The sequence below is a fragment of the Medicago truncatula genome, chromosome 7 (assembly GCF_003473485.1).
Source record: "Medicago truncatula cultivar Jemalong A17 chromosome 7, MtrunA17r5.0-ANR, whole genome shotgun sequence".
NCBI lineage: Eukaryota > Viridiplantae > Streptophyta > Magnoliopsida > Fabales > Fabaceae > Medicago > Medicago truncatula.
Window position 1 is genome coordinate 51,237,850 of NC_053048.1, and position 141,484 is coordinate 51,379,333.

A 141,484-nucleotide genomic window follows, 5' to 3' on the forward strand; every position below is an offset into this window, starting at 1 on the left:
ATCATATCATATGGGATATACTATAATTGACTCCGGGAGCTCTCGATCAAAACCGCGTGATCAATATGATTCAACAAGAGTCGACGCACAAGAACCCTTTAAAAAGTGGTCTCGAGCTAAATCCTATCGTATATTTTACTGTGGACCACATTGATAGATGATCTACCGTAGACTAATAAAAAATCGTCAACATCTTTAACAATGGTTGATGTCGACTCTCAAAATTAGAAGTTCATGATCCTCCTTGTTGCAACATATGAAACATAAGCTGAGATTGATATCAATTTAACTAAAACCAAAGGAAACATACATGTATGCACTCTAAACTCAACCATCATATTGTTTTCTCTTGTTTTTTTTGTCAAATTGCCGTTGATTAGATCTTTATCTTGAAGACAAAGAGGAGCATAAATTTTTGCATATATATGGCATGATTCCCCGTAAAACCACAAATCAAAGTGGTCATTTGTTCTATAATATAATAGTGTAGAAGATTTGGGCACTTGCCATCAAGTCTCTTCTTTTGGAGGTACTATTATTATTATTATTTTACAATTTTAATAATCACTGAATATTCTCTTTGGAGTCACGTGATTGAATCACGTGTCTTTGGTGATTTAAATGTCATAAGCATAATCGTGATTGCTTTTGTGGGATATGTATGTTAAAGGGGATGTGGCATCCAACACCAAGAGAGTGCTTTGATGATTTCGACCACTTTTCTTCTTCAACTTTTTTCTTATTAGTTTATTTATTAAGAATCGTGCTCTCCACTCTTCACATTTTGCTCGCGCTCTGCAGCCGTTTTAAATTTACCCTTGCGCACCTTAAGTAACGTTGTGCACCTTAAGTAACGCTGCGCAACTTAACTCACACAACGCATATTAAGTGACGCAGTGTTACTGTTTTCGTATAAAACTCATCAATCCAAACTCCAAGCACCATTTTCTTTCCCTCCACCTTCAAAAACCCAAAAAGTGCGATTTTTTGGGTCAAAATCCTCATCCCAAATCATTGCAAATCGTCAGGAAGCAAGTTTCTACGCTCATCAAGCATCAAATATCAGGTATTGTATCATCAAAACTTATCTCATTTTGCTGGTTTTTGTGCTTGGTTCGTCTGGTTTTCGTAGGCAATAGGGCTAGGTGCGCAAGTAGTAAAGGATGCGTAACTTAAGTCACGCAAGTGTTAAAGTGTTGCGTGACTTAAGTCACACCACTGTGCTTTATTGATTTTTGAATTTTTTGCGCCACTTTTGTTCTTGGTTAGCTTGTTCCACAAGTAATTTATTTATTCTTCCTTTGTAAAAAATTTTATTCAATAGATATATAGTGAGATGATCGACAATGTCGCGGATGATGACGTTGAACCAAAACTGGCCAACAATGAAGCTTCTGGCGATGTCAAACCAACCGTTAATTTAAAACCGTTTAAAGTCCAAATTCCAATTCAAGCTCGAATTGGTAAAATTGAAGAACCTAAACGGGTATCTATCGGTGTTGTTTGTGAAGCTCGCGACACCGCCTCATTTTTTACAACAAATGCAAGATGGAGAGAGCGAGAAGAGTTACTTACTTGGGTTCTTCGACAAGGGGTAAAGGCCGAATTTGGTGTTTGTATTGATAAATCCGTTTTAAAAAGGTCGTACTTGACGATGCAATGTGAAAGGAGTGGGATATACAAGCCACCTAAGACAAGGAAGAAACCGAAACTTGAAGACATCGGCTTGCAATGCTTGAAAGGTTTCTTTGATAAAGATACAAATGATTGGTGGCTTGCAATGCTTTGTGGAATGCACAACCATGACTTGGAAGAAAAGTTACAAGGACACCTTATTGCGGTTAGATTGAGTGCGGAGGAGAAGAAAAAAGTTATCGGCATGACAAAGAGCTTGACGGTGCCTCAGAATATTCTCACCAATTTGAAGGAAAATAACAACGAAAGCGTGACAACTATCAAGCAAGTGTACAATGTGCGAACAAGATGGCACAAGGGGGAAAGAGGTGACATGACGGAGTTGCAATTCTTGATTTCGAAGTTGGTGGAGCATAAATACGTCTATTACACCAGATGCAATAGTGAGGAAACCACTCTTGAAGACATCTTTTTTGCTCATCCGGAGTCAATTAAATTGCTCAACACTTTTCCAACCGTTTTGGTCATGGACTCTACATACATAACCAACAACCATCGAATGCCGTTGTTTGAGATAGTTGATTGCACCTCTACAAAAATGACGTATTCCGTTGGTTTTGCCTTTCTTCACTTTGAACTAGAGGATAACTTTGCTTGGGCACTTACGATGTTGAAAGGTCTCTTGTCCTCAAAAGACAACATGGCTAAGGTGATTGTCACGGATAGGGATGGTGCTTTGATGAATGCCGTTCTTCCCTGAAACATACACCATGCTTTGTTCTTTTCATATTGGGAAGAATGTAAGGGCTAAGTGCATCACGGATTGTAGAGTTCACCCAAAGCCTCCTAAGGGTGCAAAAGTTGACAAGAAAGAATTGAAGAAGAACAAGGTGAATAATAGAGAAGTTCTTGAGAAACTCGTGATCGCTTGGAGATAGTTGGTCGAATCTCCTACAGAGGAATCATATGCAAGTAATTTATTGAAATTCAAAGAGGTATGCATGCCATTTCCGGAATTCATAAAATATGTTGAAACCACGGTTTTGAACCTTAAGAAAAAAATTGTGAGGGCATGGACGAATAAAGTCTTGCATCTAGGGTGTAGAACCACCAACATTGTTGAATCGGCTCATGGAGTATTGAAAAGATATTTGAGGAGTAGCGTGGGTGATTTGGCATCATGTTGGGATGAAATTCACAAGATGTTGGTTGTGCAATTTGGTGAGATACAATGAAGTTTTGGGAGGAACAAAACGGTCCTTGAACACAAATACAAAAAAATCAAGATGATGAGAGAGTTGGAGGGTTATGTATCTAGACGTGCATTGAAATTTATCTATGATGAATTGAAATGCTCCAAGAGATTCGGCTTTGGTGAGGAAGATTGTGGTTGTGTGCAAAAGACATCTTACGGGTTACCTTGTGCGTGTATTATTGCCATGAAGAGCAAGCAAAAATTGCCTCTTGTCTTTGATGATATATACCCTCATTAGAAAAGGTTGTGTGTACAAGGAGAAAAGATTAATGATGATTTTTCCGTGATGGAGGAGTGGAATGGCATTCAAGAACTTCTCAAGAAAAGCCCTTACGATATGAAACTCCACATCAAAGAGATGATGCGTCCGTCAAATAGCATTTTCGGAAACCACAATCTTGTCTCCGCCTTTGAAAAAGGCGGTCCCCAAGGGAGCACCTAAAAGGAAGAGGACTACACTCAAAGTGTCATCATCGGGTCGAATCCCCTCTAGGTGGGAGACTATTGACTCTCAAAATCCGGATAGTCAACCTTCACAACCCAAGAGGTCACTTCCAAGGAGGAAAGATGCCCGCCTTGGCACTTACTCCCGCTCACAAGCTTCATTGTCTACTTCCAAACCGTTGAGGAATATCCCATACATTTCACGAATTCCAAAAGTCATGAGACCTTTTGTTGAAGATATTGTCAATGTTAAATGGGATGATCATTGTGGATTCTGGGTGATAGCTAGATACTTGGGGAAGGATGAGGAAAATCATGTTTTGATTCGTTATGCACTTATTAATGAATTGAAAAATCACAAGAGTGACTACATGCTGATATATGACACGGAGCAGCGTTATAACAAAATCCTGAATGGTTTATACCCTCCAAAATGTACCGTTGGTGTTGCGCCGGTAGATAAGTGGATGACCACTCCGGATATTGGTCACATTATTGCTTCTTGCTACAAAAGAGCCGTTGTTCTATTGACTTTGCCCGAAATGGGTGGTGCATGCGAGACATATTTCCCAATCCGAAGTGCTCCTCCACTTAATCCACATTCCAACATCATGTGTCTTTGCTTAACTCCCGGCCACTATCTTCATGTTATTTTGAAGGAAGGTTGTCTGTTACCACCGAGTTGTAAGGAGTGGATGAACAACAAGATTGGTGTGGCGGAGAATTGACATTTTGCATTTTTGGATAGACAAAACGCTTACAATGAACTCATGTCCAAGGAGCTGATGCCGCCAAAGAAACCAACAAATGAGCACAATCCAATTGTTTGTGATGATACTCCCCCTCCGCAAAAAAAGGAACAAAATCTTGAATGGACGGAAGACATGGAAGAAGACGACAATTTAGGAATTTCATTAGACCTCTTAGATAGGTTATTATAGGTTAGGACACTTATAGGTCGGTCGGTGTTCGTCCTATTTTTTGGTGGTATTACACCCCGACGTATTTTTTGGTGGCCGGTTATGTAATTTGGATATTTGTGGCCAATATGTAACTAATATTATATATATTAAATGAAATGAATTATTTTTTTGGTGGCGGTTATGTGACACCAATTATTGCTCGCATTACTTACTTTGTCACTAATTATTCAACTATTTATTTTATCTCATTTATCTCATATTTGTTCTCATACTTTCATTATATTTTTGTGAAGTGAAACATATATGAAGATGCACAAGATCCGGTTAAACTTCATGTCCGTTATGTAGATGTGAAAAAGAGGGCTTGGTTCACTATAAACCCCACCGACAAGTTGGACGAGTTGAAGGCAAAACTTGACGACTTCTTTATCCATATTGGTTCAAATCACAGAACATATTATGTAGTAGTACAAGTTCCAGGCGTGGACTTGGGGGAGGATAAGGAAGAGGACCGTTGGAAGACCGTGTATTTTCCACAACTAGTCAAAGATGATAGTGACGTTGATTACATGTTTCGCGTGATGGTTGAAAATAACCTTTTACATCTTTATGTCCGATCCGTTGAAGTGTAATATTTATTAACGTTGTGTAATGTTTTCCGAATTTGTGTCCGTATTGTTGAATTTTAATGAATTTGTGTTGATGTAATTTAACGTTTAATTTGGGTAATTTTGACCGTTTATGTGAGATTATGTGATTTTAGAAATTTATGTACAAATTTCTGTAATTTGGATCGTTTACGTGTCATTAAGTGTGTTTAAGTGATTACGGGTCATTACCGGCGAATTTGTGTAATTTGGACCGTTTGGATCGTTATGTGTGATTATGTGATTGTGAAAAAAACGATGTTTTTGTGTAATTTTGATTGATTGTGTCGTATTATCCAATAATCTTGTTAAACTGGCGTAAGTCGGTTCAATTACGACCATCTTAAGGTTACAGGTCTTTGATGACACATATTGCATTCAATGCATATCAGTACAACATTTATTGTTGTACTGATATATCATTAAAGCGTGAGTTAACACGCGCAAGTGTTAACACTATGCGTGAGTTAACTCACGCAGTGTTCTACACTTGCGCAACTTAATTGACGCAGCCTCACGCAGTGTTTTACACTGCCGCATCTTAACTTGCGCAGCGTTAGTTAACTAACACATAGTTTTTCACTTGCGTTGGTTAACTAGAGCAAGGGTAAATTTGAAACGGCTACAGGGCACGAACAAAATGTGCTGGGTGGAGAGCAGAATTCATTTATTAATAGTACTAGTACTATACATGTACATGGGTTCCTCACATCCTTTAAAAGCATTGGCAAAACCAACAAACACACCCCACTTACACTTAGACAAGCTTTCTTCGTCCCTTATTTTCCACTCCACTAAGCTAGCTACTTACCAACCAAACTTCATTTCAAATGGCTGCAGCCAAACCAGCTGCTGATCAACAAGTTCCTCCCGGATTAGAAACACTCAAGTATCAGGTAATCATAATTAAACACACTTTAATTCCTGAACCTGTGCATTTATATTATATATTCTTGGCTCAACTTGGTAGTAACTAATTATATATATTCTGCAGACATGGGTTTTAAAAGTCTTGATCCACTGCGATGGCTGCACAAAAAGAGTCAAGAAAATTCTTCAGGGAATTGAAGGTATAATAGTATCTATACCATGGTTCTGAATTGCGACCACAGTTAAGTTGCAAACTTGATATTATGACTAAATGCAGGAAAATACAACTGAGGTGGCTGTAATTGCGAAGATCTCTAAAGCCTTTATATTGCAGCCACAATTGCGGTTGTAGGCCGCAATTTAGAACTATGATATATACTATACATTATATATTTTTCCGAGTGCATGATGGTTTTTATTGTATCAGATATATATATATATATATATATACTCAAGTGTTAGTCTTTTAATAGCTTATTAAACATTGGTCAAACAGAAGTGTCTTGAAGGGTCTTGGAATGACATGATCAATTGACCCTGAATTTAGTTGCATGAATTTAAGACATCATATCGTAGAATGACATTTTACTATGATTATCAATATATCATCCACTTCGAACTTTATTATGGATGTGCTTTAGTGATATTCTTTATACAATTTTCTTAACATAAATAGAAGCAACTAATTAATTATATAAATAATTAGAGATTAATTTAGATGCATTGTCACTCTTGTGGTATATTTGATTAAAGTCTAACGATCCAATGGTTATGATTGTCATGAATATATAGGAGTTTACAGAACGGAAATCGATTCTCGGCAGCACAAGGTTACGGTTACTGGCAACGTTGACGCTGAGACTCTCATCAAGAAGCTTTCAAGATCTGGGAAATCAGTAGAACTTTGGCCAGAAAAGCCTCCTGAGAAGAAAGATAAAAAATCTTCAAAATCAAAGGGTGAAACTGAAAATATTATTAATAAGGAGATCAAGGAAGATCAGAAGAATAGTACTGAACATATTGGTGAAAGTAGTCATGAAGGTTGCATAGATGATGCAGGTGATGATGGTGAAGAAGATTCAGATCACAAAGAAGGTAATAATGGTGATAAAAATAATAACAAAAGTGAGGGTGGTGCTAAAAAGAAGAAGAAAAAGAAAAAGAAGAACAAAAGTGGTTCTGCTTCATTAACTCCAAATAATGGAGGAGGAAAAGAAATAATTAGTACAGAAACAATTGATTCACCACAAGTACTTGAAAAAGTGAATGCCATTCCTAAGGAAATTATTATGCCTCCAGTACTTCCTCAGCAGCATGCTTATAACCCATATCCACCACATATGTACTATCCACACCCTCCTCCAGCAGTAGCACCACCCTATGGGTTAAGCTATAACACATCATATCCTGTTTCTAGCACTTCTTCTTATTATGTTGGTGCCCCTGTCATGCCCATGCATGCTAATTACTCTAGACTCCCTCCACCTCCTCCACCCTCTCATCCAATCAACAACTATGGTCATCATAATGATCATGAAGAATATGAAGGTGGATATTGCTCCATTATGTGACAAAGTGGAGGATGATATTGTGTATTGTTAGTGTTGTTGCTTGATAATTAGTGCTAAGAGTGAGGGAAAGCGGGGGTTTAAATTTTGTATTATGTGCTGCAAAAATAGAAATTAGTTATCTAGCCGATGGAAAAACGATTTGGATCTTTCGCAATGTACTTAGTATAGTTATTGCATAGTCGTTCAAAATTTGAATCTTTTGAATTCTGATCCGACTTTGCAATAGCTACATTAGAAGTTGCGGAAGATCTAGATTAAAAAAATGTGGGGACAAGGACAAGAATGTAAAAGAAAAAAAAATATATGGTGTAGTTTGCTTGCTGGTATGGTGGGTCTTCAATGCTTTGTCTATGTTTAGCCTTTTTTCCTTCTTCTTTGTATTAACCTGTTAAAAAGTATAGTTTTTTGGGTTTGCTAAAAAAGGCCAATAGGATTGTAATGCTCTGCAATTTGTGCACAGGAAATCTTACTTTCCCTCTCTATCTTATGTGTAAAGTTAATTTTCATGTACAAAGTTTTCTTTTCTTTTTCTTAATCTTTTTTTACATGCCCATGCTTTTTCTAATTCACATGCATGCAAGTGTGCTATAGCCGGCCAACTAGTCTTAGCTGCTAAGTAGTTACTAAAGAGAGTGAATAACAAAAGCAAAAGAAAAAAATGGATATACTTCAATTCTTATTTGTATTTCTCTTTTCTGCTTTATTTGGCCAAAACACATGTTTTGACGTTTCATTTGTCAAATTCTTACTTTGATTGGAGATATATGTCACAAGACTAAAAATATGCATATGTTGTTGTAAACAGAAAGGGGAGTCTAAAGTAAACATAGTAAATGTTTATGTCCCTGCAAATTAGAAGTTTTTATTATTATATCACAGTAAGGTAGCATATACATACTACCCTGCATATTACAACATTATGTCCCTCCATGAAACAAAGTGGAAATTTTCTAGATTATATAAACAATCACAAGACTTTAAATATAAACAAAAAAAAAAGTATATATTTCATTTTGAGTGAATGATCATTTTGATACTCGAAATTGTAAGAGTAGAGTAATTTTGTCTCTCAAGTTTAGAAAATAGTCAATTAATCTCTTAAACTATATAAGAATTGAACTGTGCTGTGAGAGTGGATGTTGAAATTATATTTGTGTTTAGTCACCTCATCATTTGAACCAATGCAAGTCCATTTAACATATACATACTATGTCATACTCATGATCTCATATCATATAGAGCATGTGTTAGTGGGATTGTGTACTATCTGAATCAGACTGTCACTGTTTGCCCATTTGCAATTGCAGCCTCATATCTCCTTCAAACTTTACTTCAAATTCTATAAAGCCACATGAAATAATCATTGCCATAAGACTAATTATTAGGTCAAAGAAAGACTGATTAATTAATATAGTAGCACTTAGCAAATGTACAAGGTTCACTTTGTTGTTGTTATTTTTTTTGTCAAGCACTTTGTTGTGTTGTTTTCATTAAACAAGTTAGCATTTCCCTATTATTATTAGTTTCGAGGGATCTTTCATTAAACAAATAATTACAGAAAAGCATCAAATCCAAAAGCTATCGTCCGGACTTTTGGTGCAGAGATGGAGCGGCATAATTTTTCGGGTCCCTTTTGCCTGTGTATGATTTATCTGGAATCTAGAAAATTTGCACTTGAGTTAATCATGGAGGATCACCTTTGTAGTTAAAATGTAAAATTATGCAAAATTGTACTAAGTTAACCCCTTTTATTTAATTTTGATTCGGTATAACATAGAGACTGGTTTGTCTTAGTATTAAAATATCATAAACCAGTTATTTTAATTTAAGAGTTGTAGTGTATATTTTAATTTAAGAGTTTAATCATGTGTATTTAAGTTCTGTTAGAGTTCTTAATTTAATTATAATTGTAGACAAGATGAGTTGAAGTTGATGTTCATCCGATGGTTACCGGAGTAGCAACAAAAGATGGAGTGAAGAACAATAGTGAGAGAAGGTGAATGAGTTAAATATAAAAGGCTTAATTGATCTGCCGATCCCTTAGATTATTTCTTTTATTCAATTTAGTTCCATAAGTTTTAACTTTCTCAATCACGTCCTTTAACTTATTTCTTTTATTCAATTTGGTCCAATTTTAATAATTTCAATCCCCTACGAAAAGAGACCGTTGGATTACAGAGGTCTATCAGATTTTACAGTGTATCATCAACACCTAAAGCAAGAAACTTTCATCATTTTCATCATAAATATCCAGAAATTCATCCTTCATCAATCTTCATCAATAAAAATCTACATTCATCCAATTTCAATAAAAAAACATGTAACCTCACCATTCTTAGTACTGCACCATAAAACCCCCAAAAACAACAAACAAAAGGGATCTGAGTTTGAAGAAAACGCATGGGTTTGAAGAAAAGTTTTCACTGAAATCTCAAACTACTTGAATTCTATTATTAATAATAAAAGCTAGATTTGAATTTGTTCATCTGGAAACAACGTAAGAACACGATGCAACAGGAAATAATTTTCCTCACAACAATTAAAACAACAATTAATTCATGAAAAAACTAAATTGTTTAATGAAAAAGCTAGAATTGGTTAATTGAATTACAGTAACCAAAAAAATTGAAATGGCTAAGTTGGAAAAGGTTTTAATTGTCCCAATTAAACTCACAACAATCACTCCAAGATTGAATTAAATTTCCAACAACAAAAACACATCATGAACAGAAGTTAAAAACGCAGCAGAAAGAGGAACACAACATGAACAGGAAGAGGAACAGAAGTTAAAAACGCAACAAAAACACAGCATGAACAGAAGCTAAAAACTCCAAGATCTGAGAGTTCTGTTGAGGTGGTGGTGGTGAATGATCTGACGTGGTGTTGGTGGTTTTTGATTCGGCACCGGTGTTGAAAAAGAATCTCAGATTGCTGAAAAAGTTAGTGAGGCTGTGAAGAAGATTGTTGAAGAGAGTGAGAAAATGAAGGTGATTGAAACAGAGATGTGATGTTGTTAGTGTTGTTGTTGTGATTTATAAGGGGAAATTGAAGGTGATTGATTTTATTTTTTTTCTTTAGAAAATAGTTTTTTGAGAGAGAAAAAAAAAACTGGATTTGAAAAATGATTATTATTAAAAATGATATGGAGATGAAGATGATTATTAAATTATGGGTTTTTTTTATGATGAAGATGATTGAGTTTTTGTATGAAGATTGATAAAAATGATATGGAGAAAATGAAGCATAAAAATTTGTGTGATGATTTATTTTTGAAAGAATTTTTTTTGGGTTTTTATTTTATTTTATGAAGATTGACGAAGGTTGAATGAAGATGAAGATGAGGGAAGAAGAAGAGGAAGAAAGTAAATAAATCAGGTGTTGGTGATACACTATAAAATCTGGTAGACCTTACTTATCCAACGATCTTCTTTTCGTGGGGACCATATTGATTAAAAGTAAGTGAGTTGAGGGACAAGTTTGCAAAAGTTAAGATTTATGGGACCAAATTGAATAAAAGAAATAAGTTAAGGGACCGACAGATCAATTAAGCCAATATAAAATTACATCTTTTCATAACTGAAATGTTTTGGACTTAACTGACAATATAGTCCCTTCAATCTCAAATACTATATGCTTAGAAAAATCACATAAAGTTATATATTTGATTAAAAATTTGAACTAAATACATTAATTTGTTTAATTTTTATATTGAAGATCATAATAACATTTTTTTTTTAAGGAAAGATCATAATAACATTTGAAGAGTTTGTAATAACTTTAATTATTCTAGAAGAGTATCTGTTTCTAACTTGCAGTTCGCTGATGACACATTGTTATTAGCTAAGAAGAGTTGGGCCAATGTTCGATCCATGAGGACGGTTTTAATTATTTTCGAACAAGTATCGGGATTGAAAGTCCACTTCCACAAAAGTATGCTAACAGAAGTAAATGTTCCAAACTCGTGGCTAACAGAGGCTGCCATGGTAATGAATTGTCGAGTGGGCACGCTGCCTTTTGTTTATTTGGGGACTGCCTGTTGGTGGGGATGCTTGTAGATTAGAGTTTTGGAAATCCGCTTGATTCTCCTGAAATCTGTCATGTCGTATCTTCCGGTTTACTTTCTTTCCTTCTTCAAGGCATCCACATGTATAATTTTTTCTATTGAATCTATTTTTAAAAAAAAAATATTGGGGCCGGGGGGTTGTGAGGAATCTAGGAAAATTTCATGGGTAGATTGGAATTCAATTTGTCTTCCAAAGGAGGAAGGAGGCTTGGGGGTGCGAAGGTTATGTAAATTTAATGTTTCATTATGGTATCGAGTCTTAAAGGCTAGGTACAGGGAGGAGGGATGGAGGTTGAAGGAGAGTGGTAGGGAGAGCTCTTCGTGGTGGCGGATGATGTGTGGCATTCGTAATGGTGTCGGTTTCAGAGTTGGGAGTTGGTTTGAAGATAATGTCTGAAGGGTAGTAGGTGGAGGAGGAGAGACTTATTTTTTGACTGACAACTGGGTGGGTGGAGTTCCCCTACGGTTCGCTTCCCACACCTTTTTGAGCTGACTGAAAACAAGTGGGCGACGGTGGAGGACATGGAGAGGCGCGGGTGGGAGGAGGTAGGTGATGCGTGTGGCTGGCGTAGGTGCCTGCATGCTTGGGAGGAGGAGAGTGTCACAGAATGTTCTATACTACTGCATGATGTTGTTTTGCAGGCTCATGTTCATGACAGGTGGAGGTGGCTTATTGATCCCGCTCATGGCTATTCAGTCAAGGGAACCTATCAATATCTCACGACATCGGACAACCTTCCTGAAAGGGGATTGGTGGAAGATGTGTGGCATAAACAAGCTCCACTGAAGGTGTCGCTGTTTGCTTGGAGACTTTTTTGAAATAGATTACCTACGAAAGATAACTTGTAACGTCGACAAGTATTGCATTCGGACAACGTAGCTTGTGTGGCAGGGTGCAACTCACTTGAGAATGCCGAACACCTTCTTTTTGGCTGTGAGTTCTTTGGCCGGGTGTGGACACAGATGTTACTTTGGCTTGGTTTATATTACGTCGCTACGGAGGGATGTAGAGACCATTATCTCCAGTTTGGACATATGGCAGGTTTACCGCATTTTTCACATTCTTTTTTACAATTAATTTGGCTGGCTTGTGTGTGGACAATTTGGAAGGAGAGGAACAACCACATTTTTAATCAGAAGGCTACTTCAGTAAACGTTATATCTGACAGAGTGAAATTACTTTCTTTCTAGTGGCTTAAAGTTAGGTTGCATATGTTTGCTTTCAGTTACCATGACTGGTGGCAATACCCTATGTCTGTGTTTAAGACATCGGTCAACTGACATTTGTATTTGTTTGAAGTGATTATCTTTTGCACACCTTATGTGAGACGAATCACTTCTGGTTATTAATCCCATTTTGGCTTGTTCAAAAAAAAAACTTTAATTATTCTAGAGACTAATTTAACCGCATACGACACGTTCATTCAATGATCAAAATAAGAGTTTACTCTTTAAAATACTCTTTTTTATAACACGTTTTTCATGTTGAAAATTTACATTTTTTTTAAGGAATGTTGAAAATCTACATATAATAATAACGTATGGTTCAAATTTAATTCACCAAAATCAGAAATACTACATATTTTTGTGCACCACGCAACACAAACATATTATCCACACTTGTTTGTTTCTATTTATTTATTTTAAAAAAAAAAACAATGGGAGTGTAATTAAGATTTAGTTGATAATTTTTGTTCAAAACAATCTATTGCTTAGATATCTTATATATCATTCGACCACTGTTATAAGTAAAATTTTATTTTTTAAATTCATTCAATAAATAAATAATGTAGGTAGTATATATAATAGACAACATATATCATTTATTGATTTTTTTTAAAAAAAATATAATTTATTGAATGAAATAAATTTTAATTTATAACAATAACTAAAATGTAATATATACAAAAATCACACATGCAGCACCACATAAAATGTAAATTGACCTATGAAATTTTCATACCTAGAATAAATTCATTTTTTTTTTAGGGATAAATTCATTTTTCTATTATACATAAAATGTCAAAATTACTTTTTTTGTGAGAGTTAAAATTAGGTGGCTGTGAAGATAAAAATGGGTCTTATTATTAACATGATATACAGTTAGTGAAGTTACATTGTAAGAGTAGACCGCAACCTTCTCCGATCAAATGGCCACCGTAATCGACGGCAAAGCCGTGGCACAAACAATCCGATCTGAAATCACCGACGAGGTCCGTCTCCTCTCTGAGAAATACGGCAAGGTAAGTAACCCAATCATTCCTTCAGCTTCTCTCGCGATATATTCCCCTCCGAATTTCTCGTGAGATTCTCATCATCATCTTCATTTTCAGGTTCCAGGACTTGCAGTGGTGATAGTAGGGAACAGACAAGATTCAGAAAGCTATGTGAGAACAAAGAGAAAAGCTTGCGCTGATTTGGGAATAAAAAACTTCGACATTGACCTTCCTGAACAAATTTCCGAAGCTGAAGTTATCAAGCATGTTCATCAATTGAACGCTGACCCCAATGTACACGGTGAGTCATTAGATACATTTATTATTATTTACATTTTATTTTTTATTTAAAGGCTTGGATTGTTTTGTTGTTATATTTATGCAGGTATATTGGTTCAACTTCCATTGCCTAAGCATATAAATGAAGAGAAAGTTTTGACTGAAATCAGCCTCGAGAAGGATGTAGATGGTTTTCATCCTTTGAACATCGGCAAGCTTGCCATGAAAGGCAGAGACCCTCTCTTTGTTCCCTGCACTCCCAAAGTAAATGCTCTTCATTCTCAAATCTTTTGGATTCAACTAAATTCCATCAATAGGAAATTAATAGTTGATAGCAGATAAGTTAGCTGATTTAATTTGTAGTGTTTGGTAAAGTTAACCGTTGAAGTAGCTTATAAATATGTAAAATTAGCGGTTGAAGTAGTTTATAAATATGAAATGACATAAAAAATGGTATATTTAATTAATATTTATGTTTTCCAATTAAGATTACATGGGTAAAATTCAGATAAAAGAGGATAAGTTATAAGCTTTAATTTATATGTTACTTGAATTAACTTATCAAAAAACACTATAAGCTCATTAAAATAAGCTATAAGCTCTTGAGAAAGTGACAATTACCAAACATGTTCAATCTCCATTCAACAGATGAGATTGTAAAACATAAGCTATAAGCTCGAAAAAAATGCCTTACGAGAAAGATGATTTTACAGTTTTTTACTAGCTAAATTAGAACGGGATATGACAGCAACAAATCTATTGAAATATATTGTCATTCATTTAGGCAAACTAACCTGTCATTAATGCACAGTTTTCATTGAGGCGTTGACAATTTTTATTTGTCTAAAGCGTTTATTTTTCAATTCTGAGATAGCTTCAGCTGTGACATTGCTGTTCGATGTAGTGTTTTTATCCTACTCATGCGAAGAGTCATTTATATTAAAAATATTTGCAAATAAACGAGTAGAAAAAATTTTGCTTGGCAGAAAGCTGTAGTAAGATACAACTATCTGTGATCCCCCTAAAACTTGTGGGAAGGTTGTTACAATATATGAATTTCTCTAGTTTTGATTTAAACAGCCCATGCCGATAAAAAAACGTACAATTACAATTAGCTTTTGAACTACTTTCTTGAAATTGTGTATATAATTTACATATGCTACTTGTATTCAGGCATGTCTTGAACTATTGTCACGAAGTGGTGTAAGTATAAAGGGGAAAAGGGCAGTTGTGGTTGGTAGAAGCAACATAGTCGGGTTACCAGTTTCATTACTGCTTTTGAAAGCAGATGCTACAGTTACCATTGCTCATTCACACACAAGTCAACCAGAAGATATCATACGTGAAGCAGATATTGTTATTGCAGCAGCAGGACAGGCAAAGATGGTAACTAGCAGAACATATTTAACTTTATCTGCATATCTATTCCAAGTCTATGTTTTATTTTTTAAAAAACTTGGTGTATGTGCAGTTTTTGTCAATTTTCAAATTTGGATGGTTCTTCCTTTGTCTAAAATGTCACGCATAGATAAAGTTTTTAAATGGTAGCGGTACTGTTTAATATTATATTTTCATTGGAATTTAAGTGTTTGTGGTCAGTTCCACATCAATTATAATGAGCTAAATGAACTATACATAAGAGAGGTGACTCATATACTCATGTTTTAAAGTTGAGTGGAGATATACAGTGTCCAGCACTCTTGGCAATCTTGATTTTTAATCCGTTGTTGCTCCCAGTGATATTCCTATAAACAACATTGGTATATGCAATACTTGTCTGCACACACCAAAACACAATTTTAGAAAATTTTGTTGATCAGTGCCTCATACTACAGAAAATATAGCCTACTGTTATTAATCTTCTCAATGCATGGTAATATATTTACTTTTTCTTAGATCAAGGGAAGTTGGATAAAACCTGGAGCTGCAGTAATAGATGTTGGCACAAATTCTGTTGATGACCCAACTAGGAAGGCAGGTTATAGACTTGTTGGAGATGTAGATTTTGAGGAAGCATCTAAAGTTGCTGGTTGGATTACTCCTGTTCCTGGAGGTGTAGGTCCAATGACAGTCACAATGTTGCTGAAGAATACTTTGGAGAGTGCTAAGCGCAGCATTGAGCAGAATTGATATTCCTCTAATTTTAAATAAAAGGGAATTTACTCTTCTTTTGAGAATCAGTAATGTCCTCAGTTCAGTTTCTGCTAAGATAGATGAACGTATTCTATAAAATTGTAAGGGTCGGTGTTAAAACTAGTTAAGTTGTTTTGGTCCAACGGAATTATAATTCCTCTTGTTCAATATCTTTTGTTTCCTTCCCTGTTCTTGATCTTTTCCCCCTCTTGTTCTCTGTATTTTATTGGAATATTGCTTTTGGTACATCAAAAATCTTAAGTCAGCATATTTTATTAGTACCTGAATGAATGTTAATGTTGATCCTATATATAACCTATTTCTTCTTCCCCTCCGTAATGCCTGCAAACTCTGTTATAAAAATAATGGGATTTTGACCCAAAAAAAAAGTGGGCTAGCATTCTTCTATGCATCCAATTAAATCACGTCATTTTTTTTTTTTTTTTTTTAAGTTTTACACTATACAAATTAAATCCATTGATAATATGCTTGACAAAATCACATAACCATATTTAAATAAAGTAACAAATCTCAAACCATAATTTGTTGTTTGGATAAACAGCGTTATACATTGAGAGATATTTTGGTCATTTAACCATTTGGTCTAAAGTTTGATCTTCGATCAACGCGTGCGAGAATAATATTTGTTGGGAGAAGTAAACTCTTTAAATAAATCTCAGTTATTTTGAAGGATTGAACTTTGCAGTTGCTCGCGGATGATATCTTGATTTTAAAGTTAAATAAAATAACCTCAAATAAGTTAATCCAAAAAATAAAATTGGTTTTGGTGTGCATAATTGCAAACTTCAAACAGTGGAGACACTAAGAGCATTTGAAATCGAGACCCTCACATTTGAGGTCTTAAACGGCTCTCACATAGACACATCACTTTTTTATTATTTTTTAATAATAGTACTTAATAAGTACTGAACCACCCCAGTAGAGATCTTTTTATCAAAAAGTTTAAATGGATCCCACCAATAACTATTTATTAATGAAAAACAATAAAAACAACTCAAATAATGATTATTTTATTGAAAAATGATGTGCGATCCACTTAAGATTGGGGGCCTTAGGTGAGTCTTAAGAGACCCTCAATATTTTTTCAAATTGGAGGAACCTATTAGATACCGAATTTTAAATGGTAAAGACACTCCAACATGCTCTAAGAGTGGTTAAGATCGGGTAGAGGTAGCTCTATACCTTAAAATCCTGACCGCGCATTTGCACAGTTGGAATATGGCAACAACCGAATGGTTAAGATTATGACATGTTTGGATAATAGGAAGAACAATAAGAACATTAACAAAACAAAGATATGAAACATGGTGGCAATGGCCATGGTTGCAGCGCAACAATTCCTATGCTTCTCAAAATCAAATTGTAGAATCACAACAACAAGACCATGCATTCCTCTTCATCATTTCAGCTCAACACTTCTACGCTCACGCAATAACAAGATTCAGTTTCCACTCATTTCATACTCTTCTTCTTCATCACAGACACCAGAAACTGAAACTGAAACTGCTGAATCTTGTGTCAATTTGGGTCTTGAGCTATTTTCCAAAGGAAAGGTATAGTTTATTATCTTCAAAATTTTATCTTTTAGTATTCAAATTATGATGTTTAAGTGGGTCCTTCAAAGTTGTGTTTTTTATTATGGATTCTTCAGGTTAAAGATGCTTTGGCCCAGTTTGAAACAGCACTTTCTTTGAATCCTAATCCTGTTGAGGCCCAAGCTGCATTCTATAACAAAGCTTGCTGTCATGCATACAGGTATGAATTATAATATAATGCTATCTTTTTTGCAATGAATTAATGTGGATTCCATAGTTTTAGATGGTTAATTAGTAATTCCACTGGTTTTATAAATTTATTGAAACTGCTCTCAGACTAGTCTGCATTTTATGACCTTTGAGTTTGTAATTATTGTTTTCAAAATGTTTCCATAAGTTTATGAAAACATTTTGACTTTATTTTATCTTTTGTTATAAACGCTTATAACAAATCTTATGTTATAACACTAAAATAAAGTTGAAGTGTTTCCATAAGTTTTCCACTATAGCATATGAAAACATTTTGACTTTGTTTTATCTTTTCTTAAATAAATAAACTATACATAAGAACTTACATCTTATGTTATAAGCGCTTAACTAAGTTGTTATCCAAACAAGACATTAGTCAATGAACTTTGCTTTTATGTGGTAGTTCTTTTAGTTCATTCAGATTCAACAAACTGCTAGAGTCATGTGACTTACATACTGTGAGATGGTAAGGCAAGTAAGCACCTCTAATCTGGATGTTTTTTGTTTGTTGTGTTTATGAAGAGGAGAAGGAAAGAAAGCTGCCAATTGTCTCCGCACTGCTTTGAGGGAATACAATCTAAAATTTGGTACAATTCTCAATGATCCAGACTTGGCCTCCTTCAGAGCTTTGCCTGAATTCAAAGAACTGCAAGAAGAGGTGCTATAATTAGTTCTCAAAGATTTTATAATGCTAAGTTGTCCTATCTTTATGTGTTTTATCTTAGTTGTCAAGAACTACATTGATTCTTTATGCTTTTCTGCCACGTTACCAGGCGAGGCTGGGTGGGGAAGATGTTGGCTCCAGTTTTCGAAGAGATCTGAAACTTATCAGTGAAGTTCAAGCACCATTTCGTGGGATTAGAAGATTCTTTTACGTAGCATTTACAGCAGCTGCAGGAATATCGTTATTTTTTAATGTACCGAGGATATTGCGTGCAATTCAAGGGGGTGACGGTGCTCCAGATGTCTTGGAAACTGCTGGCAATGCTGCCGTTAACATTGGAGGTGAAAAACAATTCAGGTTCAGTTTATATATTTGTTGCATTTAGCGTTTTACTTTTTGTTTGTGTGTGTGTGTGTCTGTGATTTTCCTTTTAAGCATTGGAATCAGCAATGTGCAGGTATTGTTGTTTTTGTGGCATTATTCCTTTGGGACAATAAAAAAGAGGAGGAGCAGATTGCGCAAATATCCCGAAATGAGACGCTATCAAGATTGCCTTTGCGCCTGTCAACCAATCGCGTAGTTGAACTCGTGCAGCTAAGGGACACAGTTAGGCCGGTCAGTATCTATGTTATTTTTTCTTCTGTTTTCTCTTTACCTTCTGATCTTTATTTTTTCATTGTGAATGTTCTGTGTTTAACCGAGGTTTCGGTTTTAGGTTATAATAGCTGGGAAAAAAGAAACAGTGACTTTAGCTTTGCGCAAGGCAGAGAGATTTCGCACTGATCTCCTTAGACGTGGTGTTTTGTTAGTTCCGGTCATCTGGGGAGAAGGTAGAGAAACCAAAATTGAAAAGAAAGGTTTTGGCCTTCAACCAAAGGCTGCTGAGGCTCTTCCATCTATCGGGGTGAGACTTGATATAACAACGAAACCTTCTCTTCTAAGCAAATTTTTTTGTTTCTTTCATGAGATGCAAAGTAACCATAAAATTTTGTTAGGAAGATTTTGAGAAGCGAACACAGTCCGTAACTGCACAATCAAAATTGAAAGCTGAAGTTAGGTTCAAGGCTGAGGCTGTCTCGCCAGCAGAATGGGAATGGTACTTAGTTTCAAATTCTTGCCTATACAATTGAATCGCCTAATCTTTAATCTATTTATTATTGAGATTAATTAAAGGATATGTACTGTGAGTGTAAAATTATTTTACACCAACAACTAATCACAACTCGCCAAGACAACAAACAATTACACAACTACTTATATTTAAAAACTTTAAAGATGATGCGACAAATTGAAGAGTTGTGATTAGATGCCAGTGTAAAATAACTTTCCATCGAGAGTGCACATCTCTTAATCTTGTTATCATTTAAATGAGGAGAAAATTGGCATCAACGTAATGAAAGTGTGGATTGATGTCAACTAAGAGTTGGTAATAGCTGCATGATAATGCGTGTTAATTTAACTAGGTGGATAAGAGATCAACAGAAGTCTGAAGGAGTTCCAGTTGGTGAAGACGTGTACATAATACTGCGCCTAGATGGGCGAGTTCGAAGATCAGGGAGAGTAAGTGCAATTTCAGAGCAGACTTATTTTGCTTTTATTCCCCTTCATGTAGAATTGTCATTTATTAGCTTGCTAAATGTCAACAAAAACTATGAGCATCATTACACAAGGATAAGACTTGATTAACAGAATTGAATTTTAAGAATTATTAAAATCAACTCTCATGATTTGGGTTGCCTTTCTTGCTGTGATGATCACGCAGAAACTGCTGCACTTCAAATTAATTTTACTTCTGTTAGGAACCCAATAATTGGATTCCAAAGAAATAACAATTTTACAAAGAAATAAGAAATAACAAGAGAGCTAGCTCTCCTACACTGGTTTTAAAAGCAATTACAACTAAGATATATGCCAAAGATGCTTTCCTAAGGGAAGAAGGTTATATTTATAGAGCTTCTGTTACAAAGAGATAGGGATGAAGGGTAAGAATCCATAGTAACTAACCTATAACAGAAAATAAAACAGAAAACAGAACCCAAATAGAAATCTAACTAACAACCTTAAACCTAGCTAACTAACTTGCTAACTAAACAGATAACTCACTAATTACTCTAACAACTGATAACTACTTTAACTGCTCTAATTTCCCTTTATTCTATAATCCTATCAACTTCTAGGCCCTGTTTGGATAATTAGCTTAATTAAGTGCTCCGCTTATCATATAAGTGTGTATGTATAAGTTATTTCTATAACAACAGATAAAATAAAGTTAACTATTTTTGTATAACCTATAAGTTGTTTTCATAAGCTATCTTGAATAGCTTATAGAAATAAGCTGAAAATGATTTATGACGATATGAATAGGACATAAGCTGTTTACATACGCTATCGCAAACAATCTTAAAAAGGTTTATGTCACTGGATAAGCTTAATTAAATAAACTAATTCAAACAGTCCTTTGTTTGCAACCGGAATATTTCTCATACTCTGCCACTTTCAGTAATCTGCATATACTAATAGATGGGAATGCATTTGCAGGGTATACCTGACTGGGACCAAATCGCAAAGGAGCTTCCACCAATGGAAGCAATTTTAAGCAAGCTGGAAAGATGACAAGTAGTATTATGTTGCCTTCTATTCTTCTAGAATTTGGAGAATTTTATTTTATTATTTCACACAACAATATTTATCTGTGCCAATAAACTAAACATTGTACATTCACGTCTCCGCTATCACAACTATAGACAATTGCAAAGTAAATGTTACAATTAATAAGTTTTAATGGAAGAAATATTACTTTAAGTCGGATTTCTACTGTCATAGCTTAAACTAGTAATATGCAGGTAATCAAAATTGCCCCAATGCGTATAGAGTATAGGTTTGTACTTTGTAGACATTAGGTGTCAAATTTTGTATAACAATGCTTCGAATAATTGTGTAGAATGCGATTTTGTATAACAATATCATCAATAACAATTCATATAAAGTTTATATATACACATTTGCGTTTTAGAACCAATACATAAAAGAAGAATAATGCTAGCAACACAGAACTTGTCCTTTTCTTTTTTCATATTTGCACTACTTTCGGATGAGGTAAGTGTAGGGTACCTTGCTTTTACCAAAATCTCTGTCCCTTACCGACATTAATAAGGAAGAACCTTCACTCTGGGTCCGTGTCATCATCATTATCACAATCCCTTGAATTACTCAAATGTTTTAAAAAAAGTGATTAAACCTTAAATATTCAAGCCATAACATAACAGTGACGTTTGATCTGTGTTGTTGTGCTAATTTTCCCTCTGAAGAAACTTGACTTAGATAAGCACAAGATATTCCTTCCAGAAGCTGGTTCTCATTTCTCAATGTCAATTGGCCAACGGGATTTTGGGGATAAAAAACACTCATAGTGGGGCAGCATGAGTTCAAAGTTTCAAACCCAACATCAAGATTTTAAGGGCTCAGACACAACACTGTTGAACTAGACATCTGCGTAATTCATACATTTTATGCCCGTACTGAACTTTCAACATTCAGTTAATGCTTTGAATCCGAACCTAGTATCATCCATGCTCCTTTCATTCTCAACGTCATTTTCTTGGTAGGTTTTGAACTCTCTAATTTTACTTTTACCTTTCTTCTCAGCAATCAGAGCACATTTGAACTTGAAAATAACTAGAAGGGTAAAATAAACTCTTTCACCTAATAACACGATATGGTGAAATTTTACACCTCTTTTTAGGCCATTATTCTGGTACACCAAAAAATCCTACATTATTTGAAAGTTCAGACTAAAGTAGTTAATAAACAACACTCATACTTGTTAAAAAGACACTCATACTTTACATAACTACAACAAAAACTAGTAGTTTTTTTTTTTTTTTTTATAAAGGCAAATTAGTGAGAGTTTACACAAAGTCCAAACTGAACAATACTTCAAAAATAGTGGCGTGGGTATGAGGTCCGAACATTGATGTCCTTGATAAAATCAAATATAAGTCGTGGCCGAGGGCTTACAGACATTTTAGCGACTTAGCAATCTTGAGCGAGACCTTTACAAGTCTATCTCATCACAATATTGTACATCTCTATTTTTTGACATTTTTTTCCTCTGCATTCGTGTATTTTAGCACACGAGACGAGATCTTTACAAGAATAAAAAAAACTAGTGACAAGTTTGGTAAGGCTGTCCCATGTTAGAAAACTAAAATACTTGATAAACAAGTTATTTACCCACTCCCACTCTCCAAGTAAGCTTCTTCTATAAATTGGTGAAAAATAGAATGTATAAAGACTTGAAAGCAGAGAGAAGAATAAGAGGAACTTCACCATTCACTACCACCTCTTAAAACAATGTCAAACGTTTCTTTTCTTCTACTACCTTTGTACTTGTTCATGGTTTCCACGTCCATCTTTCCCGCCACAAGCAGTGCAACAGGCGAGCACCATCTAAGGTGGGTGGCCCCGATGACAACACCAACTTGCCAAGGCTCTATAGAAGAGTGCATAGAAGAAGGTGAGTTTGGAATGAATTCAGAGTCTCACCGGCGTATCCTAGCAACCACACACTATATAAGCTACAGAGCCCTGCAGAGGAACACTGTGCCATGCTCACATAAGGGTGCATCCTATTACAATTGTCAGACAGGTGCAGAAGCTAATCCTTACTCCCGTGGCTGTGCCACCATCACCCGTTGCCGTAACTCTTAGAAGATGTTCAACTTTTCTTCTACCATATATTCCTCTAGTTATGATGATGAATGAGGTTATGTGTGTTTTACTTTTGTTGGTGTTTCCTTTCCGTCTTTGATTTTCGTAAGTGTATGTAAATTAAACTTGAAACTGATAATATTGACATATTGTTGATGTAGTAAATGATTGTCTTCTTTCATTTGCTTGTTCGTCCTTATAAATATTAGTATCCATTGGAAAGACGAAAAAATATTAGTGCCATTGGAAAGACAAAAAGAGTGATAGAAATTCCTCTACATCATTACACTAAGACAATGACTTGATCGATATTGATTCAATTAAACCAAAGAGAACAAACTTAAGTTAAACCTTGATACACTAATATTTATTTTTCACGCTTTGTTGAACTGGCATAGATGAGATCGCCATCTTGTGAGGACAAATAATACTTTGAACTTCTACATAGGAGCAATATCAGTTGTTAAAGCTTCAAACATTAGTTCAACTTGGATTATGAAACACTTTTCTTCGATTGATTTCATGATGTTTATATAACAAGATGTTCCCAGATCTTGTTATAATTTTTTTTGTTAAAGTATGGAGTATTCATTACTGTTAGATGACAACTAATCTCCATCGGCGGACTTATTAGGCATATAGAATAGATTTCCTCATCCAACTAAATTTTCTCATTTTGCAATGTACATTGAATAGTAGGGATGTTGTACATTTCTCAATTTAAATACAGATTTTTTTTATTATAGTTCTAAATATATCTAAGTATGTCTTCATTACGCTCAAAACGATAACAATGGAACTCTACATCTTTACTTAAAGGAGAGAAATCCTACTCCCTATATTGGATCCTGCTCCATGAGATTGCAGTCCCCATTGGGATGTGGGTCAATCTTCTCGGAACCTTATTAACAGCTAAAAAAGTAATGGAAATGTTTAGGATGCAACCAGCTAAGTGAACAAGTGAGGCTATTTACTCGTGCCAGCATGTGGCTAGATGTGAAATTGAAAGCCTCAAAAAACAAATCATTATTTTTTTTACAGGAACTATATTCGAGTAACAGAGATTCATAATATTTAAAATACAGTTCACATAACAGGGGCCTTGGATCTAGGGACACGAATTGCCCTGTTTGTGCAATCTAAAAACGAATTAATAAACAACCAGAGCATGCAAATAAAACAGGCAGAAGGAGAACAAAGTAATCAATATAATAGAAGTTTTCCTCCACCAATAGTAACAAGTCTAGATCATCTCGAATTGGAAAAAGGAAAAATTAATCAGCAGTACTGTAATTTTTTTAACAGAGACAAACTTTAGCTACAAAAGAGAGTGCACTCATATGTTCCATGACAAATATCTAAGTTCCGAATCACCTCTATACTCATAAGATACAGGGACAAAATCCTGATGTTATCTTATGCGGAACCTTCTTTCTTCAACTCTTCTTCCTTTGGCTTAACAGGGGCCACAGGTGATGGAGAGCTCTCCACTCCTATCTCTGCTCTTAGATCATTGATGCTTTGCTCCAACTCATTTATACGGCTTCCCATTTCGTCAAGTGCAATGGAGTCAAGGAGAACATTAACTCAACAATATGAATAATAACAGGAAACTCGGCAATATCCATGTAATATGAATAATTTACATGACGCAACATATACAAACCGATATCCATGTAATAGAATTGGTATCACTACTCATCCTGGTTTTAGCCAATATACAGATACACCATATACACAGATCACATTAAGTTGTAGGTTATAAATCATGCACATCTGTAAGGTGAATGCACTGAATTTATACAGATTTTTGTTGAGAAGCAGCTGTGCACAATAGTAATTTACCATTGGTGCTGTTGTGTAAATATGTAATTGTGTTGTAGGTTTGAGTTCTGATACCAACTTTAACTTTTCAAGACAGACAACTCAACCATTTAAACACCCATATAACCAAACTTACACAACCAATTCACCAAAGATATTCCTTGAAAAATATATATATTTAAGAGCACAGGCTAACAAGATAAAGAAACTTAACTCTCTTGTGATTGTGCCTATTTGAATGATTACGATATATTATTTTTATTCTAAAAAAATGATATTTACGGGGGAAAAAGCAAGATCTCTATCGTGAACAACCATTTTCTGAAATCAGTTTCTTTGACAAATTTCTATCAAACAAACTTTATCATATCAACAACTTGAAGAATGTCTGAAAAAGGATATTCTTTGAAATGATGGAGTCAGACATTGTCTGGAACCTAGTTTGCTGGAAACAAAATTATTGTTAGTAACAGTTAATTACTCCACTATATTTTGATTATCCAGAAAATCTCTAATAAAACCACGAAAACTTCAAAATGGAAACTGACAAGTTCGAAATTTTGAGCATGGTAAAGATTTAGTAGTTAATAAACAATGAACTTAAAATAAGCAATGCAGCTCCATGAACCTAGAGTATAGAACTCACCATCTGCTGAAGAAGATTTTGCACCTGAAAAGAGAGAATGAGGGCAAAGGTCAAAAGTAATTGACATACAAAAGAAACAATTTAATCATCTAACTAAAACTCATCCCTCAATAGAGTAAACAACAATTAGCATACTCCCACTCCAACCATTGACCTTTGAGCTAATCAGTACGCAATGGCTCGACAAACACAAGCTAGAGCCAAAATCAGTGTTGTCAAATGCGGATTGCAAAAAAAAAAAAAAATAGCACTTTGTTTGAATTCGGCTATGCTACAGTGCTACAGCTACTATTTAACAACACTTTGTACACAATGGCGTATCACGGAACAATAGTGATTAGTCCAGAAGCCGCTACACTACAGCTCCACTATAGCCACTATTAGAACAAAAAACATTACTCTTGAAAGTGTTTAAAAACTTACAAAAACAGTCATATCAGCAGTGCTTTGCTTTGGGTCTTCTGAGTCATGTGCATCCTATCATCAAAAGAGAAAAAAGGAACCATATGATGAATAAAAACATAACAAATGGTATATAACGATGCAACATTTAATATTTTGATTATCCAGAAAATCTCTAATAAAACCATGAAAACTTCAAAATGGAAACTAAAAAGTTCGAAATTTTGAGCATGGTAAAGATTTACGAGGCTTAACGAGCACATTTTCAGATTTTGGAAACCCTAATTGGTTGAATATTGAAATTGGGAATTCCCATGAGAGAACGCAAGCAACGCAACGATGAATATATTATAATTATTTAATGAAAAGAAAAAGAAAGAAAATCATGAGAGAGGGAAGCTTACCATGATTTGAATTTTGAACAACGTTTCTGAAATGGAATGGAAGTGCTTCAACTTTCAAAAGCTGAATCAACTTTGTGAGCGACCAATAAAGGACTCTCTGGCTTAGTTCCACCAAGTTGAAGGAAAATCCAAAAGGACCATTTTGTCTTGTACAAATTTACCGCTCCCTTAAAAAAATTGAAATTTCAGCAAATAACAAATCATTCCAAAATCCTTTAAATTTAAGTTTTGGGTTATTTATAAAAAATTATAGAATGAAGAGAGAATGGGAGACATCAAGTGTCAACACTATTGAGTTCATTAAAAATACTTATGTGTGTAAGTTATTATTAGTCTTTAAATTTATATGAATGAAGAAAAAATGGATGAAATCAATGACTTTAATGTGAGTAGTAAAGAGAGAGGGTTTCTTTCCAAAAAAAAAAAGTAAAGAGAGAATCTCATACTTAAAATTGGAATCTACAATTAGGTTCGGAGTAAATTAATTGTTCGGTTGATGAGCTAAATAACATTGGAGAGTTAAGAAGGAGGTCCTAGGTTCAATATTTGAAAACTAACATTTCCCTCTGCTATTAGACCCCTCTAGATGAAATTTAGAGTCATAAAAGATAAATTTAACCTGTTCTAATTTGCCCCCACAACTTCATCCTTTGAAGTCCTTTTAAAGTAGCGAGTTGAAAAAGTATTGAGGTAGTCATTCTAATGTGATTCCTCCTTATAACGTATATTTGAATTGAGGGTGATTTTGACAAAACTAAACTTTAAAACTTCAATAAAATCACCTACTTTGATGAAACTTTTTTTGTTTGGTAAAAAAATAAAAAAATACTTTGGTGAAACTCAAGAGCAATTTAGGTACGGAAAAAGGTATGCTAGTTACTTGTTAACAATATCTACAACGTCATGCTAGTTACTTGTTAACAATATCTACAACGTCAACGTGTCTTTATTATTTACTCAACCACGCTGCATTGGAAAGAACATTTTTCACACTTTTAACTTTTAAGGGGTTAATTCCATAAGTTCCAATATATTGTTACTATATTTGATTCCTTAACTAATGTCTGAAAGTTAACATTTTCCTTTCTTTTATTCATATTAGCCTATATACATTTTATATAACAATAATGAAGATTTAATTCCAATAGTATATCTCGAGTGTTTTGATATACCAAAGAAAGAAAAATCAAGTTTATGCAAGAATATCAATCCTACTCGACAAGTTGAAACAATCAACTACTCGACAATAACTCATTTATGCTATCAAACACAAACACCTATAATTCCTTTTAATATACATTCAGCCTGAAAACATAACTGAGTATAAAGTTTTCGAATAAATAAATGAAAGTGAAAATAAAACAAAAACTTGTCAAAATGTGGCACCCGTAATCTAAACTGATTGGTGCTCCTAAATTCTGTATTCTCTTTTACAACACAGTTGGGCAAATAGCAATTCATAGACTATCTCTCAGATAGACCACAAACAAACATTTACATCAAAGGGGGGAGGAGTGATAAGGGAAAATCACTTGCCATCCAATTCCTCCACAAAATAGAGGAAGTGGAACCATTGAACTTCTATTTGTCTTTCTGGGACGATGTTTCTTTTTCTGGATAAGGATACTCAGGAGGAGCAGACCACAAACCCCAGAGAATAATTAAGTGAAGGCAGAAAAGTAAAGCTGATGAAATGTTGTTTGAAGGATAGATATTCCAGCACAGCTCCACTCCCACAAACAAAATCAATCTACTTGATCGTATAGAGAAAATAATCATTTTATGAATTCAATAGAACATAAAATTATAAAAAAAAGAAAGAAAAAAAGTCAAACAAAAGCAAGGATGTAAGTTAACTTACCGGATCAATCTTGGGTAGCGTGTTCTCCACAACAAGTATGGTAAGGTATAGAAGTACCTGTACCGTAAGCCAAATTACAAGATTAGCCCCTTGCATTTGTTAAAATACAAGACCACAAATGTGAGACAGCAGTGTTATTATGTGCATAATACCAAAAATAGTTCAAGAAAGCTCGGCATAAATATGGTAAAATTTATGGGAAAATATGATATAAGAGAATTAGTATTGGCCACCAACAGAAAAGTTGGTTAACTCATGATACATCTTCAAGAAGGACAGCACAAATGGAAATACCAGTATCAATGGAACTCTGAAAAAGGATGAAAGGATGGCTATAAACTTACACCAAAAGACCATTTTTATTCACAGAAGTTGAATAAATATATAAATAGCTAAAAGTATACACAATCATCGAGAGATGAAAATAACAGGAAAAATTAATTGTTACGTGAACCTTTTTTCCTTCATTATTTTGATAAGTACAATTAAACCAAACAACATTTGCATCTAAAGCAAGTAATAGTATCGTTAACAAAACAAAGGTCATTTCCAGCACACTTACCATGAATAGAACTGATAATGCAACGACCGAGCACATACGATGCCAATGAAGTTTCCAACAAACATAGTAGTCACAATATCTGAGAGAGAGCCATTATTAGGTATCACCAATCACGAAAAATGGAAGTGACCTTATCCTTTTAAATTCAACACTAGACTAATTACATACGTTCTTTAGTGAGGATCTTGATGGATGATGAACTGCTCTTGCCATGCTTCTTAAATGAGGAGGAGAACAAAAGTGCAAACCTCATTCTCATAAAGACATATCTTGAATGCAGAAACTTGAGAAGACCTCCTTCATGTCTGTAAGCAACTAAATAAGTAAACATATATAATCCATCTGCATCAATATTTCAAACGGATACATCTCGGCATCCCATTTACTTTTTTTGTTTTTGATAGACGGCATCCCATATATTCTAATTACAATAGGAGTTTTCGATGGCATGGTGAATTAAACATAAGCAGTACAAGAACAATAAAAACATTTGCCACCAAGTGGAGTAAACTCAACTATATGGAACAAATAAGGTGATTATGTTCTATCAAAAAACACGTCTTTGTAGTAAAAGCCTTAATTCCTTTTTAATGGTTTCAGTTAGAATTTCTTTTTAGTCTTCTTCTACAGCTCTACCTCTAAATATTGCGTCACTATTCATCCCCTCAATTCTTCTCACCACGGGTTTTATCAGTCTTCTATTTCCACATGACCAAACCATCTTAGACACTATTCTACCATCATTTCCTCGAACGTGATACTCCTACTTTTTTAATATATTCATCCCTTGTGTTATCTAATGTTGTACTTCACTAAGCCATCACAAGATTTCCATGTCCAGAACATTTAGTTTATAATCTTATTGCACAACATACAACACCATGCAGCATTGCTTGCTCAATGTTAGGTTCACATTATTTATTGCAGAAAAAAAATATAAAGAATTTATCAAATGTTTAACTTGACAAGAATAATCGAGATTTTTTTTAACTATAATGCACATAACCCACTCTTACTATAGGTCAATGGAAGAAAACCTCCGTATGGTTCAAAACTCAGTAACTCAACTCGCTAAATAAATTCATAGTAGTACAGAGCAGAAGGGTTAATGTAACCCCTTGTGCATGAGGAGAAACCCAAGTAGGGAATCAACATGCATGATTTGGTAAGTTCAAGAAATCAAATTGTGGCTTCTTAAACCACAAAGTTTTTTCCCATTGACTGTTAGTTGATGGGGTTCCTTGTACTTTAACCAAAAAATTTAGAACCCATTTCTGAATAGAAAATAATAAATATAACGTTTATACCTACTTGCACCATCTATAATGTGCAAATGCAGCAAGTGCTATGAGGTGAGCAGCCAACAAAAAGATTGCAAATCCTTTGGATACAAATACTGGTTCAGGGATGAATTTGAAGTTAACAGACCTGATAACATACAATGGGAATAATATCAGAAAACCCAAGTAGACGATATAAAATAAAGGTAAATTACACTTTACACCCACCCACCCCACCATCAGCCCCAAAAATAACTTAAAGGACAGTCACAAACACAAAATACCCCCTTGATGTTTGGACTTAAGTGAAACGAGTATAGGTATTAAGTGCAATACATATGCATTCACTACAAAATTACACAAACCCTTTCAAATCCCAGCATTGACCCCTCTAGTGAAATTTTCACCTCCCACGATTGATTTAGAGAGAGAGAGAGAGAGAGAGAGAGAGAGAGAGAGAGAGAGAGAGAGAGATAGGGAGAGGAATTGGTCTGATGGTTCTTTTCAAAAAATAGAGATAGCCTTATACATTTACATGTGACAGAAATACCACCTTGAATCATCCTTACCAGTAAGAGGCCAATTAAATCCACTGATCCTCTTTTTAGTACTCGGGTTAATGATCTCTCAGCCCGGGTTTTCACAAAGGAGTAGCATATGCTGCTTTGGCCGATACGAGAATAACAAGATGAGTGTGGGAAGGATTCGGTTAGACCTGTCATTAAGGAATATTGCAGGAGAAGGGGCTGAGAAGACCAAGCTCTCAAAAACTTGGAGGAACCCAAGTCTAAGTCTTATTTTAATTGTTATCTTTCTGTATCTGTTGTAATATGTGTATACGGGACATTCTAGTTGTGACTAATTCCCCAGAATTGTTATTAATGAAGTCTTGTATTGTTCAATCACATTCTGTTTGGTAACAGTTCTATCAGATTCCATCCATCTAAATGGAGAAACAAATGCATTCACTTAGATTGAAACATTAGGTGAGAATTAATAAAAGGTTTCAATCTTTGTATTTTTATTTCATAAACCCCTGAACAAATAAAGAAAAATTATATACAAATGAAGACATGGGATGGGAGAATAGAAGCATCGTCATATGAAGAGATCAGAAACATAGATATACACTGATTTGACATTATGAAAAACAGAGAAAAAATCAGCTGCTTTTCTGAATCTAATACATGAAGTTTAGACTGTAGAGTCCAAATATATTTTAGACACTTGCCAACAGCCTTAAGCTAAAAATTACAGATCATATCTCCGTTTAACCACCGTATAAGGAATCAAATATTTAGCAGCTTTTTAGCCTATGTATTGCATCTGGACGAAACTCTCTAATTATGTTTCTTAGATCCAGAAGATTGCTAATGATCCTTGCATAAAATAAACTTTATATACCCTCATTTGAGTTATTTGCCTTGTTTAATCAACATTACTGGACCACAGAAAAACATCTTTCAAATTGAATTTTATGACTTTATAAAAAAAAATATGAATTTAGATTAGAGGAAGAATGCCGTCATGCAACGCCAAGGAGAACCACCAACCTTAGCAAGGATTTAGATTTTAGCATTTGACTAAATTTGTCTGTAGAGTACATTCTTATCAAGCATATATCACAATACAAACTTAAAAAAACTAAGTACCAGAAATGGATGAAGACTCTGCCAAGATTGAAGGCTCCTGATATGTATGCAAGTGGATGTGAAACCAGGAAAGGAAGCCCCAATAATATCTGCAGCAGTCATCCATCAGGATAGGAGTTAACAAATATCACCAAAATTAGACACATCTCACCCTTTAGAACCGATCAATCATGAAGCTCAAGAAGAGAAACTCACCTGAAAATACAGAAAACAATATTTGAGAAAAAAAATACACCAGCCATCAGGAAGCTAAAGATTTGTTCACTGTGTAAAGCAATTTGTTTTGTATGAGGAAATTAAAATACCAAAAGCATTTAAGAATACAGAAAGAAAGTCTAATGGCACAAAAAAGATTTGCAGTTATAGCATCCCAAGTATATCAAGTAAACAGAATGTTAAAGAACCTGAACCAGTGCTGCACCAGCTAATGCCAATAACACACCACCAATATCCATAGCCTGCATGTGTGAAAAGAAGAGGAAGCCACATGAGCACCGTTCTGGTTGCCAATGGATAGTAATATTAACAAATGCTGCATACTCAACAGTGATTATAGTATGTACCTTTAGCATGAGAAGCAGTAAAGGTGGAGCATAAAGAAGCACGTTCATCTTTACCGAAACAGCCGCACTAACAAAATAATTATACGTTAGTCATGTAAACATTTTAGCCTTATGGAAAGATAAGATAGGAAGATAGACTTTACCTGAACACAATCAAACCCAGATTCCACCTTCGGTGCATGAAAAAGAGCAATGTAGCGTGAAGAAGTGTCATGGCCACACAGTCATTAAAGAGACGAAGAACAAAGATAGAATGCACTCGTTTTGACAGTGAAAGCAAGCAAAGAGCCCACCACGGAAGCTGTAAGAAATTTCAAAAACAACAAAATTAACACCAAGAATAACAAAGTACTGAACAAAAAACAATTTGAAGCACAAAAACCAATGTGAAACCAAAGTAAAAATTGAAATTCAGAAGTAAAAAAATCACAGATCACAAGAAAAAAAAAATCAAAATTAGAAGCATAAACTATATAATTGAATCAAAATACAAACAAACCATGCAAAGAATGAGTTGTAAGAGAGGGCGGAGAGGCTTGTTTGGGTTTGGTTTAGGTCTTCACAGCAGTATCTGTATATATAGAAAAGTTTGAAGGGGGAAGAGAATTGACTCAACGGTGGCTAGATTTGTTTGGGTTCGATCCAGCCTGCAATTGTCCTCACCTCAAAATCAGAAGAGAGAGCTTTGTATCCTCATCATCAACGCCTTTTCTTCCCCAAAAATTGAAACAAAAATAATAAAAAAAGTTGAAAAATAAAAATAAAAGAGAAATCACTCAGTTCAGCGGGGTTATCGACACGCAAAGCAATCACTCAAGAGAGAAAGCACTGCACTGCGGTCTGTTGAGCTTGAATTTTATGGAGTCATCATCGTGATCTCATATTATTTATAACAAAAAACAAAATTCAGAAGTCGAAAAATCACAGATCACAAAAGAAAAAAAATATTCAAAATCAGATGCATAAACTATATAATTGAATCACAACACAAAAAACATGTATTGAATAAAATGAGTTCCATGAATCATCGCCGCGTGTCAGCAAAGACTAAGGCCGAATTTGGATTAACTTTGAATACACCTTTCCATTTAGTCCTTAAAACTGTTTCTTCTAAGTGGTCTTGAACTATAATTATCTCTAAATTATTTTCGATTGATCAAGATAGTACCTTGATTCATTAACTTGATTCTAATTGGTCTTTTTCAAAATAGAAGAAAAAGTAAAAAAAATTCAAATACGAAGTTGATATTATGTTTACATAGTTCATGGAACAAATTAAAGATTCCTTCGTGCTTACCACATCAGTCTTGACATGGATGAGGAGAACAATTGCAAGATTAATGATATACAAAAATCCAAACAAAATCTGCAATGAAAAAACAAAAAGTTGTTAAGAAACCATGAATGATTGCATGCATTGAACAAATAAATTACAAACATTAAAATCCTACAAAATAGAATGATAAAAAAGAAATAATGAAAATGACCTGAGCAGGGTAAACATGTCCACCAGTAAGATAAAGAAATGCAGAGTAAATATAGAGAAAACCAGCAGGGTAAACAAGAGGACCAGTATCACCCTTTAGATTATTGTAATCTCTTTCCCCTCCTAGAAACCCTTTAACCTGTGACATGTAAGCATCCCAATCTATTTTTGTATCTGAAATTATCAAGAAATTGAAGTTATTAGCATATGCATTGATTCGGTTGATTGAATATGAAACAGTGAAACTTACAAGGGACAAATGCGATTATGAGGAAGACGAAGATTGCATCGGCAATTAGAAGAGCAATTGCTATGGGTATTTTCGGGTTTTCCGTGAATGTGTTGTTTCGTTTTGATCTCGGTGGTGGTGCTGATTGTGTAACGGATTCGACCGCCATTGTTTCAATGTTTTTCAATCTTCTGCCTCCGATTTCCATTCTTTATAGCCACAGCAACAAAGCAACCAGAAAGTGAATGAAGAAGTAAACTAGGAAATCATCTGACTCTTTTATTTTTGACTAAAATGCATTTTCCGCCTCCTATGTTTGGCTTGCAATTTTTGCCCCTATTAAAAAAAATCACTTTCCAGCCCCCTAACTTACCCCCTTTTGCAATTCATATGCTCCCTCTAATTTTGACCCGGTCAAAGGCTATCATTGAATTAAATTTAAATGGAAAAAAATGATAGAAATAATTAATAACTTTAGGATTAAATTAGTGGTAAAGATTTTAAGACTCAGTTAAGGTGTTATTTTGTTCCTTCATTCTAATAAACCTTATTTCTTCTTCTCTTCATCCCCACAAAACAATTTCGATAAAATAAAATGAAATGATATTTTGACAATCAATTTTAAATAACTTTTAGGGACAACCTTTTTTCTTCCTTTTTATTGGACAGTAATAATAGAGAGAGAGAGAGAAAAAAAAGTATAATGAGTGTATGAGAGAGTTGTCACAAAAGTTGTCTAGGGGTGTATTGAATTAGGATTTTAAAAGACTGTGTGAGATTGTATTGATTCTCTGAGATTTTAAAAGACTTTATACACTCAATATTTTAAAGGATTTATCACACTGACTTTTAAGAATTTCAAAGGATTTTATGTGATTTTAAAATTTCAAAGGATTCAATGAATTTTAGGGGAAAAAGAACAAATTTACAAACGTGAATGATAAAAATAATGAACAAATAAATTCTAGCGTTTGAATAAAGAAAAATAAAACCAATAAAAAATTCTTTTACTATTGATTTTCAAATTTTAAGAATGTTATGGATTTTATAAGATTTTAAGGGACTAAAAAACACTCTAACATATTATTCTCAATACACATTTTTTATTTGTTAAAAATGTTATTCCCACAAAATTCAATTGTACATATTTAAAATTATGTCAGCACTTACAAATCTTTCAAAAAAAAATATTGTGCCAGCCATTACAAATCGGTCAAGTTTACCGAGTGTTAACTCAGTCAAACTCGTTAAACCTTCCGATTTTACCAGAAATCGAGTTTACCTCAGAGTTAACACGATTTTTGTATCTAAAAACGTAAACTCGATAATCTCGGAGAGTTAACACTCGATTTGCGGGACATTGATTACGACATACTCTCTATCATAATATTTTCAATACAATTTTTTATTTTTATGAGATAGAGAGAGGGAGAGGGGGATGAGAGATGAGAGAGAGAGAGAGAGAGAGAGAGAGAGAGAGAGAGACGAAGAGAGAAATGAGAGAATGGGGAGGGGAGGGAGGGAGGGGAAGGGAGAGAAGGAAAAGAAAGAGATAATAACTTTTAAAAGAAAAACAATCTCAAAAAATCTCATATTTTGATGAAAAACTTTTTCTTGTTAAAATTACACTGCAAAATCCAACAAAATTCATCCAAATCCAATTTATTAAACAATCATTCGAAATTTGAATGATTTTGAATACCACGATACTTTTTTTAAGTGATGAAAAGTCTTGATTGAATACCTTAAGATTTTTTTAAAATGACAAAAAGTCTTGATTAAATACTACAAGACTTTTTTAAGGTTGCAAAAAGTCTTGATTGAATACCACAGAACTTTTTCATAATTAAAAACTTTTTTAAAATCTCATCGAATCCTAATCCAATAAATCTCCGTGGTGGTTGAAATATCATTTCTAAAAAAAAAAAAAATCCATGAAAACTTGAAACAGAATAACAATTTAGACCAGACACCATCTTGGGCGAGGCTATCAGATGCACAATACCGAACCACAGCAAAATTATCATGATCTAGGCAATGAATACTACTATCCATTTTCATCCAATATTCTCTAATCAGATTCAATGCCTCTATTCAAGATCTGAGCATTACTTTTTTGAGAGAAACGTTAACAATAATTAAGAGTAGAATGGTGAAGGAAAAAATGGATGTTTACATGGCTGGAAACACTCATCAAATTTATTGTTGACTGTTGTTATGTTACTTTATATTGATGAAGAATTTATGTTATATGAATAAAAAATGGGTTTAGCTTCTTATTAATTATGTCATGTGTTCTTCTCTGCTATGAATTCAATTTCTTGTTGGGGGTCTGCTAATCTGCTATGAATTTATGTTCTGGGTTCTTTTTTTTGCAATGGGATGAATAGAAAATTAATTGAAATTGGGTTTAGCTTGTTATATGAATCGAAAATTGAAAATTTAAACCAGTGTTGCAGGTTTGTTGAGTAATTAAAACCATGTTTTTGGCGGTGGTTGTTTCCTTGTGTTTTGGTGTTCTTCTCCATTGAACTTTCTGGTGTTCTTGTCGAACAACATCCTTGTCGAACAACCATGTTTCTGGTGTTTTTGCAGCGGTCTTATGAAAAAAAGAATGAAGGAGGATGAAAAATGAAGGAGGGTGTGAGAGAGTTGCTGGTGTTGTTCTTGAGAACGAAAAAGAAAATGAATGGAGGAGGGAAAATTAGCTGAGAGAGGGAGCATGTGAATACTTTTAATCTTGACTACTAATTTTTTATTCATAAGACTATTAATTATTTCTTATTTTTTTTATTTTAAATTACAAGCGGTCTTTGACTGAGTTTAAATTAGAGGGGGTCTATGAATTATAAAAGGGGGTGAAGTTAGGGGGCTGAAAAATGATTTTTTTAATATGAGACTAAAATTGCTACGGAACCAAACATAGAGGATTAAAAGTACATTTTAGCCTTTATTTTTAAGCAAAGTCAAATATGACTTTAGTTTTCGTTTTTTGCTATTTTGGCCCTTATTTGCTGCTAATTCTGAAAAACAACGTTTTGAAATTTTCCTCTCATCTAAACTTTCATCCCTTAATTTTTTTTTAAATAATTTAACGAAAAAATCTAACCTATAATATGCAAATGAGACATTCTTCCATAATCACAAATATAATAAATAGTGTTTAATTACACACATAAAAATGCATTTTCTCAAAATAATAAAACATTATATTATCAATTTCATTTTTGTTATAAAAAAAAGAGAAACCATTGATATATCATATATAAGTCCAAATACTATTTATTTATTTCTGCTTGTGTCTATATTAAAATTTCTCTGTGCAAATGGGGAACCATTTTAATATAATAAAAAACGAATGAATAGTTTTCTTGTTGAAAAAAATGCTTAAACATAAAATTTTAATATTTTTTATTAGAGAGTAAATTATTAAAGTAACATGGCAAAATAAATATCGTCGCAATACCAAAGATGTTTAATCATTTTCCTTAAACTCTAAAAATTAATTAATGAGGAAACAATTTGATTTTGCTCCGTTTCTTTGAGCAAGGAGTCACAACCGAATTTGAGCTCAACGGGTGTTATTGTTGATGGACGGTGTAATAATAAAAGAAGAGTGTAAAAGATTAGCCACGTGCAGCAAGTATCAGGTTCCACAACATGATCGTCAACATCATCAAACAGAGAAACAAACTTAATCCCTATCTTTACGCGGTCTCTCTGTCACTACTCACTACCATTTACACACGCGTAATGCTTCTCTCTCAAACCCTCTCCACTTCCTCCATGTGTCCCTCACTTTTTCCTCATACTCACTATTTTTACGCTCTCTCCTTTAAAACCAAAACACACCACCTTCACTTCCTCTCCAACACTCCCATCTTCATCATCACATTCTCTCTCAATCAATCTCTTCTCTAATGTCTTCTTCTACCACCGCAGACCTCAAACAAAGAAACATCACACCCGACCAAACCACCACCACAACAAACGACAGAAATGGTACAATTAGTCACAAAAGAGATAAAAAAATGAAGATGGCCAAAGGTGGTCTTAGATCACTCATAATAGCTGTTTCATTTCCTCTATCAATAACCCTTTTATCCATTTACATATCCTCTTCTTTCACCTTCTCAAACCACAACAAAGAAGTAATAACCGGTTCTAAAAAGCCTTTTTGGTTTCCACCATCATGGGCCTTACACCTTCTTTTACCTTCTTCAAGCTTCTTGATGGGACTTTCAGCTTGGATGGTGTGGGCTGCTGGTGGCTTTCATAGAGATCTAACTGCTCTTTTGCTTTACTTGCTTCAGATTCTATACACTGTCTTGTGGAACCCTCTTGTTTTTAGATTTGGGGCAACGAGTTTTGGGTTGTTGGTTTGTTTTGGAAATTTTGTGACTTTGTTTGGGTGTATGCGTTTGTTTAAGAAAGTTAATCCTGTTGCTGCTAATTTGATAAAGCCTTGTTTGGCTTTGATTGCTTTTCTTTTCATTGTAAATCTTAAGCTCATTTTTATCTGAAAATACATGTTGTAGGCTTGTCTGTAGCTAGTATACGAATCTTGTAATGGGAGGTAACATAAACAGTCAGTTTCATGTGTTGTGTTGTGTTGGATACACCAGGTGTAAATAATATGTAGATTCCCACTATTTTGTGTTGTTTTTTCTTTCTTTCTTGGCTTAGATATTTCATACAACGTCCAAATATGATTAGTGAGTGATTTAGTGTATGGCTTAAAATTGAATAATGTAAAAATATTGCATTTTTATGCTTTTATCACTTCCTTTGAGACTGAGATTTGAACGACGCGTTTGTTTTTAATGTAATGTAACTCTGTAGCTCAAGTGACAGTTTCTGTAAAAATGAAAGGAGAGGGAGAGGGAGAAATGGGTTGGTAGAAATGGAATGTAATGTAATGTTTTTATACAGTTTCTATAAAAATTAACTATGTAGCTCAAGCTTTTAGTTTTGACAAAATGAGAAATGGGCTAGTAGAAATGGAATCAGGGACTAGTTCAAAGAAAATAGATTTGAAGCATTATATCTTGGACTACCTCAATCTAAAGCCTAAACTTGATTTCTTTATTCACAAGGCAAAACAGTAATAAGCAGCAACTCAAAGTTCAACTATGTATGCATAAACAGTTAACCGCTTGATTAGGTCATGATTACTAACTAATAGAGGAAAGGCTGAGTATCTCAATATGTTAAAATATGAGAAATAATATTTATCTTTTTACTTTCTTTGTAGATTATGGTAATGAGTGTCTAAATAACACAACTTTTAAAAATATGTATAGTGCAAGGGAACCGCCCAAATATCATTTCTCCAAATAGAAAGATTATGTTGAAAAATGATGAAAATGATGAATTTAATTTTTTAAAAGCCAAAATGTTATTGAATTTAATGCAAACATACTAATTTTGGTTTCCTTAACAGGTATCATTAGGACAGATTTATATATCTTAGAGACATTCATATTTAGAGTAAATTGTCTTTAATAAAAGGACACATGTAGGTTCATCCAAAAAAAAAAATTAAAGTCTAGTTTAACTGCAGGAAAAAAGATTTGAGATTGAAGAGAATTCCACAACATATAAAGGCAGATCAATGTTTGACTCATTTTCTATACCATCAAAATATCCACCAGTAAGCAGATGGAAATGTACAAAAAGTTATATATCTTCAATACCAACAAAAAGTCCCCACCAGTAAGCAGATGAGAATGTACAAAAGGTATATGACTTGAAGCTATTCATCATTCAAAGAATTGCCATGAATTCCTCTACATATCTCTAACTACGAAAAAGCTCATATCCATGTCAATGCTCACATAGTTTTGCTATATTTTGATGTATACTAAGACCAGAATTACTATCTGTGTCATCAATTATCATCTTTAGCCTCTGTAAGTGAAATGGTAATCGGCTGCCATCTCGAATGACAAGGTATAATCCATTTCTTGATTGTGATTATAATCTCCAAAATCTTAAGTACATCACCCAACACAAGCTCTCCAAGACACAATCTCTTTAGAATTAATAAAGTTTCATATCTAATAAAAACATATAATAAAAGACAAAAGGTGATCACATCAGTAACTTAACAAGTAATAAAGCTCCAAGGAACTAAGAAAAACAATATGGTTTTACCTGTTACAGGACGCCAAAATCGCCGATCTTCCTGAAGATGAAGCAAGGAATTGCTCTATCCTAACCCAGATTGCGTCTGGGAAATGACTTGGCAAACCACGTAAGGGGGGGTTCACACACTTCCATAGATTCTCAAACGTAATGTGCCAAAGACTCATTTAACCACCTTCTGTTGCTCAATTGCACAATGTAAACCCTTCCTAATATCAACTGTCTCATATTTGGGATCACCATAACGAATGCAATCAATTATATTTCCTTCGATAGGAAAAACCATTTCATTCATCAGTGTATTCAAAGTGACTAGAATAATATCCACAAGTCCTTGCAAATTCTCATAAGTTGATATTGTTTTCAAAGTCTCTAACTGCTTTGTTCTTCCATTTGCCTTTAGCCTTCCACATTTGCCTTTGTCACCACCTTTATTCTTTGCTAGCTGCGCTTGCAAGGCTTGATCACTAGATTTTTCTAGATTTCTTTCATTCATTCACTGTTCGTATGCCGCCAATGAACCTTGAAGTTCTTCAACTTTCATTTCATCAAGGTTCTTGGATTCTTCAATTATCACAACAATGTAGCCAGATTTCAGGGTTAAGGTAAAGCTTTTTTATCGAGTCGAGCCGAGCTGAACCAAGTTCGACTCATCCCTATCTGTGGAATTTGCACTCAAGTCCACATACCCGTTCTGCACCACCTCACACACATCTTCAAATCCAAAGATCACTTTCATGCACCATTTGTCCCAATTCATTCCATCAAGAATGGGTAGGTTTCCTAGAAAATCTCCATTCAAACCTGTCATTGTGTTGCAAACACTAAACTCTCACTGAGTCACAAAAGGATTGAACCTAGCTCACTGATACCATTTCTGTTGGAGAATGAAGAAATAGAAATGGAGAAACTCACATAGCACACACTGTAAAACTGAGAGAATTGGATGTGAAAAGAAAGGAATTTTATTCACACTTTTTAATTGCACTCAATTGAGTATTCACACTCTTTATTTGTAGAGTAGCCAAAGAGTTACTAACTAACAAACTGACTTTGTAACTAACTAACAAGATCAATTCTGGATTACAATATTTCCCTACTTCATGTATGGTCTCTGTGATTCCGTATTCTTCTGAGCTACGCGTACTGCTAAAATGTAGTATATATTGACTTCATAAACAAATGACACCATTTTTTTTTCTTCAGAATTACTCGTTATAATTATTATGAAGTGTTAAAATTAGATCGTTAGCACTACAGAGCAGCTGATAAAGCAGAGTACATACCAATCAAGATCAACCTGACAGAAAACAGGAAAAATGCAGACAAAATTGTTTTTTTTTTTCTGCATCTCTATCTAGTGTTATATTCCAATCACATCTGCCCCTGAAAACGTGTAGTCCAGTGACAATCTCAATATTTCTGTTGTCCTTACACTGCGGCTCAGGTGTGAGGAAAGTTCACAACTGATAAACTTATCAACTAAAAAACTTATATTATTAATCAATTGATTGAACAGAAGGTCACAAAGGATTACGAATGAAGGAGGATTATTTATAGGATACATCATGGCTCCCAATATCCCTTAACAAACTTAAACTATAGCAGAAATAAATCTAACTGAACTAACTAATGAATGATTTTGAATATGAATATTTCTCATAATATTGAAAGGAATGAAAGCCAACTATTTATATACATGAGATCTGATCTAAATAGGAATGCAATCCTATCATAACTCCTAATGATACTAACAGATCATACTATATTAAATATAATAAATATCAATATATCAACACTCCCCCTCAAGGTGGAGCATAGATATCATATGCATCCATCTTGTCACATATGTAAGTTATCTGAGGACTTCGTAGAGATTTAGTAAAGATATCTGCAAGTTGATCCTTAGAATTGACAAATGAGGTTTTGATGACTCCAAAGAGAATCTTTTCCCTAATGAAATGACAGTCGACTTCTATATGCTCTGTTCTCTCGTGAAAAACCGGATTGGAGGAGAGGTGTAAAGCTGATTGATTATCACATACGAGTTCCATCTGACTAACCTTACAAAAACTTAATTTTTGTGGTAAATGTTTTAACCACACAAGCTCACTTGTAGCATGAGCCATTGCTCAATACTCAGCTTCTGTATTTGATCGAGCAACGACTGTTTGCTTTTTGCTCTTCCATGAAATGAGATTTTCACCCACAAAAATACAATAACCAGAAGTAGATCGTCTATCACTTGCATCTCCTACCCAATTGGCATCTGAATACCCAACGATATTAGTGTGGCCTCTATCAGTGAAAACAAGTCCTTTTCCATGTGCTCTTTTGATGTACTTAAGAATTCGAACAATTGCATTTCAATGACTGTCACACGGAGAGTTAAGGAACTGACTTACTACGCTAACTAGAAAAGATGTGTCAGGTCTTGTTAGGGTAAGATAATTCAATTTTCCCACTAGTCTCTGGTATCTTCCTGGATCGGAATAAGGTTCCCCCTGGTCAGGAAGGAGCTTTACATTAGGATCCATAAGAGTGTCGGCTGGTTTGCAATCTATAAGACATGTCTCCTCTAAAATATCAAGGGCATATTTTCTTTGAGAGATAACAATGTCTGACTTTGACTGCCACCTCAATCCCAAGAAAGTAACGTAGAGGACCTAAGTCCTTAGTCTGAAAGTTTTGAAATAGGTGTTGTTTTAAGGCTTTGATACCTTCATAATCATCACTTGTAATCACAATATCATCAACATAAACTACAAGATAGACATATTGATTTGATGATGAACATTTAAGAAAGACAGAATGATCTTATTCGCAACGGGTCATCCCAAACTGCAGCAAAACTTTGCTAAATCGACCAAACCAAGCCCGAGGTGATTGTTTCAGGCCATATAAGGACTTATGCAATTTACATACTAGACTAAGCCCCCCTAGCAACCCAGGAGGTTGCTCCATATAAATCTCTTCTTCCAAGTCACCATGCAAGAAAGCATTTTTTATATCCAGCTGAAATAAAGGCCAACGTTTCATGGCAGCCATAGTTATAAAGAGGCAAACAGATGTCATCTTCGCAACCGGTGAGAAGGTATCGTTGTGATCTTGACCATATACCTGAGTATAGCCTTTAGCCACTAACCGAGCCTTTAATCGATCAACTTGTCCGCCAGGTCCACTTTGACATTAAACACCCACTTGCAATCAACAACAGATTTTCCAAGAGAAGGTGGAACAAGCTCCCAAGTATGGTTGGATTCTAAACCTACCATTTCATCAATCATGGCTTGTTTCCATCCTTGGTGAGATAATGCTTCATGAACTGTCTTAGGAATTGAGACAGATGACAGAGCAGAAACAAAAGCAAAGTAGGAAGGAGACAGTCGATGGTAACTCAAAAAGTTGTAAACGGGATGAGGATTAGTAGTTGACCTTTTACCTTTATGAAGAGCAAAAGGTAAGTCATTAGAAGGCTCAGGTGGGACCACAATAGGAGAGGAGATTGGAACAGTAGCCGAATCCCTAGAATCAGTAGCAATAGTCTTTGTAGCTAAATCACTAGAATCAATAGGAGATGTTTCTAGAGCTTCAACATGTCGACGCTCAAAAATATTACCGTAACGGTAACGGCGGAACTCATGGTTACCTTGTAACTGTGGAGAACTTTGAGTAGAGACAGGTGGCTCAAATATTGGGTTAAATAGAGAAATAGGCATCACCTGAGAATCGGTAACATCTGTTGTAAAACTAGATGTAGTGGGTGAAGCAAAGAATGGTGTATTCTCGAAGAAAGTAACATCTGCTGAAATGTAAAAGCGACGTGTAGATGGAGAATAACACCGATACCTCTTTTGGGTTCTAGAATAGCCCAAAAACATACATTTGACAACTCGTGCAGACAATTTATCGCGACCAGGAGTGAGATCATGAACAAAACATGTAGAGCCGAACACACGAAGTGGAACTCTGTACAAAGGGTCTTTAGGAAATAAGAGTGAGTGTGGAATCTCATTATCCAATACTGAGGATGGCATACGGTTTATCAAATAACAAGCAGTGAGAATAGCATCACCCCAAAATTTAAAAGGTGCATGAGCATTGATCAATAAGGTTCGAGCAGTATCAACTAAATGACGATGTTTTCTTTCAACGACGCCATTTTGTTGTGGTGTGTGGGGACAACTGGATTGATGTATGATACCAAGAGAAGCCATGAAACTTGAAAGAGTTGAATGGTGCTGTAAAATATTCTTTTGCATTGTCACTCCGCAAAATTCGAATTCCTTTTCCAAATTGGTTCTTATCTCTAAACAAAATGTCTGAAAGGCACCAAATAATTGTGAACGGTCCTTCAGTAAAGTGATCCAAATGCATCTAGAAAAATCATCAATGAAAGTGACATAATATCTATATCCCAAAGTAGACAACACCCGACTAGGACCCCACACATTAGAATGAACAATATCAAAGGGAGACTTGGATCTTTTGTTGGGACTGCTTGGGGAAGATGCTCTAACATGTTTCCCAAGTTGACATGACTCACAATCCAATGACTTCAAGTGTGAAAGTTAAGGAACCAACACCTTTAACTTATCTAAACTTGGATGACCCAAACGACGATGAATCATGTCTGGAGATGCATAAACACCACAAATAGTGGATGATTGACTATGAAGGTAACATAGACCCTGTGATACAGATCATGTTCCAATTGTCTTTCATGTATTACAATCTTGTATACATAAAGACTTGGAAGAAAATGTTATGGAACAATTGAGAGAGTCATTAAGCTTACTGATTGATATCGAATTAAAAGGACAACCAGGTACAAATAACACAATTCAATAATAGAGATGGCAGAGGTGAGGCCTGACCAATACCAGTAACTTGTGCCTTAGAACCATTAGCAAGGGTAATACTGTGAGGTATATTTGGAGGTGACAAGTTAGAGATAAGAGAGGGATTACCAACTACATGATCGGAAGCACCGGAATCTAAAATCCATGATCTGACGCAGTGAGAAAGACAAGTTGTAGAATTACCAAAAAGAGTCAAAGTGGTCGGAGATAAAATCGGTTGGACAACCATCATACCACTAAACCAACAACCTTTGAATGACGTCCAAAGACAAATATGTAGCAACCAAGATGAAACACGACAAAAGTGGCAGATTAAAGTGAGCAGAGAATGACCCACGAAGCCTGAAACCATGGTTTCGTTGGGGTATAGAAAGAGCGTAGATCGTAGGATCGTAACAAGGATCGTAAGATCCCACCTAATAGACAAAATTATAAAAGAAACTAAGAAAAATAGCCTTTCATAAAAAAAAAACACTTTCATTAACCATAATTGTCGTTGAATGAATAATTGAAACAGTTACAATTTCAGAGAAAAACTTTCATTAACCATTATTGTTATTGAATGATAATTGAAGCAGTTACAATTTCAGAGAAAAAGAGGAGAAAAATTCCCAATTTCCAAACATAATGATTCAATTAAACGCCAATAACTCCCAAAAAAACGAAATTAATGGTATAATCAGACCTTTTCAAGTGAAAACGGGTCGAATCCATGCTGGTTGGTACCGGGTCAACCCTAGTCGGGTCGGGCATCAACCTCTAACCCGGGTTAAAAACCATCGCAGAAAACGCAGAAGAGCGCCGATTCTGCGATTAACCGCTTTTCCTTGGCGCGCCGTCCGCTCCTCCGTCGTTTCCGATCTTCTACCTGCTCCAGATCGGTGATTGCCATCGGAATCGCAAGATCGTACGATCTTGGGTGTTAGATCGCGATTTTAACAACCTTGCCTGAAACACCGAGAAAAAACTGACGAAAAACCAATCAACTTCAAAGAAATCTCCAAACGACCTCTAAAAAGTGGGACCCAAGTGTTGTTGACGGTCCCAAACAACACAGAACAACAAGGTGAGTCAAATGATGACAGTGGCGATTGAAAGCCGCGGGAAGGCGGCGCGTCGATTGACGTTTGATGGCGGAAAGCAGATCGGTGCCGTCTGATTCTAATTCCAGAGCGCGTGTCTATGTCGGTGGCTCCGACAGCTGTCAGCGGTGGTTGTGCGCTCACAGCTGACTTGAGACCAAACAAACTAAAAAAAAACTATGGTTAGCCTTGTCGGCAGAACCCAAAGAAAAACCTTGCTCTAGATACCATTTTGAATATGAATATTTCTCATAATATTGAAAGGAATGAAAACCAACTATTTATATACATGAGATCTGATCTAAATAGGAATGCAATCCTATCATAACTCCTAATGATACTAACAGATCATACTATATTAAATATAATAAATATCAATATCTCAACAAATTGTAAGGAGAAAATGTTATCAACAAACACAAAATGAGGCCAAGATAGTCCAAAACTATTTTAACTTCATAACTGCAATCTGAAACCAATAGAACAGCTACAAACTTACTACAGATGAACCATAGACAACCATATATTTTATATGCAAATCTACTGTGAAACTTCTCTGTTACTTCATAAAAATTTGTGTTAAAATACAATTCTACAAGCTTTAAAACTGAGAGAGGTTACATAGAATATCAAACCAAAAAAAAAATACATAACCTACTTTTCTGTTTCTCACACTGTACTTTCTATAACAAAAAAAAAAGAAGATGATAAGGAGACAAAATTTCTATTTCTACAACTAAATATGCAACACAATCCAATCAATCAAACACGTCTCAGCTAGAAGATGATACCTCAACAGCTTTAAAAGTCGGATGGAGCAAGCCAAGTTCATCTTTAACTTCAAGAGGATTACTAGTCTCATTCCTTATTCTCCTAACTCTCCTACTAACCAATGACTTGTGAGTGAATCCATAAATCTGCAATATCTGATTATCACCAAAATTGAAAGCTCTATCCATCTGCTTCAAGCATCTCTCCACAGGATAATCACCGAACTTCCCACAAGGCTTACACCCCACAAAATGAGTCACCAATGGCCACCTATGATCACCAAAACCAGGATGATAATTCTCAATCATCTCCTCATATCTATCAACCAAAATCCCCCAATAACCATGCAAGTAATAACCATTCTCAAGATAAACCTTATCACCCCACTTTTCCTTCTCCTTAGCCAACAAATAAACCATAGCAGATTGATCATCCGCTTCAAAAACTGGCCTACCTTTGAGTTCGCGCGTAAGTATTTTCCCCGCTTCATCCCTAACTTTCCCCTTCGGTCCCATTGGTGCCCAAGCATCAAGAATATCCAATGACCACTGACAGTTCCTCAACAAAAAACTCCCAGTATTCAACCCAATCCAATTCTTTTCATCATACACCATCTCGTTCCAACCATGCATCACCAAATTTGAGTCTTTATACCTCTCCCACGGCACTTCAAAAGCCATATCCGTAAACATAGCATCACTATCCATCCACCACAAAAACTCCACTTCTGGGTGTGCCAAAAGAAGCTTCCTAATCAATGGCAACTTCGCCCAAAAACCAGCCATTTCAGCATCAAAAAGAGCCATATTGTAAAACACTTCAATTCCATGTAATCGACAATAATCAATCTTGTTCTTAATAGACTTCAACAAGTAATGATCACCCACTGGATTCTCACATGGTTTTGGTGATGACCCAGTTACCAAAAGCACACGAGGTTTCCCTGGTCGAATGAAATTCGAAAAATTAGGGTTTTCACGAATCCATTTTGACCTTTGCTCATCCCAATTCGAAATTTTTGGTCCTAAACTATACGGCTCATTGGAGCTACGTTTCTCAAATTCATCGCCTTGTTCTTCTTCTTCTTCTTCATCGACCAAGATTGTGTTGATGTCAAAATCATTGTAATTCGTTGTTGAAGTTGTAGAACTGTCCGAACGAGAAGAAGATGAAGTTGTTGAATGAATCTCGCCAAGAATGCGGTGAGGTTCAGATAGCTTGCGAGAGGAGAAGCGGTTGCGAATGTCGACGAAATCTTGCTCCGGCGTGCCGAATTTCCCGGCGCCGATGGTACCACGTAGGACAACAATGGTTAGGAAGAGACAGAGGATTGTAACCTTACAATGGTTAAGAAATCTCTGGAATTTTCTCGCCCTTTGAGCTCCCAAATACTTTTCTAACATTTTTTGTTGTCACCAACCAATCTAGTTTTTTTTTTGGTTGGTCAAAGGGGAATGAATAAATGAATGAATGAAAATGAAAAAGGCAGAACAGAAGCAGAAACAGAAAAGTGATTTTGTTATTGTCGGTGAATGAAGAAGCGCGTTTAAAATGTTGCGTTGATGAAGAAAAGATAACAAAAGCAGACAAGGGTGGGTTGGCGAACAGCATATTCTGTTCGTATAACAGAAATAAAACACTCTGGATTTGGAGACTCTTGTTGTAACAACAAAAACCCGATACTTCAAGATGGATGACGTACGGTATCCCGTGCATATCCTGCACTATATCTGTCTGATACTTTTCGATACGTATCAGTAGAGTATCTGAAGATTAAATTTTAATTTTTAAAAAAATAATTAACCGATACTTCCCGATACGTATCAAGAAAGTATCTGATAATTATTCTACATCGATATCTGCCTCGATATTTCACAATAAATGTTAACTAAAATAACTTAACTCACCCATGTATTTTTTTTTTTGATATGGTGCTTCTTTTTTTTATCGATATAGTATAACACTAACAATGTTCCTTTTGGATATAGTATAACATTAATGGTGCTCTTTTTGGGATATATTGTTTATGTAATTGACTAATCATCACTCTCTTAATCATCAATATTATTTATATTTATGTTGATGTGCTACGAGCCTATGACTGATTTCTTTTGTTTGTTAATATATTTGCATATTAAAAAAATGGTTATAATTATATTATATATTTAATTATATAATTTTTTTATTAACGTATCTCGGCCGTATCGTATCTTGATTTTTAAAAAATTTCCGTATCGGTGCAGTATCGTATCTCGTATCCGAACTTCAGAGGTTTTCCTACATGTTTCAAATTCCAATCTTTATTATCAAAAAAACAAGAAATATCAAAAAAAAAAATGTAACCATTAATTATTGTAATTTTTGAATATTTTATAAATATATCCTTATACTAGAAAATTGTGAAAAAAAAAAATTTAGTTTAATTTAATTTAGTCTTTAAACCTATTTAGTTTAATTTAAAATGACTCTTGTGAACATGTTGCATGAGGTAAAATTCTTCAAAGTCTATTTTTTTATCTATTAAAAATAACCAAATTGTAAGTTTACTATACACCCAGTTCGATTCATTCGTTTAATTTACTCTTTACGTTTGAAAATAAGTGGAACTTTAACAAATAAAAAAAGTTGTTCTAGAATAAATGTCATTTTACCTTTTCAATTCAATATTAATTAATTTTTTAATATTATTTTTATATTATTGTCGTGTGCACAATTTTCAAATCATTAGTATTACTCTAAGCATGTTTTTCTTTTTTGGTTACATAAGCATGTTTTTCTAACTTATGCAACTTCATACGTGTTAAAATGTGATAAATGCATCACTTTTTTCAATGTAAATTTTCCTATTAATTATAATTTTATGAATTTCTTCTTTATTCAATCGAATAACTATAATCTTGTAAAAAAAAATCATATAAATTATATTTTATTTATTGATTTGCTAGATTGGTTAAAGACTTATCTTCTAGAGTTTGATTTACTGCTAGAAAAATAAATATTAAATCCAAAATTTTGAGCTCAAGAGGGTCGGGTATTTGAAAGGAGATCCTTTGTGTGCGGTATATGGTTAATTTGGTAGAATTGAGTCTTCAAGGGCTGGGAGGGTCTCTGCCTGGTAGAGGGTGTCTCCGTTCTTAGTACATGTTTGAGTGTTGTGGCAATAAAGATTGGTGTTCAAGGGTGTGGCTAGGACTGCGAGAGACGACACTCGACTTACTTTTGAGAGGACGTATGGGTTGGTGAGACCCCTTTTAGAGAGAGGTTCCTGGGCTTTTTCAGGTTTCAACCCAAAATTCCTCTTATGCAGGGTCTTTAGGTTTGTGGGTGGATGACAGATTGGTGTGAGATACGAGGTGGAAGGAACATGTTTGGTTGGGAGCAAGAGCCACTAGTTTAATTGCTGGGCGTGTTAGAGGAGTGTCATTTCTCAGCTGGATCAGACTACTAGGCTTGGCATTTTGGTAAGCAAGGGATCTTATATGTTTCTTCCACGTATGGGTACCAGACGGAGACCATCATAAGTGTGGGTGGCAGAGTGTTCGCTCTTGTCTATACCTTGATGCATTGATGGACCTGAATAATACGCCCATACTTGATTGATATAGACACCTAATGCAAGTGCCATACCAACCCATGCCCAATTTTTTTTTTTTTTTTTTTTTTATCAATTCACACTATATTTTTACTCATATATTGATATAGACACCTTTTTTATTTTTATTTTTTATGTTTATATATGTGTATATATTTTTACTCATCTATTAATACAAAGACCTTTTTTTTTTTTTTTTTTGTAATTTATACAAAGACCTATTTTTTTTTTAATTTATACATGTGTCTATATTAACTCGAGACCTATTTTTTGGTAATGTATTCATATATCTATATTTTAACTTATATATTAATACAAGGACCAATTATTTTTTTAATCCATACACATGTTTATTTTTTGAAAGTATCTATACACATATTTATATTTTCACTTATATTTAATGCGGAAATAATTTTTTGTATAATTTGTACATTTGCCTATATTGTTATTCATATATCAATACAAAGATATATTTTTATTTTATTTATACGCAATTGCAACTTGCTTTAAAAGAAGAAAGCAATGCGCTCACCTGTTCGTATGCAAGGTTATTCTGTTAGATTATATTTGATTCATCTTTTATAACGTATCTAGAAAGAGATATTCTTAAAACAACGAATAATTTTAATTCATTTTCAACAAATAAAAAATAAATAATTTTTTCTTTATAATTTTGGTTGTTACAACTATTTTTAATAAATTTAGTATTATTTAATTTTTAGTGTGGAATAGTTGGGGTCCTCCGAAGATTAAAGTCTTCTCTTGACGGCTTCTTCTCCGTAGAATATCTCTACAACTCTACGAGAGTTAACCTTTTTTATTTTATAAGAAAACTAAATTTTATTTGAAAGATAGATGCAGCGTTGGACAAGAGTGGACTAGCCAGCCAGTTCATACATCGTGTTTCCGTGGGGATAGAGTTGTAATTTAGCTAGCACCTACGACTAATATTAGACCTAGGCAGCTTAACATAACGGTGCTAAACTTCAAACTTTATCATTGACCAAACAACAAATTTACAATTAGTAGCGGGTAGCGTGTTCATTCATTCAACTTTATGATGACGATGACGTGAATATTATAATGTTAAAAAATAAGAGTAGAAATAAATAAATAACGCAAAAAAGGTTGTAGTGAGGTTTTGGAGAAGAGAAGAGAAACATCAATCGTTAGGATAGGATGGAGTTGATGTGTCATTGTTCAACTTTTCTTCTTCCACCGGAAACTTCTTCTTCTTCTTCTTCCTCCGTTTCTCTAACATACGCTCTTGTTATTCTCAATCAAAATCTTCCCAAATTCGCTCCTTTGCTTTGGGACCACGGTATTTCTTTCTGCACCCCCATCCTTTCAATTCTTACCCTCTTTTTATTTTTTATTTATATATATATATATATATATATAAAACAATTCATGGTTGTTTATTGCAGCTCATACACGAGTTTGCGCTGATGGTGGTGCCAACCGTGTGTATGATGAAATGCCTCTTTTCTTCCCTCACCAAAATCCTTCTCATGTTCGTACCAGGTACAACTTTTTTTCTTCCCAATTGTGCACTGTTTTCCACTAGTTTAGTTCTTGGCTTTATGTTTCCAACTCTGTGTTTCACCTTTTTGGGGCTCTGCCATTCACTGGTTGGTCCTATACACAGAATGATAATCATCTTTTTCAGTACACTAATGATTTCTGGAGTTTTGATTTTATTTTTTTTAAATAAATTAATAATACTAATTAGGTATAACTATAAAGTTGCAAAATGCATCACGTCTATGATTAGTGATTACTCTATTCAATTAGTTTCTTGAAGGTCCCAAAGTTGCCATTTTTTACAAAAACTTCTACATTACTTATTATTTGTGGGGACACGGGTTTTAAATTATTAGTAGCTGTAGTTGTATCTGTGTTAATTGTTTTATTTAGGGGTAATAAAATTAGAAAAAGAACCATTGGATCTAACGCAAGTGGTTGATGCACGTACTAGTGTCCTCTACCTTTTTTTAGAAGAGAAAGGTAGAGTTGACTTTAGACTAAATTTGAGTAAAATAGGAGAAATGGTGATGTTTAAAATGGAGGGAAAAAGATGTTAGAGAAAGTAAATCAAGAGAGAGATAGAGAGAATTGTAGAGAAAGGTTGACAAATGAAAGTTAGATGATCCAAATCCGTGGGGGCACACACAAGATCTAAATACTTCTGATGCATTGCCATTACTTAATTAGTGATTGACCTCAAGTAAGCGGAGTTGGTTTTTCATTGTAGCGGGACATTCATTTTTTCACGCAAGATTGAGCTACCTCCAACAACTCTAGGAATCAAACTTAAGTAATTTTTCTGGAGGAGAGTCATATTACCAAATATAAACTCTCCCAACACTATTCTGGTCTTAAGGCTTGTATATTTATGCTAATGATGGCCAACTATTAAAGATATGTAACGATTTTATATTACCTTATTTATGTTTTCAGTTCACATACGTGCATAGGAGTGAACTTATGGGTTTTTCATGTATTTTAATTTTACTTATGTAATTGCAGTTACTACTTCATTTTTTGCTATATATGGAAAATAGTATGTTGTACATCTGTTGTCAATGCGGCGCGGCCAACTCAATTGGCGCGGTGCGGGAGCGGGGCGCGTAGCAGGCGCTATTTCGGTGGTGCGGACACTAATAAATTTAATCCTAGATACCATACTATTCAAAAAGAAATACTAAAATACCTTAAACATTGCTTAAAATTTCGTCAACAATATCTTTCAATGTGTTGGTTTAACTTTTTTCACAACACATTCTTTATACATTATTGCTTTTGGGATTGATGTTATTGGCATAAGCTCTCCAGATGAACTTTATTCCCACCTAATGTCTATTTTGTACATGTTTGAATTCACTTTTGAGAGGACCAAAAGTGATTTCGAAAACTTCAAATTGATTTTGGTATGTTAAGGGTCCTAATTAGAATTGACTTTGCATCTACATTCGATTCTAACTTAAAGTTCGGAATTATAGCTTTTACGCTTAAATTAATCGTTCAACTCACACTCAATGAACATATCCCCAAACATAAATCATTTTATCTTAAACTCACTTTTAACCAAAATCAATTATGCAAAATCAATTTTGGCCACCTTAGAACCAAATGCACGTGAAGTTTATTTGTTGGAGGATTATAAATTATAATGGACTCACTAAAAGCTCTGTAAAAGTGGTTTGTTTTTCTGTGTTACTGGCAGCACTTGTTTTAGTTTTGTTGGTGACCTAGAGCTTGGTTTGCCATTATGAGTCTACGGTTAGTCGATTACAGGTATCCTAATATCTAACTGTTGAGTTTTCTGTCAGGTACAAGCCTGATGCAATCAAAGGTGACATGGATTCAATCAGGACAGAAGTACTTGATTTCTATGCAAACCTGGTATCCCTCCCTATCTATATCTCTATGTTTTTTGTTTGTCTGTCAATGTCATGTAATGGAGACAACGATTTAAGAACTCAACTTTCTGGATCACACCAAACTGCTGTTATTGGTTCCTATGTTACTGCTACTTTGTATTTAGTCTTCATTCCATGAATCATGTTGAGGGTCTTATGGTCTTTGGCTTCCTGCAGGGGACGAAGATAATTGACGAGTCTCAAGATCAGGACACCACAGATTTACACAAATGTGTTGCATACATTCGTGACCTTATACCAAATACTGATAAATCAGAGGTAAGTTAAATATCTGGTGATACTTTATTATTGTCTTTTGCAAGGAGGAGACGGGGGAGTGAACCGTTGTCAATTTCAACTTCAGGCTTAGATAGTTTTTGGATAAATGAAATTAATTGAATCCTATGTAGTATGAGCCCTCATCCATGCTTGATAGTAAAGAATTATTTGTGTATATCTAAAAACTATCTAAGCCTATCACAGCACATAAATGAGTCCTTAGATCTTATCCCTGCTTGAATCTTGTATATTTAGTTGTACCTTTTGGAATTAATCTCAGCTTGACATATCTCTCAAAATGATGGCAGCTATGCATTCTTGCCGTTGGAGCACTTGGTGGGAGATTTGATCACGAGATTGGAAATATTAATGTGCTATGTCGATTCTCCAACACGCGCATTATCCTTCTATCTGATGATTGCCTCATTCAACTTCTTCCGAAGAATTACTCGCATAAGATCTTCATTCAATCTTCTGTCGAGGGTCCACATTGTGGACTCGTTCCTATTGGGATGCCATCCGGAAGTTCTACAACCACAGGACTCCAGTGGGACCTCAGTAAGGATTGCATATTTTGCTAAATAATAATGCTATGTGATTATTTTATTTTCTTAAACTGTAAATTTATAACTGTTGAAAATGTGCTTCCAGATGCATTATTTTTATTCTTGCATGACTGTTGTTAATTAGAGTTATAGGATGGAATACTTTTCCTTGTGTTCCTTATGAGTAACTAAATAAACTAATTATCAGTCTAGTAGAATATCAACACATGACGGATTGACGGTATATGCATGATGTTTTGATCAATCATCATCTTCAATTTCTTTTTTCAATCATTCCGTTGTGATCTTGTTTGTTATGTGTATATGCATGATGTTTTGATTAATCATTATCTTCAATTTCCTTTTTCAATCATTCCATTGTGATCTTGTTTGTTAGTGGAGTCTGATGATTAACATTTTATTTTGACAACAATTTCAGAGGACACAGAGATGAGATTTGGCGGTTTAGTAAGCACATCAAATATTGTAAAAGGAGATATAGTAACAGTACAGTCTGATTCAGATCTTCTTTGGACAATTTCTATCAAGAAGCTCTAGGTTTTACATGTTGCATACTGCACCTGGCTTTCCATATCTTCCATGTCCATTAATTAGATGGGTCTTATTCCATTTAAAGGCCAGACTTTCTTCTGACCTTTTTTTTCGTTAGATCTGCTGACATTTGTTTACGCTTCTTTTACTTTTCATTTACTGTACAAATTATGGGAGGGTGAAAGGGAGTTATTCATTGATTTGGGAAGTTATATTCCCAATAACCAATAATAATGAAAGTTCAGGATACAAAGAAGTTACTTATATTCCTTGACTCAGATGTATGTTTTTGTTTTCCATTAATGTAATAAGCCGAATAACATGTTTGGTACCGCATCTAGGTTTAATTGGTGTGGGATGCACAAGCAAGCACACACTAAGTTGACAGAAAAAAGTTAACAACAAAAGAGGCAACTGCTTCTCCTTCTCGGACATCAATCCAAGAGGGGCACTGAGATATTATGCAGGCACAGTTTGTGTGATCATGAATGCAAATGTCACATGAAGGTTCATTTATTATTATTATTTTTTATCAAAGGGAATAACATACAAAACAAACAAATAATAAGCAGAAAGACACCACATAAGACAATGCAAATGCTGAGTTCGAGACACCACATAAGACAAGGTAATTAACAATGCAAATGCTGAGTTCGAGACTGTTTCATGCTTGGCAAACCAATTCACACACCACATAAGGAAAACCATGATTCTAAGCAATTTTTGTTCGCTGCTTTCTCGTATGTGAACTCCGCCTTATTGCTGAGTCTTTTCTGGTTACGAAGGATCTTTAAAAGTTACTTTTGTAGAGTCTTAACAATAAGAAGGAAACTCCTAAGAAATAAAGAAAAAAAAGAGATCTTCGTGGGTGAGCTTAGCATTAAGGTTAGTGATGACATACTTGCTTGAGTAACCAAGTGTTTACACTGATTTTTGGTAAACAATTGTTGGTTTCAATGATGTTTACTTGCAAGACCAACCAGTAAATCTTAGGAGCATATTGTGCTTTTGTTGTTTGAAAATAGGAGTAATACTTGTTCGTAAAGTATTTTCGATAAGATAAAGACAAGAACAAAATGTAAAGAATCGAATCCAATCCGAGTTGAATCCAATCGAAATTCTGTAAATAATAACAGTAGAAGGAAGTACTTTGAAAAGACTTAGTAAACCAAGACTTGAATTACAAAAGTGTTTAAAAGATTGTATTGAATTTGTAAAGACTTAATGAAAGTTGGTACACATATTCATACTTTGCAACTTGTGACTCGTTTGTCGCTTCCATATGGACAGTATTGAGTGTAAGTTTTTAGTATGACTGAATTGTGACCCATTTTTTCTAAGAAAAACTACTATTTATACAGATAGTCCTATAACTACCTAATCACATCCTTTCGATTCAAAAATCGAAACTTAGCCGTTCGAAAACTAGCCGTTTGCTAACCGCTTGGTCTTATCCACAAGACTTGAAGGCGCGTCTACAGCTTCTTTCATCCGTCGAACTAAAACAGCTTCTTCGATTCCCGCTGAGGTACATATGTATTTGCCGATGGATTTCTTCACAAAGCTACGCCCCAATTTTGGGTCAAACCCTTGACTGCATTAAATGATCATATTTTCACAAATATTGACTAACACCAAGAAGCCATTAAGCCTGAACTATTTGAATAAATCTCCAAAATCAAGATGGTGCTGGAATAATGAACCACCGTCAGTGTTAAGCTTGACTGAGTTGTCCTCTGTGGGATGCCATTTTACAAAAATCTGCTATTGCTGATTGAAATTAGTAGGAGAGCGTTGTACATCATAAATAAGAGGACGGGTGCATGAATTTGATTGAGAATATACCATTTTCCCATCTAATCTAACAATAATAGAAGTTGAACACATTATTATCCCAACATTTATCTAAAGAAAAGTATCAAAAGGTGATGTTAGAATCCTAACAAAAGAATTGGAAAATCGGTAGAATGAAAAGAAAGAACGCATTGATGAAAAGACTTCTTAAAAGAAAAAAAGAAAAAAAACACATTGATGAAAAGAATACGTTCATTTTATGATTCTAACCAACTATTCCCTATTTCCAATCACAAAAAATTCCTCATCTATCCAATACACTCATCTCTATATTAGGCGAAAAATCCTTACTGTTTAATCATTCCAAAATCCAATACACACATCTCTATATTAAACGAGAATCTTTGTTGTTGAATCATTCTAAAAGTGTGTTTGGATGAGAGAAGATAATATGATTTTCTATCGATTGGACCGAGTCGGATTTTAAAACACAAATTCAACTCCTAATTTTATAAAAGATAATGCTTTAAATAACAAATTTTGGTTCTCAACACTCACAAACAATACAAACAAAATGTATAAAACATGCAACCACATACAAACAATACTTACCATGTTTTCCGAAAAAAGACACTGCTTAATTGTTTGAAACTTTATTTATGAAACTTAAGATGATATCAGTCGCTATAAATAGCATTGCTGATTTATAATATATTTTAAATTTAATCCACTAATCTATTCGTTATAACAATAAGTAATCCACTATGTATATGTTTACAATAGCTAATTTTCTGTTATTCGCAGCCATTTCCAGTTGTATAGTCATATAGTTTTATTCATATTCAAGAATATGAATTTGAATTAAATCTCAAAACTAAACTGACTACTATCTTCTAATATCAATGGTAGCGCAATGTTAGACTTCAATGCAGGTACTTCAAAAACGTGTGTGTAGACACATTCACACTCAATCATTCTCTAAGGCTTTATTTGCGAGTTGGGTTTTGAAGGGAAAGGGAGGGGAAGGAAAGGCTTATGGAGTGGTAAACCCTTGTTTGCGAGTTTTAAAAAAACAAAGGAAAGGTTTTGGGGGATTTTGAAGGGCTTCATTTGTCCAATTTTAAAGTTCCCCCAAATTGGGGGGTTTTGGGGGTTAAACATATAAATTGACAATTTTGCCCTCATAATAATTCAAAATTCTAATTTTAGACATTACTGAATTATTACAATCTTTTTCAAAAACAACTTATTCAAAACAACTTATTTATACAAAACAGCTTATTACGACCTCATTTTCAAAAACCGCTTATTCAAAACAACTTATTTATACAAAACAACTTATTATGACCTCTTTTTCGAAAACAAGTTATTTATCCAAAATTGCTTATTACGACCTCATTTTCAAAAACCGCTTATTCAAAACAACTTATTTATACAAAACAGCTTATTACGACCTCTTTTTTAAAACAACTTATTCAAAACAGCTTATTTATGCAAAACAGCTTATTACGACCTCTTTTCAAAAAACAACTTATTCAAAACAGTTTATTGATGTAAAACACCTTATTACAACCTCTTCTCAAAAACCAACTTATTCAAAACAGCTTATTTATGCAAAACAACTTATTACGACCTCTTTTCAGAAAACAACTTATTCAAAACAACTTATGAAGGTGTGAAAAACACAAGAAGGGGGGGTTGAATTGTGTTTTCTTTTTCTCTAAAAAAAAATTACTTCTTCTGATAAAACTTCAGAAGCAGTTTGTGAGTGCTTCTGATGAAATGATCAGAATCAGATTGCAGCGGAAAAGAACAGAGCAGAGAAAAGAAAGACAAAGACACAAGCAGTTATCCTGGTTCCTTCCACAAATCAGAAGTAGTCCAGTCCCCCTTGCACTTCCAAGGAGATTTCACTATAATCACAAAGATTACAAATGCTCAATACTCTCTAAGTATGAGACTTCTCAAAAATGCTCAAGCACACACGCAAGAGTCTTCCAATGCTCAAGCACTAAGCAAGAGTCTTCTAATGCTCAAGCACGCAGGCAAGAGGCTTCTAATCAAACAAAAATACAATGAATTAAGTTTGACTTGAACACTTGATATACAATCAGTGGTGTTCACAATACAATACAATTAAGACTCTAGACTTTTGAATTTCTAAGATGTATCAAATCAGTGCAGAAATTCAGTGTGCTTTGTAGAATCAAATTGACAGAGTTTTGGCGCTTTTTAACTTGTGTATGTCTCTCTCTTCAATCTTCAATTCTTCACTCCTTTATATAGAGGCGTGAAAGAGACGTTGAGATAATTAGCACGTCTAAAGAGTCGTTTGAAATCCTTTGATCATTCACCAGTAATCCTTTGCCTGATTTGGGTGTAGTCCTTTGAAGAATTAGCTTCAAATTCATTCCCACTTTGAAGGCACAAATTCTGCAGACATAGCTGTTGTCTTGTCTTGTAGCGTGGACAAAACAGAGTAGTGGAGGTAGTGGTTGTACACTTGTACTTTGTCAACTCTGTTAACGAAGGACAAATGCTCAGCGCTGTCCAAATGACCGTTGATACCTTCCTTTCAATTCTTCGTTCTTCTTAGATGAGATTGAAATGAGAAACAGCTACTTTGGATCTTTAGTTTGAATATATGGATTAAATGTAGCTTCTGGTGATGACTTCGCTTCTGATGAAAACCTTGCTTCTGATTACCTTCTGCTTCTGATGACGTCATCACTTCAGATGCACTTCAGCTTCAGAAGCACTTTAGCTTCAGACGCAGTTTTCTTCAGATGCTTAAAATTTCTTTTTCTTTCCATTGTTCTTCCAAGACCTATTGAAATAACTTGAGTAGCCTTTGGTCCTGTACACTTGAACAATTATTAGCAATAACCAATTGGCAATTTTTAATACCTTGTTATCATCAAAACTTATTAAGGTTCATTGTGAAACACATTTTGTTCCAACAACTTATTTATGCAAAACAACTTATTACGATCTCTTTTCAGATAAGTACCTACACATAAGCCGTTTTCTTCCCAAATAAGCTGTTTTGAATAAGTACCTACACATAACGGTCGATGTCTGTATTTTGTGTAGTTTTTTTTTTTCTTCTTCTTCTACCAATTTAACCATTCATTTGAAATACTATTTGCAAATTTATAGTCTTTTTTTATCGAATCAAATAATTTAATTTACTTTTATATTTGATCTTAGTATAGTTAATCCTAAACCAAATCTAATCTAATTCTTAACTCATTATTTTTAGTCAAAAATCCTTAAAATCTCCTAATAAATTCAATATAAACTAATTTTAATTCAAATTTGTTAAAAATAAAAATTTAAAAGCATACAATTTTGTCATAAAGTTTAAATAGCAACATGCTAGCCACAGCTCTTTTTTTTTTTTTTTCCTTTTTATTTATAAAAAACTAGTTGATCGCAACTCACAATTTATGTCAATATAAAGAAAGAGGACATATAAAAATATGATATGATAAAAATTGTTCAAATTACGATTAAAACTGAGTTTCCTTATTTAAAAAAAAAAATAGTTCTATTTAAAACGTGTCTTCATCGACATAAATAAATAAATGCATAATAAAGTATTATTTTACAATTGTTATCCATAAATAAATATAAATATAAATGATATAATTTTTTTTGTGTCAAAAAACAAAAATAATTAGGTTTCTCTATAAAATACAAGGGAATAAAGAAGAATGAAGAAATCGTTCAAATCAATCAGAAAGTGAGGGTTCTCTTTCCCTCCTCCACCTTCTCTCACACTCTGCTCTTTTGAATCGCACGCACAGGCACAGCTTCATCGACGCCACTTCAAGCTCGTCAACATGGTAAGTACTTTACCTTTAAAACGCTAACAACGCATACTAGATCTTCCTATTCTCTATTCCTTTTTCTCCTAAACCTACCCGCATTCAAATTCTCTCGGATCAGAAAATTCTCTTTAACAAAATTGAAGCACTAGGGTTTATGCTATAGTCACCGTTAATTATTTTTATGTTTGCAATCATGTTAATTTTCTTTTTACCTTTTCTTTTTTGCAGCTTCCTCTTTCTCTTCTTAAGACCGCACAAGGCCACCCTATGGTAAGTAACAAAAACCTTTTCTTTATTTTACCTTGTGATTATTTTATTTTATTTTATTTATAATAACAACTTTTGATTTTTCATTGTTGTTAAATAATTTTTTTTGAACTTGTTGTAACAGTTGGTGGAGCTGAAAAATGGAGAGACATATAATGGCCATTTGGTTAATTGTGATACATGGATGAACATTCATCTCCGAGAAGTTATTTGTACCTCTAAAGTAATGTTCTTTTTAAGTCTTCTTGTTTGTTGTCTTTTTAATTTGTTATTGTTGAAAGGTTGGTTTATGGATTTTGATTGAAGTTGGTAATGTAGGATGGAGATAGATTTTGGCGGATGCCTGAATGCTACATACGGGGAAATACGATCAAGTACCTTCGAGTTCCTGATGAGGTATGTAATGGTGGTGATTAGTTATTTGTAATGAGATTAAGGTTCATGTGCTATCAGCGTAGATAAGCTTTACACTGACATCTAATGAGGATTTAACAGTTTGCCACTTCATTAGTTTTAAGATTCGGTTGTAACTTGTAAGAGTAGATTAATATATCGGAATAGTGGATTCTTATTGGATGCATGTGTAAAGTTAGTTTACAATGACAGTACACTCCCTTTAATGTTATTTAAGAAAACCATTAGCGAATAGGTTGCTAAGAAGGTGAACCTTACCTTGTGGTCTATTGGTCTGTCTTGGTTTAGTTGGGAAAAACCTTGTGCTCAAGGGTTTAAGCCTTAAGGCTGTGCTCATACTTTTGTCTCGAGCTTCTGTATTGGGCTACCCTTTTAGTGAATCAGGTAATTTGTTAAGTGATGTCTGACTTATACATGGTTTTGTCAACTAATTTTGCTTCATTGCTTTTGATTTAGGTTATTGATAAAGTTCAGGAAGAAAAGAGCCGTACAGGTATGAAGTGTTAATTTTGATATCTAGTTTATTCTGAGAGTTCAAGTATGTCATATGTGTGTGTGTGTGATAAATCCTAAATTGACTAGGAATGGGCAAGCTGAGTAGGATATAAAGTGGAAGGACTTGTGAATCTGATGCCTTGAGATTTTGGATTGAAATATGGTGTCAAATCAACCAAAACTACATCTCTGTAGTGTTTTGGATGCCTAATAACAAACCCAACAAACTTCCCCTGCTGGGTCTAGCACTTGGTGTTTATCTTGATGTATATGTAAATTGTTCGTTTATAACTTATAAGGGGGAAAGGAATATTGGTGTGCACGTTATAATAAAGATGCATATATAATTTTCTTCTGATTGATTCTGACTTATGGCACATTTTTTTTTTTTTATAAAGATGCAAACTTCCCCTGTTGGATCCACACAATTTGAAATGCCATTTATGCAGCCTTCCAGTTATATAAAAAATAAAGTTATCTAATCAATGTCACCCTTTTCAGATCGCAAGCCACCTGGTGTGGGACGTGGTAGGGGTAGAGGTAGGGAGGATGCTGCTGGTGCTGGTGGACGCCAAACAAAAGGCACTGGGCGTGGTTTTGATGATGGTGGTGCTAGAGGAGCCGGAGGCCGAGGCAGGGCTAGCCAAGGTGGAAAGCCTGGAGGAAGCAGAGGTAAATCATAAATGCACTCATCATATGTTTTACAACCTCTATGCGTGTTTTCTTCAATCTTAAATTATGTTTTTGTTATTATGATACAAAAGACTAAATATTAACCACAACTTGATAAACTAGATTTATAATTCTAATCAAATAAAGAAGCAAATTACAGAGTATATAAAAAAAATACAGAAGCTAATTGTAAGTAAGAAATAATTTAAGATACTTTGAGAATTCAGATATTATAAGATATTTATCATATACTCTAATACCTTAAATTCACTATGTCAGAGGTCAAAGAGTTTCCTCGAATTATCTTTTATTTTCATCTAGACCAGATTTTCTCTTGATAAACTAGCAAGTTATTCCGCTGAAAAGGTCATTATTGTTGAAAGAACGCCTTAACAATTCTGTAATTTGATGGCTCTGATGTTAAATTTTTTTGTTCGAAAAATGCATAAAAGTTATACAGGTATTTTAATTTTTAAAATGATAGCATGGAGTTAAAGAATGTATAGTAATCAAATACCTTTTCTTCTTTTTGTAGGTGCTGGGCGAGGTAGAGGTTGATCTATGCAAATGATATGAAGTGTGAACTACTTCCAATGGGACTTTGCTCTACTTTTAGAGGCATTTGTGCTTGTCTTTATGCGTACCTGCAGCAGACTTCACTGCCCGTGTTTCATATGTTTCCTTGGATTTTAGCTTTGAAGCATTTTTCTTGTATTTATCTATGGTCTCAAAAATGTTGGTGCTATTATATATTATTTGAGGAAGGATTCTGTCTAATACCTTCCAATGGTAAACAGTTTTTTTTTCTTTATTTCCCCGCAGTAAGAAGAGCACCCAACGTTGGTATATTTGGGATGCTCCTTTAACAATTGTAGATGAAACGTTTGGGGGGTTTTAACTTGAAGTCATGTTCTAGTAATTTAGACGTTTGCTAGAAATTATCTGTTTTTTTCCTCATGAGGTTGAATGTTGATTTAAAACGTTTGGAGCAATCACGAATTTGAAATTTAGCTGTGTATGAAATTTAAATATCTTATGTGCAATGTTTAGAATTTTATAACAATTCCAATTTTTATATTACAAACTATTAAAAAATTTATCTTAGAAGGTATCCAACTATGGAGATTATTTATCTCCTTTATAAGACTTTCTTGTTGAGTTTATTAGAAAATAAGATAACATGACTTTCAAGCTTTAACAAATTTCCCCTACCTAATCTTGTTTCTAGAAATCATTTTCTTTGCACTACCAAAAAAAAGAAATCATTTTCTTTTCTTTTAGGGTCATAAATGGAGAGGATCTCAACTCTTTTTCTAGGTATTGTGCATAAATTAACTCTTTTGGGAAGAATGATTTTGTGAGAGTCGCTTGACTTACTTCGATTAGTTGCCTTTTATGGCCTTCAAGCTATTTTTATATTTTTTTCTTTTTCTCAGCTCAAGATGAATTCTTTTCTTTTCTATGCTCGATTGCTCTATTATTCTCTAAAAGACACCCATAGTTGGTCAGTTTCATACAAAGAATCGAGGACCAAAAAATATTTTCACTTTATGGCACAAATGGGGCAACTAGTTATTCATCAAAACATGCTTCATAAATAGAAATTAGTTTCAAAAAGGTTACAAGTCTAAGTTCGAACAATAGTCATTGAGTTATGGTGACCAAATATGGACCCACTCTTTATAACCGAATAAACAATTTGTTTTTTGATACAATTAAATAGACGAATAAAATTACTTAACTAAATACGATAAAATATGGACAATTCTACTATTAACAATATAAGTTAAATTTTTATTTGATTATTGTGTATTCTAAAAAAATTATAACCAAATACGATAAAATAAACATAAAGTTAAGCAACAACAAAGCGGAAAGACAAACACATAATGTCGCCTTGACGCTAGTGATACATAATGAATCAAATGATCTATATTTCTTATTTAAAATATAAAAGGGGCTTGTGCAAAACGCCCCATTACAAATATTACACGCAATAAACATAAAAGTAAAATTTTTAACCCAAAATCCATCACATCCTAACCCAAGTTTAATAAAAAACTAAATAAATAAACCAAAAAAAAATAATCAAACTGTTTAGTTAAGCAGCATAGGACTACTAGTATTAGTACGGGTGATGGCGATTTTTCTTGCAAGTTCTTTCCGGTTTCATAACCAATGAACTTGAAATCCAAGATTGGTTTTTTTGAGGGGAATCATCATCAGACAGCCAACAACATAGCCTACCATCTTCCCCACCTGTCCATCCAAAAATGCCTGAACTATGAACTCTGGACATAGGTAGAACACTTCTAACAACATCTGTATGGCCACCTTCGAGAATTGCTTCTGCACCTCCAATTGTTGTCGTTTCACTGTAATTTACAGGAAAGAAACCCAAAGTACCCGCATTTGTGCCACCGATCAACCATAGTTTTTCAGCTTCTCTTGAGTAGTGGCAATCAACGAAGTAGTCAACCTGCAATATAAAGTAAAGATCAGTTTGTTGGCTAAGGCTTGTAGTGACAAAATATTTGCCCAATAGAGCAGTATACAAGCTTTTGCTCCACAAGGTAATTGCAATCAGATAAGGAAGATCGTCTACCCAGCTTGTTCAACCAATGCCATGTATTTATGACTGAATTAGTAGCCAAATTGATCCTCAAAATTGCAAGTATCGATCAAAATAGTCTCCGAATTTAGCAAATTAACAAATACATCACTTAAATTGTAACATCAGTTAAAATAGTCCATCTGTTAACACTGATGTTGGAACCTATGATGTGGCACATTAAATGAACATGTAACCCCGTACGTGGATCTTACATCAATGCCATATCACCAGGAACTAAATTGTATAAAATTTAATTGAAGTCTTCGGATCTCAAGAGTAGCAGCTCTAAAATGGGCATGAAATGCAAAATTTAACATGTCACATAAGTTTCTGATGATGTGAGTATGTGACATTGAAGTGAGATCCAAGTGGAAGACCACGTGTTCAGTTAATGTGTCAAGACATAGCCTCTAACAATAGAAGTCAACGGAGTGACTATTTTCGGTGCTGCGTTATTATCTCAGGATGTATTTGCCAATTCATAAAATTCAGAGCATATTCACTCATTTATGACCACATTATGAATTTAAAGAGAATACGTAGTTTATAAATACAAGCTGTAGCCTCTCCTGGAATTTTCGACAAAGCTTGGTTGTCAATCCAACTCCACGCACTTCAATATGAAGTAGTATATGTAATTTAGCATGGCTGAAAAGCACACAAAGCAAAGGCTCTCCTGGAAGGAAAGCTCCAAAAGGATCAGGTTTAAAGAGAGCTAAAATTCTTACAGCCCCCCTCCATTCTTTCTTTCTTTCTTTCTTTCTTCTGTTCTGTCTCATGACAAGCAAATGATATATCATCTGCATAAGATGCCTACGCATCACATCACATTTTTATTTTTGAGGCAAAAACTTTAATTTTCGAAGAAAGCATTGGCGCGACAAGTAGAAGCCATGATTTCAAGTTGTGGAATTAGCCTAAGTAAGGCCGATTACAATAAAACTACAATGAATCGGCTCCTTCTTTGAACTCTGTAGTGGAGGTTGGCCTTTTATAGAAACTATATTTTTCATGTACGAAGTATAACACCTTTCAGGTTCAAACAAATAAGCATATTCCATCAAATAGGAAGGAAAGAACTCACATGATCCAAATTCCAACTTTCAGAAGCTAAAGTACGCGTGTCTGAGAAGTTTACTTCATTTCTTCCTTCTTTCCAGTCCCAAATGCTACACAAAAGAATATAAGAATCAGCCATAGCAAAAAGAGAGGAAGACTAAATCTGCACATGCAAATCCATATAACCCACATTAAGAGCATAAGAGTGTCTTGTATACATCAATTTACCATTCATTAGCTATGATGCACTGACAACAGGACACAACACTGACACATGCACGTTGACACCGGTAAAAACTTGAAAAAATGAATTAATTAAATGCAATCACATGTGTCAGTGTCGTGTCAGTGACCGGCACTGACATGTGTCGAACACCGGACACGCCTTCCATCAGAAGTGCCGGTGCTACATAGTTCATTAGCAACTATGAATTGATGACATTGAATTCAGTACAAAGCACAACACAATAACATGCGTCATTGCAAACGAGTAAACTATCTAACCGTTGAGGAAATAAAAACCAGTAATGGAGATAAATTGTACCCGAGAGTTTCAATATGAGTTAAACACCAAAGCTTCTGATAACTCTCTCCAAAAAAACCCACCTTTGCAATTGATGTTCCCACATTAATCACCTACATTTTGCAAGCAAAAAATTTGCTAATTTAGTATGAGCAACTTTCTTCAGTTCAAATATGCAAAGGACTTGAGAAACCTGTTTTTTTTTTTCAAATGTGAAACTTGAGCTCTGCATATGCAAGCATCAATAGTGTAAATAGGGTTATTAATTTGCATGTTGTGGAAGCAAACTATACAATCCTATTCTATTGATTACTTATCTGAGTTAAATATATTTGGCCATTTAAAAAGGTTGTAAATTGCAAGAATTGTCAACTGACTGAAATTTAATTTGAGTCTCAGACATACCGACTCTAGATGATCATCGTCGTTAATATCTCCAGTGGTATCAAATATGCAGACCAATCCATCAACTGAAGCAGAAATGAGCTTGCCTCGTTCTTCAGGGATAAAATGAACCTAGAATCACACATTTTCAACAAATCAGACATCAATTCACACATACATTCAACATATGATATATATGCTCCAGCTTGAGGGGGAGTTTTTTTATTTATTAGCTTGATATAGTTTCCTTACTTTCTATTTTTCATTTTTTGAGGGATTCTCTCTTGTATATAAATTTGCACAATCTCATTGTGAAATATAAGTTGATGACTCCATATCATTCAAATGAAGCCAAGCAAGGTAATAAAATACATGTGACAAATTCAGGATTTGTCAAGGCCAAAGTTGATCACTCCATATCATTCTACTCGTACAAGGCCAAAGTCAAAAAGCAAATTCTAATAATTGAATTACTCCTTACTTTTTTTGAACAAGCCAATTGAATCACTCCTTACTAATCCTGCATAAATAAGCAGTTTGCGTGGAATTGATCAAGTAATGCCTAAAGCCATGTTGAGCTATGAAAATGGCTACAGACAGAACCGGAAAAAGCCAATCATTCGAAGTCTCCAACTAACAATATCGGACACAGAATACGAGGAATCAAATATTTGGTTTTATAAATCTACAAGGAATAAGGTATATCCTCCATTATTTTCTGCAATAAGATTTCCACTATTGTTAGGAACCCAAGAATTGAATTCCAAAGAAATAACAATTTTATCAAGACATATTTTCCCCTTCACAATAGAGAATACTCTGTTCAAAATTACAAGATTCAAAGAATACTCATTTGTATTGTCCTACTTATCACATATTCCTCTAACAACGTATAACTACTTAAACTACTCTAGTATCCTTTTATTCTATAGTCCTAACAACTGTTTCTTCTTACAGAAATATCCCGAGCCCATTTGTTGGCAGTGTTAACTATCCTACAGTTTTTAAAACATATTATATTAAATCCTGCATTCTTACGTCAGTTTTTTAGGAGGGCATCACCAAGCCAAACATCCTTTCACCAAAGGGTTACAACTCCATCAGATCAAGTTTTAGATTAAGATGTAATTGAAAAACTTCAAACAGAACAAACCTGAGTGACATCATCCACATGAGAATCTTCTAGGCATGCAATTTGCTTGTTATTTCTCCAATCCCACAAGAGTACCTGGGATAATTACACGACACAGTATAAATTCCATACCAGTCTAAATCAATTCACACAGTATCTATCTATCTATCTATCTATCTATCACCAAGGTCCTCCAATAGAAAAGCAAACCTGTGAATCACAACCCGCAGCAACTAAATTTCCACTAGGTCCTCCAATAGAGAAGCTGAAGATTTCTTGAGACGGACCAGCATTGATAATAGAAACCTGCAGTTTTGACATTCAATTTAACACTCAAGCAGCAAAGAGATCATGGGCCTATTTGCATTGACTTATTTGAGCTTATCTAGTGGCATAGACACTGGTGAGACTATTCAAGAGAGTTTATGAAAAAATATTTGATTCAGCTTATTTCCATAAGCTCTTGAGGTCTGAGGATAGCTTGTGAAAAGGGCTTGTATGAAACAATTTAGCTTTATTTTGTCATTTATTATAGAAATAAACACTTATATGATTAGTGGTTGTGCTATACACGCTTAATTAAGTTGTTTATCTATAAGGCACCAATAATTATGGAGAGAAAAACCAAATAATAACATTAGTAACAACAAAAAATCAACCTGCTGAAATGTTCTAGTGTCCCAAGTCCTGATAGTACCATCTGAAGAACAAGAGCTTAGAATATTGGGATTAGAATGACCCGAAAACAAAATCTGATTGATAGTTGCAGTGTGACCCTTGCACTCTCCATAATATTGACCCATCACTGGTGAATACAATTTCACTGCGTTCGTTGAAAGTGAAACCGCCATTGAACTCCAATCATCCCTTCCATTCACAAAAAAAAAAAAAAAAAATCCCAAATATTATAAAAACTCCCAAATTAAGGGCACAAATAAAAAAGTGAACTTTTTCAATTTTTGATCAAGTTTGAGTATAATTAAAAAGCTTAAGAAGAAAGTGAAAAGGACGTACTTTGGGATGATTTGGAAAACATAATCGTCACCGAAATTAGTTTGGATAGAGTTTTTAAGACCGAAGCGTTTAACGTTGTTGGGTATGGGAAAAGGTCGTTGTTCCTCGACATCCATGGCCGTTGTTTGTGACTGTTTCTATGAAGGTGCAATTGCGGAGGAAGAAAAGGGTTTTAGGGCTCTGATCAGCTAACTAAGACGAGGTCCAGTTAAGCAAAGCTCAATAACCTCACTTTTTTTCTTCTTCATTATTCCATTATATTATCCTTTCTTATTAAATTAAATTATATATTAATGTTGTTATATTATTATTATAAGTTGCAGAGTTTTGGAATTGGACAACGATAATTTATGATGGTGATAAAAATGTTATTTTAAAAGAAATCAAGTGATCATGTGCCAATTTTGACTGGTGTTAGTCACACTTCAAAAAAACAAGTTACACCTAAATTTATTTAAAATTTTACAATAATATCAAAATTGTCATCTTCATGTAAATTTTTAAAAACCCATCTTTTATGATCATTATGAACTCTTACCCCCTTTCATCTACAAATCACCATAGATGTGCAACCAATATCTGAATCAACATCTTTGTTATTGTTCTGTACTATATTCATAAAGGTTTGTGAATTTCATGAATTTCATTTTCGATGAGTTTCTATTTGTTTATTGTTTGTTTTGGTATGAGATATGCCTGTCAATTTGATTTTAAGTGAGAGGTTAGTGTAAATTAAGTTTACGTGTATGTATATAAAAGGGGTTAGTGTAGTTTACGTATGTAGGTTAATGTAAATTAAAGTTTACGTATGTTGAATTTAGGTTATTGTAAATTCAGTTTACTTACATTCAATCTAGGTTAATGTAAATTAAGTTTACTTATGTTCAATTTAGGTTAATGTAAATTTAGTTTACGTATGTATATAAGAGGTTAGTGTAAATTAAGTTTACTTATGTTCAATCTAGGTTAATGTAAATTCAGTTTACTTATGTTCAATTTAGATTAATGTAAATTAAGTTTACTTACGTTCAATCTAGGTTAATGTAAATTCAGTTTACTTACGTTCAATCTAGGTTAATGTAAATTAAGTTTGTAAATTCAGTTTACCTACGTTCAATCTAGGTTAATGTAAACTAAGTTTACTTATGTTCAATTTAGATTAATGTAAATTAAGTTTACTTATGTTCAATTTACGTTAATGTAAATTTAGTTGATTTGAAATTTTTATTTTAGTTAAAAGGTATATTAGTTATTCTGGAGTGTAACTTTTTTTTTTTTTTGGTGTGACTAACACCAGTCTTTATATTTGTGAGACTTTTTTTTTATATATGTTTAGAGATGACAACTTTAGTGCATATTTCTTGTCCAAGCTAGGATCCTATTCTAAGCTATTTTCTATGAATGATAATAAAAGGGCTGGTATGTGTATATATATGATTTGCTAACTTAAACCAACAAAAAATATAAAGTTCCAAGTTAAAAAAATGCACCTTTTCATCGGATAAAAATAACCTTTATTATTTAAAACTAATAATTTAAGGGTCACATTAGTAATTTTCATTAAAACTTATTTCTTAACTTGTTAGACCCACTTTTATTTTATAACCAATTGCAAGTATTTTGACTACCGAGATTTAAATATTGTGGAAATTCTGTCACAATATTTAGGAAAATCTCAAATTTGATGTGCGAAATAAGATCAAGTGAATATTATACCAAGGTTCTTTTCCATCGAGAACCCTGGTTAGAAACAACAAATCACCGCCATTCATGCATTAAATAAATCTCAATTATACAATATCCTACTGTTAAGTCAACACATCAAAGAGGACACAAACGTCTCCCACTTAAAACTACCACTGAATGGCACAACGGAGGAAAAATTCACTCAACAGTCTTTCTAAGCATCTTCAAATCTTGCACTGCAAGGTTATTATGTGCTTGGAGTAGCTTCTACTTTACTCTCTGTAGTTGCCTCAGCAGCATCTTGCTCTCCAGGCTTTGACACTTCTTGATCTATAATTGGCAAACACAGAAGAGTCATATGTCCAATAGCCATGTCAAGCAACTAAGAAAAAGGAAATTAAAGGGGCTGAAAATTGCAAAGAATTGATGCTATAAACTACATGACTTCAAAATAAATCCTCTTTTCTTTAACTCCCTTACTCAAGGAGAATGCCCTCAGATTGAAATTAATAATCTCATAATATTGCGTATAAAATATGAATTTAATCTCTAGTCTTTAGAAATATATAAATGTATATATATTAAGTTTTTTATATTTGTGAAGAAGCTCAAGAAAGTATCCATGATGAATACAAGCTGTAGAGCTACTTATTTCCACTTCCGCAACTCAAGAGCTAACCCTTAACCCTCATGTTAACAACCAACGTAACTTTAAGAACATTTAATATATCCTAAAGCTACATTGTCATAAGTTGCATATTTCTTTAAACAGTAAGCTGCCTGTTTCTACATACAAGCATATTATATTAACATAACAAACCACAAAAAATCTAAGTATCATGCATACTATATAGTAACCAAGTATCATGTGCATGGAACAGAGAGAGAGATCAACAAAAATGAAAATGTGCATGCATACCTTCATCGTCACTCTCGTCAAACAAACCATCAGCGCACCCTCCTCTTTTCGGTTTCATTCCATTCTTTCTCTAATTGCCACCCGGACTTGTAATCAGTTCGGTCGTGCAAAAACTTGCATGAATCGCCGTAGCCACAATATCCGGTCTCCTTGAAGTCTTTGCATAGGTCGGGTTGATAATCGATTCTTGATGAAACTCTAATATGAGTTGAAGGTCGGAGAGGACCGTGTGTCGACCCACCAGTTCCCTCGAGACTCGTTTCAGTCTCCAAAGTTGCTGTTGCTTTGCTATCATGTTGAACTTGAATCTCTTTTGAAGATTCAAAATGAAAGCTAAGTTTCTTGGATGCTTCATTAGGTTTAGCGGTGGAAAAGAATAACCCATTGTATTTGTAGCACCTATGGCCCAATTGAAGCCCAGTTTTTCATTTAATAATAGTAAAATGTGCTTTTTGAGTCAAAAAAATAAAATAGAAATAAACCCAAAATCCAGCCAAGATTATTTTGTAAAAAAAATAACAAACCCAAAATTAAAATAGGTTAAATTACACTAGAGATCCTTTAAGTTTGTGGTTTGTAACAAATTAGTTAAGTTATTTTGGTCACACATAAGTTCTTTAAGTAGTCTGTAACAGATTGGTTCTTTAAGTTATTTTGGTCACAAATAAATACTTTAAGTTTGTAAACATTTTCTATTTAGTCCTTTCTTTAACCAAACAGTGATGTGGTAAAATGACTATATCGAAAATGTTTACAAACTTAAAGTACTTATTTGTGACCAAAATAACTTAAAGGATCAATCTGTTACAAACCTCAAACGTAAAAGACTTATGTGTGACCAAAATAATTTAAAGGACTAATATGTTACAAACCTCAAATTTAAAGGACACGTGGTGTAATTTAACCATTAAAATTAAAGTTTCTGCCCAAAGTTGGGACTTTCTCAGACAAAGCATACAATTCCCCAATCAAAAAAATAATCTAATTCAACATCACAAAAGCACTTATTTGAAACTTGAATCATAACCTAATTTGGAGGAAAAAAATCCTGAAAATACATCATTAAGGAGAGAGAGTAATACATAATTAAAGATATTAATAAAAAAAAGTAACATTAACTATTCATAGATATTAATTTTATCTTCTTCAAAATAAAATTATTCAGTGATAATATAATTGATTTTAGGATAATATTTTCTTCAAAACAACTTATAATTTAGGTCAGAGGGAGTAATAATTTTTTAATTAAAAACTAACAAATTCACAACACCATAAAAGCGCTTATTTGAAATCGCGATTTTGAAAGATATGGGTTAAGTCCGCAATTATCATGAAAATGACAGTATCCTTACACACTAATAAGTCTCTTAGCCGGAGGCTATTTAAATTTTTGCTAGAGTTAATTGCAACGGGGGGACTATCTGTGAACGTTTTTATTTTGCTGCACCAAGTTGCGTAACATTTTGTCAATTATTCCAAACTTGTAGGACTAAAATGAATTTTTTTCGTTGAGAAATTGTTGGGTTAACAAGGAAAGAATTTGATGACTATTGAAAAGTTTGCAACTATTGTTGAAAGTGTTGGTGGAAGAAAGTGCGAGCTTTCTATATACTGCGTGCGACTCAAATTTATTTTTTAGCAAACACTTCAGCACTTCAACGTTCAAAGACTTTCCACAGGCGCATAGATCTCTCCGATTATTTGATTTGATAAGACAATTAATGAATTAGGAAAAGAGAATTTTATGATAGCCAACACAATATAACATTACATACTACCATCAAGTTGATAGCAAAATATAATTTACTCCCACTTAGGTAAGCTCTAGAAGATAAAAAAACTGAAGATCTAATGTAAAGAAACTTCCCTAATATTGCACGTAAATCAAGTTGTATAATGCAGAACTTCTGAAAATTCCGTTCAAAGCGTTGAGTTTAGTGTACTCTACACTTGTCTCATTTCTAAGATCCTTTAATGATTCAAGTATTTTGACTACGGTGATTAAATCTTGTGGAAAATCTGTCACAATATTTAGGAAAATCTCAAATTTGATGTGCGAAATAAGATCAAGTGAATATTATACCAACGTTCTTTTCCATCGAGACAGCGCTGGCTAGAAACAAATCACCGCCATTCATGCATTAAATAAATCTCAATTATACAATATCCTACTGTTAAGTCAACACATCAAAGAGGACACAAACGTCTCCCACTTAAACTACCACTGAATGGCACAAAGGAGGAAAAATTTCACTCAACAGTCTTTATAAGCATCTTCAAATCTTGCACTGCAAGGTTATTATGTGCTTGGAGTAGCTTCTACACTCTCTGTAGCTGCCTCACCAGCGCTCTTGCCTGCAGCATCTTGCTCTCCAGGCTTTGACACTTCTTGATCTATAATTGGCAAACACAGATTAGTGCAAAAAATTACAATGGCCCAGAAATTTAGCAAGTATTTTGATGATGTTTTACAACTGCAACATTTGTTAACATGTCTTTATATTGCTTGCATTCATTATGAACATCTAGTTCAAAAAAGGGATTGTAAGCACACAGAAAAGTCATATGCCCAATCATGTCAAGCAACTAAGAAAAAGGAAATTAAAGGGGGCGAAAATTGCAAAGAATTGATGATATACTACACGACTTCAAAATAAATCCTCTTTTCTTTAACTCACTTACCGAAGTAGAATGCCCTCAAATTGAAATTAATAATCTCATAATATTACATGTAAAATATGAATTTAATCTCTAATCTTTAGAAATATATAAATGTATAAATTAATAATCTCATAATATTACATGTAAAATATGAATTTAATCTCTAATCTTTAGAAATATATAAATGTATATATATATATTAGGTTTTTTATATTTGTGAAGAAGCTCAAGAAAGTACACATGATGATACAAGCTGTAGAGCTACTTATTTCCACTTCCGCAACTCAAGAGCTAACATCCTTAACCCTCATGTTAACAACCAACTTTAAGAACATTTAATATATCCTAAAGCTACATTGTCATAAGTTCATATTTCTTTAAACAGTAAGCTGCCTGCTTCTACATACAAGCATATTATATTAACATAACAAACCACAAAAAATCAAAGTATCATGCATACTATATAGTAACCAAGTATCATGTGAATGGAACAGAGAGAGAGAGATCAACAAAAATGAAAATGTGAATGCATACCTTCATCGTCACTCTCGTCAATATCATCCATTGCATCACCACCCATCCCAGCAAATTTCTGCAGTACACACAAGTAAATAATTAAGTAATTACAACATATATAACAATAACAGAACAGCAAATCAACTGAAAACATCACATACAGAGAAGTCCATTCCTCCCAGTCCTTCCATTCCTCCCATGCCTCCCAGTCCTTCCATTCCTCCCATGCCTCCCATTCCTCCCATGCCCCCCATCATTCCTCCCAAGCCGCCCATGCCTCCCATTCCTCCCATGGGATCACCGCCACCCATCCCGCCGAATTTCTGCAGCAGTACACAGTAATTACAATGTAAAACATCAATAGAAGGAACATAAAATCAAATTAAGATATCACAAGTAAAATTCCATCTGTCCAATGGATCATGGCACATCCCACCAATTTAAGAGGTTAAAATAGAAATATTTTAGTGAGAATGGTGAAAAGTGATGAATTTAAGTTTTTAAAAGTTAAAATATCGTTGAATCCAATGTAAACCTGCTACTTTTGGTTTCCTTAACAAGTGCCTTAAGGGCACTTGTGGCACATGTTAGCATAATCCTAAAAATTAATATCAACAAAATGATACAACCGGGAAAGAAAAAAAAGAAAAAAACATATTGCATACCGAGAAATCCATTCCTCCCAAGTCTACATCACCACCACCACCTGACCAACAAAAACCGAGATAATTCGATCAGATTTCAAATAAAACTATATTGTTGTCCTATACATTAAAAAAACTCAAAGGACACATAATACATACCTTCTTCAACCTCATCTTCATCAACCCATTTATCCCAATCTATTTTCACATAATGAGGAGCCTTGCCTTCTCCACGCAACAACCTCTTCCACCATCCACTCTCAGCCTTCTGCACTACACAGAATATGTTTCGCACTCCTACACTGATTTTGCTCTCCTGCAATCAAAGAGTCATGAAGGAAACACATTAAAGACCATATATTTGCAAGCAAAGCATAACCTTGTCATAACAATTCTAAAAATGCTTGAGACCAAGTCATTATTCAACTCAATAACAATATAGTTTTAACCTCACCTCTACATTAACCTTGTCAAAGAGCTCAAGTTTCAGCTCATACTGATTGTCTCCAGCACCAGCACTACCAGAAAAGGTAAAATCACCTTCTGGAGTAAGATCAACTTTTGAATTTTTGGAATCAGCCAACTGCACTGTGATGTAGACCTTGTCTTCTCTCTGTGCCCACTTAACCTCAGGATGGCGACTGCATCATACAGTACAACGATAAACCAATAAGCATATAAATCAAAACCAACACATCCATTTTAAAACAGCTACAATAACAAAACTACATCTAATTGGAGATGAACAAACCAAATAATCATATACAAAAAAGCACAATTAAACCCTAAAAAACAAATTACAGATCAAAGTTGATAATTGCCATCACAATCTACATCAATTACTATAGAGGCATGATTTAATTATCAATTTCAAGATGCCACTAACATTTACTTTCAACGTTTTGTCTTAATTTAGTAAAAAAGTCTTTTTTATCAGGGAAAAAAAAAATTAAATTCAAAGGGTAAGTAACAAATCGGTAAAGATACCAAATCAATTGAAAAGATAAGGAAAAAAATAAACTTGAATCGATGAAAACAGAAAACGCGATTACAAGCTTATGTGATAAAATCAGAAGAGCATAATAAGATTAGAAAAAGAAAGAATGAGCTAAGAGATTTACAGATGCAGAGATTGGAGATAGTACCTCATGTTGTTGGATTGAATCGAAGATGAGAAAAAGAGGTAGGTACCGTAAAACCCTAATTCCTTCTTTGGTTAGTGACAGAAAAAACCCCAAAAGTGATACTTATTCAGCTGTTGCGTATTTATATGCCACGTTGATTGGATGACACTTCAAGTAGAGAGAGATCTAGTACTCTCCTGCAAGAATAGAATATGCTCAATTCATCACGGACTGGACTTTATGGCCCGACTATTACTTTGAGGGTTGTTGATATTTGCACCTGTGTTTTTTTTAATGTACCCCTTTATGTTTTATCACATGGAAGACACATGTGATGCCATCTTCCCTCTTTATTAGAGATGTCCATTTTCATCCGAAAGTAGGGACCATGAATGACTACCCCCATTCAAGGCCTATTGGTTTGCGGGGAATGCTTCCTCGTAGAAACGAGGGATGAAGAAGTCTCTTTAGGGATAATTTGATTGATGACAAGTACGAGGATAGTAACCCGTTACGTTATGTGGGATTTTGTCCACGATTCGTTTACTAAAATGCTCTTTTTTGTGTGTATATAGATGTTTTATAGATTTTGTTTGTGTTGTCTTTTCATGAGACTCAAAACAATGTCTGAACACTACCTATTTGATTGAAACTTATAAAAATTTTGGTATTTCATTAGGTTGATCGAATCCTTGCAAGGATTGTGAGAACATGGGAAGAACTCCCTGCAATAAAAAATGAATATGGCTGCAGTTTGGGTAACGGGGCTCGAGCGAGTTTGAGTACTCACCTCATCGCCCAACCCAATTTGACATTAGTACTCTCCGCAAGCACTCTTGAATAAATGCTTCCTCGACTAACCAATATATGGTGCGTGTCTGCGGTATCTTCACTGAACCAATTGCAAAGTCTCCAATCCTTCACCATATCTAGAGTCTATTTGACAAGACACATATTTGAACTTATAGTTTATGTTTTATAAACTCACATATAGCATCTTTTAATTTGATCGAATGTTTTAATATATTTAACTTTTAAAATCATTTTGGATACGATTTGTATGAAAAACCATCATCAATGATCAAACCTCAAATGCTTTAACAAAAAAGCAAGACTTAAAATATATTGGTGAAAGAAAATTGCAAGTGTTACCTTATTTAATTATTATTTTAAATCGAGAAGAAACTATATCGTTCAAAAGATAATTAAGGTACTAAGATCACATAAAATAACCTACTAGTAAATTAGACTACCTTTCCTTATAAAAAATATATAAAAAAAAAGAAAAAAAAAAAAAAAGAAGGTATATTAGACTACCTAAAGTGTAGAAAACTACCTCTTTGTGATGTGTAAAGTCAGCGCTACAATCTAACCAATCTGTCACTTCTCGAGACTGCAGTTTGGTCTAACCATAATCGAGTTTCTATTAGACTTGCATTGTTCAACAGAAGGGCTGAGTTGCAGTCCTCAGTGTTGTTTTTGTGATCAACATAATGAAACTATTGATCATTTTATTCATGGACTGTGACTCCATGTCCTATGAGCTGTAGCAAGAGTGCACTATAAGCTGTTGCTAATTTTAACAGTCACAAACACAGCCTTTACCTATGCTAGTTTCAAACATAAGATGTCGCCTTATGTCTTATCGGATCCTACAAACTGAATATCGATGCAGCTGGTGCAAGATGCATAAGGGATGTTGTGGTCACTTCAGGTTTTACGGCGCTGTTGAAAGGACTGGAGTTTGCACAAGATATGCTGTTCTTAATTAAACTTGGTGGCAGAATAGGTTATAGATAACAAATCTTGTTTATCACATTCCAACCATATAGATATTTTACAAGCAGTTGCGCTACCGCTACGATTAATTATTATAACATACAAAATGACAATCAAACAAATGTGTATGAAAGCTCATGATCTACTAAAGAAACTAATAAAGCTGGTGATCTTCTTAGACGCCCATGAAAGCTCTACACTGTGAATCCCAGTGTTCCTTTATTTGCTTAATCCTCTCTACCCTCTCTGATTGAAGTCTTTGTTCCCAGTATTCCTGACAGCTGTAAAAGTATCAAAATTACTAAAGTCAGACAAAGCATATAGCAGAAACTAACTGATAAAAAAGTGGATTTATATCCCCTATAGCCGCTGCACGATGTGGCAGCTGTGATGTCCATTAGATCTAGAGAGAAAATTTGAATAAATTGAATCATACATACCTTCGGCCTAATAGAATATTTAGTTCTTCCAAATGCACAGCACCTTCATAAACCGCACGCTGCCATCGACAAAATACAACTTTATTATAAGTTTCAAATTATTTTTAGTTACATAAAGAATCAATCAACCGTGGTTGTTTGTCAAGGACTTAGGGATGGCAATGGGTACCCAATGGATAGGGTACTATAGTACCCATCCCCATAAGCTCATTTGTAAAAAATGTCCGTACCCGAGCCCGTACCCTCGTGGGCAACAACTTTAGTGCCCTTCCCCATATCTTATGGGCACTTAAGTGCCCATACCTGCACCCGTTACCCGCACTTTCTCTATGAAAAGACAATAAAAAACATCACAATTGAAATAAAACTATGATCCAAAATTATTTAAATCAACTAATAAAATAGTACGAATCGTAGTATTTAGCCAAATAAAAAAACATCCAAAATATCCTTCAAAAATTAAAATAAAAACATTCAAATAATCGTAGTATTTAGGTTTAAACTTAAATAGCTCAAATTTTAGGTTAAGGTTTAGACTTAAATAGCTAAATAAATTAAATAATTGTACACCAAAAATAAATAAAGTATTTATTATATTATATAAATATGTACATGCGGGTTGCGGGGTTGAGTAGTATAGTACCCTTACCCGTGTCCATACCCATTAAAATTTGCGGGTAATTACCCTACCCATGCCCATACCCATGAAAGTGGGGTTTTACCCTACCCATTGTGGGTATTTTTTGCAGGTGCCCATCGGGTCTGGGTCCAATTGCCATCCCTAGTCAAGGTGCCTCAAATGAGTGAACAAAATCTTCCTTACAAACTACTATGTATAAGGGAAGCTGTAGAATGACAGAGGGAATGCAAAGACTCGAGAGTCACGCATTCTATAAGATTTAAATATTAAACTAAAGTCTAAAACTTAATACAGGCCTTAACATTTGAACTGTAGAGAATTTCACATAAATCACGCTCTTCAAATTAAACCGAAAACGAAGCCTAGAATAGAGTTCGGATCTAATGAGAGCACAATCTCCAATGTACAAATTAAGCATAGCCCTGAGGTTATTGATTATCCTTTTTGTTGGGTCTGAATCTAATTACTATACAAACACCCTTTCGGTTAAAGTGAAAATCTCCCTTTATTTGACATTTCTTGCTTGTTAGTAATCAAGTTCTATTAGAGTTTACAATATAATGTCATATCTGGTAGCTTAATTACCTCTCTGCATAGAGGACATTTTTCTTTAGGATTGGCTGCCTTAAGTCCATCGACAATAGATACTGATGCAGCCGAGCAAGCACAAATGTAACAGAATATATGGCCGCAAGTCAGAGAAACTGGATCAAACACAGTGTCCTGTCATTGAAGAGCCAGATGAATAATGTCAACATAAACATCATAATGTAATTAATGGTTCTGAAAAATGAAACCATTTATATATGTGAGATAAGAATGAAAAATAAAATTTAAGAATTAATATTATATGTGCCTAATCTTTAAATTGACTCGATCTTCTTGCAAGTTGCATCCAAGTCAAATGACAAATTAGAATGCGCATAATGCATATAAAGAGTAATGCATACACAATTAACTTACCAAGCATATAGAACAAGTCAAGTCAATGTCAATTTTGATAGAATCAAAGAGATCACAAGTAAGTGATGGTTTTCCATCCTTAAATGTGAGAGAACATTCATCAAACAAAGCAGTTTCCTTCCTTGAATTGACCTTGGTTTCTCTTAAATTGATGTGGAATGCCATAAGTTCACAGAGCCACGGACTTTGAAGAATTTCCTTGTGCATACTCTGAACTTGTGACTTAAACAATTGCCCTTGCTTGGAATAATGAACCTGCAATGACATTAAAAATAAGAGCACGTAAATCATCTAAACTTAAAACTAGCGCACCAAATTATTCTAACATTTATTTATTTATCATACCTTATCATACTTCTTTAGTATTTTTCGGATTGCGGTGGCATTTATGAGTGCATAAGTAACGAGATCTTCACCTTCTTGAATAAGAGCAGTATGGTTTTTATGATATTTACCTTTGAACCATAAAATGTACTTTCTGAAACCAGAAGCAAGATGTAGCTCAAGCAATTTCTGTGCACGCTGATTAAAGCAGCCTACTATCTCAGACATTTCACTGAGAAGTGAAGGGAAAAAGGTCCCATCACACACTGAATAAATATTACACCAAGTTAACTCAAACACTGAATAAATATTTGAAAGTGCATCAAATATTAAAGGTCTCAGTTAGTTCCCATATTTTCTGTTTTCATTTTAAATTAAACTCTAAACATAAGAAAATACAGATCCAATATTTTTTTCGTTGTTTTCTTTTACAATTTTTGAAAACAGATCTATCATATTCAAAAAATAAAGTCATAGATTCTAGAAACTTCAACCGATCATGCATGCAATAGAAGCAAACTCATAAAATACCCTCTTTGTAATAATTAATGATTCAACTCAGCAAGGAAGAAAAAATAAAAATTTAGAAAAAGAAAAGAGAAAAAAAGAAGATTTAGATGACCTGAGCAATGATCAGGGCAGGGTTGTGATTGAGAAGAATCTCTACGACACTTCTTCAAGATTTTTTTGAGCTTCTTGAATCCAACCTCAGGAAGTTTCTTCTGCTCCTGGCCTTGCATGTATTCCTGGTATTTTTTGCAGAACTTCATGTTTTATTATAAGTAACATTAATCTACTAAGATCCTATGGTTTTGTCATAAGAAACTAAAGGGATGTGGACAAGAATAATGTGATTGATTCGGTTTGTGTTGTTGTGTTGTGTCTATATAGTGAATTGAATTGCTTTGCTTCCCAAGTTCCTAGTGTTGCATACATTTTGACACCTTCCCATTTTTCTCGAGTGAAAAATAGTCAAAACATTTTTTGGTGTTTTTTTATGAATATATTTTTTTTTTAATGGAATCACCGGCCAGAAAAACAAAAGGAATAAAAGTAAAGTGAAAAGTTAAAGGTTGTAGGCTTACCATTTACAAAATAAAAGTTTTAACAAATATTAAATTTTTTACTCAAAAAAATAAAATAAATTAAATTTGGTATGATGTGATTGTAATATATCTACTTCTAAATTCTAATTAACCCACTTTCATTGATCTCATGATGTCGATTTGTGATCTTATAGTGTGTTGTTCTCAAAGATTCAATTTTTTCATATCAACTTTAATAGATTAATTTAACTTTTGAAAAAAAATTACATTTTTATATATGATAAAAATGATTAGTAAAACACCCCAACTTTATTAAAGATTTACCATAAAATTTACTTAAAGCAGACTATCACTTTCCGAATTTCAAACGAAAGTTCAAGTCACAACTGATAGGAAGAGAAGATATTTGTCCTGATCGTAATCTGTTAACTTAAATTTATTAATTGAGATTGATAAGTGATAGTGCTCATTTTTCCTATTAAAAAAAAAAGAGTAATCATATTTGAACATCCATTTGGTGACAACTTTTTATCTCATACTCACATTATTTTTACTTTATCCTCTATTGTTTCTCTATTGTTTTGATTTTCGTACAAATACTTATTTTTTCTCTGTAAATTATAGTTGTCATATAAGTTGTCAATCAAATTGATTCTTGAAATAAGACTCCTCTAAAAAAAGAGTGATAGTGCTCATCTTTATATTGTTCGGTGAATTGCTGACTTTATACGAGGCTTGTTTATCTTGTCAGTATTGCAGAATGCGTGTAACATAAACCAAAAAAACATTTGAAAATGTACCAAGATCATTTGGATGAACTTTTAAGATTCTCCTTAAAAAATGCTAAAATTTTATATTCTCCATTCAATGTATTTAGACATATTTGTCAAACAAAAAATGTATTTAGACATTTGTTCAATGTTTCTAGGGATACGCTGTAACAACAGCTCGATTTTCGCTAGATTTAATTTCAATTGTTTTAATGTGTGTTTATTTATGCTCGTACATGATTAATTGTCTATGTGTGTATTTTGATGGGTTTTCGTGTTAGAAAAGTATTTTTGTCATTCTGTGAGTAAGGGTAATTTAGTATTTTTCATGGTGAGAGTTATTTTTAGTAATTCTAGTGAGAACCATTATTTTACTAAGTTACTAGTGTGGTAATTAATTTCGAACCGGTAATTATTCGATAACTTTTAACCGTGAGTGGATAGAAACTTTGGGAGTTAGTTTATAAGAGTTTTGAGCCCATTAGACTTTAAGGGTTAACCCAATAGTGTGGACACTATTTAAGCCTTAGTCTTTAAGAGAATTAGGGTTCACATTCATTTCACAAAATTTTGAGAAGATGTAGAGAGAGAAAAAGCAAGAGGAAGAAAAGAGGGTTGTAGAGAAAAACTTGAAGAACCAAGATGAGCTAGAGATTTTAGGAGCTTACTTGAAGCTTTTGCTAGGATTATTGCTTATTGAAGTAAAGGGGTTAGATTTCAATCATAATCATTTAGTTGTAATCTTTTCCCTAATTCTATGCATAAGTGCTTATTTGAGATAAGTGATTATTGTGAACTTAATTGTTGAAATTCGTACTCTAGTTGTAGTGATATGTTTCGGTATGTGAAATTGATGATAATTGAATTGTTGATGTAGAAATTGCATGTTCAAATGATATATAAATGGGTACTTTGTGAACTTTGTTCAAATTGGCGATATATGTTGTTGTTGATGAAATTGTAGAATTATGACTAGAATGGTGTTGTGATATGATAGTAATGATGAATTATGCTATGGGTGTTAGAGATTACATGAGTTTATTCATGTTTGGTGTGTTGTTGAGTTTTGGTGAAAATGGTGAATTAAGTTGAATTGTGGTGTCGATGATTTTTAATGAATGAAACAAGTTGATTATGATGAGTTATGATATAATGATTTTCTGTTTTTGGTTGTTGCTTGGTAATGAGAAATCGTTTTGGATAAAATTGGGATTTTGAGTAAAAGTTATTTTAAGTGTTTTTGGGAAATAAGTGATTCTGGGATAAGCTGTTTTGGAGATTTGAAAACCGGTTAAGTTTTTACGTACGAAATGGTAAAACCGGGAAAAAAAATCAAGACTGCACAGAGCTATAACGCAGGTCACTGGCTACTGTCTGCCCACGCCTGGGCGCAGCTTGCCAGCACCTGGGTGTAGGAAGACAGACCCTCATGGGTGACTGCCTTGTTGTGCCTTCGTTTGCGTGCTGTCAGGACTTCAGTTTTTGTGTTTTTTTACACATTTCTATTTTGAATTGGTTTTTGGTGTAAACATGAAAGTTTTAGATAATTTTGTTCCAATGGATTTGGTTTGACTTGAAAATGTTTTGTGGATTTTGATTTATGATGAAAACACTTCAAGTGGGTCTTGAAGAAATTTTAAGGAAATTTAGCATAACTATTTCCAAGTCAACTTAAACCTTAGGCTTTGTTCCCAAACTTCAAATTTGAGTATTAAGAGTCCTATTAGGATGTTTAAATGTAATTAACCTATGTCTTGTTGAATCTATTTGGTTTTGTTTTGAAAATGAATTGGTTTTGCATTATGGAATAAATAATACGAACTTGTTGTAGTTTTATGATTTTGATGATTTTGTCGTGGTCGGCCGGTGAAACGCATATGTATATTCAACTACACTCATATGTGATATAAGTGTATATATAGTCAAGGCCCTAGAGTTTATTTACTTGGTTTTGGTTAATTTGTCTCAATTATTTTAAAGTTGTAATATGAGAGACGAACTTTGTCGAAAATAATCTAAAGACCAAATACTTGGAAAATCTTTTGTGGATAGTTTGATATGATTATATGAAGATATGTGAATGATTACTATGTGTTGAATGTGATGTTTATTATAAGGTGTTGTATTTTCTCCTTTACTTGAAATTGTGAGAAATAATATGATGTTGTTGAATTATATGATGAAGTCGATGTTGGTGAATACATATATGTTGATTAATTGTTATATTATTGGTGGATACATATATGTTGATTGATTGTGATATTGTTGGTCAATACATATATGTTGATTGATTGTGATATTATTGATGAATACATATATGTTGTTTGTGAATGAATATATGTTAGTGAACGCATATATGATATTGGTGTGGTGAATTGTTTGTGTGAACATATGCGTTGTTGCTGAGACATAAGTTTGTGCATACATGACTGATGGTGACGAATTTTATATCCAATGTGGTGAATTGTTTGTGTGAACATATGCATTGTTGTTGAGACATATGTTTATGCATACATGACTGATGGTGATGAATTTTATATCCAATATAGTGAATGGTTTGTGTGAACATATGCATTGTTGTCGAGTCATATGTTCATGCATTCATGACTGATGGTGACAGATTTTATATCCAATTGAGGTGATTATGATGTTCAGTTGACATCATGGGATGACGACCTAGACGTTGGTGAATGGTACCACATGCATGTAGAAGAGTCTAGAATATTGCATGCATTTGAGTAATTGATGAGTCGTTTCATAATTGAATATGTGACTTGATGAATTTGTGCATTGGTGGAATTCGGTGAATGTTGTGATTTATGTGGATTTGGTGTATATGTACATTTGTGGATTTTGTTGACGGTTGTGAATAATTGAATTATGTTCTAATTGCATGTCTTACTTGCTTATGCTTATACACTTGGTGAATCTATTTGATGATAATTATTTTGGTAATAGTGATGAGGTGAGAATTGTATATGTGTATATATATGATGTGGTGTTTTCTTTGATAATGATGATTAATTGCTTGTAACTTTGAAATGATGAATCGTATTTGTTGAGTTAAGTATGCTAAATGAAGAATAAGGTGAGTAATCCTTTCTTGATTGTTGTTGATGAATGATGAGCTTATGTCGATGACTTGATTAATGATTGAATATGTTGCTATGCTATGTTAGTAATTTGATAGCTTGAAATGTATGTGATGGGGGATAATAATCATGTTTATAATTTTTCCTCGTAAAAAGAATTTAACGGTGGTGGGTTGAGAGTCCAAAACAACTTTATATATATATATATTTGAAATAAAAACAACAACTTTACATATACAACCAACTAATACATTATGAATTGCTACGTAAATTAAAAAAAAAAAAATTGATGTGGTGATTTCAAATGTTTTAAGGCAAAATTACACAATTAGTCCCTTAACTTAATTTTAGGTAACACTTTCGTCCTTTATTTTTTTTTTTTTTTTGTAACGATTTAGTCCTTTATATTATAAAATGACACTATTTTATCATTTTTTATGAGATTTTTTCAATGAAATTTGATTTTCTAGGCTAGTATGATGAAGATTTACGTTTGTCTATGAGTTTGATGAATTTTTTTTTGGAATTTTTGATTATTTTTTTCATAAAAAGGATAACTATGTTGTTATTTTATAACATATAAAGGACTAAATTGTTACAAAAAAAAGATAAAGAACGAAAATGTTACCTAAAATTAAGTTAAGGGATTAATTGTGTAATTTTGCCATGTTTTAATTGGAGTGTGTGCAAATTTGTTTTGAACCGTCAACCCACCACCTTTAAACTCCTAAAAAAATAGTGATTTTATTTTAATCTTCCTCCTAAGCAATTTTTGCGTTGACATAAAGATTTAGACATTTTATCTAGTCACATAAACAAAAAAAAATAAACATGATATAATCATTTAAAAATTAATTATTTTTTATATGTGTGAGCAAATGAAGTATCCAAATCCTTGTGTCCATCCAATAATTATTTTTCTCTCTGTTATGAAATAAAGCAAAAGGGCAGGACAATAGAGATAAAAAATATGAGAGTATATTGTATTTCCATGTGTTATTTTTACAATACAGTGTGAGTCATATTTATAGGACATAAATAGATCCACCGACTAATCAGAGTCATAAAAACAAGGAAGGTTAAAAGAATGGAAATCCACTAACAACTACTATCTCTCTCCCGAGTTATAAGTCATTTACAAAAAAAATAAAAATTCGCTATACAATATCTATGCAACATTAGCCTATATTTTTCCATCATACTATTTACTATTTTTTACTTCATCTTCTTTAAATTCTCTTAAGATTTATTTGTTCCATGCCATTATTGAACAATAATTTTGTAAAATCACTTATAATTTATCTTTTCATACAAAATTAATTTTGATGAAAAATTTATTATATTTTTTAATCCATGTGAAATGTTCAAAATGACATATAATTTAAGATGGAGAGACTAATTTTTGCTATTAAAAAAAAAGTTAGCCCTTTTCTTAAAGAAAATTTAGCTATGTAAAGATAAAGGATAAGTGATACAAATAAATAAGATAAAAGATCCATAGTGTAATTTTGCCTTTGATTTATTTGTAAAATGTAGCTTAGTGGGTGCTATTTGGAGAGAAGTTTTTAGGTGGTTTGGGGTGATATTACCTCTTTGTTTTGTTAGAGTTTTTGTTTGGATCTTCAAATAAAAAGTTGACGAAAGGTTCTTTTAATATGGCATTCGGTTCTTTAAGTGGTTTAAAAAGCTAGAAATGACCTCATCTTCCGCGCTAAGAAGTATTTGCTCAAAGAGATTATTTATGATGTGAAGCACCTCTTATGGGTTGGTTTACGGGGAGGAAGTAAAGTACTTCTTTGTGTTTTTTTGAGTGGTTCTCGAACCCATTTCTTTATTTTAGTAGATAGAGCGAGACTTTTTGGTTTGAGTAATGATATTCATACAATTTTTTGAGATAATTTTTGGGACAATCTTGTTGTTTTCTGTTGTACAAATATTATTTCTCTTATGATTTTGTTGGCTGGTTAAAAAAAAAAAAAATTTTGATACTATCTTCTTACCAGACCACTAGACTAGATTTTATCTTCTGATGGATTTTGTTTACAAAATAATGATAAAGTAGCGGTATAAGCATTACAAGGAAAATATTTGGGTGACCGGTGACTTTTGTAACCTTGTATTTTAGATTAAAGAAAATGATAGATAAATAATTAAAATAAATTATTTTAATAAAAAAAGAATTATTAATTAAGATAAAGATAGAGACAAAATAACTAAAATTATCAAATACTACAAAGTCACACAAATGTAACCCGAATCTGTAAAAAGTGCTATAGACGGCAAATAAATAAATGAATACAGCGAGTGTCACTCTGAAAGGTTTCTACTTTCTATCCTTAGGTGCACTTTTTGGTGGGACAGTGACGTTGAAGTGCTCCACGACGCTTTCCTCCCCGTTTATATATTTTTTTTTATTTTGGTTACCAACTTTAGCATTGATCATATTGTCATTGACATTTGCTGTTCTCATCTCCAGTGATGTTTATCCAAATTTTACAGTTGTATGTTATGTTCACATATAAAGCAAACATGTTACGAACTTGGAAATTGGAATTCATTTGTTATATTAGAAAAAGTTTAAAAGCACTCATGGCCCTCTTAAATTATTTAGAGAGAATCAAATCTAAAATCTTGAGGAGGAGTATACTCTCAGGTTCCAAACCAATATCACTAAGCCAATTCAAATAGGTTCATCTAATTTCACACTTTATCCTTGTTAATTTATCAAATTAAGTATCACTAATTTTTGCTAATAACTAATTTTACACTTTAATTTAATATTGTTTATTGTCGCTCATCTCTGAATTAGTCCATGAAATGTGTTAAATCAATTTTAAAAGTTTAACCTTATAATTTTAAGTGACGTATCACTAATTTTTGCTAATAACTAAGACTTGTTCTTTGTCTTAATCTTTTGCCAAGTGAGGTTGCTCAAATATCACAAAACCTCAATTACAAACCATTGCGTAATTGTATATTTGGCATGTCGAGTGTCGACATTCAAATTCATTTTTGCTCACCCATGTCGACACCGCACATAGAAAAATCTTGCCGATGTTGAGGTATGGGGGATGTACCATACTTAATTTAAATATATATATTATGGTTTTTGTTTATTCAGAATTAAGCAAAAGAAATCACTGTCTTAACAAATATATATAATATTTAGGGACAGTACATGGTAGGATCACTACCAATTACCAATTCATTTCAAAAAGGCAGCGAATAAAGTTTTAAGTGCAATTTTCCCACCTTCACACTACTAATAGGAAGGAAATTAACGAGGTAAATAGCGTCCAACTTAAAAGAATATATACGACCAGTTCGATAAAAAATAAAAATATAATTATACATGACCAATAAAATAGTTGATTTGCTGGCCTGTCATGATTTTTTAATGGAAGAACTTACTGGTGCTAGATGAACAAAAAATTAAGATTGTCGTATTGGATGAGCACTGATGCCTAATAGATAAATGCCATATATAGTGTACAAAATAAATAAATATTGCGCACGAAAGAGAGTTGACATTGTAAAAATAATAATAACGAGGAAATGAAAATATGAAGGTGTCCATGTCATTTGAGTTGAATCTAAGTACAACCCTACAAAATTTATTTGCAGGCTTTATTTCACCACTCAAATGTGAACCAATTTCAATACACCCTCTTAGGACCATGATTGTTGGGACAATTTGAGGTTTCATGAAATAGTGAAAATAAAACTTATAGAGAAAGAAAGAAAAGAGAGATATGGAATAAAGCTTTGCAAACTTGTTTTGAATTGAAGGGAATGAATATACTACAATTGTGTTGATTATTGTGCTTATATACAAAGACAAATCAATCAACGAACTAGCTAAAAATCTTAACGAACTTCTAACTGCCTTGACAGACAAGCAACTGACTTGTCTCAAACAATCAAACTAAAAACTATGGGAATTAAACACTCACTCCTCATAATTCATGTTTGCTAGTTTTCTCATTCCATAAGCTCTTCAACTCTTCAAACCTTGCTTTCTTCAAAGGTATCGTGAGAATATCTACAAGTTCTAGCCGATTTTTATTTCTATCCTATCCTTATTTACTTGTTCTCTAAGAAAATGACATCTTCTCTCGATATGTTTGCTCCTACCAAGACTCATAGGATGATTGGCTGGATTATATTGCTTATTTGTTATCAACGAACAACTTCATCTTATATCCACAATGCTTGAGAGGCTGCATAGGAAGCTCCTACATACTCAGCTTTACAAGAGAATAATGCTATGTATTTTTTTTTACAATAATAAAACGATATTCATTCGTTCAAATTGATAGAGTGCATTAGATACAATCACATGTTCAGCATCGCTAAAAACATAAAGGTGAATATGCGAACAAACACCAATTAATAGCATACAACAACGAAATGTCTACAAATAATATGATAAAATATAAGTGACCTGAATACCTAACCTTCCAAATCTGTCGATATGTTGACACCCAAATTATTGATTGAATTTGTAATTGACTTAAGCCGATCTTTTAATAGAAACCAAACAAATACACAACAAAATGTGAAATCAAACAACGTCGCAGAAGACGACGAACAATACAACGACGCACTCAGACGATGAAATCACGAAGAAAAAAACACAGGAAAAAGTTTGGTATATGTGGAAACCACTTATTTAGATTGAAAGAAAGAGAAAAAAGACGTGAAGGATGATTATAGGTCAAAAATGACTTAAAACTATCCCTCCTCAATGAGTGAAGAAGAAGAGAACTTGAAGAGAAGATGAAATTTTTCTCACCGGAAAGCCAAGGCCGGCTATCAAGAGAATAATGCTATTATTCCCTACTTCTTTGAGCTTCGTGATATTGGAGCTCTCCTATCACGAAGAAGTAGCTTGTTGTGCTCTACTTGTCATCTTGGACGGTTCTCCCAATCTGAATCTGAATAGCCATAATATCGAGGCACCAAACTTTTAGGCATCAAATTTTCAATTTTTGGTTCTTCATTTGGTAAATACATAGTAATATTTTAAAATAATTTCCACGACCCAACAACACTTTCTTTTCTTTTTTATTTCTTCAAAAAAAAAAAAAACACTTTCTTTTTTATCAGCGTCTAATTTTTAAGATCAAAATGGAATCTCGAAAGTGTTTAAGACCGCCTTAAGATTACAGCTCTCCATATTAATATAAAAAACAACAACTAATTTATTGGAACAATTGAACAGACATTTTTTCTCCTGATAAAGCATGTAAATTAGTATATGTAAATTTATTAATTGCCTAAATTATTTCGTGTACCAAAAAAAAATTCATTTCACGTGAACATGTACTGTAGAATCACTTCATAATTTTATTTAGCTATACTTTAGTTCAATTTAACTCAATTTTGTCTTATCTATAATATAACGTATGATTTTATTTTATTTTAACTAAACCTTTTTGTTTTTGGCTTAATAACAGTTTTCGTCTCCTAACTTTTACGAAGTTGCGATTTTGACCCCTAAAAAAAAATGCTACAAAACAGCTTCCTAAGTTTTGCAACTGTAACAGTTTTGACCCCAAGACCAATTTTTGGTTAAAAAAAATAACATGTGGCACCTCACTTAGGGTGACATGTCAGCATAGACCGAGTCAAAATTGGTCTTGAAGCCAAAACTGTCACAAATGCAAAACTTAGGAGGCAGTTTTGTAATTTTTTTTTTTAGGGGATTAAAACTGCTATTAACCTTTGTTTTTAGGGATATTTTCACAAAAACCTAGTTATAGATAAAGTTGTACCTGGTTACAACCTTTCTATATGAATATTATCTAAAACGAACATATGCATATATACCTACCATTCTGGTCTTTAAAGATGCTTTTTATAAAGTGATCCACCAAGAAATTAATAGAGACTTTTACCAAACGAAAGAATATTATGAAAGAGAAAATAAGTAGTAAATTGACATTGTTGGAGTGTTGAAGGCCTTGGAACAGGTTTGTTTCGAGTTACGACTAAATAGTTTGATCCATTAATTCCAGCTCGAGCTAGTAAAGTCTAGAATTAGATAGAACAGAATCCCGAATAGTGCGTGCTACGTAAACAAACCAATTCAAATGCTTCATCATTAGTATTTTTTGTGGTATACGTAGTTACGTAACTTTTGATGCTCCGAATATGAATAAATTCAATTCAACACCACTTGTTCTCTCATAGTTATTAGTTACATATATAACATATTGCACCATTAACAATTAATAATAAGTATAAAATAGCATTATACTATTAATAGATTGAAGATACAAGATCTATCATCATGGCTCAAGTTTCAGATAAGCAAGTGATGGTGGTCGGAGTCGACGACAGCGAATTTAGCACATACGCTCTTGAATGGACTCTGGATCATTTGGTTACTACACTTCCCAATCCAATCTTCAAACTTGTTCTTGTTTTTGCCAAACCTTCTCCTTCTACTAATGTTGGCTTCGTAGGCCCCGGTATGTTTATATATGTTGTTTGTTCTTCATTATGATATTTCATTTTAAATGTGATGTTGTTTTGTTGATGATGATTTTGTAACAATGTTTATTCAGCGGGAGCCGCTGAGATATTACCTATTGTGGAGGCCGATTTGAAAAGAACTGCTACTATTGTTATTGAAAGAGCTCAAGAAATCTGCACCAAGAGATCGGTATTTTTAATATTCTCTCATTTTCTATTTTCGATGTTCATGCTAATTAATATGAGAAATGAAGGTTGCATGTAACATGAGAAATGGTTAAGGGAAAGTTTTGCAGTTTTCACTTTTCAATGGAATATAGAGGAGTGGATTGGTGGAAAGTTATTTTTGGAGTTTGGTGAAAAGATGAATAAGAGTGAAAATTCATCATTTCAAACCACTTCCACTAGCCCTGTTCTTCCTTTGTTTAATGAAAGAAAGAACTAATCCTTAGTTCCTAAGCAAATGCAAAGTTGCATTTTACGCTTGATTATTTTTGTTAATGGCTTCAAATGCTTAATAAGTGTAATGAATATCGAGGCCTAACTCATCTATACAAAACCGGCTTGTACGGTGACTCTTTATAAACTCTTCTCAAGAATCTCATCTATCCGATGTGGGACTAAATCCCACCCGAGTGTTGGCCGCTAACACACACCCTCACGCTTCAGCCCAGCCCCCTGAAGCGTGGACGATGCAAGCCCGACTTGTACGGTTAGGAGTGCCTCCCTTTTATAAACTCTTATTCATTAATCATAAGGACTAAATCCCACCCGAGTGTTAGCCACTAACAATAAGCTCGTCTGGGATGTGTAATTATTTACAGTATTTATTTGATTTTACTTCATTTTTTGATGGTCTCAGAATCAAAGTTCAATATATCTGAACTAGCTTTTTCTTTATATCAGGTAAAAGACGTAGTAGTGGAAGTTGTGGATGGAGATGCTAGAAATGTTCTCTGTGATGCTGTGGACAAGCACCATGCTTCTATTTTGGTTGTAGGTAGTCATGGTTACGGAGCTATAAAAAGGTATGTGTTCATTCAGATCCCAATTATCATGCTATTGCATTGCGATAATAGCTTTAAAGGAGTCTGATAAATACTTATACTGGTACTTTCTAGTATTATCGAGCTATGAAGCACTGACATTGAACACCATTGACGCATTGACATTGATAATAAGTTAAGAAAATATAAATAATTTAATTTAATATCATTTGTTAGTTTCATGTCATTGTTGAACACTCACAATGTCAGACACTGGACACACCTTCAACCTAAGGTGTCGGGGCTACATACTTTTCAAGTGAACCAATATAATCTCAAACTTATGGTCACGATATTTGTTTTTCAAATCTGTTAATTCACTTATGCTTTGAAACTGCATTTATTTGCAGGGCTGTTTTAGGTAGTGTAAGTGACTATTGTGCTCATCATGCTCATTGCACTGTGATGATCGTGAAGAAGCCAAAACCCAAACACTGATCTCACTGGCTGCATCTACAATGACCCAGAACAATCAGAATAAATTTTCAGAAATAGGAAACATGAATGTTCTTTAAAATTCCATTACGTTGTTTGTTCTATGTCATGTTGACTCTATAGAATAAGGTTCATTTCACCTTTGATTATGTTAAAAAAATGTACTAAAATTGAACAGGGATTCCCCCTGTCCTAGCCGGTTGAAACCCTGGTATTTATTTTATTGTACACGGGCAACTTTTGTAAATGTTACTGTTCTATGCATAAATGAAAAATCATGTATGTTGTGAATCTGTCACATTCAATACACTCTCTTTTATCCATATAACATGGTCACCTGTCACAGGTTTAGTCCATTCGATAACTCTAGTGCGCGTATGAATGACCATTTACAAATATGATCCGAGTTAACAAGCCGAAACGAGTTGTGTTCAGGCTAAGATCACTCTAGAGTTGAGTTTGTCATCAGTAGAGTCATAGACCATCAATAGTGTTCAAACAACCATTGAATAGTGTCCATAACTCGTGCATTTGGTGATTCAAAGTCTAAATGTTTTAGCATCCTCCAAGAGCAAGAGTCAATCTCAATATAACAAAACTATTTTTCTACTTAATTGGGCTAAGCATTATAGTGTCACTGTACTGATAGCATTTCTCTTTACTACTCATTTATGAGCATAGCAACGCTACGGAGAAAGAAAAAAAATCTAATTCATTGTCCTCTCAAAGCAAGACTCGAAATACCCACATTACTTCTTTGATTCAGGAAGAATTCACACTATAGTCAGAAAAAGGTGACAAATTAGATTTAATTCCTCTGAAATCAGGAATTCACAAGAGAAAAGAGTAACAAATCATAGTCACTAATTTGAAAATTGGTGTTTGACATTTAAACAACAACTTCATAATTTGCATCACATACCTTCCACATGCTGAGTGACTGTCCTTGTACAATGCAATTGCGTCAATTTAGTCTATGTTGATGTCCGTAATCACTTCTTCATAGATCTTGCTGGCTGGAGAATAATTTGTCATCCGAAGCTGGTTTTTCTAGTTCTATATGTTGGAGTGCTACATGGAAATTATTTGTCATTGTTTATGAACATGGAGAAAGATGGAAACTCATGATCTCTCTTCCTCCAAACCTCCTTATCCTTAGGCCATGGTCACCAAGTTGGTTCACCAACATCATCATGTTGTTGGGCTGCATCAAAAGATGGAGACTGCGCCTAGAACTCAGGTGCTTGTTGGAAGAAATCTGATGTATGATGGGTTAATTTGAACAATGACGGGGTCTCTAAGAAAGAGCTGGTTGTGGAGGTTTGTTTCCTAGGAGCAGAGGTGAATTGTTGTGCGGGTTTTAAAAAAATTTGGGGATTGTAGTGGAGCCCAATGATCATCAACATTGGGTCAAAAGCAACCAATATTTTGTTCTACCAACCTGACAAAAGGAAACCCAATATGAAGAACCTGACCCCTATTACAAGCCAAACACAAACCCTCAGGCACCCCTCATAGCCGGGTGATTATCGACATTGTGTCAAAAGCAACTAGGTAAGTAAGCTGGACACCACATCTTAAATCTTAAAGCACTGAGTTTATGGATACTTATACATTGCCCAATACTCAATTTTTTTATTAAATGTGAGACTTCTAACTCACCTCGCATTGATGGAACACCTTTCTCCAACATTCCTTCAATGCCAGAGAAGAAGTGGAAAAAAGATAAATTGAACAAACTCGGAAATTGTTGATTTAAGCCGCACATTAGAAGTGCGTGATGATTATATTCACTAGAACAAAAATTATGAAAAGCCAAGTTGAGGATACCAGAAACCCCTGCAAAGTTCTCAATTAGAAGGATTGCAAAATCTCGATCACAATTAGAATTAGCAATTTGACATGAGTCAATTTAGCACAACCACTTGGACAACTGTTAAATGCTTAAAACACCCTCTTCCAGAATAACTGTTTGCACCGACACTTTTGATTGAAGGCGTGTCTGGTGTCCGACACATCTTGTGTCGGTGTTAGACACTTATGATTACATTGAATTATGTCATTTTTTTAAAATTTTATCAGTGTCAACGTGTTAGGGTCGTGTCAGGTGTCCATGTTTGTATCCGTGCTTCATAACTTTAAGTCATCATAGGAGCAACTTCACACGCGAGCGAGATAGACACCACATCTCTATCCAAAACAAGACTTTGAGTTAAGATGTGGTGTCCAATTTACTTTCGTGATTGCTCAAGGTTCAATGTAATGATACTCAAACCACCGTGACCAAGAATAACAACATTAGTCACTTGTTCTCAGTTATTGATAATGTCAATCACAAAATATTGTGAAAACAACAATAAAAATAATCAAGAATAGACGGACAATGGTCACACAAAATGGAATTCTAAGACAAATTGTTGAAATCACACAAACTTAAATATAATAATAAAATGTGAAAGAAGCTGAGATACAAAATACAAATGCCAATAAATACTACTCTCGTATGAGATATTTCTTCCCATATTAAAAGACAGAACATAAAAATTACAAAATAAAGAGAAAGAATGATTCAAGCGTACATAGGCATATCAGTCCAAGCACCAGAAACATGACCATTATCACAAACATAAGCTCTAACAACAGGTTCACCATCATCATGATAACCAAATCCTCTCCTCAAACAAAAAGCAGAGTGAAGATCCCAAGTATGATTACAAGAACAAAAAGCACAAGCCAAATCAATCTTCTTCCGATTACTAATATCATTCACAGTCTTCCAAACACGTGTTTTCTTGAAATTCATAAAAATACCTCGAAAAAGTCTATACTTTCTCTTCTCTTCCAAATGAACACAACCAGGCCAATCACAAACGTATAAACAATCATCACGAAATTGTCTTGCTAGTAACTTACTTCCTTGTTCTCTACTAAGAGTCCATTTTCCTGTAGCTAAATGTGAACTCAATGACCCATTAACCTTTCTCTTCTTGGCTTCTGGTGGAACATCAACAACCCCAGTTCTAATCTCTTCCTCGTTGGTCTGTTCTTGTCCCTGTTGAAGATGATGATGAGCTTCAGAATCTGCGTAGAGTGTATCATGATAAAGATCATCATAGAGTGACCAATAAGAAGAACATTCATTTGTTTGAGGAGGAAGAGATGATGAAGGTGTTGTTGATGATGATGATGATGTAATAGGTTGTTGGTGGTGTTGTTCATCTGGGAAATCAGCGGTGTTGAAGAGAATACCAGCATGAAGAGGACCAGGACAACAGAAGGGTAGTTTATGAAGAGAAAGATCTTGGGAAGAAGAAAGAAGAAGCTCAGAAGGAATTATGATAGAAGATTTGTTCTTCCAACAGAAATCATGAATTAGAGAATTGAGTTTTGTGGAGACACAAGAAAGACGAGCCCAATCACGTGGGTCTTCTTCAACCTTCCATAAAATCTTCAGAATTATATCATCTGTTAATTCTGATAACATTTTTTAAGAATACAGCTCTAAGAAACCACAAAATTGTTAGAACGAACACAACAGGAACATAAAGCGGTGTTCAAATAAGACACGGTGTCTTGTTGATTATGGTCAAGTGGTGCAGTGTATATATATATATATATATGAATTAATGAGACGCCTATAATAATTGCTATAAGTGTAGACGAGTATTGACCACACATTTTTCAGTACACTACTAGCTAGCTAGTTGAAAAGGGAAATAAAAGGTGGAGGGATTTAAAGAAAAAAATGGAATAATAAGGATTCTGAATTCTGATAGAAAGATAGATATTGCACATGAGGGAAATCATTTTTCATTGAAGAATTTCTTATTACGGGTACACCCTCCCTCCCACAATAATCAACAATCTTAATCAATTCATACATATTAGCAAGAAAATGTACAAATTATTGAAAATGATATGTTAAAAAATTGACGTATTTTGTCTTGATTTTAGATTAATTACATCAAACTTTTACTTATATTTGAGATCAAAGTATGATGTTATTTTGCAATATTTTAGTGTGTCTATTATTAATGTAAAATGAAAATTTTCGTTTTAATAATTTACCTCAAAAAAATAAGGTAAAGTATGTTTTGTCAATTATATTCTTACCCTTCAATTATTACTACTATCACATTTTCCATAAGAATGAATTAAAAAAAAATACTACTTATTCATTTTAACGTTATTTAGGTATACCGGAAAAAACAATAAATTTTGTTGTTTATGATAAAATTCATATATTTTTCTATTGTTAAGTAGTTCAGCGGATCTCTTAAGATAAATAATTGGGGTGCTCGTGATACATATGTTATAGAATAATCAATTTGTTTTTTTTTTGTTTTTGTTGAGAGGAATCAATTTGAAATTAAATTTAAGTGTAATATATCAATGTATAAATTGATTGAGTTAGAACTCAAATTTCACCTACTGCAGGCTAATAGTCCAACCATATATGTGAATGTAGTTAGTTCAATGAATTCCTTTTGTTTATTATAAGGTTCAATGAATCTTTTCTACCGATACTTCAAGAGTCTATATCGATTATTATTTAACTATGGAAAATGTTAACGAGTATTCTTAGAGCATTATTTAAGGACTTTAAATAATAAATTTTTATGGGAAATTGTGCATTTAATGCATCGAAAATTAAAGTGTTAAACTTTTTAAAAAAATAATTTCTTAATTGAAATACCTTAAAGAGTGTCCTTAGGACACTCGTTAACAAGACCCTTAACTAATTATTCTTCTCTTTTTTTTTATTTTTATGAAAGAGGCTCCTTTAACTATTTCTTCCTTGGTTCAAATTACTTTTTCATTCTTCTTTTATTTTTTGATACTGATTACTTTTTCATTCTAGGCCTAGTAGCTACACAATCGGTACTTTTATCTTTTCAATTACTTATTTATTAGTCAAAAAAATCTTCTCAATTAATAAATTAATGTTATAAAAGTACATTCGTGTATATTCATTTTCTCGGAGATGTTACTTTTATATCCGTACTTTACAAAAATAACACATCGTTAATGTTTAAACACTCAATCTATTGTTTTGGTAGACTAAACTCCATAATCATAAGTTAAAATTATAGTGTAGTCCGTTTTCATTAGTCTATTTTAGTACTGCAAAAATCTATTAAAAGTGATGATGACCATGAAAAACCTTCTAGTGTCGTTAGAAGAATCCTCTATATCAAATTACACACACATGATAGCAAAATTGACTTCAATGATGCTCCATGTTACTCTTATTGATGTTTATTTACGAAACATTAATTTATTTGCAATTTATCTAATAGTTGAACCACGTTAAAAACAGAGAACATAGGAAGCGATCATCAGTAATAAAGGCCAAGGAGGTGAAGAGAAAACAATGAACGTCTATCACTTTCAATGGAGAGTTGAAAGCAACAGCACTTTGAAATGAATGAAAAATGAAATAAAGCTCAACCACAGAAGTAGAAAAGGGACAGACAGAGCACCAATCAACATGTCTCTGACTGTATTGTATAGCACCTACCGTTAGATCCACCTGATTTCCTTATCTCCACGTACTACATAATCACACATTTCTTATCTAAGAAATTTAATGAAAAGGACAGTCACGGCCCTTTTTTTTGTTGATAAATTTACAGCCATAGCTTCAGCTTTAGTGCATTTTTAAGTCTTGAAACAAAGATCCTTCAAAAAAAAAAAAAGTCTTGAAACAAAGATGAAGAATAAAAATGAGATTCTTCCAAAATGAGTCATTAACCTTTTCTATTTTCTAACAAAAATAATGTCTATTTAATTTCAATTTTTTTAAAGTATTACCGACAAAAATCTTCAAATATAGTTACTTGAACCAAGAAATATCAACACTAGAAAACATTCAGCTTGGTTGAATGGATGGGGGAGGAATCTTATATTGTTTAATTCTGCAAGATGAGCAACTTAGAAGAAAATAGTCAAATAAGATTTTTCACCCTAGTAATTTTTGAGGTCATGTTAAATAAAACAACTTCCAAGTCTATTATAAATAAATATTCTCCCCGTATTCTCCACATATGGAGGGAGCTAAATTTGGTTCGAGTGATTTTTGTCCCCCACTCCCCTCTATTTTCTTCCAACTAAATAGATCCTAAATCAATCAAGCCAAAAGGAAAGGGTTATGCAAATGTGTTGCAAAACATTTTTTATTTATAAGGATGTAATAAAGCCAATACCAATTACCAAGTGTACCCAAACAAGGAACCAAATAGTTCAACAGTCTACTACCATAAAATCAAGGTCCATCAAATTCCTCATAACTTAAGATGCCCAAAGGCACGGGTATCAAGTACAACAATCCAGAGAGTTTAAAGTTCAAATAACTTCAACCCAAATAAGTATTTCTCAGCCAAAGTCAAATATTACTAGAAAAAACTTTGTAGCCGCACTGACCATCATCCACTCCTTCACTAGTAACAATCAGAACTCACCTGCCAGACCAAGTCCCGATCAAAATAGGGTAAAGCATCAATGCCAAAAAAAATTAATAATGTCACAAAATGCCATCATTGAAAAAGAACTCAAGATAGAGACCTGGACAAACTCTTGCTACGGCTCCTGCTCCTACTTGGACTCCTGCTAGCACTGCGCTTTTTGGGGCTTTTATTACGCTGATAAATAAAATAATTAGTTGAGATAAGAAAGTCCAGAATACCAAAACTATACGTAACTTTCTTGGAAGTCACGATCAGACTTTATTTACTCCTCCCATGTACATCTTGCACAAAGAAACTCTAGTTTCCTTACAGCCCACATCAGAACATGTGTTGATTTTAAAACACACTAATGCAGCCATTTCAAGGCACAAGAAACAAATTAAATGTTCAATGGCAGTTAGAGAAAATTCACTCACCAGAGGCAATGGAGACCTAGACCTTGACCGTGATCTGCAAAAGATCCACAAATAACAGAGTATAAATCCACAAGTTCCCTTATCAAATTTGATCCAACAGCCTTGATGCCTCTCCAATGTCACGGTTCGCAAACCCAAGAGAGGTAAAAAAACAAATATCATAAAATATAAAACAGCCCAACAGAGAGAAAGCCAAAGAACGAAATGGTATGGGCATTAAATGCATAATAATATATGAAAAATGAATGATAAATAAACAATCCCAAGGTTAAACATTAAGACACCAGCAGACTGGAGAACAGAAATCTTCCCCTACACCGTAAAATCCAGAGAATCCAGATAGTGCACCCTATTGGCTTGGCAAATCTTGAAGCCCGCAATTGTAATGAAATTAGCCCTAGTGCTCATTGGTGGAGATTTCCAAATCCTAATTTCCTTTAAACACAAGAAATCCAGCTCTAAATGGCAATCCTTGATCTCTTTGTTTCCCAATCTAGCACCCACGGACATTTACATGCTAAAAGTATTAGAACAAATGTACTATGAGGGTATCCAAAGTCGCCCATCTGAAAAATACCATACCTCCACAACAAATTGAGTTGTAGGCAATTGAACCAAATCCCACCAAGTCCCTAATTTCCAATTTCCAGTATGCCGCAAGTTTCCAATCTAAGAAAAAACAAAGGAATTTTCACAAAAACAAAAGGAAACTGAAAGAAAACATTCCAACAAGGAGGCATGTTTCTCCAGGTACCGGACGAACAATGCATGTATGAAAAAAAAAAATGATATGGGAGGGGAAGTGAAGAGAGCAATAGTTCGTGTTGAAGAAAAAAATATTAAAAGAGGTTTCATAGAGAAAAAATGACAAATAACTTACAAACTACTTGCTCTGACTTTTCACTTTTAATAAAAGAAGGGTGTTTAACAAAACAGGTTTACTAGGATGCTTATCAACATGAAACCACAGATGGCAAAAACAACTTTTTTTATATAGGCAAACGTTAGTATGTTAATTGTTATGTTAGCATTATTTTCTCCTTCGTCAGGGTTTTAACCTTGGTCCTTTAACTCCTCAACGCCTTTAACCCGTTAAATAGGACAAAGACAATTGACCTCACCAGGACAAAACAATAGAAACTAAGTTGTTTATACTAAAACTTTGCCAAGACAAGATATGCATGAATTCAATTGTATCATGAATCGACGAAACTCCAATTCCTTTTATTCTGTTCATTATCAACACCCATAATTAAAGAATGTTCCCCCATGCAACCTATAAATGTGCCTCCTCTGGGAGAACACTTTCCCCCCTGCACGTAAGAGGCTAAGAAGCACCAGATAAATAATTAAAATGCTTGAGTTGGGAATCAAACCCAAACAACAAATAAAATCTACTTCAAAAGATTAGCCATCAGAAACACAGTAACAGATGTCTACACATTTAAACAATTAACATTTCATACCCTGATAAAGAACGGGATCTAGATCTGGAGCGAGAGCGAGAAACTGATTTTGCTGGAGATTTAGCTGGTGACCGTTGTGAGGATTTACCCTTAGGAGATTTGCTGTTTGACAGAGAAAAGTCTCATTTAGAACAGAAAAAAAAAATGGAATCTTTATAGAAGGAATGCCTAAGAATCTAAGACACGTGATGGAAATACCTTCTGCTATGGCCTGGACTGTAGCTACGGCTATGGCTGCGGCTGCGACTACGACTGCGGCTATAGCTTCTTCCTCTAGAATGAGAAGGCCCACGACCAGGACTTCTAGAGTCCCGCCTCGAATCATATTCCCTCACCTACATGGGCAAACAGAGGGAGAGAAAAAATTTAGTAGCATTATGCATTATTAAAGAAATAAAAGTTTTAACGATCAAATTCAGGTCATACACGAACGTAAGACTTGGAAAAAGCATTCCGGAACTCAGAGTCATCAAGCTTTTTGATCTGCAGCAAAAAACGTAAAATCACAACATCAAAAACAATCTAGTTATTTATAAAAGGTGACACAAAGCAAAGCTTGTGAAAAGATATCCATGATATCCTTCGAAATGAATTGGCTTACAGCATATTTCATATCATCGTAGTTTGTGTAATCCACAATCCCAGTAGTACCTGCAAATCAATCAGAATACATTGAAGAGTGCTGAGAGTCATAAGTCATAACAAAAAAATATCTCACTCCTCTGACAGGCTAAGATGCCACCATAATATAGAGGGAGAACTAAGATGATAGATGCCAGAAGGGGGGAATAAATAAACACCAACATTTAAACTTCTTAATTACTAATACATAAAATATAAAGGGTACAGCTAAAACTAAAAAGGTCATCTGAATGTCCCATACCCCTTCCATCATGAAAAACTTGGGAAAAGCAAACATCCCCGGCTTTTCGCATGTGATCCTACATTTAAGAAACCATTATTGAGTCAGTATTGATGCGCTTGCGAATAACTTATCTGACAAAATGGTAAAGAAAACTATATCTCACCTTAAGATCCTGCCAGGATGCAGAAGAGGGCAGTCCATTGACTATAACTGCAAAAGAGGTCCAAACAATTTCAGAAGCATACCAAAAACATCCTCAAATAAAACATAATAAATGTTCAAAAAAACCTACACACCACGATATTCAGAGCGCCTGGATACCCCGCGTCCACCTCGGCCATTGCTGTGACTGCTGTATCGATCTCTTGAAGATGAATTGCCACGACCACCATGTGCAGCCTCCACCTATAGACATACAAATTTAAACAATATTAAGAATTAAGGCTACCACGTTGCCACTCTTCTGGTATAAGTAATTATGTTATAACATTATTAAATCGAGTATCTGTAAACATAACCAACCCGTAATCGGTGCCCATCAAAATCATAACCATCACGACCGCGAATTGCATCCTCGGCATCTTGAACATCTTCAAACTGCAAAAATAAGACCTCTATTAGGATTTTTTATTTTATTTTAAAAAAAGCAAAAAAGGGAAATTTACATAAGCCTGTGTAAATTCCAACTCACCTCAACAAATGCGTAGCCGGGGGGCCTTGGCGGAACCTTTAGGTCAATGTGAGTTATGTGTCCATACTACAAAAGTGAAATAGATAAGATAGGTAAACAACAAATATAAGAACCGAAAATTCCAAAAAAACATTAATCACACAGTAAATCACTCCCATCAGAGAACAACTTTATGATCTACACTGTCCCAAAAAAGACCAAGAAAAGGTTCAAGTGTTCCTTAGTGAAATTATAATCCATGAAAAAAACTACCTTAATTTAAATCCACTTTAACTAGTGAAATCAACACATAGTCAATAAAATTAAGCCAATGTGTATAAATCATAGCAAGCTTTTGGCTTTCGAGGTAACATTAATTTGAGCAAATCACTAAAAATTTGAAAACCAAAACCCTAACTAGTGAGATAAGCTGAAATTCCAGATCAAAATAAAAAAGCAGAAATGAATGAGCAACGAACCTTCATAAACAAATCTTCAACTTCTCTTTCACGGATATCGCCAGGTAGATTTCCAACATACACGGTTCTGCTCGAATGTCTACTCATTCTTCTCTTCTGCAACAAATTAAATAATCCAGAAGTTGCAATTAATTAAAAATATAAATTTTTCATCCAATTGCGTAAACTGAAGAACCGTGAAGCGAAATTCAGCGATGAAATTGAATTATTCGTAGATCAAGAAATTCGCAGGGGAATTAATAACATTGAAAAAAAACGAAATTGAAGAGATGATTAACGGAATTGAAACCCTAATAGCGAGTTACCTTTGATTTGAGGGGGAAATTCAGATCGGTGGTGTTGCCGCGAGAGCTTCGAAGGTTATTAGGGTTTTAATTTTGGGGGGAGAAGAAGAGGATATTTATTTATTTATTTATTTTTCTGATTATATATTGATTTTAGATTTAGATTGAGATTGTGCGCGTCGCACGTGACTCGTTGCATAGAATAGGTGTGTACTTTGCCTAGTACACTGTTGTTTGAGTGAGTTTTACGTAGACATCATCATTTTGAATAGAAAAATGTTACATAAACACCCTTTATTCATACATCCCATTGTACACCTCATATATTAGGGATATTTTGGTAAGTTCATCTCACAACCACACTTTATCATCTATTTATGTGGGATCCAGATTGCCACGTGTCAGAATTTTATGTGGGTGTAAAGGGTGTATTGCCACATGGTGTGGTACATGTATCACCACTCTTTTGAATACTACTACAAGTCTACTACCTTGAATTTTAAGATAATATTGAATTTTATTTTATGATAACCTACATTGAATTTTTTTTTCTTCTTTCTACCATACCCTTGTTTCAAAAAATAATATTGATCTCACAACCTCACTATAGATAATATTCATAAGTTAGCCGATTTTATCATTTACAATCTTCGCTCCCAAGCTTTTTACATAATTTTTTCTTTACCTTTTTTAGACATTTTTCATCTCACTCCATATTTTTTGTAAATGAAGTTGTTATGCGTAAGAGACAACCTTGTGTATTGATCATCCATAGAACTTGTTTGTAAGGAAGTAGTGGACGAAATCTTCACATTTTAATTTATCAAACTTCAAGATGTAAGTTTTATCAGACGACAAACAAACAATGAAGATCATTTATTAGCAAGAGCATCATTTTTTTTGAAGAAATCAAACGAATGCACCAAAATTGACACACACAAAAATTAACAAGAGCATCATTGTTACATGTTAGGTCTTAACGTCGTGACATGATGACAATATGTCATATTATATTCAAATCAATATTACAAATGAAATAAGTTAATTTGGTTTATGTAATTGTTTAATAGTTTGAATGAAATGGGTTAATTAAGTTTTTGTAAAGAAAAAAGTATGAACCAGAGCACATTGCATAATGGGGACATTTTTATTTTCTATTTTTTTTCTTTTTTTTGGGTAGATTTTTTTTTTCTTTATTTCTTATTGGCGTTTATTTATTTTATTTTTATAAACCTATTTTATATTATTTTCATTTTTTATGTATACAATGTTTTAGTTTTTTATTTCTAAGTTGCGTTATCTATTTTATATTATTTTTATAAACAAAAAATGATTGTTTATGCACAATCCCATCGTGCACCGAATAGATCATTCTGGCCAACCGAATTCGACCATTGGATGGCACGATTATAACATTTTAATTGGTCCAATATTCGCGAAGGAAGAAAAAACCAACTCAAAAATATATTGATTAGTTTAAAACCACATGCAATCTTTGAAGATTAACATGTGCATTAAGCAAAAACTAGTTTTCGGTTTCAATTATAAACAAAAACATATATAAACTTATACTAGATATTATTTATTAATTTCTTAAAAAAGCATATGCATTCTCAAATTTTTCTCATAAAACTCCACTCCACGAGAATTTAAGTCATTAAAAAATGAAGTCTCTATTAAAACCATTAAATATGAATACTTTTGCTTATATATAAAAATTAAAGGAGTAACTATCCAGAATTCCTAGCTCAACTGGCAAAATGTCAAAATTGTTAGGCCGGATGTCATGACCGGAATTCGAACCCCAATACCTCCACTTGTGTGTGTGAGTTTATAATAGCTTTGTCATTTCGTCTATCTACCAAAAAAATAAATTAAAAGAGTAACAAAAACAGGGATACTGTGATAGTCCTCCACTATCCAGTGCCTGATATTTACGTGCTTCATTGCTCGGTGACGGAATGGAGACAGCTTCATCTACTGTTTGCTTTCCTCTCTTTTTGTCTTTCTAAACAAAAAAGAATAGTATGCAATTTTTCAACTATGGATAAATCATAAATGAAAATATGCATTAGGCAATACATTTTTTCAGAAAAATATTGACAATAATAGGTTGAATGATCGAATCTTCAGAGCACAATTACCTACTAAAAAAAAAGGCAATCCAATACGATACTTGAATTATATATAATAAACTTGCATATGCACATTCGCTTTGGCCAGTGACATGCATGAGAGTAGCATGAATCTCATGCCAATAATGTAGGCAGAGTAACAAATACCACACCGAAACTCACATACAAAGGGGAGATCCTAAATTTGAACACAAAAAAAGTCCCGCCTAACAATCTCATAATTGTTAGTTGAGTTATGTCTCTTCTTACAGACACTTTTAATTTTTTTTACAGTAAATTAGGCAATTTTTTTAGAATTTTTGATAATCTGCCGGGGCACTTCACTGTACACATAAAAAAGCAAAATACATTTTTACCCAATAAAGTAAGTGTTTAAAAAGAAAGATTTAATAAGAAAAAAAGTTGAAGGCTCGTGTTCACAGAAATCCAAAATTTACTGCATAATTACACTATATCTCACCATTTTATCTGATGATTCTTTTTTATTTTGAGGATTTCAATCCTTTATCCTCAAGCATGTCAGAGCAAAAGAAAATAACCAAATTAACTCAGCATAGTTCAGTGTCTAATTGCAGTCGCAAGTTGACCTCTGAATTATTGCACAGGGAAAAGAAGCCTGCCCGCCGAAGGGCTCACACAAAACGCAGAAATAGCGATCCAAGCGGAATTACAAACAATTTATTAAAATAATTGTTCAGAAGCTTAAATTGACAATTAATTACTAATGCTAATGATGTTCAGCAACTTTCCCGTCATCTTGACCTTTCCTGGCAGCAGCTCTTAGTTTGCGTTGTTCCTCCTTGTAAATCCGGTTTCTTCGTTGGAACTGCATTAAGCAACAAATTACCATTAGTCATTTATAATGGGTAGTTTTAGTATATATGACATTCTCTACTGCTTTTAAGGCCTGAACTAAAGTACCAGAATAAACTTTTCTCACCAAAGTAAACTTCATGGATAAAATATTATAGGAAGGGTTTCTGGGTAACCTAAAGCTCTTTATGCAACAAAGTTAAATACTCCAGTCATTTTCAATACTTCCCACGTAGGTTTTAGTTTCCCCAACAAGCAGGTAACTTTCAACCTCTTACTTGCCCCTACCAAAAGCATTCCTTCCTACTACATGGCTCTTGAGGTGAAAGGAAAACTATAAGAGTTCTTTTAAAAACAAAAAAATAAGCAGCTTAAGAGTATACGATAAAATTATCTACAGTTTGCTCCCAGAGCAATATAAGTTGATAACTTAATTAGAGGAAGAAAAAAAGGAATTGCCTAGAATGTACCCAAAGTACTTGATTATAAGATCAGTGTGACAAAGCTCTCAAAAAAAAAAATATCAGTGTGACAAAATAAGCTAAAAAACCTTTAACCAGATAAACGTAACAAGAAAAAAACAACTTCCATATGACTGTTGTCAATTTCCATAACTCAATTTTTGTCAACAAAATAGCCATTATGTCTGTGATGTGCGGTTGATTGAAAAGGATGATAATATACTCATTTCAGCAGATGTTGGATGCAATAGAGTAGACTAGCTATTTGGAGTCAAACAACCCACATGAAAAATCAGCATGACAAAATAAGCTAAAAGGATGATTATAAGATCAGCATGACAAAATAAGCTTAAAGACCTTTAACCAGATAAACGTAACAAGAAAAAAACAACTTCCACATGAAAAATTCTAACCTCATAATCAAACAGCACTATATAAAACAATATCAAATGCCAGAAATTAACCACCATATTATTGTCAGCCACAGGACTTTACATCCTTAAACCGTGTCATGACCGTAAGTTATTGGAGAATCATACAAGACCTATGAATAATTGCAAGTCGTTCAATTGTGCCAAATATCAAGCGAGTAAAAACCGATGTCCCATTATGCATGGGTAATTAATTATAATCATTGTATAAGCTACAAAATGAAATATAAATAAAAATATGTTTTGAAAGCAAGAGAAGACATGAACTCAAGAAGCTTAAAAAAATCTATAGTTAATTTAAGGTCCCATTGTAATTCCAAGTTCACTGTAACCCGAAGCCTAATTCTGTCGACCACTCAGTCATGCTCTCTTAAGCCAAATAAAGGTTGATGTAGATTGGAATGAAAAGAAGAAAATAAGAAATGAGAGTCCAACTACAGGATGTTAAGTCTGTTAGCATGTGTTACTTGGTTAGGCAGTTGGTTGGTTAATACTGATTGCTATTATCTAACAAGCTCTATAAATACACCACCATCATCATGTATCGATTTTTCTGATTGAGAATTTCCTATCTCTTCCAAGCTCTCGAGCTTGCTTGTTCATTTTACCACCTCATCCCCTGTTTACTTACTAACAAGTGCCTAGAAATCAGCACAATCCCTGTATTGTTTTCATTGGTTGACTAATAGACTGAAATTGAATGCAGGTTAAACTATAATTGCTACAGGGAGGAGACATAAGATTTAACGTAAAGTAAAATAATTAAAGTTTTCAAATACACCTTTACTCTTATTTGATTAACCGAAAATACGAGGGGAGATGCTGAGAGGATAGAAATGAGATGCATATAAAATTTTCTCCCATTGTGTTGTGGAGAAAAAACAAAGATGAAAAAAAAAATGATATGGGACTCATGGAAAAGTTTCCTCCCCTCAAATTGAGAGAAAACAAATAGCTTGAGAAGAAGGTACCCTCTTTACAATTATACCTTTCTAATTATTTCTCATCTATGATACAGCCTACACTAGATTTTTCTCATATCAAGGTAAAAAAGAACTTCAAATCAATTATTCATTTACATTTTTTTTTTTTTCACTTTTACATCCAACAAAACAACAGGAGAGAACATATGTACTTTTTTTCATTTTCTATCCATCTAAACAATATACAAAATTTGTTCATTTTCTCTTAATTTTGTTTTGTTCATTTTCTTTCTCCTCATTATCTTCCCACAGTAAGACAAAATAAGGTTTCGGTCTTTGGGAATACAGAAATGTCATTCCTGAACATTAATCATTGTTCCGGACCGAACTTTGGCCCGATACATTGCATCCCATAACCCATAATCCACATCGAGTCAGAGGCAACATGGAACTTTCTGTGCGCCTCACCACAGACAAACGATCTCCAACTAAACTAACTTGAGGTTCATGTGACTAATGCAGTGAATCCATCATTAATTATAGCAAATAACAATAATAATTAAAGGATTTGTAAAGGAAGCGATTAGAATAACTAGAAATTAGGGTTTTGAAAAGTGAAATCAAGCAGATTTGAAATTAATGAATGAATTGTAAAAAAAAAAAAAAAAAAAAAAAGGTAAAAGTAAAAGAAAGAAAAAGGGATTGAAGGTACCTCTTTGGAATGGTGAAGACATTCGAAGTAATCTTCACGGAGGAGAACACAATCTTTGGGCTCTCTACAAGTAGACATGCACTCGCTGAAATCGATCCAGAAATCGTAGCAACGACCTTTGTTACCAGTGATTCCCCAACCTGACGCCATTTCTTCACCTTCACCTTATTCTAATTTCTTTCGCTCAACTCGATCTCACCGATTTTTTGCTTCCAACTAACAACAACTTCTGAATCATCTCAACCTTCGTCTTCTTACAAAGCCAAATTACCAAACTGCCACCACTCTTTTCATTTTTGCAAATATACCTCTCGTTTTTTAGGTTAATACCAATACACCTCAAAAAATATTCTATTTATCATGTTGTCTTTTTGAAAGATTTATCATGTTGTTTCGGAATAGTATTTTCCTTAAACATAATTTAGTCAAAATAAAAATCTTTAATACAACTTAATATTCAAAATAAATTAGATTAATTTTGTTTCAAAATTATTTGAAAATTTATATTTTTAGTGCATACCATCTTAACACTCAAAAAGAAAATGCGGTGAAAAAGTTGTACTATACTTTTTCTTTTTCGATATTAAAGAACATAAGACATTATAGAGGTTTTTTTTTTCCTTCAGTTTTTTATGAACAAAAAAATATTATAGAGGGTATTATATGTTTTGTACTTCAATATATCAAATATTCATATAACATTTTATCATTCTAGTTGCACTTACATGATAAAATCATATTATATCACTTGCTGCCTCTATATCAAAATTATTATTTTTCAAGCAAAATTACGTTGGCATATTTTAGGCTCTTTTTTTCAAAGGCTTAAATGCTCTTTTAGTCTCTTAAGTATATTTAATTGATATCGTTTTGGTCCCTTAACTAAAAAAAAATTGTTTGAGTACTCAGAACCAATGAGGTGACATGTGTCACTTTGTCATTGGCTTTGTGATTTTTTTTAAAAAAATATTATTTTTTTTTATAAAAAAAAAAAAAAAAAAAAAAAAAAAAAAAAACTCAGAGCCAATGACAGGGTGAAATGTGTCCAGGAGTTAACCTTTTTTTTAAACCCTAACGGAAATCTAACATAAGGGACCAAAACGAGACTAAAAAAAACTTAAATACTCAAACAATTTTTTTTAGTTAAGGGACCAAAGCGATACCAATTAAATACTTAAAGGACCAAAAGAGCATTTAAACCTTTTTCAAATTAGTCATTTAAATATTTTCAGCTTAATTACCTTTTTGGTCCTCTAACTATTTAATTGGTATCGGATTGGTCCTCTAACTAAAAAATGATTTATTTCGGTCCTCTAAGTTTCTCACCGTTACTACATTTAGTCCTTTCTGCTGGTTTTATTCAAATAAACGTTAGGGTTTGTGATATGTGGGTACCTGACCTCCTATTTCACACATACATATGAACCATAACAGTTACCAATAATATCAGTCACTATTTAATCATAATACCTTAACAAGGCATAGGACCAAAATGATACTAATAAATAAAGTTAGAGGACCCACATAACAGAAACTCTAACGTTTATTTGAATAAAACTAACAGAAAGGACTAAATGTAGTAACGGTGAGAAACTTAGAGGACCGAAATAAATCAATTTTTAGTTAGAGGACCAATTTGATACCAATTAAATAGTTAGAGGACCAAAAATGTAATTTAGCCGAAAATATTTAAATGACTGATTTGAAAAGGGTTTAAATGCTCTTTTGGTCCTTTAAGTATTTAATTGGTATCGCTTTGGTCCCTTAACTAAAAAAAAGATTGTTTGAGTATTTAAGTTTTTTTTAGTCTCGTTTATCTTTTAAATAATGTTTGCCATCATTTAAGTTTAGCAAATAGTCACTTTGGTCCCTGACTCTGCACCTCGCTGTCACATAGGTCCCTGACTCATGATTAAATACAAATAAGTCTCTGACTCTGCACTTCCGTTATCACTAGTCCTTGACGTTAAAAAAATCTGTTAAGTGATGATGTGGCGCATATGAGGTGTCACAGGGACCAACGTGAAAGTAGAAAATGGTCACTTTGGTCCCTGAACCAAAAATCAATATTCCCAAATTGAATATCAAATTCCTAAATCCTTAAATCTCAAATCCCTAAATTTCAACTAATTCTCTCATTTGTTCAAGATTAATCTTCCAACAAACACAACTTATTGTTAGGTCCTTGACTGTGCATACTTACTATCAGTTAGGTCCCTGACGATGAATTAGCAAATCCATTAGCATCTATTACTCTTGATTATTGTTATATTCACATGATAATTCATATCTCTACCTCGCAGGTTTGGGCATACAATAATCAAGAGCTTAAGATATATTCAAATGATAATTCATTTCTATTGAATTTCTTTTAACATAATTTCTAACTCAAAATTTGTTCTACTTAGTAGGTACTAGTGCTACATCTAACATAAGTTGTTTATGTTCCAAGTTTATTATCAAATTTCTCACTTTAATTTTTTCTTTCATGAGAAGCTAAAACAACTAAAGCATAAGTTCTTTCATGTAACTTAATAGCATGAATATGATATTTGATACTATTGAATCAACACCTTCTTGTACAAATGTGTATTTTAGTAAGTGAATTTATGCGTTAGTTATTCAAATCTCTCCATCAAAAATTGGATATTGTTGTTGAAAGACACATCAAAAATTAAGCTATGACTTTAAAATACTTACAGGGATTATAATTAAACACATCGTTCATAATTCATTGCTCTATATATGTAATCTTGATGTCATTATATACTAAAGGGAGAAAGAGGTAACCGAACCACAACACTGTGACACTACTATAAAACTTCAAACCTTAGCCCAACATATCATTGCCTCAAGATCAGCTTTCAAGCCAAAAAGGTCCCTAATAGCCAAGGACTTTAGTGAAATTTCGTGTTTACATTCAAGGACCTAACTGATAGTAAGTATGCACAGTAAGGACCTAATAGTAGGTTGGTGTTTAATGAAATAATGATTTTGAACAAAAGAGATAATTAGATGACATTTAAGAATTTAAGATTTAGGGATTTGATATTCAATTTGGGGATATTGATTTTTGGTTCATGGACCAAAGTGACTATTTTCTACTTTCACTTTGGTCCATGTGACATCTCATATGTGCCACATCATCACTTAACATATTTTTTAATGTCAGGGACTAAAGTGATAATGGAAGTGCAGAGTCAGGGACTTATTTATATTTAATCATGAGTCAGGGACCTATGTAACAGCGAGCTGCAGAATCAGGAACTAAAGTGACTATTTGCTCATTTAATTTTCAGTATGTTCTTAAATTATTATCAGAGTACTAAGATCTGATTCGAGCAGCTTGACAAAGCTCGTTGTCCTAGTTACTTTGCAAGTGGAGGAGCTTAATGATAATGATGATGTGGAAAAACATTGACTTTCAAGTTTTTAGAGGTTGCATACGTGTCTTGATAGATTTAGAGAGTATAAAAAAGGGTCATGCTAACGTGTGCTTTAAGGACACAAGCTAATATACTAAAAAATGAATTAAACAATAAATACACAAGTTAAAAAGATAAAATTTAAAAATTTTAAAATTAAGAATACACAATTTTCAAGATTTTCTTTCTATTTTAGGTTTTTGTTTCTTGTACCATGAGGACACAAATTAGCATTTTCCATAAAAAAAAAAATATAGACTGTTTTATAGAGTTTGATGATAATCTTTAGGGTCTGTTTGATGCGCAGGATAAGCAGACAGGATACGATTAAACTATCCTATCGTGCTAAAATCCAGTGTTTGTTGCACCAATAGAAAAGGATAATTTAAACTCATTATTTATCCTATCCTATCTACTCTTTGTTATTTTAATGAGTAAATAGTCAATTTCCCCCATGAAATTGTAAGTTTCATCAATTACCCCCTTGAAATTAACAAAACTATAATTACCCCCTTGAAATTTCACAACGTTAGTCAATTTACCCCCTCCGTCAAATTTTTCTGTTAGTGAACATGACGTTTTGCAAATACCCCCTGAAGTTTTGCACTTATGTGCAAAATGCCCCCCAAACTTAAAAATTTATATTATTTTTTTCTTAAAAACAAACAATTATTAGTTAAATATTAAAATTAACTATTAATTTTGGAATTTGGGAAAACTACATGCATATATACATCAAAATAGGCTCCAAAATGGGGGAAATATGTATTTTTTAAAGTGACAATAATGGGATGATTTGTGGATTAATATTGGGGGTTGTGTAGTTTAAATGGTTTGATCAAATTGTTGAAGGAGTTAAAAGACTAAGATGGTGAAGGAGAAAATATAAATTTAAATCTGATTATTAATTGGTTTATAAACCTCTAAAAATAATAATTTGTCTATTAGAAATAACCATTATTGTCACTTTAAAAATACACATTTTTCTCTATTTTGATGTATATATCTATGTAGTTTTTCCAAACTCCAAAATTAATAGTTAGCTTTAATATTTAACTATTAATTATTTGTTTTTAAGAAAAAAATAATATAAATTTTTAAGTTTGGGGGGCATTTTGCACATAAGTGCAAAATTTCAAGGGGTATTTGCAAAACGTCATGTTCACTAACAGAAAAATTTGACGGAGATGATAAATTGACTAACGTTGTGAAATTTCAAAAGGGTAATTAAAGTTTTGTTAATTTCAGGGGTAATTGATGAAACTTAGTTTTTGGTGGGTTATGGACCTGATTGGATTACTCACCTAACACACACGTATCTTCTTTGCTTCTCTCTCCATACGGTTTCTCCTCTCCAACTTGCTCTCTCCCACCGTGTCTTCCTTCTTCATCTCTTCTGTTAGCCTTCCTTCTTCCTGTAAGCCTTCCTTCTTCCTCTCTCACATATTCCATATCTCACCCTATTTCCAATATTAGTTTAGTAATTTCTTTGTTCGAGTTCTTAGTTTTTTCGTTCCAATTATTCCAGATCTTGACCCTTTTGAGAATCAAACCTTTTTCGTTCCAATTTTTTCCAGATCTTGATACTTTTGCGAATCAAAACCCTTTTCCTTCAAATTTTGTTGTTCCCACTGTTTGTTTGAGTTTTGGGTTATGGAATCTTCAAAACTCACAACATTTACTATATTTTTTGGAAATACGGTGCTAAGATTTGGAAATACAGCTCTACCCACTTTTTGTTTTTTTTTCGTTCAAACTAATATTGGAAATTGCTAAACTAAGATTGGAAATACTGCTAAACTTACTGGTTGAGGTCATTGACTGCTTGGTTGAAGAGAAACATATGGCAAGACAGTATGCAGCGATGAAGACGTTTGCGTTTGTTTTGCATTTTTTTTTTTGTCGAACCTCTAAATAATGGAATCTTTCATATTTCATATCATGTGAGCACCCAAACACGTGATAGGACCTATCCTATCACTATCATATCCTATTATAGGCTCTTATTTCTTGCTGCAAGGACCAAAGTCCCTAATGATAAGATGTTTTCAATTGCATTGGTTGTTGATGAAGGTATAATGAGGAATAACAATGCAAACAGAATGTATCATAAATAACCAAGTTGCTTGAGTTTTGTGGCAAAGAGCTCATTCCAAGGACGTATCTAGGGAATATCGAGTTCGATTTCCAGGAAAAATAACGTTTGGTCAGTGCGCATGCCTCTACGCACGAGTCAGATAAATCGTCCACATTTAATGGTGGATCAGAAACCAGTGCAAAAGCAAAAAAGAATGTATCATAAATGATCATTTTGAGAAAAATAAACTTAAAAAACCAATCCAAAACAAATGTCAAATTTAAAAAATTTGAAGACATGATTTACGTTGTGTTTGGATCGGCACAATTAGAATCCTCCAAACGTACAAAATCGAAACTCTCATGTAATCATGTTTCGAGCTTTTGTGTTTCACGGTAAAAATGACATTGATTCTATTACACACGTGAATTTAGGGTTGCAAATTGTCAAACCAAACCCACATTTAATCTGATGATTTTGTATGAGCACCAAACAATAATATTATGATAACTTTTGGCTTGTTAAAAATAAAATAAAATTACAATCCTTAAATAATAAAATATTGGGCTTAGATTATCGAAATTTTATAGTAGTAAGTTAGAGTCCGTTAGATTTTATTATATATTCTCTTATAACATTTAGTAATGCAATGCTATTGTTATTTTATGAAACCCTCTGTTTTGCATTGGTATTGTTAACATGGTATCAAGAATTTGGGAATAGTGATTGTAGTTTTTATTTTCGGTGTTGAATTTGTGGATTTTGGTTGTTTCCTGCGTTTATTGTTTGCGTTTTGGATTTGGGTTGATGAAAGCATTAATCGTTGGCTGAAGCTATCTCTCCAATCGGTTTGGTTCCAAGTCAGATTCATTAAAAAGAAAATGTTTGGTATCTGCATCAGTTAAATTGGTTGAAAGATCATATGTGCATAGCAATATGTTATTCAACTTGAGGTATTCTTTCTATTAGTCAAATAAATTTTAAATATTGGGCACGGTTGGTGGGAAATATGTGATTATGGTATCCAATCCACAATAAATCTCATACGTTTGGTTCGTTGTGGAAAAAGTGAATTTGATTCAGTATGGCTTGTTTTGTTTGGTTTTTGGTTCGTATTAGTTTCTCTTTTGGTTGTTTGTCTCTCCTTTTTTTTTTTTGTTTGAGTTTTATGTTTGGGTCGGTCTCATTTCTTTTGGTTTATTTATTTGAGTCTAATCCTCTGTTTGTGAGTTTCTTTATTCTTTTAGAGTATGTGTGTTTCTTTGTGTTTGTGTTTGGTTCATTGAGTTGTCTTGATTTAGTTTTGTTTCAGCTTGTCTTGGTTGCTTTGGTTCAATTTGTTTTGGTTCGTTTGGTTTTGTTTGTTTTGGTTTTTCAAGTTGTCTTGATTTAGTTTTGTTTGGTTCAATTTGTTTGGTTGTTGGGTGAGTCAAAATAGTGCTCACAATTAGTTTGTTCGTTTGTTTGGTGGGTCAGCACTCATAATTTGCTTGTTTGGTGAGTCGAGTTCTCACATTTTGGTTGTTTGGTGAGCGTGTGCTCACAATTTGGTTTCTTCTCCCCTTTTGATTCTTCAATTTGGTGGTTTGGTGAGTCGAGTTCTCACACTTTGGTTGTTTGGTGAGCGTGTGCTCACAATTTGGTTTCTTCTCCCCTTTTGATTCTTCAATTTGGTTGTTTGGTGAGTAGAGTTCTCACATTTGGTTGTCTGGTGAGTAGTGTGCTCACAATTTGGTTTCTTCTCCCCCTTTTGATTCTTCAATTTGGTTTTTGATTCTTCTGATTGATTGCACTTCTCTCCCCTTTGACTCTTCTGATTGATTGCACTTCTCCCCTATTGATTTCATTGCACTTCTCCCCCTTTTGATTCTTTTGATTGATTGCACTTATCCCCTTATGGATTCTTCTGATTGAGAGCATTGCACTTCTCTCTATTGGTTTTTATGTGTGGCTAGTTATCTCTATTGATTCTTTTGTTTGGATGGTTCTCTATTTGACTGTTTGGTGGTAGTGGTTCTTGCTGCTGCTCTCTCTACAAAGATAACTCACTTTGGTTGCTGCTCTTCATTGGTTCTGCTAACAGCTGATTTGGTTTATTTTTCTAGATTAATTTGTAATAGGCTTAAAGCTTAGTAAGCCTCAACTTGAGGGGTGGTGTTTGAACTTTATATTACTTAGTATATTTTTCGTATTTTGTTTGACAAACTCACAATGCTTCTCGTTGACTCATTGTGAGTTTGAGGGTAGATGTTAAATAATAAAATATTGGATTTAAGTTATTGGACCTTTATATTAGTAAGTTAAAGTCTTTTAAATTTTATTATATATTCTGTTATAACATTTAGTAATGCAATGCTATTATTTTATGAAACCTTGACCGTTTTTCTTGTTTCTATTCTCTCTATGTTTTGTATATTGTCAACAACGATTACCCAACCGTGTGGCTTATAAACTTGTAATGAGACAAATGTTCTCCATTCACAAAAAAATTGCAAAAGAAGTGTAAACTATCTACAAAACAGAATATACCTATACCAAAATTACATATAAGGAAACAAAAAGAGTAATATAGTTGTATTTTATTCCTTACGGCTAAAATAAACAAAATTTAAAAACGTTTTATAAACTTGCAAAAAAAAAAAGTTTTATAAAATAAAAGAGATCAATCATATGATTTTGTGTATAAATTGATGAAGTCTTAGATAGATCAATGTGGTTGGAAGGAGAAAATTCATCCTATTGACCGTGTAATTGTTTTTTGGGTACAATAAAAATTGTATAAAATAGAGTATAGGTTGGTAAAATATACGAGTGACATAAACCACTTACATAAATGATAGATGTACAATCATTTTGTGATAATTTTTTTTTTATACTCATATTATCCTTTTATTTTTCTCTCTATTGTTTTGGTAATTTCCGTGACAATACCTCATTTTGTTTGTAAATTTATTATTGTCACATAAATGGTTGTTCAAATAACACATCAACCACTTATAATGGAAAATTCTTAAAAATGGTTTGCCTACCAATGACTTTAGATTAACCAAAGGTTTTGCATCTTGTAGCTCGTGGCCTCTATGTAAAGCGTTACCCGAAACAGCGTTACATGCTCTTAAGGATGACCAAAAGGTTGTATGGTTTTTAAGTTGTTTGTCGTGAATTTATTTAGCAAGCATATTAAACTGTTGTCAAATAATATTTATAAAATTCGAAACCATGGAGACTGTGAAATCTCTACTCAAGAATGACAATTGTATTTAGGATGTTAAATTGGGGAGATGCAGGGGCCATAAATTTGGTTTGCAAATTGATTAAAGTTGTGATAAAATCTTAAAAGAAATGTGATTATGTCATTTTAGAATCCTTTCTTCTTCGCTATTTGGTAACCATGTTTAAAAACCTTGTTTATGCTAAAGATTTTACTTAGAAAGTTTTACCTATTTACAAAAAGACTAATCGACATATATATTTTTTAAAAAAAGTTATTACGCTAATGAAATTTTGTAGAACATGAACATCGATATTTTTTACTTTATAAGTATATATTGTTTGTATATCTAATATAATTTTGTAGTGTCTATACATCCATTTTGAATGGATTAATAAACATATATCGTATAAATTTTTTTAAAAAGTTATTACGCCAATGAAATTTTGTAGAACATGAACATCAATATTTTTTTTTTTACATTATAAGTATATATTGTTTGTATATCTAATAAAATTTTGTAGTGTCTATACATCCATTTTGAATGGACTAATAAACATATGTCGTATAAATTTGACCTATTGCCTCTCTTCTTTTACTCGTTGGAATTTGAATAAGAGAGTAATATCAGTAGTTTTCTAACTCATTGGAAATCGCAAATATCGAAAAAAATTTGTAAAACAAATAAATAAATTGTGGTATTGGAAATTTGAACGAACTAAAAATTTATTAATATAATGGAGCTATGTAATTACATATATATGTATGGCGGACCTAGTAGGCTTTTGGATAAGACATAGCCTTACCTATTTAATTTATCGTGCTTTTTGAAAAGTTTGAGCCTAATCTATTTATTAAACGAGTTAGATCAGATCGATATTTAAGTAGGTCGGGTCATAAGCTTCTGACGAACGACTTGACCTATGTCCGTCCTTGTTTGCAAGCATGTTTTGGTTTTTTTCCTGTAATTTTGTTTTTGCTTTAGTCTTTGTAAATACTCCCTCCGTCCCATAATAAGACCCATTTGTAAAAAATATTTGTCCCAAAATAATTGACATATTTCACTTTTCAATATGACCGTACTTGATCAGAAGGTGACTACCGAAGCGGTATTTGATAATGGTTGTACGTGGTTGCAAAGACTGGAACGACGGGGGTGTGTACCTGCAGACACTCTGACTCTCAAATCGGTATTGTGAATAAGAACGAGGGTTAGGAGAGATGAAATAATCTAACCTTGGGACTCCTCAGAGTCCCCTTTTTATAGTGTGGAGGTGCATGAGCCGTTGTAAGCGCACATGAGGCTTGGCAATTACGAATTCATAGGAATCGTAAACGTTGAGTGATATTCGCAGGAGTTGTGGATGGAGACGTTACTATTCAGCTTGAACGGATATCTGTCGCTCCGAGCACCCCCTTGCAGGGAGAAGGTGTGTTACGTGTAAAGTAGCCCAAATGCAGAATTTGAGTCTATTTGATATTGAGTCTATGTAAATGGACACGAGAGCCTTTGCCCGGTCCATAACACAATACAATATTAAATATTAATTACTTTTTTTCTTTCAATTATGCACTATAATTAATATTAATTTCACCCGTCTCAATTCAATATCTTTCATTTTGTATTTATAATCACGGTGAATGCACCAATGCTTGACAATGAAACTTAAACTAATTTTTCTTTCTCATTTTTTTTATACATTTTTTTAACGTGTAAAAACTTATTTTATGACGAATGGAGTATAAAATCTGATTTTTATTTATTTATTATAAAATACAATATAAAATTCAAATAGACACGTTTCACTGCTTTGGATAATGATGTTTTTTCTTTTTTCTTTTAACAATGGATAATATTATAATGTCATAATAATGTACGTGCCTATGGCCTAGTAGGCTAGTAGTGTAATCTAGTTTTCGGCTTTCACTTAGGCACGTAACCAGCACCAGCAGTGCCCCTTCTTCCTTTTGTCATCTTTTCAATTTTCCAAAAAGACGAAGGAACGACAGAGACCTCGTGTATTAAAAACCCAACATAATGATGCATATGTGCCAATCAAATTAAGAAAATTACTCTTCTCCTGTACAAATTTGCTCACTTCCATATGAACAAATCAAAATATCTGAGTTAATTCATGTTCGGTATAAACACAAGTCACGTAGATAGATTATACTTCAACGTATGTTAACTCACGTTCAACGTAAGTTAAATCAAGTTCTAAACACAAACATGAATTAACTTACATTAGTAACAAAGGAGACCCATTCCTCTAATTAACCTTAAATCACTTTTCCATTCCTTCCTTTTTTAAATCTCTATTGGATTCCATATTCATCTCTATAGGATCGGAGCCTTTGCGTTCTTAAACTTCTGACTTAGCGCCAATTTCTTTACTATATATATTCTAGTATCATGATGTAGGCTCCAAAAGTCTGACACTTGATGTTACCATTTCACTTATTTCAATTGGTTGTTATGATTTCCCACTTTCTAAACCAAGTGTGAATAGAGATCAACACCATTAGGCCTTAGCCGTATTATGCCTTTCATGAAAATGGCTGCATTCCAATAAGATGCACACGGAATGTTCATGGAGTAATTGTGGTTCTAAATAAAAAAAAGCCTCTGATGCGGAAAAAGCTGTTCAAAATGATAATACAGACCTTTATAGTGGAAGAATGAGTCACGCACGTAATTGTGTGATATCCGAACATGATTGAAAGGTTAATTAGAGGAATGGGTCTCCTTTGTTACCAACGTGAGTCTTCCGATGTGAGATTCGTTAACGCACTCTCACATCTAGAATTGGACATCTGGAGCGTGGACATAAATATAAATATAAATGGTGGATGACCCAATAATGAAAACTTAATAGCAGGTGGCCCAACAGATCTTGGAGGAGACTTTGATACCATCTTAAAAATTGTGGTTGATCTTAACACAACCACACAAACTGGCTTGTGAGGTGAGGATTGCTCCAACTTAGGGGGGTGTATTGGATTAGGATTTTAAAGGACAATTTTTGTTTAAAAAAGTCTTGAGGATTTTAAAAGACTTTGCAAGATTTTCATGACTTTGATGATTTTAAAAGACTATTAAGGATTTCAATGGATTTAATTCATAAGATTTTAAAGGATTTGAAATAATTTTATGGATTTCAAGAGATTTCAAAATTTTATGAATTTTAAGAAATAATTGAAAAAAATATCATAACACACTCTCTTTCACAAAATCTCAATAAAGACTCTTTTATTTATTTTATTTTATTTTTTACGGGAGAGTTAGAGCTAGAGAGAGAGGTTTTTTACGGGAGAGCTAGAGAGAGAGAGAGAGAGAGAGAGAGGAGAGGAAAAGAGAGAGTAAGAGAGAAGGGAGGAGAGAGAGGGAGAGATACTAAAATCTTAAAAGAAAAAAACAATCCTAAGAAATCTCATGTTTTCGTGAAAGACTTTTTCATGCTAAAATTTCACTAGAAAATCCCACAAAATCCATCAAAATCTGATTTATTAAACAATCCTTCGAAATTTGAATGATTTTAAATACCACTAAACTTTTTTTAAGTGATTAAGAGTCTTGATTGAATATCACAAGACTTTTTTTAAATGACAAAGAATCTTGATTGAATAACACAAGACTTTTTTTAAATTGGAAAGAGTCTTGATTGAATACCACAAGACTTTTTCATGATAAAAAAGTCTTTTAAAATCCCTTAGAATCATGATCCAATACACCCCCTTATAGACACATTGTCAAACTATCTCTTATCTGATGTGAGACTCTTAACAACAATTCTCTCATATGTGCGATTTCATTAGCCATCTATGTAATCTTAAAGATACACAATTTATTATATATTTCTTGTTATAAATATATGCTATAATTTTGCATCTATTGACCAAAAAAATAAAAAATAAAAAATTTTGCATCTATAATTATAATTAAATTCATCAATTGGTATCAAAACATTAATGCACATACGAACAAGTAGGGGACATTAGATATTTTGAGGCGCAGTAATGTGTGTGTGAGCTTTTTGCAAAAAAACAGAGTTATGTGGTTTCATTATATTGGTGACTCTTGATACTTATGAGTTATGAATGTTAATTACCCATGATCCCCGTTGCTTGATCATCATGAACTTTATCAATAAAGAAAGAATAAACTTCCACGATACTATGAAATTGAGTCATCTTATTTAATAGTATTAGTAGTAGTAGTAACAGAAGTCCTCCTAAAAATAACTTTTATCATGAAGTGAGAAACTCAATTTCCTTTCACGTGTTACCACTAACTTCCCCCACCTATTACAGTTCACCCATATCTCTTTTTTTAAATGCACTGACTCACTAGCCTCTTGCCCATACAATCCCTCACAAGAAAGTTCCTGAAAGTGAGACAATACATGCTGCCTTTTTCAAGCCTATACCTTGAAAGCTAATCTCGGTCTCATTGATTTTCAATCAATTAATTTTGTAAAGGCTAAAATATGGTTTTAGTTCCCGCAAATATGTCTCGTTTCGGTTTTAATCCTTGTAAATTTATCTTTTTTGTTTTTGGCCACTGCAAAATTTTTATTTTCAAAAACAAAAAATTTTGCAGGGACCTTTTTTAAAACAAAATATTTTGCAGGGACCAAAAACTATAAAATTGGTTCAGTTATAATGTGCCACGTATGAAAATCATCACAAAAGTGGGGTCAGTGACTATTTTCAAAAACAAAAATTTTTGCAGGGACCAAAAACAATTTTTTTTTACAGGGACTAAAACCAAAACGAGACATATTTGCAGGGACTAAAACCATATTTTAGCCTTTTGTAAAAATTAACTTTAGTTAAAAGTTTGTTAAACGTAAATAAAATGGTTAATGTTTAGATATTAGTCTAGTAAGTGAGTTGAAAAATAAATTTAAATGTAAAAATTAGTTTAAAATTTATGATATTAATTTGACATTTATACACTAAAACTATAGTAATGGTTGGAGAAATGAAGAGGAATTCAACTCGTCAAAAACTATGAATCTTAAATTCAAATATGAAATAATTTTAAACGTAAAATCAATTTTGACACCTAAAAAAAAAATAGAACCAAACAAAAACATGACACACTACTCCAACTCCAACTCCACTGGACCATAGTAACTATATATAGTATTCCTAACTCTTCCCTTCTCTTATTAATACTATTAGCACCAAACTATATTTCCCTTAATCTTCTTTGTTGTCATTCTACATATTATAAAATGATTATAACAATACGCCTTATTTTACTATTAGTATTTCTTTCACTCTCAACAAATACTAGCCAAATTGTATATGCAAAAGGAAACAACAACAATAATGTTAAGGAAGCTTGCAGTGTCACAAGGTACCAAAACCTTTGCATCCACACACTAGCACAATTCTCCAACACAGCAGGAAGAACCCCAAGCAAATGGGCACGTGCGGGTGTGTCGGTAACGATAAGCGAAGTTAAGAATGTTCAAGCATATCTTACAAAATTAAAGAAGAACGGGAAGATGAAAGGAAGAAACAGAGTTGCACTTTCAGACTGTATAGAAACTTTTGGCTATGCAGTTGATGAGCTTCATAAGTCACTTGGTGTGCTTAGGAAATTAAGCAAGAACACATTTAGTACACAAATGGGGGATCTCAACACATGGATTAGTGCAGCTCTTACTAATGAAGACACATGCCTTGATGGGTTTGAAGGGAAAACGGAGAAGAAAATTAAATTGCTGCAAAATAAGGTTAAGAACGTGTCTTACATAACAAGTAACGCACTTGCTCTTGTCAATAAACTTGCATCTACGGGTCTTGAATTTATAGGTAACTGAAATATATATTACTATAAGTTAAGTTTAGAAATAAGTTCTGTTGAATCATAAAAAAATCAATAAACTCTGAGGAGCTTATTGATACTAAATAAGCTCTCAGGGTTTTTTATGGATACCAACTGCTAGTTCTTTTTGTACCAAAAAAAACTAGTGGTTTTATTTCGGGTGTGTGTATATATTGTTTCTTTTTAAATCGTCCAATCCAAAAAATGTGTCTGAGGGTAGAAATTAATAAACAAAGTCTAGCATATGTCTGAATATTGTTTTTTTTTTTTGTTCAATTAGAGTTGTGGATTAGAATTTGGATGCTGCTTGCTCTCTATATGTATGACGACATGCAATCTTAAATGGTTTTGTTTATGATTGATAAAATAACGACTTCCGAAGAAGAATTTGTATTATCAACTGATATGTTAATATTGCGCTTCGTAAAATTAGTATTAACAAATCTCCCATTTCCTAAAAGAGATTAGAAAGTGTTAAATTACAAAAGTTCAAATAAACTACAAAAAAGCTAATCAAGCATGAAAATCGAGAGAGTAATGGTTTTATGAGTCTTCAACCACCACTCGATTTGGAAAGTGAGGAACGATAGGATATTCAATACTCTTTTCAAGGATGTGGCTGAAATCGTAGATGATATCAAGGTGCTTTCGTGTAATTGGGCGAATTCTAGACTTAAAAGTCCTCCTTGCCTCTTTTACAAGTGGTGCTGGAACCCCAAAGAATGCCTTTTGCGTTAGGTGGGGAAGTTTCAGAGGTGTTAGGGACTTTTGCAGTTGGTGTTTGCTGTTTTTCGGTTGTGCCTTTCTGCTTCTGTTTATCTGTTGTAGCAGTTTTTGGCTTCTGGTTTTAGGTAGTGCTGGTTGGTTGTTGCTACTGTTTGGCCCCAACCTTAGCAGCTCCTTTTTTCTGTTTTGGCTCTTTGGTTATCGCCTTGTAACTGTACTGCTTGTATAATTTGGTGATTAATAATATAAGCTGTTTCAAAAAAAAAAAAAAACCACTACTAAGAACAAAGCTTTTATAAGTAACTGCTTCATCCAAAGATCTCTAATATTAAAAATTCTTGCACTACGTTCTTTTCAAATAACCAAGATACAGGACATCTAGATTACTCGAAGACAAGAGCTGATTTCCTTCCCGAACAAAAGCGCACCATCAACACTACCAAAGAAGTCACAACCAACAAATAGATGATTAATTGTTTCCTCCTCCTTACCATGTCCTCCCGAACAATGTAACGAATCAGAAGCCCCACACCACGACGACTTAGATTATCCTTTGTTGGGATCCTTTTATTAAATAGTTTCAAAACAAATAACCTTTTATTACATGATAATTATACACATATTTTTCGTGTCATGTACGTAAAGGTTTAAACACTAGTATGATGACGGGCAATCCTAAACATTTTTGATTGATTATCTTCGATTCCTAGTATGTACCTTAGAGAGTAAAAGAGAAAGGGTTGTAGTTTGTAATTCATAGCCAAAAAATAGTAAATCATCTTTACATAGTTTCCTTTTACCGCTCGCTCATAGGCTCTAATGATTAAAATTTGAGTCGCTCAATACTCAACTTCATAAACCTAGTTTATAAAAGTTAGAAATTTATCTTATTTACGATCACATTTTCAGACCATGCCCTTGATGGCTATATTGTTAGCCAATGATGATTATATGTCTAAAATATATAAGCTCATTGATTATACGGTATCACTTCCTCAACAATACGTATTACCCACAAAATATTTGGTAGAGAAGTTCTTGTAGGATAACTTTTGTCTCCAAGATCTTAAACATGCCTAACAATCTACTATTGACTTATTGTTGCAAGGAGTTAAAAAACAAGTTGGAAAGTAAATAATACAGTGAAATTAGGCAGAATGTGAAAGATGTCCACAGTAAAACAATATTATAGCTACATCATGGACCTACATTCACGGTCACAGTCACAACCGGAGTGTAATTATTTCATTCTAATTTGCCGAGTGGTGTAACGAACGACTTCCTTTCAACCCACAAAGATAACTTTTTCGCCTATGAGATTGTTTCATAGTCTTTGCTGATGATACAACTGGTGTCAATGTCTCAATGTCATGGTTACAATTCTCAATTGGATCATCATTGTTGGCGTGCTTGTCAAGCCATGTGATGATGTCTTCAAAAACTTTTTCAATGTTGTCATCAGGCTCACCAGATGTTAAACCATGCCACATTCCAGGGTACAATTTAATTGTCTTATCTTTGCTACTAGCTCTCTCATATAATGCCCTGCTTACTTCTGGGTCTGTCACTGTATCTGTTTCTCCATGCAATACAAAAAATGGAAAGGTTACCTGCTCAAAATTCACCCAAAAGTACCAAACAAATTAGGTATGATATGAAAAGTAATTACATTTGAGAAGTGTTGATTTGAATATTTGTTGGCAAACTGAAAAGGTAACTTGATTATGTTTGTGTTTAGATAAACAATTTAATGTTTGTTTGGTTTTGCTGCAACAAAAACTAAAAGTGATTTGAATGTGAATCACTTTATGTTTGGATACATTCACGTAACATGAGTTGAACAAGAAAATTGAGGCTTCAAGTTAGAGTCAATTTTGGAAGGAAAATCAGTCCTATTCAAAAAAGGCATCCAGTTATAAGAAAACACAATTTGGACTCCTCCAAAATAGAAACAAACATACACTTAATTAATCGCTTATTATGTAAGTGTTTAAGTATAAGCTATTTCTATGATAGAAGATAAAAATAGATTGAATTGTTTTCATGTAGCTATAAGCCGTTTTCATAAGTTATCACGGAGAATTTATAGAAATAAGTTGAAAACAAACTTGTCATAATTGTTTTCATAAACTCTTCCAAACAGTCTCAACAATGCTTATACTAGTAGATAAGTTCAAAAAAGTCCTTGTAATGCAAACAAACTATGAGTATTATGTTGAATAAATGCAATGCATAGTTAACCTTGTATAAGGTGTCTTCAAGATTCATGCTGGTTCTTAACATTTCTAGTGCTGTTTTTAACCTGGGCTTGTCCTGGTATATCAACTTGTTTTTCCTTATCTGCAACCATTGTCAAAGGAGGTCGTGTATCAAATGAAACATTATTAGCTAAACTTCAAGTCATTTTAAGAAAGCCTCAATTATAGATTAAATAAAAAACTTGAGATATATTTACAAGAAAGGAGAAAAAACCTCACCCTTTCTCGTTTGGCCGGATCTTTGAAAGCGAAATTGATGACATCCTTTGTGGGAACTATCTTCCACTTAGGTATTATATCTTCAACTTTAGTCAATATGTTGATGACAACTTGGTGTGGCTTCATCTTCTCTGATATCTGCACATTTGCATAAACCATATTTCTCTGTTTTTACTTAAGTAAATATAGTTGCTACAAAATTAATCAAGTTGATATATTTTTATGCTACAAAGTATATGGATTTAATTCTAATGTAAAAAATTCTATACCCTGTCAATACATTATAATCATTGAATCATTAAAAACATAAATTTAATTCATATACATTGTTAGTGTAAATACTTTTTTACAATGTGTACCTTACACATGGGTGCGACAAGAACGGCACCATCCCAAAAAGAAGGATCCTTTTGATGCAAAAGTAGACTAACTGCTCCACCCATGGACTCTCCATACAAGAACCTAGCTTTTCCCATGTACTCTTGAAGCACTGGAATTAACATGAAAATGAATGATGAAAATAGAATTGATTAAAATGTATACACTCAAAAGATTAGACAAAGGCTTTGAATCCATACCACTAACTGACTTGAAAAAGTCATAACAGTCATTAACAATGTTATTGAACTTCTTAATGTAACAACGAACACCTTCAGATTGTCCATGTCCTTCATAATCTACACCATACACAGCATATTTGGCACATGCTAGCCGTACTCCACATTCTGTAGTACAATCATGCAACCATAATTAGCTAGGGATATTGTTTTATTATCTCCAGTACTTCCTCTATTTCATTGTTAATTTTTAATGTCTTAATGGTGTTTTAGCTTTTCGATCATGCTAACTTTTGCTCTAAGATACAAGTTAACATACAAAAATAAATAAAATTATTAACCACGAATTTTTTACTAGAAAATGTGACGACAGGAGAGGAGCTACGTACATGGCATGTCCAAAAACACACACAACCATCGTCCTTTACTGTTAAATGTTCCCTTCATTACTTCATAAGAAATGCATACCAACCAACTATCATTCTAGATCTCGATCTCCCATATTTGTTTTACAGGGTTGACTAAGTGCAATAAGATCAGAGCCAAAGCTGACACACTAGATTTTTCGTTGGGTACAAAACTACAATAGACATGCTATGGACACTCTCTTTTCAACCCTCACTTTCTAATTGGCTTAAACCAATGTGTGACCCACCATTTTAAGTGGAATCCATTTCCAAAGTGTGAGACCCACCATGATTTAAGCCAATTAGAAAGTGAGTGTTGAAAAGAGAGTGTTCTAGCCTTCCTCAAACTACAAAGCTACTCCTCCTCCCATAATTCTATATATTTTATTTACCATTTATTATTTTTATTTAATCGCAGAAATAAAAATATAGTTTATCAATTTTTGGATATTTTTCTTACAACATCAACGAAATAAAAAATTTAGTATAACATTAAATTTATCTACAATTGATATTGTTCTACAAATTTACTTAGGTTAGATAATTGCAAATTAATAGAACTATTATTTTTACAACACAAATGTATTCTATTTTCCTACTGTATTTATTAAATGTTGCAGAAAAAGACTTACCATAGAAATTTTAAGTATAGTATGTTTTTTTTTGAAGGATTAAGTATAGTATGTTGGTGAAAAAATTAATTGATACAATTAATAATTTGAAATGAATTTTATTAAAAGAATAAAAAAAAATCTTGAATGAGGACGAATATAACACTATTAATTTGTCCTACTTGAAGATAGACATCTCGAGCTTAATGCTAACAACACTCTCTTTTGAACACCATCTCTAATACTCACTCTTTTGTTGGTTTAAATCATTGTGAGTCTACACTTTGAAAATTGAACCTAAACAAAGTGACGAGACATACATTGATTTGATCCAATAAAAAAGTGGATGTTAGAGAAAGTGTTGAAAAGTACAAGCACATTTTTAGTTAGGTTGGTTGAGCTGATCAAGAGCTCTTCGTGGGAATGGTTTAAGGGTAGGGACAAAGGAAATTTTTCTACACCATTTTCTGATGGGTGGCTTCGTCCACTTTTTTGCTTAGAATTTGTTCTTAGTTGTATTGGGATACAATAACTCTTATACTCTGATGAATAATATTTTGTTTAAAGTAATTAAAAATGAAAGATATGCCAAAGTATTAAATGTCTGGCTGCTATTTTGCTGAACAAAACAAACTTCATCACTTAGTTGGTCAAAAGAAAAATTCGTCATCTAATAAATGGACACCAGATCGGCATCTTTATTGGCAGAACTAAAACCAAATATAGGTAGACATCCATTATAAAATTAAACTAGTAGTATATGTTTTCTTTTCTTGAACAAAAAAATATGCTATCTTATGCATTTTTTTCTAATTGGAGGTTCAACCGTTACCAAATTAGTGCTCATTTGTTTTCTTTTCTCATTGGAGAGGTTCAACCACCTTCTAGAAAACTGACAAGTAACTAAAAGAAAAATATATAATGAACACGTACAAACCATAAAGATTTAAGTCTACTGTTCACATTATACATAACTATTTTTAAATAAAAATTATGACTTTTTAATACTAACTTAAGATGAGTTTAAAATTAAAGTGTCATTTTTTAAAACGTTTTTTCATGTTTCATCTCTTCTTAATTTGAAATTTGTGTTTTCTCCAAGACCACAAAGCATGTTTAAATTTTAATTCTTATACATCACAAATTAACACAATTTATATTGCCAATTTGACGACATGAACATTTTAAAATAATTTTATACTGTACATTTTTTGTTTACTTCATTTCCTTTAAACCGACTTCAAATATAACGAAAAAAAAAAGGGAATAGAAAAGGATGATGATATTGATTGATAAACAAGTTAATGGAAGAACATTTATTACCTCTCATGAAACGACTGCACTCCATGCCATAACCTGCAACAGATATTTAATGAAACAAAAGCAAAATCACACCTTCTAAGAGAGAGAGAGAGAGAGAGAGAGAGAGAGAGAGAGAATTAAAGATAAATAAAATTTTATTAATAGAGTGAATTAATTACCATGGCAAAGGAAAACCAGAGCCTTTGGAGAACATAATGGCAACCATTTACAGGTGAAAAGTTGCACTCCCCTTGAGTTCCTCCAGAACTCCTGATGCATGTTACGTATATATAGAACATTAATCTCCATAATATTAATATTAATTAGCATAATAACATAGCAATATTTTTTTTATTAGTTAATGTAGCATCATTTTACAACCATTTTATAAAAGATTTAAACTCCGTTCATCAACGTTACAAAATCAAACTACTTTCACTGAGATGATAACTCGTGAAGTTGATAGTACCTCGGAACACATAAACATAATAATATGACATAGTATATAATTAAAGAAAAATTAGCGTGTAAGAGAAAGTACTTACTTCTTTATATTGAAACTCTAAATCCATAGCAACCAGTTAATCGATCTGATCAACTAATATAAAATGCAGTAACCAATGAACAAGTGATTGATCTGCAAGTGAAAGGGAAACCTTGATCTAGCTCTTGATTAAATGCTAATTAAGAGGATAATGCATGTGAAGTTGATGGGAGGGAGAGAAAAGAAGCAAAGATTAATTTTTTGCTACGCGCAGAGGAGAGGAATAGAGTAAAGAGAACGATGGGACAAATGAAATGATCGAGTAGAAATAGAGAAGAGTTTGCAGGAAAAAAGGCTATAGAGAAGAGGGTGGTACAATGTCCTTTTGAAAGAGACGGTGAGGGTGTGTTTATTAACTTGTGTTGTGAGTCAAAATAGATTTGAATTCAATATATAAAGATCATACAAAATGTCAATAGAATTTAATGTGTATCTATCTATTTTAGGTTTACACTATTATCTTAGAGTGTAAATTCTCACAAAAAGTTTTTTTTTTTTTTCCTCAACTTTCTCCCTCTCCAACAATCTAACCTTTTTTATTTATTTTTTATTTTTTTATTTTTTTATTATTGAAAATAGTTTATGATCAATTTTGAGATGAAATCACCCATCTTCGTGTTTTTCTTCTTATTTTAACCTAAACAAATTATTTTCACATAAATCTAGCTTTTTTCATGATTTCGTCGTTTAAGTTCAGAGTTTTGTTGTTTGTTGTCTTCTGCGACATTATTTGATTTTTCGTCAAATTGTAGAGTTCATTCAATTTTTTTTAATCGGTAAATATTATTAAACGCCATCCCCGCAAGACGCAAAGTATGGACGAAACAAGATACAAATGGTGCCGCATATAGATGGTACACCATAACCACCTAAAAACACCCATGGAGATAAACCCACCAAAACACATCACCACCTAAAACAGACTCCAAAAAATCAAGCACTGTAAACACGGTATCCACCACCGTCCATCGTCACTACTCACCTACAAAGAACACCCTCAAAAATAAAACTCCCAGACCCCAACACCCAAGCCGGGTCACATTTCGAAGAGCACCTAACCGAAGGATCATGCAGCTATCACAAACCTCGCGACCTCCGATCCACCGAAAGAGCACAACACAAAGCCCAAAAACCAACATAAGTCAAAGAACTGACTCCCGATCTCAAATCAAAAGTGATCGGGAGGTTAATTAATTTCATGTTCTATCAATGATTTGGGCATCTACCTAGTAGATCCTGGAGGCATGATTATTCCAATCACCCAGCGATCGAAATTGAAGAATATGTTCATGGACAGTAGTTGACTTAATTGAAGCCAGATTGAGCCAAGTATAAATATCATACCAAATTTGACGAAAAAAAATCACAATGCAAAAAAAGATGATCAATATTTTCTTCCAACCTACAACTGACTGAACAAAGAGATGTGTTCGGATGAAGTATCCTTTTCCTAATTAAGTTACCACAAGTTGGAAGTCGATTACGCAATAAACGTCAGACGAAAATGTTGATTTTTAAAGAAATCTCCTTGTTCCAAATGGTTGGAAAAAGATCTTTGTTGGAAGTTTGATCCCTTGATGTTAGGTAGTTGTAGGCACTAGCAACATTGTATCTTGAAAAGGCATAAAGTTACCAAGTCTACTTGTCATTTACATTAACCTCCAAAGCCATCAACCTAAGACACCAATTCTACGTCTCACCGCCCTCCCCCAAACCTAGAAAAAAGACATGTACGTGACAGTTGCCAGTTTGTTATCTAAAAGACAAAAAGATGACTAAATCTATCCTTCAAAATACCTCTATCTAACCAAGGATCCCACCAAAATAAAGTTCATTCGCCTTCCCCCACCTCTCGTCGTAAGTGATCAGTAAACCAACCACCTCTCTGAATGCAAAGTAAATTATTCCACAATGCCTATGCTAATCTCCCCTCATTACCAATACTTCCTCCTCCTTCATCATACCTCGTTGTTAACACTTTATACCACAAGCAACATTTTTCCTCCCTTAACCTCCAAGACCATTTGTCAAATAATGACATATTGAATTCACTAATCCTCCTGACCCCCAAACTCTCATCCTCTTTTTTGGGACATATAGTCTCCCAAATTATCCAAGATATTTTCCCAATGTCCTCGCTTAAAAAAAATTGAAAATAGATTCAAGTAAAGTAATGATACATGCAGGAGCATTAAAGAAGGAAAAGTAAACCAGGAGAGAAGACATAACATACTTCAGAAGGACTGAACGGTTGTCTATGGATAAAGTACGACTCTTCCATCCAGACAATATAGAATCGTCCGCTCAATCAAAGGTTTTCAAAAGTTTAGTTTCCTATAGTCACCACCAGATAATGTACGACTCTTCCATCCAGATAATGACACATTGAATTCACTAATCCTCCTTGATTTGAGAATGTTGATAGTGCCACTCTTTTAAACATAACTTCATCATCTTTAGTTTTTTTCTTAAAATAAAGCCGCCCCATCCAATAAAAATGAATGATGCCTATTTTTCCCGCACAAAATCTTCACAACCAGAGTATTCTGACCAACACTTGAGCATACAGAGCGGTCTTGGTCCCCAATTTGCCTCATCAACAGATAAAATCAAGGGAACATGATCAGAGAGACCTCGCTGACAGGCTACCTGGGTATAATTTGGCCACATATCGCACCACTTTTCTGACAACAAAAAGTGGTCCAACCTACTAATAGATACACCATCTCCACGATACCAAGTAAACAGTCGACCACATATGGGTAAATCAATCAGAGAGCTATCATCTATGAATTTATTAAAAACATCCGCTTCCACTTGTCTGAACATTGTTTCTCTCCCTTTCTTCTCATAAATGCCTTGGATGAAGTTGAAGTCCCCATACACACATAAGCAGACATCATTATTATTAATAATTAGCTGAAGCAACCTTTTCCACAAAGTTGTTTTTGACACCGCATCACATGGCGCATACACATTAATAATAACAAATTCCTCCGCAGTTAGAATGACCTTGCCTTTGATAACCATCACATGCTCAAAACTCATGCAAAACCAAACATCAATACGGGAACTATCCCACACTGTAACCAAACCACCAGAAGCTCCCACTGACGGTTGGTAAGAATAGCCGGATGGAGCATCTTCCCAGATAGATTTAATTAGTACATCATCAACCACAAATAACTTAGATTCCTGAATACAAAGTACAAAAGGATTTTTTTTCTCTAACTAAACGTCGGACCTCCACCCTCTTTTCTCCTCCTCCTAACCCCCTCACATTATATGTCAACACCTTCATTGGTACCACTATCCTTCCTCATCCCCACCACCTTCCACAAACTCAACTCCTATCAACATCTCCCCAATTGAGGCAATTGAGATAACCAATCAAGGCTCCACGGCACAGTAACATTTTGCATATTCGAAACAACCTTCTGTTGTAGTTGAATTTCATGAACAGAAACGTCAGCTGCTGCCATATTTTTTAGCGCTACAGGTTCCAAAATTTTGATAACAGAAACATCAGCTGCTGCAGTATTTTTTAGTGCTACATGAACCTCAGCTGCTCCAGTATTTTTTAGCGTTACAGGTTCCAAAAATTTACTAACAGAAACATCAGCTGCTGCAATATTTTTTAGCCCTACAGGTTCCAAAATTTTGACATCAGAAACATCAGCTGATGTAGTATTTTTTAGCACTACATGAACATCAGCTGCTGCAGAATTTTTTGGCGCTTCAGGTTCCAAAAATTTACTAACAGAAATATCAGTTGCTGCTGTTTTTTTTATGGCTACCGGTTCCAAAACAGTTTTTTTGAAACAGCTGATTGCATTGATGAGACACACTGTCCCCGTGTCCTTCCAGATCAGTAGTATGTTTCGTTGGTAATGCCTTTGGTTTGCTGACACCTTCCTTCGTGCTCACACCACTCCTTTTTCAAGTCATCTAACTCCCATTCCCCTTGAACTTCGTCTAAACCGTCAACATTATGTGGCTGCAATAACGTTTCCGGTCTATCATCATTCACCTCCTCCGTCATAAAAGCGTCCTCCCCCAAACAACATCCCCATTCCTCCACCAACTTAATAAAATGCTTGCGATCATCAATCAAAAATTCAGGAGTCGAATTCACGATTTCTATTTGAGGCATCAAAATGAGAATACGAGCGTAGTCCAACCTCGCTCTATCCGCCGTACATTCATCTAAATGAATAAACCGTCCAACACGATTCACACACATCCTGAAGAAATCATCATTCCAAGCATGTATGGGAACACCGTAAACTCGCAACCAAGCCCCACGTTCATATCTAGTATCTTGTTCCGACCATTTGTGAATATTATCAAACAACATCCCGAAAAAATGCACCGCGTCATTAAATACTTGCCATATATCCTCTCCGCCATTACAATGTAGGTGGACTGTCATAATATTCCTAAGGACCTGAAAGACCTCCAAAAGGACTTTTAGACCCCTCAAGAAGGCCTTAGTACCTTTAAAAGAAGCCAAAAGGCCTAAGGCGCGCATTATCATATCGCCGCCATACTAAATCTCTAGAAATTTCTATAAACCGCCCTAAATACATAAATACCCCTATTATTTGGAGACTAAGCAACCAAGACCCAAGCCCATAGAAGGCTATAAATACCACCCTTGAGAACATCTCAAGTATCTAATAATCAGTCTAAAAACCCTAGTATACGATTCTTAACCCTAGAATCCTTATTGTACTTTTTATGCAAGTACAGTTGGCGCCATCTGTGGGAACCGGTAAAACTAACCCGGCCACACCTCTCAATCGCAGTTCAGAAAACACAAACCCTATTCCCTGAATTGCACCATCGCCTGAGAGTGATGACGATCACCCATATCTGACCTTAAAACTTGACAGGTGACACTCTTAAGGAAAATAATACACGGCTGATGGTTAAATAAAGATCACGTGGGTTGGATATGTACCACATAGACTTGCCCTATTATTTCTTGCCCTCTCTGATGGATTTTCTTTGAATCGTAACGATGCCGGTGCTATTAATCCTTGCAACAACTGATTGTATTATCTTAATGATATCTCCAATTCTGTTTACAGGAATATTTAAGAATAGATGATTCGATCTTCATACCAAAGTAGTTATTCTATTTTCTTGTTCTTATTTTAAATTTGATTGGCTTGACACAGCCGGTGGAACAATTTAAATGATTCCTACTCACAGTCTTGTATGTATGGATTTTGTTATGTAAATTGATGATTAAAAATTAGTTTCTATGTGAAGTTACACCTCTTTACCTTCTTAAATTGATATCTGTGTTTTGCTTTTTTTGTTGTTGCATACTAGCACATAATACTTTGATAGGGCATGCACACATATGCGGAAGAAGCCAAGGCAATATTCCGAACTTCGCCAACACCGCCGCCGAGGAATATAGGCGGCCTAGACGTATGACCACCTAAACATCGCAGAAGTCATGATATCGTGTCAGGTGGTACCTTTCTAACTCTGTTATTCTCCGTGGATCCTTTTGTTAAACCGAATTGGACTTTGGTTTTCTGCTATTACAATACTTTTTGTTCGTCGTTTATGCGATATATGCACTGTGATAGAGTGATAATTAATATTCTAGAGATTGGACTTTCATCCTTGATTCTATTACTACTACTACTACAGCCAGGGTATTGTACTTCCTAAGTAATTTTCAGGACCTCAAGATTCAACAAACAAACTCAATTTCTCACCTACATCAACCCGGTTATCAGTGAAATGTATGGCTTTCGATTTCACTTTATGAATTTAGTTGCCTTTGGTTCGTGCGGTAGAACATATGTGTTTCTCCGTTTTACGATAAGAGGGTTTTAAATTTTATGAGAATTCTGTTACTGCCTTTCGTTATCAAATATATATGGTTTAAAATAAGTTTCTCTCCCAACTACGAAACACTATTACGAATGGCTTATCATTTATCAATTACAATTCAAGATCGAATTTTATTGGAGTTATATTATATATGTTGGTCAGGCTATATATCTAGCTGCACGCATTCGATAGGCAGTTTAATTGTGCTTGCTTTGTGGATAGTTCTGCCACTTCAACCAAGCTTTGATTTCTATTTGTGACGGCATCAGGATTTGATTAATTTAGAATCCATAATATTATTATTTAAACCTTATAATTGTTTTATGTTCTTAGTGTGATTTAGAAACGCGTGTTGTTATGCAATATAATTGGTTGGTGAATTAGTTCCAGGCGGTACGATAACACAACATGGCGATTTCTACAAAATTAGCTCCCTTGAAGCCATCTCGTATCACGTACTATTGTTCCATTAATTTTGTTGAACACTACTTTTTGACAAGGTACTTCCTCTCTTTTTTCTATCTTCATCGGTGATTTGGGCCAAGATAGCACTTATTCAATTAGTTTCAAATTTTCAATTACTAATTTTGGAGGCACGGTTCTACTTCTGCTATATATATGATAAAGGAATACTTCTGCTAAAAGGAGTGTAAAAGCTAAAGGAAGAGACTTTTAGTTGAAGTATATTGTATATTGTATAGTTAGTTTCCATTGAATATGATTGTATATGATTAAGGACTCGTTTATTTATGATATTGATTACTTTGGAAGTTTGGAAGAATTGTTATATTTCAGATAAATTAAGGTTGGGATACTAACAAGCCCGCCAAGGGCTAGATGAATAAAAGGAGAGAACTCGCCAATCAACACGCCATAATTAAACGAGCATGGAAGCAATAGTCCCGCCATGGAAAACATAAAGATGAAACGCGGAGTTATATCCTAAAAATAACTTTTTTGACCTTTGAGATTTGTTTTGCAGGTTTTTAACGAGAAGATTATCGAGAGACCGCCCAAACTGGGTCAACCTTCTTAAAGGCTCTGAACTCGGCGGCCCGATAAATAAAAGAAACCGTGAATTCGACACCAACCTTGTTAAAGGCTCTGTACTTGTCGCCCGGTCAGAAGAAGCCGTGAGTTCGACACCAACCTTGTTAAAAGGCTCTGTACTTGTCGCCCGGTTAAAAATCCGTGAGTTCGACACCAACCTTGTTAAAGGCTCTGTACTTGTTGCCCGGTCAGAAGAAACCGTGAGTTCGACACCAACCTTGTTAAAGGCTCTGTACTTGTCGCCCGGTCAAAAGAAGCCGTGAGTTCGACACCAACCTTGTTAAAAGGCTCTGTACTTGTCGCCACCAACCTTGTTAAAAGGCTCTGTACTTGTCGCCCGGTTAAAAATCCGTGAGTTCGACACCAACCTTGTTAAAGGCTCTGTACTTGTCGCCCGGTCAGAAGAAACCGTGAGTTCGACACCAACCTTGTTAAAGGCTCTGTACTTGTCGCCGCCCGGTCAAAAGAAGCCGTGAGTTCGACACCAACCTTGTTAAAAGGCTCTGTACTTGTCGCCCAGTTAAAAATCCGTGAGTTCGACACCAACCTTGTTAAAGGCTCTGTACTTGTCGCCCGGTCAAAAGAAGCCGTGAGTTCGACACCAACCTTGTTAAAGGCTCTGTACTTGTCGCCCGGTTAAAAATCCGTGAGTTCGACACCAACCTTGTTAAAGGCTCTGTACTTGTCGCCCGGTCAAAAGAAACCGTGAGTTTGCCACCAACCTTGTTAAAGGCTCTGCACTTGGCGACCCGGTTGAAAAAAAACCAAAAAACGAGAAGTCGCCATCAATTTTATTAAGGGTTCTATAAATTTCAATATCAAATGATAGAAAAACCTTCAAGGGCGCGTGTAACTCATCTTGGAAGATTAACCCGCGATACAAGAATAATAAAAGTCTCATGATGTGAACCGTCGGATGATGAGATGACATTAAGTAAAAACTTTATGCCCGCCCATGAAAACGAAATGATCTCTTCAGCTTAAAAAGCACCACGCCTTGTGCCAAGACTTGTGCTTGGGGGCTATGGACCGTCATAATATTCCTAAGGACCTGAAAGACCTCCAAGACCTCCAAAAGGACTTTTAGACCCCTCAAGAAGGCCTTAGTACCTTTAAAAGAAGCCAAAAGGCCTAAGGCGCGCATTATCATATCGCCGCCATACTAAATCTCTAGAAACCGCCCTAAATACATAAATACCCCTATTATTTGGAGACTAAGCAACCAAGACCCAAGCCCATAGAAGACTATAAATACCACCCTTGAGAACACTCTCAAGTATCTAATAATCAGTCTAAAAACCCCTAGTATACGATTCTTAACCCTAGAATCCTTATTGTACTTTTTATGCAAGTACAGTAGGAAAACTCTATCCCCTCCCATTAGAGTAACCACAACCTGAGAAAAACCAGCAGCATCGATTTCTTAAAACAAATTTTTATTTAAAACAGTTTTTAGATATTTTTTTTAGAGTCACAATTTTTTTGAAAATCTCTAAATGAAAAACTTCGAAAGGTGGTCATTTTATTTTAAAAAATGATTTTTTATGAAGATGTTTTTATCAAACAGAATAATAGTCCCAAAAAATTTGGGTTCTATTCAATGATTTTTTTAAGGAATTCTAAGATTTGTTTTATTTATTTTTAGTAAATATGAATGTATGCATTTTTTTTTTGAAGAAAAATATGAATGTATTTTTTTTCTTGTATATTTATTTCATTGAAATGGTAGTCACATAGTAATATTAAAGGAATCCATGTGAGAAGGTTAGAACGGGGCAACGGGCAGTAGAAGGATGGGCGTGGCTAGGACATCAATGCATATGCAGTTTCCCCCCAATGCTTCTTCACATTTATTTGAACTCTTTATTTATTGAAAATCAATATATTTAATGCATTAAAAATTTGTATTTTTCTTTGGAGTTTTTTTTCTTACAATTTTTAATAATTCTCCTTTTACTTTTACATTTTAATTCTGGATCTATGTTAACTGGTACGCCGATATTGTGGTTGAACAAGACGCTCCGGTGATGTAAGAGAACATAATGTTTTTTTTCTCTTTCAGTGCAGCAATATCCGTGTTATATGTTATATGTTATCTGATTCTACATACTAACAACTTAGAAAAACATAGTAGAAGTTAATGGTAATAGTAAGGATAAATTATCGCATCACATTTCTAATTCTATTTAATATTTGACTAGTCAGCAGTTGTTTTGAGTCAGTTATCTTTTTTTTTTTCTTTCTATTATGTCTCTTTAATAAAATTAATTTCTTATGATCGAGTTTGATAAGCAAATTGTGACTTAAATAGTTGGATTAAGTTGTTGGAATGCTCTTTGACGTGTGCAAAACTAAAATAAAAAATCTTATAATTGGGTGAAGCTACATTAGAAACAAGCTATATATACCAACACCGGATTCGCTTAATAATATAATAAATTTTCCTTCAAAAATATAATAAATTTAAAACTATTTTCCAATACATCTATGACGAGAACATAAATAACTCGAAAATTAATTTAGTGATCTAACGAAGGCTAAAAAAAAAACATTAATCTACTCTTACCTAAAACCGTAAGGTTATGGGTTTATGGATCATCTTACTTAAAGGTGTTCAACTTTTACTCTTTTATCCGATGTGAGACATATATCTCACACCACAACAACACATTTGGCTAATTTTCTTTGTGGGATGACTGTAGTTAAATTCTCTTTTTTCGTCAAACTGGGGCTAATTAACTTCTACTATGCGGGTGATTATTAGTTTCTAAATTTATTTATTTTCAAAAAAATAAAAAACTTTTTTTTTTTCTTGCGAAGTTTCATAACCTTTTACCACAGAAGTTTATTCGTTCATATAAAATTTCAAAGCCGTCTAAAACTCTTTACCATATTGACCTCATATGATAGGGATCCAAATTATTTAATAATAAAGATATAATATTAAAATCATTTAGTAAAAAATCAAAATAAGCTTTTTTTTTTTTTTAACAAACTAAAATGAGATAATATATTAACAACGTGGTTTACCCCGCACAAGCGTGCAAAAGGCAACCCACTCAAGAGTATTTACAAAAACAAGGTGCCTAACAAAGCAACACCACCCAAAAAATAAAACAAAACAGAGAAACACTAATA

The 141,484-nt window shown here is 33.7% G+C and overlaps 18 protein-coding genes, 1 long non-coding RNA gene and 2 other non-coding genes across 26 annotated transcripts; 8 read left to right on the plus strand and 13 right to left on the minus strand.

The window, feature by feature from the left end:
• Positions 1-5,621: 5,621 nt before the first annotated feature.
• Positions 5,622-7,827, plus strand: LOC11434783 (heavy metal-associated isoprenylated plant protein 36). Its single transcript, XM_003625854.4, has 3 exons — positions 5,622-5,800; positions 5,899-5,974; positions 6,567-7,827. The coding sequence occupies exons 1-3, from the start codon at positions 5,735-5,737 to the stop codon at positions 7,343-7,345; spliced, it is 921 nt and encodes a 306-aa protein (XP_003625902.3). The 5' UTR covers positions 5,622-5,734; the 3' UTR covers positions 7,346-7,827.
• Positions 7,828-13,423: 5,596 nt separating this feature from the next.
• Positions 13,424-16,344, plus strand: LOC11435275 (bifunctional protein FolD 2). Its single transcript, XM_003625856.3, has 5 exons — positions 13,424-13,651; positions 13,742-13,925; positions 14,010-14,167; positions 15,077-15,289; positions 15,800-16,344. Exons 1-5 carry the CDS (start codon positions 13,559-13,561, stop codon positions 16,031-16,033), a joined length of 882 nt encoding a protein of 293 aa, XP_003625904.1. The 5' UTR covers positions 13,424-13,558; the 3' UTR covers positions 16,034-16,344.
• A 939-nt stretch (positions 16,345-17,283) lies between these two features.
• LOC11435276 (protein LOW PSII ACCUMULATION 1, chloroplastic) lies at positions 17,284-21,313 on the plus strand. 2 transcript variants are annotated; one of them, XM_003625857.4, is made up of 9 exons: positions 17,288-17,610; positions 17,709-17,812; positions 18,364-18,499; positions 18,615-18,846; positions 18,963-19,120; positions 19,221-19,409; positions 19,501-19,601; positions 19,969-20,065; positions 21,044-21,313. In XM_003625857.4, the coding sequence occupies exons 1-9, from the start codon at positions 17,362-17,364 to the stop codon at positions 21,116-21,118; spliced, it is 1,341 nt and encodes a 446-aa protein (XP_003625905.1). In that variant the 5' UTR covers positions 17,288-17,361; the 3' UTR covers positions 21,119-21,313. The 2 variants fall into 2 exon arrangements, 1 of the variants encoding a protein (XP_003625905.1); XR_003006621.2 differs by lacking the exon at positions 21,044-21,313 and having other exon boundaries at positions 17,284-17,610; positions 19,505-19,601.
• Positions 21,314-24,397: 3,084 nt separating this feature from the next.
• Positions 24,398-26,678, minus strand: LOC25499588 (heat shock factor-binding protein). Its single transcript, XM_013594893.3, has 5 exons — positions 26,492-26,678; positions 26,109-26,162; positions 25,686-25,709; positions 25,442-25,484; positions 24,398-24,774 (listed from the first exon to the last, which is right to left on the minus strand). The coding sequence occupies exons 1-5, from the start codon at positions 26,492-26,494 to the stop codon at positions 24,632-24,634; spliced, it is 267 nt and encodes an 88-aa protein (XP_013450347.2). The 5' UTR covers positions 26,495-26,678; the 3' UTR covers positions 24,398-24,631.
• Positions 26,679-27,728: 1,050 nt separating this feature from the next.
• On the minus strand, positions 27,729-34,449 carry LOC11434786 (dol-P-Man:Man(5)GlcNAc(2)-PP-Dol alpha-1,3-mannosyltransferase). The gene is made up of 12 exons (XM_003625860.4): positions 34,146-34,449; positions 33,897-34,069; positions 33,707-33,775; positions 32,553-32,710; positions 32,410-32,476; positions 32,251-32,304; positions 31,847-31,935; positions 30,226-30,342; positions 29,083-29,219; positions 28,915-28,993; positions 28,353-28,409; positions 27,729-28,241 (listed from the first exon to the last, which is right to left on the minus strand). The coding sequence occupies exons 1-12, from the start codon at positions 34,330-34,332 to the stop codon at positions 28,073-28,075; spliced, it is 1,356 nt and encodes a 451-aa protein (XP_003625908.2). The 5' UTR covers positions 34,333-34,449; the 3' UTR covers positions 27,729-28,072.
• On the minus strand, positions 33,017-33,116 carry LOC112416913 (small nucleolar RNA R30/Z108). The gene has a single exon (XR_003007424.1). It is a non-coding gene; the product is annotated as a small nucleolar RNA R30/Z108 (small nucleolar RNA).
• Positions 33,180-33,287, minus strand: LOC112416869 (small nucleolar RNA Z107/R87). Its single transcript, XR_003007381.1, has one exon. It is a non-coding gene; the product is annotated as a small nucleolar RNA Z107/R87 (small nucleolar RNA).
• Positions 34,450-37,855: 3,406 nt separating the features above from the next.
• Positions 37,856-38,953, plus strand: LOC11432520 (translocator protein homolog). The gene has a single exon (XM_003625863.4). The coding sequence runs from the start codon at positions 38,045-38,047 to the stop codon at positions 38,645-38,647; it is 603 nt and encodes a 200-aa protein (XP_003625911.1). The 5' UTR covers positions 37,856-38,044; the 3' UTR covers positions 38,648-38,953.
• A 7,803-nt stretch (positions 38,954-46,756) lies between these two features.
• Positions 46,757-48,631, minus strand: LOC25499589 (xyloglucan 6-xylosyltransferase 2). Its single transcript, XM_013594894.3, has one exon. The coding sequence runs from the start codon at positions 48,387-48,389 to the stop codon at positions 46,989-46,991; it is 1,401 nt and encodes a 466-aa protein (XP_013450348.1). The 5' UTR covers positions 48,390-48,631; the 3' UTR covers positions 46,757-46,988.
• A 2,983-nt stretch (positions 48,632-51,614) lies between these two features.
• On the plus strand, positions 51,615-55,710 carry LOC11431566 (thiamine pyrophosphokinase 1). The gene is made up of 6 exons (XM_003625865.4): positions 51,615-51,899; positions 52,006-52,102; positions 53,911-53,983; positions 54,178-54,279; positions 54,588-54,837; positions 55,264-55,710. Exons 1-6 carry the CDS (start codon positions 51,758-51,760, stop codon positions 55,380-55,382), a joined length of 783 nt encoding a protein of 260 aa, XP_003625913.1. The 5' UTR covers positions 51,615-51,757; the 3' UTR covers positions 55,383-55,710.
• Positions 55,711-60,861: 5,151 nt separating this feature from the next.
• Positions 60,862-63,857, plus strand: LOC11430696 (sm-like protein LSM4). Its single transcript, XM_003625866.4, has 7 exons — positions 60,862-61,018; positions 61,232-61,273; positions 61,395-61,493; positions 61,589-61,666; positions 62,141-62,177; positions 62,681-62,851; positions 63,387-63,857. The coding sequence occupies exons 1-7, from the start codon at positions 61,016-61,018 to the stop codon at positions 63,407-63,409; spliced, it is 453 nt and encodes a 150-aa protein (XP_003625914.1). The 5' UTR covers positions 60,862-61,015; the 3' UTR covers positions 63,410-63,857.
• Positions 63,858-64,726: 869 nt separating this feature from the next.
• On the minus strand, positions 64,727-69,829 carry LOC11420988 (WD repeat-containing protein GTS1). Its single transcript, XM_003625881.4, has 8 exons — positions 69,578-69,829; positions 69,223-69,430; positions 68,774-68,869; positions 68,585-68,659; positions 67,453-67,563; positions 67,069-67,160; positions 66,550-66,634; positions 64,727-65,330 (listed from the first exon to the last, which is right to left on the minus strand). The coding sequence occupies exons 1-8, from the start codon at positions 69,691-69,693 to the stop codon at positions 64,977-64,979; spliced, it is 1,137 nt and encodes a 378-aa protein (XP_003625929.1). The 5' UTR covers positions 69,694-69,829; the 3' UTR covers positions 64,727-64,976.
• A 1,500-nt stretch (positions 69,830-71,329) lies between these two features.
• Positions 71,330-72,329, minus strand: LOC112416792 (uncharacterized). Its single transcript, XR_003007282.2, has 2 exons — positions 72,183-72,329; positions 71,330-71,593 (listed from the first exon to the last, which is right to left on the minus strand). It is a non-coding gene; the product is annotated as an uncharacterized lncRNA (long non-coding RNA).
• A 1,900-nt stretch (positions 72,330-74,229) lies between these two features.
• LOC11432522 (uncharacterized protein Os08g0359500) lies at positions 74,230-77,306 on the minus strand. 2 transcript variants are annotated; one of them, XM_039827785.1, is made up of 7 exons: positions 77,149-77,306; positions 76,458-76,644; positions 76,163-76,319; positions 76,025-76,062; positions 75,521-75,682; positions 75,378-75,435; positions 74,230-74,576 (listed from the first exon to the last, which is right to left on the minus strand). In XM_039827785.1, exons 1-7 carry the CDS (start codon positions 77,151-77,153, stop codon positions 74,482-74,484), a joined length of 702 nt encoding a protein of 233 aa, XP_039683719.1. In that variant the 5' UTR covers positions 77,154-77,306; the 3' UTR covers positions 74,230-74,481. The 2 variants fall into 2 exon arrangements, with proteins under 2 accessions (XP_039683719.1, XP_003625928.2); XM_003625880.4 differs by having other exon boundaries at positions 76,025-76,065.
• Positions 77,307-78,891: 1,585 nt separating this feature from the next.
• LOC11427207 (probable E3 ubiquitin-protein ligase BAH1-like 1) lies at positions 78,892-82,234 on the minus strand. The gene is made up of 6 exons (XM_003625878.4): positions 81,896-82,234; positions 81,295-81,539; positions 80,950-81,204; positions 80,572-80,709; positions 79,347-79,405; positions 78,892-79,187 (listed from the first exon to the last, which is right to left on the minus strand). The coding sequence occupies exons 1-6, from the start codon at positions 82,041-82,043 to the stop codon at positions 79,082-79,084; spliced, it is 951 nt and encodes a 316-aa protein (XP_003625926.2). The 5' UTR covers positions 82,044-82,234; the 3' UTR covers positions 78,892-79,081.
• Positions 82,235-92,137: 9,903 nt separating this feature from the next.
• LOC11435283 (universal stress protein PHOS32) lies at positions 92,138-94,449 on the plus strand. The gene is made up of 4 exons (XM_003625876.4): positions 92,138-92,657; positions 92,754-92,851; positions 93,568-93,689; positions 94,058-94,449. Exons 1-4 carry the CDS (start codon positions 92,477-92,479, stop codon positions 94,143-94,145), a joined length of 489 nt encoding a protein of 162 aa, XP_003625924.1. The 5' UTR covers positions 92,138-92,476; the 3' UTR covers positions 94,146-94,449.
• A 2,107-nt stretch (positions 94,450-96,556) lies between these two features.
• On the minus strand, positions 96,557-98,009 carry LOC11435282 (phytochrome A-associated F-box protein). The gene has a single exon (XM_003625875.4). The coding sequence runs from the start codon at positions 97,624-97,626 to the stop codon at positions 96,712-96,714; it is 915 nt and encodes a 304-aa protein (XP_003625923.1). The 5' UTR covers positions 97,627-98,009; the 3' UTR covers positions 96,557-96,711.
• Positions 98,010-100,302: 2,293 nt separating this feature from the next.
• LOC11430016 (serine/arginine-rich-splicing factor SR34) lies at positions 100,303-104,972 on the minus strand. 4 transcript variants are annotated; one of them, XR_003007093.2, is made up of 15 exons: positions 104,811-104,972; positions 104,506-104,601; positions 104,048-104,113; positions 103,879-103,953; positions 103,653-103,761; positions 103,520-103,566; positions 103,375-103,432; positions 103,093-103,142; positions 102,918-102,974; positions 102,690-102,826; positions 102,492-102,593; positions 101,608-101,694; positions 101,026-101,518; positions 100,707-100,783; positions 100,303-100,603 (listed from the first exon to the last, which is right to left on the minus strand). XR_003007093.2 is itself a non-coding variant. In XM_024770591.2 (14 exons), the coding sequence occupies exons 2-14, from the start codon at positions 104,590-104,592 to the stop codon at positions 100,600-100,602; spliced, it is 903 nt and encodes a 300-aa protein (XP_024626359.1). In that variant the 5' UTR covers positions 104,593-104,601; positions 104,811-104,972; the 3' UTR covers positions 100,303-100,599. The 4 variants fall into 4 exon arrangements, 1 of the variants encoding a protein (XP_024626359.1); XR_003007092.2 differs by having other exon boundaries at positions 101,026-101,694; XM_024770591.2 differs by lacking the exon at positions 101,608-101,694 and having other exon boundaries at positions 101,026-101,059.
• A 2,337-nt stretch (positions 104,973-107,309) lies between these two features.
• LOC112416287 (NADH dehydrogenase [ubiquinone] iron-sulfur protein 5-B) lies at positions 107,310-110,515 on the minus strand. The gene is made up of 2 exons (XM_024769586.2): positions 110,265-110,515; positions 107,310-107,750 (listed from the first exon to the last, which is right to left on the minus strand). The coding sequence occupies exons 1-2, from the start codon at positions 110,412-110,414 to the stop codon at positions 107,652-107,654; spliced, it is 249 nt and encodes an 82-aa protein (XP_024625354.1). The 5' UTR covers positions 110,415-110,515; the 3' UTR covers positions 107,310-107,651.
• Positions 110,516-124,122: 13,607 nt separating this feature from the next.
• On the plus strand, positions 124,123-125,228 carry LOC11433583 (pectinesterase inhibitor 6). Its single transcript, XM_003625873.4, has one exon. It carries the CDS (start codon positions 124,218-124,220, stop codon positions 124,809-124,811), a length of 594 nt encoding a protein of 197 aa, XP_003625921.1. The 5' UTR covers positions 124,123-124,217; the 3' UTR covers positions 124,812-125,228.
• A 1,322-nt stretch (positions 125,229-126,550) lies between these two features.
• Positions 126,551-131,791, minus strand: LOC11420987 (caffeoylshikimate esterase). Its single transcript, XM_003625871.4, has 8 exons — positions 131,442-131,791; positions 131,076-131,166; positions 130,918-130,950; positions 128,598-128,744; positions 128,379-128,509; positions 128,020-128,157; positions 127,784-127,882; positions 126,551-127,152 (listed from the first exon to the last, which is right to left on the minus strand). Exons 1-8 carry the CDS (start codon positions 131,466-131,468, stop codon positions 126,793-126,795), a joined length of 1,026 nt encoding a protein of 341 aa, XP_003625919.2. The 5' UTR covers positions 131,469-131,791; the 3' UTR covers positions 126,551-126,792.
• Positions 131,792-141,484: the final 9,693 nt, after the last annotated feature.

Coding starts and splice junctions, on each gene's coding strand:
- LOC11434783 (XM_003625854.4), top strand. CDS start 5,735: ATGGCTGCAGCCAAACCAGCTGCTGATCAACAAGTTCCTCCCGGATTA. Junction 5,801..5,898: donor TAGAAACACTCAAGTATCAG/GTAATCATAATT, acceptor TATATTCTGCAG/ACATGGGTTTTAAAAGTCTT. Junction 5,975..6,566: donor AATTCTTCAGGGAATTGAAG/GTATAATAGTAT, acceptor ATGAATATATAG/GAGTTTACAGAACGGAAATC.
- LOC11435275 (XM_003625856.3), top strand. CDS start 13,559: ATGGCCACCGTAATCGACGGCAAAGCCGTGGCACAAACAATCCGATCT. Junction 14,168..15,076: donor TTGTTCCCTGCACTCCCAAA/GTAAATGCTCTT, acceptor ACTTGTATTCAG/GCATGTCTTGAACTATTGTC. Junction 15,290..15,799: donor CAGCAGGACAGGCAAAGATG/GTAACTAGCAGA, acceptor ACTTTTTCTTAG/ATCAAGGGAAGTTGGATAAA.
- LOC11435276 (XM_003625857.4), top strand. CDS start 17,362: ATGGTGGCAATGGCCATGGTTGCAGCGCAACAATTCCTATGCTTCTCA. Junction 19,410..19,500: donor AGGCTCTTCCATCTATCGGG/GTGAGACTTGAT, acceptor AAATTTTGTTAG/GAAGATTTTGAGAAGCGAAC. Junction 19,602..19,968: donor TCGCCAGCAGAATGGGAATG/GTACTTAGTTTC, acceptor TAATTTAACTAG/GTGGATAAGAGATCAACAGA.
- LOC25499588 (XM_013594893.3), bottom strand. Junction 25,710..26,108: donor CTGCTGATATGACTGTTTTT/GTAAGTTTTTAA, acceptor CTCTCTTTTCAG/GTGCAAAATCTTCTTCAGCA. Junction 24,775..25,441: donor TGACTCCATCATTTCAAAGA/ATATCCTTTTTC, acceptor ACTCCATTGCAC/TTGACGAAATGGGAAGCCGT.
- LOC11434786 (XM_003625860.4), bottom strand. CDS start 34,332: ATGGAAATCGGAGGCAGAAGATTGAAAAACATTGAAACAATGGCGGTC. Junction 33,776..33,896: donor GACATGTTTACCCTGCTCAG/GTCATTTTCATT, acceptor TTTTCATTGCAG/ATTTTGTTTGGATTTTTGTA. Junction 28,242..28,352: donor CGCTACCCAAGATTGATCCG/GTAAGTTAACTT, acceptor ACGATCAAGTAG/ATTGATTTTGTTTGTGGGAG.
- LOC11432520 (XM_003625863.4), top strand. CDS start 38,045: ATGTCTTCTTCTACCACCGCAGACCTCAAACAAAGAAACATCACACCC.
- LOC25499589 (XM_013594894.3), bottom strand. CDS start 48,389: ATGTTAGAAAAGTATTTGGGAGCTCAAAGGGCGAGAAAATTCCAGAGA.
- LOC11431566 (XM_003625865.4), top strand. CDS start 51,758: ATGGAGTTGATGTGTCATTGTTCAACTTTTCTTCTTCCACCGGAAACT. Junction 52,103..53,910: donor CCTTCTCATGTTCGTACCAG/GTACAACTTTTT, acceptor GTTTTCTGTCAG/GTACAAGCCTGATGCAATCA. Junction 54,280..54,587: donor CAAATACTGATAAATCAGAG/GTAAGTTAAATA, acceptor AAATGATGGCAG/CTATGCATTCTTGCCGTTGG.
- LOC11430696 (XM_003625866.4), top strand. Junction 61,274..61,394: donor CCGCACAAGGCCACCCTATG/GTAAGTAACAAA, acceptor TTGTTGTAACAG/TTGGTGGAGCTGAAAAATGG. Junction 61,494..61,588: donor AAGTTATTTGTACCTCTAAA/GTAATGTTCTTT, acceptor TTGGTAATGTAG/GATGGAGATAGATTTTGGCG.
- LOC11420988 (XM_003625881.4), bottom strand. CDS start 69,693: ATGGATGTCGAGGAACAACGACCTTTTCCCATACCCAACAACGTTAAA. Junction 68,870..69,222: donor ACACTAGAACATTTCAGCAG/GTTGATTTTTTG, acceptor TCAAAACTGCAG/GTTTCTATTATCAATGCTGG. Junction 67,161..67,452: donor ACGATGATCATCTAGAGTCG/GTATGTCTGAGA, acceptor TGCAAAATGTAG/GTGATTAATGTGGGAACATC.
- LOC11432522 (XM_003625880.4), bottom strand. Junction 76,066..76,162: donor TGAAGATGAGGTTGAAGAAG/GTATGTATTATG, acceptor TTTGTTGGTCAG/GTGGTGGTGGTGATGTAGAC. Junction 74,577..75,377: donor TGACGAGAGTGACGATGAAG/GTATGCATTCAC, acceptor TGCCAATTATAG/ATCAAGAAGTGTCAAAGCCT.
- LOC11427207 (XM_003625878.4), bottom strand. CDS start 82,043: ATGAAGTTCTGCAAAAAATACCAGGAATACATGCAAGGCCAGGAGCAG. Junction 80,710..80,949: donor TGACTTGTTCTATATGCTTG/GTAAGTTAATTG, acceptor CTTCAATGACAG/GACACTGTGTTTGATCCAGT. Junction 79,188..79,346: donor AATATTCTATTAGGCCGAAG/GTATGTATGATT, acceptor ATACTTTTACAG/CTGTCAGGAATACTGGGAAC.
- LOC11435283 (XM_003625876.4), top strand. CDS start 92,477: ATGGCTCAAGTTTCAGATAAGCAAGTGATGGTGGTCGGAGTCGACGAC. Junction 92,658..92,753: donor TGTTGGCTTCGTAGGCCCCG/GTATGTTTATAT, acceptor ATGTTTATTCAG/CGGGAGCCGCTGAGATATTA. Junction 92,852..93,567: donor AAATCTGCACCAAGAGATCG/GTATTTTTAATA, acceptor TCTTTATATCAG/GTAAAAGACGTAGTAGTGGA.
- LOC11435282 (XM_003625875.4), bottom strand. CDS start 97,626: ATGTTATCAGAATTAACAGATGATATAATTCTGAAGATTTTATGGAAG.
- LOC11430016 (XM_024770591.2), bottom strand. CDS start 104,592: ATGAGTAGACATTCGAGCAGAACCGTGTATGTTGGAAATCTACCTGGC. Junction 102,594..102,689: donor AGTCCAGGCCATAGCAGAAG/GTATTTCCATCA, acceptor TCTGTCAAACAG/CAAATCTCCTAAGGGTAAAT. Junction 100,784..101,025: donor CTAGGTCTCCATTGCCTCTG/GTGAGTGAATTT, acceptor TTTATTTATCAG/CGTAATAAAAGCCCCAAAAA.
- LOC112416287 (XM_024769586.2), bottom strand. CDS start 110,414: ATGGCGTCAGGTTGGGGAATCACTGGTAACAAAGGTCGTTGCTACGAT. Junction 107,751..110,264: donor GTCTTCACCATTCCAAAGAG/GTACCTTCAATC, acceptor TGCTTAATGCAG/TTCCAACGAAGAAACCGGAT.
- LOC11433583 (XM_003625873.4), top strand. CDS start 124,218: ATGATTATAACAATACGCCTTATTTTACTATTAGTATTTCTTTCACTC.
- LOC11420987 (XM_003625871.4), bottom strand. CDS start 131,468: ATGGATTTAGAGTTTCAATATAAAGAA. Junction 130,951..131,075: donor TCTGGTTTTCCTTTGCCATG/GTAATTAATTCA, acceptor TATCTGTTGCAG/GTTATGGCATGGAGTGCAGT. Junction 127,883..128,019: donor ATCCGGCCAAACGAGAAAGG/GTGAGGTTTTTT, acceptor CAATGGTTGCAG/ATAAGGAAAAACAAGTTGAT.